Source organism: Taudactylus pleione, unplaced genomic scaffold (assembly GCF_031769625.1).
Source record: "Taudactylus pleione unplaced genomic scaffold, aTauple2 ptg000809l, whole genome shotgun sequence".
Classification (NCBI taxonomy): domain Eukaryota; kingdom Metazoa; phylum Chordata; class Amphibia; order Anura; family Myobatrachidae; genus Taudactylus; species Taudactylus pleione.
The window spans coordinates 657,328-801,506 of NW_028285211.1; the positions used below are offsets into that span (position 1 = coordinate 657,328).

The 144,179-nt window shown below is 44.7% G+C and overlaps 1 protein-coding gene across 1 annotated transcript; it reads left to right on the forward strand.

Annotated features, from left to right (window-relative positions):
* Window positions 1-4,713: 4,713 nt before the first annotated feature.
* On the forward strand, window positions 4,714-95,784 carry CCDC9 (coiled-coil domain containing 9). Its single transcript, XM_088458109.1, has 15 exons — window positions 4,714-4,989; window positions 7,455-7,502; window positions 8,400-8,504; window positions 13,466-13,609; window positions 14,272-14,679; window positions 14,755-14,838; window positions 16,138-16,308; window positions 16,538-16,719; window positions 16,861-16,919; window positions 18,384-18,504; window positions 18,724-18,823; window positions 24,641-25,136; window positions 80,332-80,508; window positions 80,643-80,788; window positions 91,516-95,784. Exons 1-15 carry the CDS (start codon window positions 4,714-4,716, stop codon window positions 91,543-91,545), a joined length of 2,547 nt encoding a protein of 848 aa, XP_088314235.1. The 3' UTR covers window positions 91,546-95,784.
* The last annotated feature ends 48,395 nt before the right edge of the window (window positions 95,785-144,179 follow it).

Consider the following 144,179-nt stretch of genomic DNA (forward strand, 5'->3'; position numbering starts at 1 on the left):
GAACAAACTCGCTACTCGCAATTCGCACCTAATTGGATTGACCCCTAGGTATGGAATATTATAATATTACTGAAATGTGTCACACCAACAGTTGTTGCGCTATGATGTTTTAATTAATTGCCTTGAAACTTCAACTCCGATTCGACCATGCTGCCCCCTTTTGTTATTAAGGCGGGTGTAAACAAGCTTTGAATACTGCTTATTTACCAACTGTGTCTCAAAAGAATGTTACTAGCACAAAACGTAAAATAAGAAATGTTTTCCGTACACTAAAATATGGAAATAGGCGCAGAAGCATCTCACTTTTTCTGAATCTGTCTCATAAGCTGTAATGCACTGCATAATATACTGACAATTTACAAATTAAGAATATATTCCCTGGATAGCGCAGCGTAATATGTATGCACTATATAAATACCTTAATAAATTAATAAATCATGACAGGAGCAGCTGAAGGGGCGTACTATTATTTTTTCAAATGACCTTGTTCAATAGTGTTTGCCTGAATAAATAAAGAATGTGAATTTAATTTTCTTACGCATTATCTATAATAGCAGGGAAGTCGGATTCTTATAATACAAAATGATAGATGGTCCGCACCAGAAAGGGTAGTCTGCCAAAGAATTGGGGTGTGCAGCTGGGAAATTGGGGACTGACCAATGTGATCCTGACAGGGGTGGAATGTGAGGAAGGAGAGAGTGGTTCGAGCGCTTCTCCAAACTCTCTATGGACCTCATTCAGACCCGCTCGCAAGCGGATCGATGTATAGGCCCTGCGTATGCGCAGCGGCCGCACTGCGCGTGCGCAAGCCCCGAAGCGTGAGAAATTCTCTCGCTCCGGAACTCACTACAAAAGGGGCGGCTGTCGATGTTGTTCGACAGCTTGCCCAGTTTTGTAGGCGTGGCGGGGGGGGGGGGGTGGTTTCACAAACTGCCATTTTGTGGGCGGCCGCACTGACATCAGCAGTGATGTCAGTGGGGAGCTTCCTGCTCGATCAGAGCAGGAAGCTCCCTGGGGCTTGCGGTTGCCTAGACCCAACCTTAGGGTCTTGTCGCAAGGCCCCGATGGTCGCGATGGTCTTGACCATGGGGGGAAGGGATTATATCACACCAAAGAAGCAATATGACACATCACTGCCACGCAACCACCGTCAGGTAATGGTGTGAAATGATCTAATGCCTGATTCTATATGAAAAATTGCTGATCATTACATTCACTATATTTCACTTTTTTTCTTTTCAGTACACCATCTGTGGACACAGTGAAGTCACATATATTACTTGTATCCCACAGAGATGTGAGCAAATATCAAGTAGGGTTTCTATTTAGTTATTTATAAAGGGCACATATATTACACAATTACAGAGAATATTTAGTCATTCACATCCCTGCCCCAGTAGAGCTTACAATCTATGGGCCTGATTCAGACCCGGACGCTCACCAGGGACTATTATCTCACATTTGAGCATGCGTCAATATACTCATACGTGAACCAGTCACTGTGGCCGGGAATTGTGCGCTCGTAGTACACAGACTGGACGCTAATTTGAGTGACAGATAGCGCCGTTTGTGGGTGGTAACAGGGGAAGGTGCTTGTACACGGGGGAGTGGATGTGCGGACGCATGCGTGTCTGGGCGTCTAAACAGCGTTTTAGGGGTGTGCATAATTAGCAAAGAAGCGTCATTGTACATGTGACTTGGTTGTTTATTAGCCTGCAGTGCTTGCAGTGGGGTAGGGGCTACCTCAAGCGCTACATGTAGCTCCGATGGGTCTCGATGTCACCGATTAATCACACACTTCCTGGAGATGACGTGTGCTAAGAGAGAAAGGTGGGCGACTTTATACTGGCGTACAATCGCTCTGCCATCGCTCTCTAAGGCATAGAGGGCGTCCTTCCACCAGACAGTGCGATTGCGGCATTTGCATACCCGGCCCCTTTTGGCTGCGTTCGTTTTGCGGCTTAGCGTCCGGGTCTGAATCAGGCCCAATGTTCCCTATCACATGGACACACATACGCACTAGGGTTAATTATTTTTTGTCAGAAGCCAATTAGCCTACCAGCATGTCATTGTTTTGTGGGAGGAACATGGAGCACCCAGAGGACACCCACACAAACACGGAGAGATCATACAAACTCCACAGCTTGGTGGGAATCTAATCCAGGACTTCAGTGCTAAACTGATCATTGTGCAACTGTGCTGCCCCATTGGAAAATGGAGTTTTGTCTTCTGGATTGTGTTACAGGATTCTAGAGTGGGAATACGTCCAGGCCTTGGAATTGTCAGGCTTCTGCTGAAATAGAACCCCCTCCTCACACTTCTACAGCATGAGGGGGGTTTCCCAGCTGCACCCGAGGCTGATAGACTATTATTGAAAAAAAAATAGGGGATTAAAAAAAGGGGATTACTGCTTCTCCAAATATTATTAAAAGGCAGCCTGTGGAGAAATCAAACAGTTCTGACTTTGGGGGCAGATGTACTAAAGCTACACTTATTGTGTCGTTATAGCTCTATCTGCTCTGCCTCTTATCCAGGCGAAGTAAGAAGAAATAACATCTAAATTATTATCTCAGGCGGCAGAGTGGGGGAGAGAACACTCCCACCTCCTGCTATCCCTGCAAGACCCACAGTGCACCAGCATAGTGCTGACCCAGTGTCTTACCTCCTGGCCCCACTTCACATGCACGGATCTTGCAAACAATGCAAGATCTTGTGCGCAGCCTGAGACCTCAACAGGAGCCCCCGACCACCACCGGTTAGCACACATACCGTCAGGTAAATCTGCCAATAAGTGGAAAGCCAATAATACCCCTTTCAGACTTATCGAGAATCCCGGGAATTTGGCCTGCCTCAGCCAAATTCCTGGGTTGACATGTATGTCTGAAAGGCACCTACCCGGGAACACGTTCCCGGGTAGCTGACCCTTCAATCGACAAGGGAATTTCCTGGGACTTAAGTCCCGGGAAATTACCCTACTTATGTCTGAATGGTGCTACCCGGGAATTTACTATTCCCGGGCTGCACCAAGCAGCTTTTACATTGAGTTGGCAGCGCAGAGCATCCTATAGGACGCTTAGTGCTGCTGCTTTGAGTTGGCAGCACGGACGTTCAGCGCTGCTGCTTTCAGCGCTGCCGCTCACCCCCTCCGCGCCGGTGGCTCTGTCGCTGTAGATCGCGACACAGAGGACTCCAGCCAGACATCGGGGACACCCGGCAGTGCTGGAGACTGCCGACAGGTCTCTGCCCGCACTTCCGCTGGACCACCAGGGCAGTACATTAATGGAAGGGGTTCTATCCCTTCCCCATTGGGTGGGGGGGGGGGGGGGGGGTGGGTGGCAAATAAGGGAAAAAACAAACAATTTATTCATAAAGTTAAATTTAAAAAAAAATGGCTGGATTGGGATTGGCCAGCTGCCTGCTGCATTTTGATGACCTCATCAGCAGCAGCCGGAGAGGGGATACGGCAGAGGCAGACGGCAGAGGAGAGGCAGGTAATCTAAAAAAACCGTGCTCTTGTCTGAAAGGGGTCTACCTGGGAATTTCCTGGGTAGACGCTGTAGTGTGAAGGGGGGTCTTTACTAAATACCCGGGATTTTGCACAGAATAAATTCCCGGGTCGTATGTCTGAAAGGGGTATAAGCCACAAATGTCTGCGTATCATTTTTTAATAACATGTGAACGGCTAAATCGTTAGATGTTTTCAGATAACGTAGACAAAAGTGAGTTTTCTCTACATTATCTGCTTTCATACATACTAAGGGGTCTATTTACTAAGCCTTGGATGGAGATAAAGTGAACGGAGATAAGGTACCAGCCAATCAGCTCCTAACTGCCATGTCACAGGCTGTGTTTGACAAATGACAGTTAGGAGCAGATTGGCTGGTACCTTATTTCCATTCACTTTTTATCTCCATCCATGGCTTAGTAAATAGACCCCTAAGATTCTATGTAAGCGTCAGATAGTGCAGTTTATAGCGCATTTGACACTTACCACCTCTTCTTACATCTCCCCCTTTGTTTCTCTTAGCAAACGTTGCGATCATAGCTATGTCGGCGAAATGTAATGGTCACTTACTAAGCTTGTCAAACACATATCAGCATTTTTTTTCTAATGCCGCACTTACGCAACTGGGCTTCCCAGAAGCCGTTAAGTAGCACTGTGCTGATATTATACAGGAGGGGATGAATTTTTTTTTCTTGCTACCCCGCTTCGGTGACTAGCACATTAGTACATTCAGGCGCTAAAGCTTCACAACAGTAAACGGCGAAGCAGCAGCTCTGATAGCGCAGAGATAATGGTATGTTTCATATATATTTGCCCCATATATCCCTTTGCATCATGGCTATAAAACACCACTGGATGGAAATGGAACAGTGCTGGAACGTACCTCCTGCCAGAAGCCATTATGTTAGTCAGGGTGAGTGCTTGCCTGCCCTGCAAGTGGCTGGAGAAGACGGAGGAATGAATGAATTGTGTTTTATGTTGAGGCCCCCATACATCAGAGATTGATTGCAGCAATCGTGCAATTTGCAATCGATTGTGTATAAAAATCTTTCCCTTTTTCAATCGATTGCAATATTGCCACAATCGATTGAAAAAGGGTAAAAGATTTTTATACACAATCGAATGCAAATTGCACGATTGCTGCAATCAATATCTGATGTATGGAGGCCTTTACATCACATACAGCCCTGCCATAGTTGTGTACACTCATGTATGTAACTCCTCCTGCTGCTGACTTGTACAAGCTGCCAGTAGAGGGCGCCACGCAGTGTTGTACCAGGGCCTCTGTACCTCCACCCGTCGCCTTCCCCAGAGCTGTTGTTTGTTGTGCCAGCCGGGGCCCCGCCCCCTCGCGGTGTGACCTACAGTCACGTGGTGGATACCGGAAGACGCGTGTTACTGGAGAGACGGAAGTTAGCGGCGAGCTCAGCTGCAGCTGCCGGGGAGGGCGGAAGTCGCGTCCACGGCGGACTCATACACGGCAGGTGATTGACGGCTGGGTATATCGGGGGTAAGCAGGGGCAGGTTGCGGGGCCATGATGTGTCTGTGGCGCTGTCCTGGTGTAGTGTAAATGTTATGGCAGATGGGGGGAGGGGGAGGGGGTGTGAGTGCAGCTGATCTATGGGTTATATGCGTACATACATGTATTAGAGGAGGGCAATGTGTTTTAGGTAACTGGGCAAAAAATGGGCAGGCTGCTACCAGGATAATTGGTGAGGTGCAATCATTCTGTGGTAGATGCTCTATGGGATGCCTGAGGCATCTGCCCAGCCCATGTGCTACACCTGGTGCTCTAACAAGTCAGTCTTAATGGTGTTTCACGGGGCTTCATGTAAACCCCTTTCGTTGCCAGGCAATCCGGACTAAAATGTCGGTAGAGCTGAATTCCCCTTCATGCTAAGGACCTGGAAGTGACGTGAGGGTAGAAACTTGTCCCCTCGGTGGCTCGCTTTGCTTGCCACACTTCCGGCTCGGTGGCTCGCTTCGCTTGCCACAAGATTATTTTCCCCCACTATGGTAGGGAATGACGTGGACAGTAGCCGGTGACGTCCGGGTCCTCTCCGTGAAGGGTATCTAGACACTACCCTAAAATGTTCTTCTGGGGAGGTGAGGGACCAACGGTGACATCTGAGATGCTGACCTGTCTGGATTGGGAAGCCTCAGGCAAGGGAAGGAGATTGGATATATTGTGATGTGTTAAATGTAGATTTACAGCCAAAGTGAAAAAAAAAATCTTCTTGCACCCAACCATTGGTTCATTGTATGGCTCCTTAGTGCTGATGGAGCCTAACCAATCTTCTGTAATTAAACACCAGCTCAAGCTCATTAGTGTATGTCAGACCCTTGCATCACTGAGACCTCAGGAGACGGAATCCCCACAAACATCAGCTTTTGTGTCAAGATTCCCTCTGGCTGCCCTGTCGTACAATAATATAAAGCAGTATTCTTACTTTGCAACATATCAGAATATTCACACATTATATTTCACTATAGCAGTCATTGTTATTTGTACATGTGGTAGTATTAGGGGGGGTAATGATACACAGTCTTATTCATAACACTATCTGCATGTTTTATACATTCCAAGGTTCTTCAGCTCAAAGCTCAGCAGAAATCAGTCTTTGTAATATTACACATTTAAAGCTATGAGTACTTAAAGGCACACACCATCTTGTGACAAAGATGGAGTCTTATGGATAGCTTAATAACAGATTTATCAGTGCCCATGTGACCAGGGTTTTAAGAATTTATCTGGATTATTGAACTATTCTCTCTTATCAGGAGATCCACTGGGTGGCATTATCCAATAAAAAACTGATGAGCCACACTTGTGAAATATGTAGCCCTTTCTCACATTATAGACCAAAGTTAGGCACCCTGTGGCACTCCAATTGCTGTAGAACTATCCATCCCAACATGCCCTGCAATAGTTTTCTGTTAAGGCATTTGTAGTTCCACACCAGCGGGAGTGTTCCAGGTTGCCAAACCTTGTTATAGACCATGCTTTTATCTGGAATGGTTTCTATGAATTTGTGGATGATATTTTTCACCATGCAGTGTTGCACAGAACCTCAAGGCCTTAACTTATTTCTACAAGTGATATCAGTGGCCCCGTACAGGAGAGTTGAGGAGTCCTGCTCATTCTTTCCTGTCAGCTCACAGTGGGAGAGATGTATTAAGCTCTGGAAAGTGATAAATTGGAAAGTAATAAACTACCAGCCACTCAGCTCCTAACTGTCATGTGACAGGCTGTGTTTGAAAATGACAGGAGCTGAGTGGTTGGTAGTTTATCACTTGGGAGTGATAAACTACCAACCACTCAGCTCCTGTCATTTTTCAAACACAGCCTGTTTGGCTGCCAGTACATCTGCCCCAGTATGTTTAGATAATGACTTTATAGTTTATACACAAGACACTCATTGAAAGGGCAGGGCTGCTGTTAGTATTCTAAGCAGTGTGGCTTTTAAAGACCTGCTGCAAGCATCTTTAGTTTTCTAGCACATTGCTTGTGATTTATTCTTGGAATGTACAGTATAGCAGATGAGTCTTGTGTACGACAGTGGGTGTCACAGTAATAGGGCCATTCCATGAAATGTCCCATATGTGACACTAAAAGTAATATGTAGCAGTATCTTTTGAGTTTTCAACCTAGGTTGCCAAGTTTAAATTATAGCTTTCTCATAGGTTTTCTTAAAAAAAATAACACAGGCTCTTAATACAAAGAGCTGAGCTGAATTATCAAGTAGTAGTTGCCTTTATGTCCCGTACGTGACATGTACAATGGCCCAATAGCCCATTTACCACATGTGGCTAGTGACAGTGTTTTAGACACTGCTGCCCTAGGATATCTGGTTGTATGTTGTTGTTCTGCAATAATTAGTATTTGTTCTCTATTGAGTATACAGAGATATAATCTGCACAACATGGAAAACATTCTCTGCTTTGCAGGAAGAAGACGCCTATGGGGCCCGGCTGACGCCTCTTCTCACGATTATGGTAAATGAAATGTATGCTTCTATGTTAGAATCTAACAGTTGGGCTTATAGAGTTTACATATTGTTATTGAAGTATCAAAAACAGTCTATGATTCTATCATAAGTTTTTATTAACCTTATGGTCAGTTTGTGGGTGAGTGTATTTTTATCTTTGTTTAGAGGACAGGTGCTGCTCTCTCATTCAGTGCAGCCTATTCCCAGAGCTCTGTAGACACTCTTGGGTTCGATGCAGTGACTTTGAAGTAAGGTCCCTTAGAGGCCATGAAGTCATTGCTAGACTGTTTGTGTAATATACAGATATAGGCTATGTGCTTATGAATGTTTTAGATTTTTATTTTGTTCAGTTTATCTTGGGCAGGTTAACAAAGGAGAGACTGGCTTAGGAATTAGAGATGTAGAATCGGGGTACAGGTGTGCTTTACCAATGGGTATTACAAAGCAGAGAAAGTAGGGCATATATGATTTATCCTTAAATATACTTTGGTAAAGCACTGTCCAAAACTATAATGTATAAAGAATCTGTTTATTTTAAAATGGTTGTTGATTTAAAATGGGAAGAACATTTACTAATGTTGTGCAGAATTGTGTTTTCATTTTTTTGTTAGATGTAAAATTACTGCCAAAATCTTCTTGACCATGTTCAGCTCACTAAAAAGAGCAATGGCATTTAATTTATACTATAAATAAAGCAGCCCAGTCATATCAGGCCTGCGGAGGAAGAGCTTGATCCGTTTGCAATATATGTACCCAGGCACGGACAGAATCAGCCTTATGCCAGAAAGAGGTCCTATTTAATTTGTCAGATCATGCCAGGGCGAATGGGCACTAATGGCAAGTTGGCAGTTTGGTGCCTGTCTCGTGGGGCTATGAAATAAATGGGGTTATTCTGATGTTACAGGATTCTGTGTTGGACCTGAAGTCTAAGGAAGAGAAGGATGCAGAGCTGGACAAGAAGATTGAGGCCTTGCGCAAGAAGAATGAAGCACTCGTCAGGAGACATCAGGTAGCTAAGTGCTCTGTTTAATGTGTGCAGGGTGTGCTCACTTCTTTCTCTGTTTAATAAGCTGAGAGTCCTTATTCTGGGTGAAGGAGGGTGTGTAAAATAATTACATGTTATTAAAGTCTTCCTGTGTCCTTCCAGAACTACCCTAGCGTTTTAAAATGTTAAATAAAAAATATACGCACTATATATGAAAATATACACCTGTGTGTGTATGTATGTATATATATATGTGTATGTAGTGTGTGTGTGTGTATGTATATACATATATATTATATATGCACACAATGGTGACACCCAGCGCAAATAACACTGACCTCACAGCATTTTCTAGCGTTTCAGAATATTTATTAGTGCTTTCTCTGAGGAAAAGACTAATAAATGTCTTGAAACGTTGGCACCTACTGTGGAGTCAGCTTTGTTCATTGCACTCTGAAAGCCTGTTTCTGCGTTTCACAGCTCAATGCTGTGTATGGAGGGCGCTGTATCAACAACTTTGTACAGCAGTGAGTGCTGGCTGCTGACTTTGAATTTTTGTGCATACCAACGATAATATCTATATCTAAAAGTCTTTTTATATAGTCAATCCCAAAGTGCAATAATGCACAAGCTTTCCAGACAAAAACATAAAGCAGGGGGGCGCACACTTGCGAAATATATGGAAATAAACAAATCTTTACTTGTAATAAAAACATGTACAAAAGCTGGATTTTATACTCCATTTCATGCAACTTTATATTTCTCATCCACACTATGTGCTTATTTGCTGTGAGTTAATGATGTGAATCAACACAGTTTCATCAATTTTATATATTTTTTTTTTTAAAACAAAATATTTTATTGGAAAACATTTTAAGTTTGCATAAAGAAAAACAGATAAACAAAACATTTTCTTGAATATGTGATAAATTAGAACACATTCAAACTATATACTTACACAGAAATAAGTAAATAATACCAATAAACACATCTCGGTATTTAATAAATTAGACAAAGTCAACACAAATAATACCGATCGTTTACTAAGCATTATTAACCATAACATCTCAATAATTTTGTATTTTATAACACTAAAGAGAAATAGAAAGGAAAAGGAAAAAAGAAAAGAGGAGAAGGAACAACAAAAAAAAAAAAAAAGGGGGGGGGTTTCAGAGGGGAAAGAAGGGAGGGAGTTTTAGGGTAAAGTATTCAACGGACTCCAGGAGCAGGACGAGTCTGAGAGTGAAACCATGGTAACCAAATCAGATGATATTTTGTTACCGAATTATTTTGTAAACTGGAAATATATTCCATTGATGCAATGTAGTTAATTTTAGCTATAAGAGCCTCTTTTGAGGGTGGGCAGTGGTCTTTCCAGTGTTTGGCTATAAGGGTTTTAGCTGCATTACAAATATGTGTAATCAGTTTATCCTGGTTTTTAGATACACCAACAAGTGGTGCATTCAATAAAGCTGATAATGGATCTAAAGTAAATCCCGTACCAAGAGTCTGATTAATCAATTGGCGAACATGGGACCAAAAAAGGCGGAGAGAGGGACAAGACCACCAAATGTGGAAAAATGACCCCTCTTGACCACAAAGTCTCCAACACATTTTGGATGTAGCAGGAAATATGGAATGGAGTTTAGTAGGTACTAGGTACCAACGGGTATATACTTTATAGCAAGTTTCGCGTATGGATACACTAATAGAAGCTTTGGCGGTACGTAATCTAATTTCTTCCCATTGATCCTCATCTATATTTGTAGCTAAGTCAGATTCCCACAGCAATTCGTGCGGTTCGCGTGGAGGATAATCGGGGGCCAAAATTGAATTGTAAATTATTGAGATATTCCCTCTTCTCCCAATTGAATATAAACACAAACGTTCAAATGAGGTAGGGTTGCGCAGCGAAGAAGATTTAGATTGGGAGCAGATAAAACTAATAATTTGAAAATATTGGAAGAAGCAAGAGGAAGGGAGGTTAAAGCGATCTTGGAAGTTCTGGAATGAGGAGGGAGCAAAATCGCCTTTGATATGAATAAATCTTTCTATACCTCGAGCCTGCCATGGAGCTGCCATTTTTCTATCACATCCTGAGGGGAATTGAGGATGATCCCATATTGGGGTGAGTGGGGACGGATAGGGAGAAAGATCATAGGTGGCGCGTACTTTGTCCCATAGTTGGAGAGAAAATTTGATAGTAGGGATTGAGTACACTGACGCCGGCCTACAATTTTTAGGAAGCCAAACCAACGTATTAAGCGTACCACATTGTGTTAAGGAGTTCTCAATATCAACCCACTTTTTAACTCCTGGGTCAGAATGCCATGACAGGATGTGATTAAGATGACATGCCTCATAGTAAGACTGTAGAATAGGGAGTCCCAAGCCCCCCGTGATTGTACTTTTGCTAAGAATTGATCTCTTGATACGTGGTCTACTACCCGCCCATACAAATCTGTTACAGTGTTTTTGTAAAGAAATGAGTGTTGCGCGGGGTACCGAAATTGGAAGAGTCTGGAAAAGGTATAATAAACGGGGGAGAAGGTTCATTTTGAGAGCGTTTATTCTACCAAACCACGAAATATACATCCGGTCCCAGATCTGAAGTTCCTGAATCAAATTATTAATCAGAGGGACAAAATTAGCCTGATACAGAGAAGAATAGTTTTTAGTGATGAATATCCCAAGATATTTTATAGCGGATGGCCTCCAAAGAAAAGGAAACGAAGAGGTTAACGTGGCCTGCATTTGCGGAGAGACATATAATGCCAAAGCTTCCGATTTAGAATGATTAATTTTGTATCCCGAAAAAGAACCGTAAATGGAGAGCTCCTTTTGAAGGTTAGGAAGGGATATTAATGGATTTGAAAGGGTCAGGAGAACATCGTCTGCGAAAAGGGATATTTTATAATGGTTTTGACCCACTGTGATGCCCTGTATATCAGTATTAGCTCGAATACGGGCTGCTAGTGGTTCGATGCATAGGGCAAATATAAGGGGTGATAATGGGCAGCCTTGTCGTGTGCCATTATTGAGGGTGAATCGGGGGGAACAGATCCCATTCGTCAAAACCATAGAAGAGGGACAGGAATAGAGGGCTTTAATAGCCGTGATAAAATGGCCTCTGAATCCAAATGAGGAGAGGGTAGAGAATAAGAAGGGCCATGAAATGCGATCAAACGCCTTCTCAGCGTCGAGTGCTAGGACTATAGAAGGTGTTTTGGAGGCATTAATATGGTGGATCAAATTGATAGTGCGTCTTGTATTATCTGAGGCCTGACGTCCCGGCATAAAGCCTACTTGATCAGTGTCGATTAAAGATGTTAACACAGAATTTAATCTACTAGCAAGTACCTTGGCAAATAATTTAAGATCAGTGTTTATTAAAGAGATGGGCCTATAATTGGTACAAAGGGAAGGGTCTTTACCGGGCTTGGGGATAACTATAATACGAGAAGCCAAAGAATCAGTGTGGAACGGGGTTCCATTCATGACACCATTAAATAATTTAACCATATATGGTAACAGCTGAGGGGCAAATGTTTTGTAGTAGGCCATTGAATATCCGTCTGGGCCTGGGGCCTTAGATGGTTTCTGGGTTTTTAATGCTGCTTCAAGTTCCTCAATTGAGATATCATTATTTAACAGCTGACGAGCAGATGTATCAATTTGGGGGAGGGCACAGGAATCTAGATACAAATGGGACTCAGTGGCATATGAGGATGGGTCAACCGGTGGTTTTAAATTATATAGAGCTCGATAGTAATCCAAGAAAACCTTGTTGATACATTTAGGGTCATAGGACAAACGGCCAGTGGGGTCTTTAATTGAGTAGATGGCGTGGGCAGCTTTTTTATTTCGGAGTTTATTTGCCAATAATGTATGAGCCTTGTTGCTTTTGTCATAGAAATTTTGATTAGCCCAGCACAGAGATCGTTCGACCTCTTCAGCTTGGAGAGATTGCAATTCAGCTGTTGCTTTAGAAAGTTGGGTAAGAGTGGTCTTGGAGTGAGTGCGTTTGTGTTCTCTGTCAAGATCTGCAATGGAGTTGGTCAGGTGATCTATCTGTTGTCTCTGTTCTCGTTTTCTACGAGATGCATATTGGATAATCGATCCCCGTATGACTGCTTTATGGGCCTCCCAAACCGTCGACATAGTACACTCTCCCTGCAATTTTATATTTTTTATCTATTAAGTATGTATTTTTATGGCTATATCAATTTATATCACAATTAATAAATCATCTTGTACTTCATGACACAAAGCAAATTATACTATATCTACATCCTTTATTTATATTTCACCAGCGCAGTGATGAATTGTTTTTTTTTTTTTTTTTTCTAGTTTCCTTATGTTATAGACCTATTTATCAAGCTTTTTTTTTTTTTTTTTTTAATTTTTTTTTTTTTTTTTTTTAGAAAATTATGTAGAAACTGCAGTTTTTGTCTAATTTTATGAACTACTGCTGTGTACTAATAACACAATGCAGGAGATTTCACAAAAATCTCTGGCAGAGCACCAATTAGCACTGCAGATCGCAGTACTCCATTATTATCAATAGGGATTAGGATCTCATCCCTATATATCAAACTTCAATAGCGAATGGCCTCCGGTCATTTCCGGAGACTGACACTATGCGCATGCGCAGTGTCCGCTTCCCCTTAGAAAAGTCTTTCACAAATGTAAAAGACTTCAACAAAATACAATGAATATAACTTCACATTAAAAATGAGAATATCCACCCCAAAACAGAACCTTAATAATCGCGCCAGTTCCTCAATTATTAATACTTAGACACCTTAGTCACAAGGCAGGCATTCCAATGTTTTGTGGGACACAACCGTTTTCATCCATTGGGGAATCACTGGAACACTATGCAATTTAGAGAGATAGGTATTTTGTTTTCTAAACATTGCTATTGCACGTTGCTGTCAGTCTTTCTTGAGCGTTTCTTTCATGTATCTGTCCCTCAATCCCAGATGATAGAGGAGGACCGGAAGATGGCTGAGCAGGAAGGAATTGCAGTGACCACTCCAAGGAAAGCCAAACACCTCGATGGCGAGCCGGACAAAGCTCGGAAAGAGAAGGAGAATTTCTCGATCACATTAGATGTTTCTGCTGGGGTGAGCACAATTCTATGGCCGTATTTGTGGGAAGGACATGTAGACTTGGGCTTAAGAATGCAGGATGTCATTTTTGTCTTGTCAAATTTATTTTTCAAGTGAGCCAGAAAGCAAAAAAAAAATAATGGTTTTGGTCAGTAGTAAAATATGTTTTAATTGATTTTATATAGCTCTACATCAGTAAGACTGGGTAGTGGCCGAAACGGCAAGAACGGTCTAAAAATTAGAGGAGATCATTTCTGTTTTAACTCAGTTCTTTTTGCCAAATTAGTTTGGATTTATTTTATTGGCTATCCAAAACATGAAAGAGCCTGATGGCCAATAAGATGGCATTTTTGAGAACCGAATAAAACCGAACTGTTCATCTCTAGTAAGAAATGTTGTCTCTGTGCCTAACAGCTACATGTCCACTAGCTCATGATTTGCAGTGGTGGAAAATCTGGAAATGTGTATCTGAGAATTGCACTGTATCTGATTTATTTATTGGATCCTTGCTGTGTAGACCCTAGTCTGTCGGTCTTTATTTTCTATTTGTTACTCACAGGATTTACCCAAAAAACCTACTTGGCAGGGTATTGCACATTTTTTAATTTAATTTGTACAGAACTGATGAACAGAAATATAAAATTACTTTTACATAGCACTTTGTGTAATTATTATAGGAGAAAAGAGTAGTAAATGATGGCAAGTCCCCCAAAGTCTTGCGCACCCCTCCTCGCGCCGAAACTTCTCCAAGAAGTCCCACTCGCAGGACTAGTGGCCGGATAGGAGCATTCTCCGGTGGGCGAATCTCCCACATGGACCAACAGGAAGAATCTTTTAAAGTGGATGTTGATGACACCCACCCACCAGAAAGGCCAGTAAGGGGGAGAAGAGGTCATGGTCCAGACATGTCAAAGAGAAGTCCACCGGTGTCCAAAGACGGATTCCCTGGAGAGCGATGGTCACCCTCTCCAAAAGGAGCAGAGAGGGGTGGAAGAGGTCCAGGCAGGGGCGGTAGCACTCCGGGCAGAGGTGGCAGCATCAGTGCTGCTGGAGAGGGTGGTCCAGGACCTGACAGAAAAGTTAAGGTATTCAACTGAAAGTGGTGTTTGTCTTTTCCTTGCTGTCATCTGGCTTCAAGTATGTTTTCTTTCTTTGGCCAGGAATGGGAAGAGAAAAGGAAGCAGAATATAGAGAAGATGAATGAAGAGATGGAACAGATTGCAGAGTATGAGAGGAGCCAAAGGGTAAGTCCTTTGCTTTGTCCCTTCCATCTGTTAAGTGACTACTGTTGTTGGTTACACTCTTGCTGTAATCGGTACAGGTAAGTGCATCTCGGTCTTGATCCAGCCCGATGATGTCGAATGAGCCGACATTCAGTAGATGTAAACTTAGAAATCACCATTATCAGTCTGCCAGGGCTTTAAACTTGAGTGTGGATTTACTTTCATTTTCTTGCATGTGATGGATGTGTTATAAGCTCCTGCTGTGATCCAGGTTTCTGATGAAAAATGTATCAAAGAAATCCAGTTGGCAGAATTATAGAAATGGCTATAGGCCCTAGTCATTCTTGTGTGCCTGCTGTTACCAGACCTGTTACTCGTAGCATGTGTCCCTTTCACTCCTCCTACATTCACTAACTGTAATGTGAAAGGCTTCATTGATCACCTAAAATCTTTAATGGTTGTCACCCCACTTATGTTTACTGATATTGCCGCTAAATGTTTTTGTTTTTTCCATTTAGATCCCTGCAGTATCAATTAACACCTTTTGTGTGTGTGTTATATATACGCTCAAACCCTTTGCTTGATACACTCTAGTAAAACTTTATTAAAGCGATAACTACACTGCAGACTCTGCAGTGTTCGGGGGGCTGAGCATAAGTTGCTCACCACTGCATCACACAGCAAACTTCAGAGCATGAACGGAGTAAAGGGTTTTTTGTTTTTTCTTGCGCCTCTAATTGAAAATGCAGATGTACACGATATGTTAGCTAGCACATGGAGACCACTGACTACTGCCTAAGTGCCAGATATGATCTTTCAGAGAGCTAGAAAATGTTTACTTAGAGCAGGGATGGGGAACCTCAGGCCCTGGGGCCGTATAAGGCCCCCTGAATCATTTGGTCTGAGCTTTTTACTGCCATCCTCATCTGGCTAGCAGGGTGCCTAGAATGCCACCCTGCAGTCAGGATCTATGCAGCAGTGCCACCAGGAGCGTCCTTAGGACACTTCAGACGGTCACACCACTGCCCTTACAGCTCCCCGGACCATCCTCAGGATGCTCAAGACATTGCTGTAATCACCGGAGATCGTGGCCTCGCACATGTGTGACATCACATTGAGGGGGTGTGGCCTGCACCAGGCCCGCAAATAGTGTTATATATATCAAAATGGCCCTTGGCAGAAAAAAGGTTACCCACCCCTGACTTAGTGGGATAACTACCAGTTAACAAAATTCCATATACAAGAACATTTTCTTCAGTATTTAAAGCTCCAGTTTCAATTGTGTGTGGTTTTTTTTTTTTTTTTTTTTATTAATGCAAGGATGGTGTAAGAGACAAAAATCCAAGCCGCAACTTTCTTGATGACCCCCGGCGGATGGGTCCCATCATGGAAGCTGATCGGAAGGAGGGGAGCCGCAGACATATTAGGAATTGGGGTGGACCTGATTTTGAGAGAGTTAAAACTGGCATGGACCGGGAAAAGGAGAGTCATGTAAGTGTATGGAAATGTGCATCTGGGTTTTCCAAATGTATGTGTAAATTGGGCTCTTCCCAAGTATGAATTTATAACTGAAATCCCATAATGCCAATGAAGAAACTGCTTTCTATTGATGAAAGATGTTTAAGTAATCAGCCCCTTCTAGAATATTGGGCTCATCTTACTTATATACTCGGTGAAAGGTCTGGTATCTCTTGTCTGACACTGACTTTTTGTGTACAAGGTGAGAAGACCCGTAATAAAAAATCAGATGGATATGACCATATCGATGACTGGCAAGGAACGTGCAGAATATATGCGATGGAAACAGGAGCGGGACAAGATAGATCAGGAGAGACTGGCACGCCATCGAAAGCCCACAGGACAGTGGAAGCGAGAGTGGGATGCAGAGAAAACGGACACTATGTATGTAGCAACTGTGGCCTATGTTTGCTTTACCTATCTATAACCCTGACTGCTGGTGTGCAGTGTGTGTTCTCTGTATCATTGACACTGATGATATAGTAAGCCTTTGTTCTAATTGATGGTCCTAATTTTTCTCTGTAGGTTTAAGGAAGGAGCTGCTCCTCCTCCTCACATAGAGGATGAACCCACTAGCAGAAGAGGTGTGTATGACTGCACGTTTGATAATCGGTCATTACACGTTTTCCAGAAATCACTGTTCCCTTTAACGACCATTCTGGGAGTATCACAACCTGACACCCTAAACCACTCTAAAGAGAGAATTTGTTTCATCATACATGAATCGGCGGCAATCTAGTTTTTGAAAAGCAGAACCAATACTCTAAACGTTCAATTGTTCAGCGCCATTATTCAGCACTTTCATCAGGAACACACAGACTAAAACAAGCTTACCTTAAGTAACCCCAGCCATCTTCCACGCTGCACACCTCACTCCTGGCTCAGTGCCCTGCTGGGCTATACTAGGGATGTGACGTCAGCCAGGTGCACCCTGTAACCAAGACAACATTCCCCTAGTAACCAAACCATGTGCTAAGTGAAAAGGTGCATCCAAGTAACGATAACTGTTCACGTAAGTGAGCTTAAGGAATACATATCCAGATATAAAGGCAATAAGAGTCAGAATATACTGGAAAACAATATAACAAAGTAGCCCACAATAAAGAAACTATGCTAAATACATAGCGGAACTACCCAAAAATGATGTAAAACAGAAAACAATACATTGGTAGTTGTATAACTGTAAACAAACGCAAATATATATTATGGCTGTATGACAAACTTTATGGGATGTAGTCAGATTACCGGTGGCCGGGATGCCGGCCGTCGGTATCCCAACAGTGGAAGCCCCACCCGGGACTAAAGATACCATCACACAGTAAACTGACAAAAAGAAAAGTACATGTATGATTGACTAATGGAAAGCAATGGAGACCTAGTGGTATATTTACTAAAGTGCTTTTAGAAGTGGAGATGTTGCCCATAGCAACCAATTAGATTCTAATTAACATTTATCTATGAGCAACATCCCCACTTCCAAAAACCCACACTTTAGTAAATATACACCGTAAGGTCTCATTGAGACTTTTGGTACAAGGGTCCCCAACCTTTCAATCCATTTTGTCTCTAACTGCAGGAGCGTCTTGCCCCTATTGCCTCCCCTCTCAGTAGGTGGAATCCGATCGATGATGCGGTGTAGTGTAGAGTGGATAAGTTGTGTTTAGCAGTTTAAAAATGCCTTGCTACTATTTTGTCGTGGGAGCCCTTATCGCAGGTCTATGGAGCACAATGCGCTCTCTAATTTGGCGCTCCGTTTTGCCAACGTATTGACCATAATTTGATCATAATTGAACCATTGGGGAAGGTTCAGCAGTACAGTTGTCTCATGGGGACTCTGATTGAGTAGAAGGCTGCACCTTGGACTTAGGTGGTGCGTATAGTATTGCCAATTGAGTGGTCTCATGTCGTTTTAATACAGTCCTGTTTCTCAAAACTTTCTGGTCACCATTATGTGAAAAATAAATTTTGCTAGACAGGCGCAGGTGTGACTTATGTCCTACTTCCCCCCACCCCCTCCCTTTCAATGATTTTTGTCTTTTCTTTCACAGACCGGGGTAAACAAGGAGCTCCTAAGCCACCCACAATGGCAGAGTTTCTCGCTGACGGCCTTAAAAGACCATCTCAAAGGAGTGATCACAAGAGAGGCCTGGGCCGGAACAAGCCATACAGGTGTGTGCAGGAGACGATATACAAATTCACAGTTACAGCAAAAGCAAACAGAGACCCTCTCTATTCCCTAAATTATTTCCAATATCTAGTGATGGACTTTGTCAAGGTCGTGCATATATAGGGCACACAGCAATCATTTCTCCAGTTTTGTATACTAGGACAGAACATACACCATTGCTTGAGCTGAGGTTGGTTTACATATCTCATGTTTTCTTTCAGCATGCATGACAGACGCTGGGAAGTGGAAGAGGAGCAGGCGGCAGATGAGAAGGAAAAGCCTTTGCCAGCAGAGGAGAAGGAGACCTGTGTAGAGAAAACAGTATGTTTTTTTTTTTTTTTTATTGTTTTTTTTATACCATTGGTGCATGGCAGGCAAAAATAAGCATCGCTCTCCAAATGACAAACTAAGGGTATTTTCTCCTCCATCCACTAGGGGACACGGGAGCTACATGACAGTGGGGTATAGACGGTGGGTTGAGTAGAGCCTGGCACTTTAAGAATCAGTGTGACTGGCTCCTCCCCCTCTATTCTCCATCAGCCCCATTTTATAGAATGTGCTTGAGAAGAGCTGGAGCACATGGGACTGTTCTTAATTTTTATATATTTTTATTGAGCATGAGGACAGGCAGACTGCTATGACAGTCTGCCTGCACAATGGGAGCCGCCAGGGAGGCTACCACCACAGCTACAACAGCCTGTGTCCGGTCACCCTTATGGAGGGGACCAAGCTAATATTGAGTCCACAGACTCAGCGGGACCCACCAAAGCTGAAACCGGCTCGTGCCTGGGTCCCCGGCGACCCCCCCCCCCCCCTCCTTGCCCAGCACTCTGGCTGCAGCAGCATCAGTGAGTATACAGCCCTCTCCTGATTACTGTACAGCTGGGCAAGTGACAGGCAGTCTTGCCGCACTGTCACTATTGGGTTATCCCTGGTCACTGCCATGCCAGGCGTGCACAGAAGCATCGCCGCAGGCCGTACAAGCGGTCTAAACCAACGCGACTACTTGTATTTCTACCGTGGCGGGGCACTATAGAAGCTCTGGCGAGGGCTTATACGGGGGCACTTGTACTGAGCCGCTTCAGCGCGGCTGTCTGTCATGCCGTGCCGGGGCTTTGTTGATGGAGGCGCCATTTTTTAGGGGAGGTATATACGCGGCCAGGCCTCGCAAGATGGCCACCAGGAATAAGTTATTCTGAAGGAAGGGGGCGGAGATTACTGACGCCATGGTACTATACCCAGAGACCCTGCGCCGCCACCTTCTTTACTGCCCAGCGGTATTGGCGCGCTCTGATCACTAGGAGCAGCGCCATCTTCAGCCCTAGAGGCTCAGTGGGTGTGCTTGTCTAATGCACGGTCAGAGAGACAAGGGGACTTCCAGCTCCAGTCTGCAAGGGGGTCTGAGAGTCCTGCAGTGGGGTAGCATTACTTTTTGATAAATTTTGCTCCTCCCCACCTGTTTTTACTAATGTATAACTTAGTGGGACTTTCCACCTTATACATTGGGTAGCATTATTATTGAAATTCTGCTTCTCCCCATCTGCTGCTCTGGATGCCTCCGTTTACTGTATCTGTGTCATTATCTGCTGAAGTGTGTGGATGAGGATGTCTTCCAAGGCTACAGACAAGACTGCTTCACAAAAACTGTATGCCTGCACTAGGTGCAGAATGAAATGCACCCATGCTCGATTTGACGGGTCTTACCTGTGCGATGCTTGTGAAGCGGATAGTGCGAACACAGCACAGGCTGTCACACCCGCCTTAATAAATAGTTTGGCAGGGGTCATGGCAGAGTTTTTACATCAGAATTAGCCGCTTCCTGCAAGGCATGGGAGGCTGCCAGGGATAGCCCTGGCACCTCTCACACTTCTTTTCTTGCTATAGAACCACACTGGGCTAGGATTTAGCCTGCTCTGTGAATAGCCTTGCCCAGGTTATGGGTTCTGCACCTAAGTCTGCTGAGGCAGTGGACGTCCAAAAAGAGAACACTTGCAGCAGTTCTCCAGTCAGATGAGGACTCTGCAGCAGATCACTCGTCTCAGGAGGAGGAAGGGCAGATGCTGGACGAATCCAATATAGAGGCTGCTTCAAAAGAACCTGAAGCAACGGAGAGTATTAAAGTGCTTATCCTGGCTGTGAGGGAAGTGCTTCACGTTTGACCTGGAGACTCCAGAATCGTTGGATGACTCCTTGTTTGCTAAGAAACCTGAAGTCTTCTGTTACCTTTCTGTTTTACGGCAAGTTAGATGAACAGATGGCAGCGACCTGGCAGAATTCGGACCGTAAGTTCCAGATCCCTAGGCGTTTTCTCTGTTTATCTTTTTCCTGCAGAGAATAGAAGGTGATGGGAGACTCTGCCGCCTGTATGTTCTTCGGTGTCTCGTCTGTCAAAAAAAACACGCTTCTAGTTCCAGGAGCTAATATGTTAAATTAAAGCTTGGAGTGGAAATTGGAAACTACGTTAAAATCCATTTCTACTGCTGCTGGCGCACTTCTCAGACCGTCCTTGGTCGGCTCTTGGGTCAACAAAGCAGTTGAAGAACAATTGGCAGAAGGTCTACAGTCAAACACTCCGCAGGCGGATCTTATTACCTATCTAAACAAGCTGTAGAAGCTCTTCCTTTCACAGGTGACCTTTTATTTGGTCCAGAGTTGGACAAGTGGATCTCTCTGGCCACTGGGTGTAAGAGCACCTTTCTACCTTTTGTCAGCTTCTCAGCCACGTCGCTTATTAAAGGACCTTCTTTTCGCTCCTTTTGAGCTCCAGCGAGATTTCAGGGTCGACCACGAGGTGCGTCTTCAGCAGGTCGAGGAGGCCGCGCAAGAGGACGTCAATCTGCCAGTGCCTGCAATCTGGATCACAAGCCAGCAGACAAGCCCGTGGCATGACGGGCTCCCACCCTACCTCGGGGATTCCAAGGTGGGTGCTAGTCTCCAGCACTTTTCGGAGGCTTGGCGGAAGACTTGTCCGGACACTTGATACGAGTTTGCCTTCACTCCAGTGCGATTTTTACAACAGTTTTTCCAGTCGATCCTTTGAGACTAGTTTTGCGTTAAGTGGTCGAGAAGCTTCGGCTGGCAGAGGTTCTAGTCCCGGTTCCGACTGTTAAAATTTTTTATTCCAATCTTTTTATGGTTCCGAAGCCGGATGGCTTCCGTCAGACCCACTCTAAATTTCAATTCCTTGAACCAGTATTTCTCCTTCCACAGGTTCAAGATGGAGTCCATTCATTCGGTGATTACGGGTCTAGCAGCAGGGGAGTTTTTTATGCCTTAGGTTTGCCATCAGGGATGCTCATTACCAATTCCAGGCCCTGCAGTTTGGTTTCTCGTCTGCTCCCAGAGTATTCACCAAGGTGATGGTGGCTCATCTGCGCTCTCGGGCTGACTATAGTACCTTACCTGGACGACCTGCTCATCAAGGCTATGTCGGCAGAAGTCATTCTGCGCCAAGTGTCCATTACACATCGCATACTAATACAACACGGCTGGATTGTCAACTTCCAGAAGTCTCAATTGATGCCGTCGCAGAGACTTCAGTTCCTGGATATGATTCTGGATTCGGATCTTCCTCCCGATAGACAATGCATCGTCTGGTGCATCTGTCTCCTCAGACCCACATATCCTTGATCTGGTGGCTCCGGACGGACCATCTGGTAGCGGGTCGACGCTTCAGAATTTGGAACTGGGCCCTGGTCACTATGGACGTCAGCCTTCACGGATGGGGAGCTGAGGTCTTGGACAGCCACTTCCAGGGATGTTGGTCACGGCAGGAGTCCCTTTTTTACCAATCGACGTTCTCGAACTGTGGGAAGCATACAGGGCTCTGATTCAGGCTGCTACTCGTCTACAAGGACTTCCGGGTCGGATACAATCCGACAACGCCACAGCAGTGGCATACATAAATCGACAAGGGGAAACCCGCAGTCTAGCAATGAGAGAGGCCAGCCACATTCTTCTCTGGGCAGAAAGGCATGTCGACGCCATCTCCGCAGTCTTCATTCTGGGAGTCGACAACTGGGAAGCTGATTACGTCAGTCGTCAGGATCTTCACCCCAGGGAATGGTCCCTTCATCCCGAGGTCTTCCTTCAACTAGTTCTCCATTGGTGGAGGCCACAGATTAATCTCATGGCTTCTGGGACAGATCTACAGCTACCTCTTTCCTGCTTGAGGTCCAGGGATCCAGAAGCACTGGGAGCGGATGCCTTACTGATTCCTTGGCCGTAAAGCATTGTGTACCTATTCCCACCTTTTCAGCTACTTCTTCGGGTTCTCAAGCAGATCAAGCAAGAGTCGTCCACAGTCATTCTAGTGGCTCCGGATTGGCCTCGTCGGGCTTGGTACTCCAATCTCCTCCTGCTGGCAGACGATCCTTGGCCCCTTCTACTACGGTCGGATCTACTACTGCAGGGTCCATTCCTGTATCCAGATTTACATCTGCTTCGTTTAACGGCGTGGCTCTTGAGACCGCCATCCTGAGACGAAATGGCATTCTAAGGGTGGTCATTCCTACTATGCTCCGAGCTAGGAAATCAGTGACCTCAGCATATTATCATTGCATGTGGAAGGCTTGTATATCCTGGTGTGAAGGACGTGGATCTCCCACTTCAACCTTTCATTTGCTGCATCGTCTTTTTCTTCAAAGGGGGCTTGACGTGGGTCTACGTCTAGACTCTCTAAAAGTGCAGATTTCTGCTTTCTATTTTTTTTTTCCCACAGTCTCCTAGCTCTGACTCCGGAGGTTTAGACATTTTTTTTCAAGGGGTTCTTAGAATTCAGCCCTCCTTTGTGCCACCCACGGCTCCTTGGGACCAGAACCTAGTCTTATATTTCCTTCAGTCGTCCACAAGTTTTTTGGAGGATGTGGATTTGGAATATTTAACTTGGAAGATGGTCCTATTATTGACCCTTGCTTCTGCTAGGCGAGTGTCGGAACTTGGAGCTTTGTCCTGCTATTCCCCTTAATTTTTTCACGATCGGGCGGAACTGCATACCCGACCTTTCTTTTGTTTGCCTAAGGTGGTCTCGGCCTTTCACCTGAATCAGCCGATTGTGGTGCCGGCCTTTTTGGATTCTTCAGGGGGGTTCTCAGTCCCTGGATGTTGTACGGGTGCTTCGAATTTATGTGGCCCGTACTGAAGGACTACGTAAATCAGAGGCTCTGTTCGTCCTTAATGACACTTATCTGTTTGGCTGGCCTGCGTCTAAACAGACTTTGGCCAGGTGGATTCGTCAGGCATATGTTGCTTCTGCTAGACCTCCTCCTGTATCCATCTCCGCGCATTCTACGTGCTCAGTGGCTACTTCTCGGGTGGCATGTAAAGGTGCCTCGACTTCACAGTTTTGTAGAGTAGCTACTTGTCTTCGGTACATACTTTTGTACGTTTCTGCAGGTTTCGACACTTTTGCGGCGTCAGCTTCGAGTTTTGTTTGCAGGCTATTCAGGACTCTTTTGGGACGTCCCCACGGTCATGATGCTCCAGTGTCCCCAAGTGGATGAAGGAGAAAACGGGCTTTTGGTACTTAGTTACTTATTTCTCTGATTCCACAAGGGACTCTGGACACCAGCCCAGTGCTTCTTACCAGGTAATTGTTCCGCTTCAGTTCTGTTGCAGTTTGGTCTGTTATAGTTGTGTGACTGTGCTCCTGCAGACTGTTTTTGTTCCTGCAGTGTGTTGGTCCGATTGGACTGAATGTTCTTTTAAATTTTTTCCTTCTCTGTCGTTCTGTCTGTTCTCCGTCTCCTCTCTGGGGCTCAGTTCTTAAAACTGGGGCTGATGGGGCATAGAGGGGGAGGAGCCAGTCACACTTTTTTAGATTCTTTGGTGCCTGGCTCTACTCAACCCACTGTCTATACCCCACTGTCATGAAGCTCCAGTGTCCCCTGCGGAATTGGAGAAATGGATTTAACGGTAAGTACCAATATCCTGTTTTCTGTAGTCGGGGTGCCTTACTTTGGAAGGGGAGGGGGTTTTGGAATGGTTCTAATTGCATGTGTTCCTATTTCATGTGTATAGCACTAATCTGGCCAGCTACAAGCTTCATATAAGATGTGCTCTTCAGTATGGTCTCTGAGGACTTCAGGTGACCGACCGAAGTCAAAGTCCACTTATCTTACCATGATTCCCCTATTACAGGAGAAACAAAAGGTCGAGGAAGTACAGAAAAAGACTTCAGAAGTGTCGGCAACAGTGGTGGACAGAAAGCGATATGAAGTCAAAAATGTTCCTGAAGATAATGGTGAAGATGAGGAGGAGGACGAAGACGATGGTGAATGGACAGATGCTAGTGGGGGTGAAGGCGATGATTCCTCAGAAGTTGAGGAAGACCTACCCAATAAAGAACTCGCCGCAGCTTCTCCAACCACCCCACATGAGGAAAGGCTTCCCCAACAAGCAGAAGCTTTAAAGCTGGTCATACCTTCACCCAATGCAAGCCCTGATGAGCAAGTTGTGCAATCTAAACCCACAAGTCCATTTTCCCCGGATGGACACTGTCCGGTGACTGATTGGGGGGAGGAGATGGAATTGCTGTCACCCCCAGGAAGTAGCAATGAGGACAGTCCTCCTCAAGCCATTAATATGAGGGTGTTCAGCATGGACACACGGTCTCAAGAGAATTATTCTCCTTCAGGTCAGTGAAAGTTAAAGAGCAATACACTGACAAGAACCTATGCACACACATTCCTCCTGGCCAGTGTTACTGTAGTATTGGGTCTCGGAGAACCGGTTGCCATTTCATGTAGTGATGATGTGATTGTAAAGGCATTCAGCAAAGGACAGACCCTTCTGAAATGTCATACTTAAGGGGATATTGTATTTTACATTGATAATGCATACAATTTATCATAGGGCATTGTGTGAAGGATAAGTGTCCTGCTATAGGAACTAGTGAAGAACATGGGTGACCAATGGTGGATTACACTGTTGAGCACAAGTGGCCGGCAGTAGGTGACTGCGTGGAAGATGGAGCGTTCTGTGACAGGGTATATTTTGTGAATAGAAGACTGGTGTTTTCATGTTTATGAAAAATGTAATCTTTCTGTTCTGAGTTTTGTTAGCTGTATTTGAGATTCTTGTATCTGCCAAATTCATAAAAATTAGGTTCAATTTGTCTTTGAATTTGGACTTTTTAGATTAGCATTTCACGTTCAGATAACATGCACTTTGAATATGCTCTAACAAACCAAATCTGTAAAAGTATGGATTTTTATCTATGACTTAAAAAACATCTTTTTATTCTGAGCTATAGTAGTAAGTTTGAATTTGAGTGCAAAACAGTTATAGAACATGACATACAAGCAAATCAAACAAGAAGTCCATGTTTTTATAGAAGAGCTACTAATGTTCACACATAAATGATTTATAAATATTGCATTTGTGTAACATTTTCAGGAGCTAACAACGAAAAGTAATTTTTATTAGTAGATGAAGCTGTGATTGTGGCAGCCATGTAGGAAGATTTAAACCTAAGTGGTTGCAAATCGCTGAGTATAGAGTCAAACTACTGCTGATCCACTCAAGTGGGAGTAAATGCAAATGCGGTCAGATAAAACAGGTCTGTAAAACCGTTCACTGTCAGCTGTGTGTGTAAGATATAGAATTTCATTGTTTTCATTTTTTTATTTATATAAATCACATTAATCTGCTAATTATAAAAACAAAACACAAAAAAACTGATACTGTTATAGATAAAAGAAAAAATAAAATAAAAATAACCCGACCAAACAAACCCTGTAATTTCTGCCTACTCCCACACTGGGGGATGCAGTTGAAGGTGATGGCCAAAAAGTGTTGCAAAGTTGGAGGACCATATTCCACCGCAATGTTTGCAACCGATTAATGCAGAGAGTTACATACAAAGAGATATTGTAATTTTATCTAGTGATGGGTGAAGTAAAAGGGAGAGGACTGTCCATCAGAACCAGTAACCCGTGCCACTGCTGGCAAATAATGGATCCTCGTGTCCCATGTCATAGGTGTGACTTTGTGACCATAAAGGCCCAGACCCCCTGGTGCCATGTGCCTGTCTTGTTTCCCTTGGTCGATGAGTGCAGTTGGATATGGGCCACGTGACCCCTGTGTGGGCACACTATTAACACTCCTGTATGTTATCTGTTGTGTAATGTGAATAACGGATGTATTTATGAAAAGTGGTACCATGTAAAAGGTGGTAGAACACATAGTAACAAATATAAGTTTTTTTTGTTTTTTAAGCAGAATAAAATTTTGTGTCCTTGTATTCAACTATAAGAATATAAAAATTTGGATAGTGCACTGAGAACCGTGTACTCGTTGCTGCAGTTCTTGTTCTATAGAAAACTGACTAGCGATTCATGGCCACTGATGTCTGCGAATGACTCCATGAACATGTGCATTGTCGGTTACCTCAGGTGCACATCGTGGTGGGAGCCATTTTCTGGGCTGTACCATTATTCAAGAGGCCGGAGTTAGTCACTAGGAGCTCAATGCCTCAGTGATATTAATGTGCCCACAAGATGCTTGGACTACATATTTTTTTAGTTTTGGTTCGGCCTGTAAAATGTCTGTCTCCGCTGTGTGCAGACATCGCAGTTCTTTAGAGTAATAAGTTTTACGTGTATTTTATTTATTTTTTTCTCTTGCTATTAACAAGACTGAAGCTTTTTGTTCTTCCCAAACCTGTAGGCTATAAGAGGAGGCAGCGCAAAGTCAGCTATTAACCCTTCCGCTTCGTGTCTGCTCTTGTGATTGGATAGTGAATGATAGGCGTTGTGCGTCTTCATCTGCATGGATTATTCCCAGAATGTAACATTGGTCTTTTGTATGTCACCGAGCAAAGAACCACGTGGCCGGTGTCAGGTCCTTCATTCCATCGTCATCGGCGAATGCTCTTATGAACTTTTTTGTGCTGATAATAAATGCGTTCTGGTTGATATAATGCCGCCCTCTGGTTGCTGCTACCAAGTTCTTTGTAAGAAGTTGGTTCAGTGCAGTAATTTCATTCATGGTAACAGCCAAACCGTTTTGAGGTCTGAAGTGTTGGTCAGATGGGGAAAATGGGTTACAGATTAATAGCTGCTTTTTGGATCTTACGTATACATACATACAATTGGTTGCATGCTTTGCCCCCCCTTAGTGAGCGGACATAAACATAAGACAGACGAGTCATAGTGACTGACACCACAGTCTGTCTTAGCTGAGCGGCAGTCCTATAATGACAAACCTCATGTGACTGGTGTATATATGGTGACAGCTGGGATCTTGTATACAATGCTCTAGTGTAGCAGTAAGACTTGTTGAAGCCTGAACCTTGGCAAGACTTGGTGCGGGTTCTTCGAATAGGCGTCCAACGTACTTGCCATGCTCTCAAGTAGATGAAGCTGGCACCTGCTTTGGTCTCTCCAGGTCAGGTGACAGCAGATAAAATGAGTCATCTCAAATTAATGAATCCATGACGTTAGGTTAACCTAGACCTGCCCGCTCCTTCACAAACAAGGTGAGCTATTAAAGACTTCAGGCAACCAGACGGCTGCCTTCTGCACCCTTGTGTTCAGTGATATAGTGCAGTAACATCCAAATATCGCCGCTGTACACGTGACCTAGAATACAGAAATGTTTTTAAAATTTTAGTTGGTTAATTTACAAATATCATGGAACATGTGTACTTTGACGTATTAAAGTCCTCTTTAGTATGTTGCTTGCAGTGGAGAGTGTTTAGTTGCTGACCAAATGTTTTTAATGTACAATAAAGGCAACGGGAACATTTACGTATGTATTATAGACAATATGATAGAAAATCAAGTATGAAAGGGGACAATCATGACAAACTAGTTTATTGAAGTAGGTTGTGTTTTTTTCTAATTGCTGAAGTGTGTGTATGTATGTATGTGTATATATATATATATATATATATATATAAAAAATGTGTTTGTTTTTTCAATTATATGTATTATCCCCATGATGAATTAATTTGTAGAAGTAGCTGTGATGTTATTAAAGGAGCACTCTACCCAGAAATACAATATTAGCATTACTACCCCCCTCCCAACCAAATATAAGAACTATGGGGACTAAGTACACCTACCATTTGAGTTCCCCGGCAGCACAACGCTGACTCCTATCTACAATGTAGATGTGCTAGTTGGGCCGTAGGGATTACAGTTACAATTTATTTCTGAGTTCTTCTTTAATCACATTCTTATCCATACATGTGACAACACCCCAGCTGCTATTAGTCACTGCACCAGCATCACAATGCGGTTTATGTATTTTTTACAGTAATTGTTACTTGTGATTATTTGTAACATTGTCTTTTTTTATGAAACAAATTAATTTTTAATTAAAACAAATTTTAATAATTTAGTATTTTTTATTTCTTTTTTTTTTTTTTTATGATGAAACTAACCTTTTTGCTGTACATCCTTGCAGTTGGAAAATGACCTTGTATTGTTAATGTAATTGGAATCTGATATGGGGGGAAATCACGATTATTATTTTTTTAACCATAGAGTGCTTTTATAGGTTACTAACACTTTAATAATTAACTCAGGCATTCTTTACTTGATATTTTGTAATTGTCTTATAGCAGAAATTGTCTTTGTAATTTAGTGTATCCCCTTGTGTATAATATTGGACAGTACTTATGGATATAAGACAGGGGTGGGGAACCTTTTTTTTTCTGCCGAGGGCCATTTTGATATATACAACATTATTTGCTGGCCCAGTACAGGCTACGCCCCCTCACTGTGACATCACACAGGGCGGGGCCACAATTGCCAGTGATTACAGCAATGCCTAAGCATCCTGCGGATGCTTCTGGGAGCTGTAAGGGCAGCAGTGTGACCATCTGAAGCACCCTAAGGGCGCTCCAGGCAGCACTGCTGCATATATTCTTGCTGCAGTGTGCCATTTTAGGGCCAGACCTAATGAATCCAAGGGCCTTATATGGCCCCCGGGCCTGAGGTTCCCCATCCCTGATATAAGAGAAGGAAGACCTAATGCAGTGTGCTGAGGTGGATTGCCTATGGTTACTTGATCATTTAAACAGCTAAAAGCCGTAATAACTTTCATGCTAAGGCCCGTATTCAATTAGAGGCAAAAAGCCACGATCGGCAAAAAGTTTTCGCCTGTTTACCAAAGTATCGCCCTATTCAATGCCAGGACGTTTTCGCCTAGGCAAAAACTTCATAGGCAAAAGCAGGCAAAGAAGTTTCTCCACCTGTTTTTTGGGGTACAAATGTGGGGACTTGGTTCGGAACCCCTTGGGCAAATTCCTCCCCTACCCCCCTGAAAATGACTAGGTTAAAAAAACAAAACCTCTTAATTCACCCCAAGAAAGCATGTCATTTTTGGGATGACAATGTAAAAAGTGATGGAAAATGGGTCTAAAGTACTGGGACAGGTATTTTTTTGATGCTGTATGGATGGGACAGGTTTTTTTAGGATTGCAGGTGGCTGCAGCAGTTGTATTTCAAATAAAACATGTAATCTGCACTTTATAGACACAAACATATACTAGCACCCATTTTAATGTACCCCAAATTTAACTACAGCAATTATTTTTCCCAAAAGAAATTGCTTTCCATCATGTTTCCACACTTATGCAAATATGCTTATAACAGCCCTTTGACTAAATTTAAGTACTCTAATTACTTTAACCACTTGCCTGGCACGGTTGTATCAGATACGACGACACCAGGCTGGGCTTTCCCTGACATGGTCGTATCTGATACGACCAGTCAGAAATGCCCACTAGGCGGCTGCGGGAAGCTAATCTTCCAGCAGCCGCCTACATCAGAGGGACCTGCTGGTCCCTCTGTACCCGTAGCTGCCCCTCCAGTGTGTCCCGATCACTGCTGGCCACAGTGATCGGGCATCTCGCAGCATCCCCCTCCCGGCGTGTCTGTAGGCTCCAGTAAATCCCGATCACTGTGGCCAGCAGTGATCGGGCAGCCTGCGTGTCCCTCCTCTGTAGGTAGTTGTAAGCAAGAGCAGCCAGCGCCACACCATCTGCCTGCTCCTGTTTACTATTACCGGCTGCCTGCTACTGTGTACCTTCTCCCGACGCGGTGGCTGCTCCATCTTCCCTGGGCTGGCCACCTCCTCCCAGTGCGGTGGTGGCTTCTGCGACATCCTTCTCCTTCCAGGGTGGTGGTGTCAGCGGCGGCGGCTTCAGCGTCCTGGCCACCTGCTTCTTCTCCCAGCGCAGCGGCTCCTGCATCCCAGGTCTGGCCTCCACCTTCCAGCGCGATGGCGTCGGCTTCAGTGTCCTGGCCACCTCCTTCTCCTCCCTATGCGACGGCTCCTGCATCCCGGGGCTGGCCTCCTCCAAGCGCAATGGCGTCAGTGGCGGCTTCAGGGTCCCGGCCTCCTTCCAGCGTGGTGGCCGCTTCTGTGTCCCTGCCGGCCGTCCACCTCCTCCAATCCCTGCAGCTGCTTTTGTCCCTGGGCCTGGCACCTGACACCACCTCCCTGCTCAAGCTCTGCCTCGATCACTGCTGGACACAGTGATCGGGCAGTAGATTGTTTGTAAAAAAAAAATGTGTATACATATATATATCTCATACAGAAGTAAGAAAAAGTCATAAGGATATACAAAGGTGCGCCACAATAAATATATATATATATATATGTGTGTATGTGTATAGAGATATAGATATAGATATAGATATAGATATATATATATATATATATATATATATATATATATATATATAGAGAGAGAGATTCAACTGTATCCGGCACTCCTGTCGATATAGGCAAATGCTCCGGTGCCCTCCTAGGGCTGAAAACCCATCCACATGATACCAATGTAGGCGGCACTCTGGAGACTGTGGTTATGATATATATAAAAGTCCTTTAATATGCTGGCGTTTCGGGAGTCACCCCGTCATCAGGGACAAGATACAAACATATTACAAACAACATACATATATACATACACCAATCAATAACATGGACACATAATCACACTCACCTAGAGGACGCCAGTGCCGACCGTCCTCCGGAGCGCGCTGAGATCATGCTGCGCATCCGTATGACGTCAACACACCGCGCCTGCAGTGTGAGTGGACCACTGACGGCTGTGCATGGTTGCCTAGCAACCAGCCGTCTCTTATGCCAATACTTTAAAATAAACATATAAAAATGACACTTATACTCATACAGAATACACATATGAGATTGCAATAGTATATATACGAAACCTGTTCAATGAGATGAGCATACACATACTTAATTATACAAAAACGTCTATGTGTAGTACATTTTCAGCTGTGGATATATATATTAACCCTACAATCATAAGTATAGACCAATATTATACAGAACATTATGACCAGTGGCTCACAAGGTAATAATGGGTTACAGGTTCCCATGGCTATTCATCTAACAACAAATATTATAATGTATATTGTTAAAGAATTCCTTAGAAGCAAAAACAGATAAACTACAAGGGAATAATATGTAGTAATATACCTTATATTTATAAAAAACATTGTAGGCCTAGCGTTTCATTGAGACCTTTGGGGAATATATATATACACACACACACACACACACACAGTATGTGTGTTTGTATATGTATATATATATATTTATATATATATGGGACGGCAACCAATCATCGATGGTCTGCAAACCATCGATTGTTTGCAAAAATATTGATGGTCTGACCGAAACAAGTGGTTTGTCATTGCTGGTGGCCATCAATGTTGCACCATCCATGGCAACCCTTAATCGATATTTGGGAAACATCGGCTGTTGTCTACACAGATTTCGACCAATCGCTAAACAATTGATGGCTTCTAACGATGGTTGAACCATCGATGGTACAGCTGTCAATGGCCATCACTACAGTATAACATAAAAATTGCTATTTTTATGGTATACTGTATTTTTAAAAAAAAATTTAAATAAAATAGTGATGGATAAGTTTAAAATGATGTTCTTGACCTAATTCAATCATAAAAGAAACCGACAATTTTGGAGCGGTTTTTGGAAAAAGAATTCGTCAGTTAAGTGGTTAATTAGGGTTATTAAAACACTTCTATATTGATGCTTTTTATGGGGTACAGACTGATTTCGCCAATAAAAGCTGTCCTTTTCGCTAGTTTTGCTGCATTCGCACATATACGTTTTTTAGCCTGTTTTGCAATTGAATAGGGGGCGAAAAGCGGGGATGTGCATAGTGAAAGTACGTGAAAACTTCGCTTCAAAACAGGCGAATTCGGCGAAAACATTGCGCTTTTTGCAGATCTCGGCTTTTCGCAGCTAATTGAATCTGGCCGTAAGCCTGGTCACGTCCAACTTCTCATCCTTTATTAATGCTGTATCATTAATTGCCGAATTGTTGTGCAGTAGTTCTGTCATGATTTGGATGAGTTGTTTGTACTTTGCTGTCCATCCTCTTGAGTATATTAGTTTTATATAATGCCAGAGCTGTACAATGGAGATTTCAAACAAAACGCATGTTAAGACAGTGATTATATCATGAAACAAATGGTTTTGGAGCACTGCTCACAAGAGCTTACGAACTAATAGAGGGGGCAAGTTACAAACTTGGTCTGTAGTACTGAGGCGCATTAACCATCTACATTGTGTGGATCGTGCCACGCCACTGTGGGGAGAGTTGCAGCTACCGGAATGAAAAGCTTTACAAGCTAAATCAGTTTGGAGTTGGTGGGGGACACTCTTTAGGACAGTTATAAGAGTCTGATGCCCGAAAACCCTTCACCCTTCTATGCTCTTTGTTCAATGTCCCTCAATCCTACTACTTTTATTTACAACTGCGTCACACATTGTAGGCACAATTCTCCGGTGCTGCACCTGCTCTGCAGGACTCCCCCTGTCAGTCATTTTCTGTTGTTCTTTGGGCTTCTTGGAAACTGGTTTCCTTTTTTTTTTAGAGTTACCACTGAGTGCCTACCATGATGATTCTCTACCCAAACTTAAGTGGAGATGGGAAATTGAAATGGACTCGGAAGATAGTCCTTCGACGACCACAAATTTGGCTCTTTCAACAAATTCAGCTTTTTATATTCCACAGAACGTACTGTCCCCGATAAGTCTGTGTAGATTTGGAGGGAAGATGGTTTCTCTAATGCTCGTCCTTGGAATCCACCACCTGGCATCTTATCTGGTATTGTCCTGTGGATCGGAAGTACTGGCAAGGAGTGTGACTGGCCATTTCTTCTTCTGGAATGCTCCTTACCTTTGGTACTGTTTAAGTATCCTGCCTAAGGATCTTTTGGACAAATACACCACACAATGTGTTTAATGCTCTCACCCTGGCGAAAGTTTTTATTGCTCGAACATGGTTAGCCCCTACCAGTACTGTCCTTGCTGAATGGCTCTCTGGTTAAAGCAACTATTAGCCATGAAACATTTGTCTACACTGCCAGGAGTGTGTTAGCTAAATTCTACTGCCTATGGCCCAAATGGTTAGTCTCCCTTGGCAAGGCCAGACAGTTCTGAGTCCTAGAAACGCATGCACACGGGACGATGTGCTGTATGAACGATATTGGTGAAAGAATTACCTTGAACTTTCTGTAGCGCAGGACAAATTATATTGGCTGTACACACTGAAAGATATCTTTCAGTGAGTCATCCTAACACATCTCTGAACAGGCAATTGTTGATGATATCGTCCAAATTGGCCTGCATGTACGGATGACCAAAGATATCGTTATCGTCCAGAGGGAGTGTGCATCGTTGGTTGTTCATTGCATACACACGGAACGATATATCGTTAAACGATATACTCTTGTGTGTATGCCCCTAAAGTCTCTGTTGGTACTGCTCCTAGGCTGTACCGACACATTGATGGCAATTGCAAATTGCTTGGTTTTGTCTACTTCCTTTGTATCCAAGTCTACTAGTTTACGCTATTTTTTTATTACTGTGCTTTTGATTACATGGCTGTACCCCTGCTTACCTTTTTTTTTATAAGTGTATTTCAGTCCTTCCTCATTATTCTGAGGAGATGTTACATTTTTCATATATACCATGCCTAGATGATTTTGTATTAGCTCATTTTGTTTTTGTTCCTTTAGTATGCCAAAAATCTTTAAACTCCATTTTAAAATAAAATAAAAATATGATGAGTCTGCAGTGTGCTTTCGTGGTCCCCAGCTGCCTCTGCTCTGTTAAAGTCATAGAGATGTTGACATGGAGGATGGAAAATAAATTGTGTACGTCAGGCCAGGAACCATGTCTGGGGCAGCTCCACCAAATATGAAGGCATGAAAAATGAAGGAATGACCTTGGTACATTTTGGTAAGTCTAGTAGCACCATTTGCCTATCTATATAGTATTCTCATCAAACCGGATCTAGAGGTTTCTCTCATTTCCATCCAGTCATTGGCATAAAGTCCCTCATCCAAGTCAGCCTCCCAAACGAGTTTATAGGGATCATGAGAAGACACGATTCCAATATACTGAGGTGCCTGTGGTTTATATGCAATATAACCTTACCACGGAAAAGTTTCATTTGGAGGAACTGAAAAAAAAGTTGTGTAGAAGATTCCAAATTTAGACTTAATTTCTGAAAACCAAGAGAATTAAGAGTCTCGAGTCAAGCCTTTCATGTAATTATATGCCTCCTGCCAACCAGGGACTGAATAAAGCTGGTTTAAAACAAGAAAAAAAAAGAAAACTGACCCTCATTACACTTAAGCAGTGTGTAACTATTTAGACAGCTAAATCAAGTCCATCTATTAATCCACAGACCATGAGGATTCTGGACCGTTCTACCTTTTATTAACACGGACTGGAATGATTGTCTATATAATACAGCTGTGGTTCTTCAGAGTAGATCACTGTACTTGTGGTAATAAATAAGAGAGAGAGAATGTGTGGTAAGTAGATACTGTATAAGCCTGTAGGGTAGTGGAGACTTAACAGCTCCTGTTAGCAACTCATACACCGAATAAGGTAGTGTCTAGATGCCCTTCACGGAAAGGACCCTGACGTCATCAGCTACTGTCCAACGTCATTCCCTACCATCCACGTGGGCATAGATGGGGAAAGATAATCTTGTGGGGAGCCCGAAGCGGTTGGTGAAATCGCACTTCCGCCATCACTCAACGTCACTTCCAGGTACTTAGCATGAAGGGGAAATAAGCTCTGCCCATAGAATAACTGCAGAAAAATAAAATGGGAGGGTTCAACTCTTTGGCCTGTCACATGGTAAATGAATGCTGATCTGCACAGAACAGAGTAGACTTAACCAGCAGAGTGCAAAGTATAAGCTTGTCACATAAAATCACTATCAAGACTATGATACAATAATAGAAGTGCTGTGGATACAGTACACTCCCTGTCTGATATCTGCATAGTTAAATAGTGATTCTACAAACCTAAGACAAAGAGACAAAATCAGTGTAATGCTTGAATAATAAATAACACAAGCTCTCCTAGACATAAGAAGCAGTCTTTGTAATTGGTCTGACAGTGTTTTAGCAGTTCCATCTTTAATTACTTTGACTTCTACTTTCCAAATCTTTCTATCTCCGCTGGGAGAGGTTGTAAGAATTAGTCCCATTGGCCACTCATTTCGATTGACCTGCTTGTCTTTTTAAGTAGCACAAGGTCTTTTTCTTGTAAGTTGGTACAATTAGATTGCCATTTGCAACTTTTGTAAAGTAGTCAAGTACTCACGATTCCAAAAGGTATTGGCAAGAACCACAATATGAATGAGTCATGCTATAGCTCTTATGAGTGTCATCCACTTTGAAAAACACAAGCTGTTTCCTTGTGACTGTAGTAACGAACAACGTAGTTACTTGTGGGCAAAGATTCAGGGTTTATCCGAAAGAGTCTATGGCAATAAGTGATTCATTATCTGGACGTAACAAGAATGTTGGATCTGTTAACCAGGTGGTACTCATCGGAAATGTTGTAAGAACTGACCTAGTGGCATGATCTGCAGGGTTTTTATCTGTAGGCACATTGTTCCGAAAAGAAACATCTTCTGATGTATATGTAACCTAGAACTACCTTTCTATCAGTGTAGAATTTAACCGCATCTGGTTTTATGTCTAATTCTGCTAATATAAGCTCTGCTATTTCTGCTGCAAGTACAACCCCACACCGTTTGCGTCTCGGAATAGTGTGTTGAGGTTGTGGTGCCAACTTAGCCTTGCCTAGAATTAATTTAACCTGGCAAGATCCCTTAGGGTCTGTCACCTTTAGGTAAGCTACTGCAGCTATGGCCTTTGTTGAACCATCTAAGAAAATACAAATCTCCTAGTGTTTTGTTGCAATAAGTGACACACAGGCATAGCAACGTGGAACTTGGATTTGCTGTAGGGAACGTAAGGAATCTTTCCACATCTCCCATTCTTGTTTCCTTCCTAAAGGGAGTGGGGCATTCCAGTCTTGTGAATCAGCTGAAAGCTCCCTTAGCAAAGACTTCCCTTGTATTGATACTGGAGCTACAAAGCCAAGTGGGTCATAGAGACTGTTTACAGGATTCCTCTTGTGGTGTATGGTCTTTCTTCCGTTGACACTTGAAATGTGAAGGTGTTTTTCTTTATATCTATGCTTATTCCTAGACTGCGCTGAATTGGAGAAGTATCAACGCCTAGATCGAAGTTCTTTAAATCCTTTGCATAGTCTTCTGAGTTGAACGCCTTCATAACTTGGGTACTGTTCAAAACTATCTTGTGAAGTCTCAAATTAGCAGCATTTAACATCGCCTGAGCTCTTTTGAGTAGGTGGGGATTTAAGTCCATCATCCACATAAGTCCCTTTTAATGAATTGCCTTGTATCCGTGCCATATTCCATTTCTTCTTCTTGAGCTGTTCTAAGTCCGTAGGTAGCCACCACAGGTGAAGGATTATTACCAAAAACATGCACTTTCTTCAGGGTCCATAGGGATCTACAGGGATACCATGGGGATATTATGGTTGGAAAACAGGCACCAAACTGTTAAAGCTTCAGCTCCGAGGATGCTTCGGGGTCCTCCTCCATATATATCCCGCCTCTAGCCATAAGGCTTCAGTTGTTTGGTGCGGCAGGTTCAAGACGCACCTTTGTAACGGGACTGCTCAGGCAGTCCGAAGCTCTTTTTTTATGTTTTATTAATTTTATGTATTTGGACTGGCAGTACTAAGCAACTGAATTAAGATGCATATACCGTGACTCCATCTACCTCTGCCGGGCCGCAACACCAGTAACTGGGCTGGTGATTTCTGCGGGTCGCGGCTAACCTTGTTAGCCGCAATGCTGCGACCTGGACTGCAACAGGACGCATGGAGATGTCGGGTAAGGAGATTCCTTGCTTACTGGGAATCGCGCACGGCAGTTCTTGCTTCTGATATCAGAGACGCACCAGAAGCCAATGCTGTCAGGGCCCGGGAATGTCCGCGTCCTCCCTACACCACCGGGGCCTTATCGTCTGACGCTGGGCTGAATACCGCAGTACCCGGCTGAATACCGCAGCTATGTGGTGGTAGGTGCTGCTCCCCCTGACCCAGACGCAGTCTCTACAAAGGGTTTTGCGCGTCTGGGTTGCTCCGCCTACCCTCCATGTGTATATGAGATGCTCACGGTCCACGCTCAGTGCTCCCTGTAGCTGTTGGTCTCAGGAGGGTTTGGGTCAGTCTCCCTGTATACCTCTCCCTTGGTTAAGGTATATAGTGATCCTACCATTCCTTTGTGTTTGTGTAGTTGATTTAGAGTCGATTGTAATTTTATTACATATGCATTGTATGTGACTTTGCTAGCTGCTGTATTTACACTGTCTTTATTTCTGTCTGTCAATTATAACTATACCTGTTTTTTCCCTCCATCCCCTTGGGGTGGAGGTTTCTTTCTGAGTACTTCAAATTCATTTAGATTTTGTGAAGGCTGTCACATAACATTGCATGTATTGCCTTTACTGAACATGTCTAAAGATGGGGGGAGCCCTCTATGCTGGTTTCATGTAAAGCATGTATGAATTATTTGTCCCCTCAGGACATTAATGGCCATATTCAATTTGGAGCGAAATGTCAGAATCGGCGATAATTTAACCCCGTATTCCATTTCAAAGACTTTTAGCAGGTTCGAAAAGTCCTTGAAAAAAAATGGGGATAACTTTTCACCACTGAAATAGGTGGCGAAAAAAAAGTGCAGAATTATGGTTTAGGGGTGCAGGCTTAAAAAAAATAGCCTGCATCCCTGGGAATGTCATTTAAAAATAAACGGTCAAAAAAAAAAAAAATCGGGACACCCCAAAAAAATTAACTAATTTTGGGGATAAAAATAAAAATTAGGGAACACACTTCTTAAATAGCCAAATTAAATTCAGAGGGGTCCCCAAGTGTGCGGCAAGTGTTTTCTTCATTGCGGGAGTAGTGGTAGGTGCATTTTTGCAGAATTTAACAAATAATTTTAGGGACTTAAAAATATGCTTACCCCCATTTTCATGTACCCCAAATTTGATAGGAAGTTTCTTTTACCCCCCAAAAAATCTAAGTGCTATTCTTCACCCCTTCATAGCTGCAAATATGCACCTGCCACGGCTATTAGAAACCCCAACTTCCTTCAGCAGGTAAAATTGGGGGCACCCATAGTGATCCCCCATGTCTAGACACCTTTAGGGGGTCCCTGGAATATTTCTCAAAAATTCCCGTTTTTTTTGGCGATACTTACCTTTCCGCCGGCTCCCGTTTTCGTTGACTGCTAATTGAATACGGGGATAAAGCGGGCACGCGCCCGATACTTTATCCCCGGAAAACCTCCGATGTGGAGCGAAAAGTCCAGCACGGACTTTTCACTCCAAATTGAATACCCCCCTAAGGATGGTTTGTGTGTTGTCTGTCATAAAGAGCCACCTAACCAGTCCAGTTTACATGTTCCTGGACAAGAGCCTTCTTCGGTAGCCTCTTTTTCCCAGGTAATGAAGCAGTTTGTGGATTGTATGGATGTACTATGTTTGCACCGGGGTCGGTATGAAATACCGCTGAACCAAATCCTGACGCCGAAAGACCAGCAGCAGTGTATATACCGACAGGGAATTAAGGTAAGTATTACTAACCCTTTCCCCCCCCCAACCCTGTCTTAGGGGTGCCTAACCCTCCCGGGGGGATGCCTAACCCTAAGTCACCCCCGCGGCTGTCCGCGCCTGCCGCCAGGCTTACCTTCATTCAGTATGTCGGGCTCCCGACGTAGGGATGATAGGCGTCGGGATTTCGAAATCCCATCATTAGTCCCCTATCGGGATTACACAGTCGGGAAGCCGCTTCCTGACTGCATCGGAAGGTGGTCAAAACGGAGTTCCCTGCATCTGAACAGCTCACTGAGCTTATGGATGAGGCATGGGGTAACCCTGGCAAACTTTTTTATGTGAATAAGAGAATAACATTGTTGTATCCTTACCCCGGCTTCTGTATGTACTAAGCTGGAGGTACCTCCTACTGTGGATGCTCATGTGACACATTTAATCAGAAATACTACATTGCCTATTCCGTTGGCATCTTCCCTGAAGGATTCCACGGATAAAAAGATTGAAGCATGCCTTAAGACGATAATTTCATCATCTGGAGCTGTTACTCATCCAGCTATGGCTGGAGCCTGGGTAGCCAAAGCTGTTGAAGAATGGATGGGAGCATTGGAAAATTCTGTAACAAATGCTACCAGAGAGCAAATGATGTATATCTCCCATATACGGGAAGCTGCTTCCTATCTGGGAGGAGCTGTTGTAGATGCTGGAATTTTAACTTCTAAAGCATCAGCAGCTTCAATAATGGCACGCAGGGCCCTTTGGTTAAGATCCTAGAAAGCTGATACAGGATCAAAGAAGGCACTGGAAGTTTTACCTTTCTATGGAAAAATACTTTTTGGAGCAGAGTTGGATAAAATAGCTACTGTGGCAGTTTCAAAGTCAGCAGGTCTGCCATCTACGGAGACTATAAAGTCTAGGCAGGTTTCTTTTCGGTCCCTCCGTTCTCAGGGACGAGCAAGGGAACAGCCTTCCTCTAAGACGTCTAGTTTTCGCTAAATATCAAGGCGACAAAGTAAAAGGTCTGGCCCGGCAAGACATCCAGCTTCTAAACCGGACCACAAAACTTCTGCCTGATGGGGCGGGCCTCCTCCTGAGGAGGCCGACTTCTTCGTGTTTGTGGATTTTTGATGTCAAACAACAACAGATCCCTGGGTCCGAGAAGTGGTCTTTCAGGGGTATGCCCTCACTTTCAGAAGGCATCCTCCCCAGACGTTTTTGTTGCACAGATCCTCCAGCAGATGTGGGAAAGGCTTTGGTCCTTCAGCTAGCCATTCACTCCCTGCTGCAGGTGGGGGTAATAGTCCCGGTTCCTGTGTCTCAATCTATTTCTGGTTCAGAAACCGAACGGGCCTATCGTCCTATACTAAATCTAAAATTCATCAACAGGTTTATCCATGTACCCAAGTTTCGTAGGGAAACTCCGATCAATTATTTTGCCAATAGAGCCGGGGGATTACATGGTTTCCCTGGACATTCAGGATGCATATCTGCATGTTCCTATTATACCATCCCACCAGCAATTTTTGCGGTTTGCTGTCCTTCAGCAACATTACCAATTTCAGGCTCTACCCTTTGGCCTATCTACGGCTCCCCGGGTATTTACCAAAATAATGAAAGTCCTGACGGCCTATCTCAGAATTCTGCCAAATCTGGGCGACCTTCTGATTATGGCACAGACTCTAGTTGTTTTACAAAACCATCTTCATCTAATTATAGCCTGCTTACAAAAGCACAGCTGGATCATCAATTGGAAGAAATAATCACTTTCTCCAACACAGCAGATGGCACATCTGGGAGCTCTTCTGGATTCTCGGCACAGATGGTGTTTCTGCCAGAGGACAAGATTGTGGCCCTATCATTGCGAATATGCAAGCAAAGGGTATCCATTCTGTAGCAATGCAGGTCCTGGGATCAATGGTATCCACTGGTGGGGTATGCTCCGTTCAATTCCAGGCCTCTGTAAAGATTGATACTGTCCATTTCATTTGGAGAGAATCATCAAATAACGTCCCAAAGGATCTTCTTACTCCAGAAGTTTGTCACTCCCTCCTGTGGTGGCAGAGAGAGTATCATCTGAACAAAGGACGTCCATTCTGGATTCCAAATTGGGTGCGTCTCACCACAGATGCCAGTCTTCGCAGATGGGGAGCAGTGACAGGTCCTCACACCTTTCAGGGAAGATGGACAAATCATGAAAGTCATCTGCTAATAAATATTCTGGAACTGCGAGCAGTGTACAAAGCGCTTGTCATTGCACAGGACCTGCTCCAGGGCAAGCCAGTCCAGATTCAGTCTGACAATGCAACAACAGTGGCCTACCTCAATTATCAGGAAGACACAAGAAGTTACGCAACCATGAAAGAAGTGACAAGGGTTCTGATTTGGGCAGAATGTTATCTTCCGTCCATCTCGGCAATATTCATACCAGGAGTACTCAGTTGGGAAGCCGACTTCCTAATTCGCCAGGACATACACGCCGGAGATTGGTCTTTCCATCCGGGAGTGTTTCAGCTCCTGGTAAACAAATGGGGTCTACGAGAGAGATCTCATGGCATCACCTCACAACCGCAAGGTCCCCAGGTACGGGTCCAGGTCCAGAGACCCATCAGCAGCCGTCGTGGACGCACTGACAGTATGGTGGGACTTCAAGCTGGCGTATCTCTTTTGTCCGATCTCCCTCCCAAGAGTTCTCAGAAAATTCATGCAGGAAGGCGGAACAGTAATACTGGTGGCTCTGGCTTGGCCCAGACGTCATTGGCTCACCAACATACAGAATCTGTCAATAGACAGTCCATATCCTCTTCCTCTATGGCAGGATCTGCTATCGCAGGGTGTCTGTCGGCATCCGGACTTACCTCGTCTGGCTTTGACGGCATGGTTCTTGAATCTTCCATCCTAAAAGCAAAATGTTTTTCCAATTCTGTAATTCATACGATGCTTAGGGCACGGAAGCCTGCCTCGGCCCTTATCTATTACAGAGTTTGGCATTCTTTTGGTCAATGGTATTCTTAGAGAAAGTATGACCCTAAGGTGTTTAGGATTTCCAGGATACTGGCTTTTCTCCAGGCAAGTTTAGACCGTGCTCTCCGCCTGGCTACTTTGAAAGTGCAAATTTCTGCAGTGTCAGTCTGGTTCCAGAAGAAGATTGCCTCATTACCAGATGTTAGAATTTTTTTCCAAGGAGTTCTGCGAGTTCAGCCTCCTTTTGTTCCACGATAGCACTGTCGGATGTGTCTTTGGGTCTTTAGGGGCTACAAGCTCCCCCATTTGAACCTCTAGACTCTGTAGATTTGAAGTGGTTGACAGCAAAGACACTTTTTTTTTTTTTTCTTCTCGCTATCTCTTCTGCTCGCAGAGTCTCTGATTTGGCAGCACTTTCTTGTCAGTCTCCATTTTTTATTTTTCACCAGGATAAAGCTGTTCTTCGTACACTCCTAAGGTAATGCCCCGTTTTCGTGTTAATTCATAAATTGTAGTTCCAGCTTTTCAGGCTACAGATCTTTCTGTATGTGAAGCCTCCCTTGATGTAATTCGTGCTCTCCGTATCTATGTGGAGTGTACAAACTCTTTTTGTATTATATGGTTTTCACAAACGAGGATGGCCAGCTAATAAGCAGACGCTGGTGACATGGCTACGCATGACTATCTCTCAGGTGTACACACAGGCTGATCTCCCTGTCCCAAGCGCAGCGACAGCACGTTCTAATCGGTCTGTAGGGCCATTGTGGTGCCTCGGCTGAACAATTGTGTAAGACAGCCACATGGTCTTCTGTCCATACTTTTCTTAGGTGTTATGCCTTTGATACTTTTGCCTCTTGGGATGCTTCCTTTGAGCTGTGAGCTCTCCTTTCTGCTCAAGAGCGTCCCCCACCCTAGGGGAACTGCTTTAGGACATCTCCATGGTATCCCTGTGGATCCCTATGGACCCTGAAGAACAAAATAAGAGTTATGGTAGACTTGCCTAGATAACTCCTTTTCTTCAAAGTCCACAGGGCACCCACTCTGACGCTCCTGGCTGCATTGGGTACTTTTTCTTTCTGTCACAGATACCCTCATTTTGTTTAAGAGCATTTCCGGTGTATGATTTCTCTCCCTTCTCCTGCCTTGAGGCTTGTTAACTAAACTGAAGTCCTATGGCTAGGGGTATATATGGAGGAGGACCCCGAGGCATCCGGGGAGCTGAAGCTTTAACTGTTTGGTGCCTGCTCTCCAACCATAATATCCCCATGGTATCCCTGTGGACCCTATGGACCTTGAAGAAAAGGAGTTATCTAGTTAAGTCTACCATAACTCTAATTTTCATTCTGTATACAATGATTTCATCATGCACATCATTGATGCGGTACCACACCTTAAATAGTTTCTATTGTCTTCTTTAACAAATCAGTAAAACATCTTAGATATCCGCTGTTATAGTGACACGTTCTTTTTTGAAGCGAATTAACATTCCCAGGTGGTTGTAAGATCTGGTCTAGTGAGGAGGACGTTGTGCAATGAAGTACCTTGAAATGTAGCACTTAAGTCAAATACCACCCTTATCTGACCTGGCTTTCGTGGATGGTACACTCCAAAGATTGTGAGATACCAACATTCTTCACTCCTTTCAAGTGGAGGAGCTTGTTCTGCATGGCCGTTGTCAAATATGTTTTTCCTAAAGGCTACAAAATGCTTTCATTTCTGAATTATTTTCCAATTTATGCCTCAGCGAGTTGAATCTCACAAGAACGTGTTCCTTATTGTTGGGAAGATGACATCTAGTTGAATGAAAAGGGAGTGGGGCAACCCAACTATTTGATAATTTGAAGAATTCTTTATCCATAATTTTTTTTAAATTCCTTGTCTTCCATTGAAGGTGCCGTTTTATTGTCATCCTTTGTTGTCTGAAATACAGCATCACCAAGACCTTCACCACCTTTCTCAGATGTAGTTAGCTCTGTCAGTATGATTTAACTTGAACTTGTTGAACTTTTCTGGTGAGACTCTTTTATAAAGAAGCTATTAGGCCAAGGGCATTGTACAAATAGGGATACACAACCATTTTCGAGCATGCTTGTTTTGAAGACATTGACGTCTGGTCTGCACATCTTGTTAATGCAAACGTCACCCAGTATTACCCATCCTAAGTCAAGTCTTTGGGCATAGGGTACATTGCGTTCACTACCTTTCTGTACCCTCAGTAGGTCTCTGCCAAGCAGAAGAATTTGCGCAGTATCATCCATTGGTGAGATGTGATCAGCAATAGCTCTCAAGTGAGGGTGATGACGTGCAACGTCAGGCGTATGGATCTCGCTCCTGTTGTTTGGCAATTGATCACACTCTATATAAGTGCAGGAAGAGGAAGTTTTAGGCTTCCATCCAGTCTCTATTATGTATCCACTTGCTCTTCTTCCGAATGTATCTTTCCTCTCTGCATGTGTGTACGGAGTGGGATTCTCCCCTATATTGAATAGATCAAAGAACTGACTTGGCTAAAGATCTATTACTTTGATCATTCTGACGGATGTTTCGTAATGTCCTTTGAAATACACCTTGAGCAGGCATATTCTTGAACAGGATCGACTGTTATCATGTTTGCTGACCTCAGTACATGTAGATGTGACTAAAGTTTCCATCTTTTCACCCTCCTCCCCGCTGTCCTTTGACACAGGGCCCAGGGTGTTGGCAGAATTTGGGTTAAAGTTGTCTGGGTGTAAAGCAGTTACATGTTTCTCATTGTCAAACTCCAAACATTTAATTGTAGATTTACTGTCTCTAGCGAGGTGATTTGTAGAAGAACAGCATCGGAAACGGATTCCAAATTTTTCAAGTAAATTATTTCTCTCTTCTAAAGGTTTCTCTCTGAAAGTACGACATTTCTAAAGAGGGTGTGGTTTCTTGTGCAGAAGGCATTGTCTATCTGGATCCTCTATTTTATACCCATTGTGAAAGGAGAAATTTCAAGTGTTTTCACCTCGGTCTTGTGTACTGAAATAGGTATTTTGGCGCTATCGTACCTTTTTCGTAGTTCTTTCAACTTTTGGATAACCTGGACTGGCTGTAGTTTGGGAGTTAAGGGCAAAACTTGGATCATTTCTTGTTTTTGCTAAGTTCCGAAAGAACTTTGAGAAGAAACAGAAGGGCGGAAATGCCACTTTTTTTCCCTCGTTGTACCTTGAACCTTGGAAGGTCCATTTTTCTTGTATGCTATATGGAAGTTTCTCAACCATGAGTTTCACCCCTTGAGAAGTATCTAAATAGCTGAGTCCTGGTAAAAATGAATCCGTTTTAGCTGACTCTAATTCTAGCAACAGATCTCCAGGTTCTGGTAATCTCTGATTATCTGTGTTTGAAATTTTGGGAAAGTTTTTAGCTTTGTCGAGAAGGGCTTCTACAATATTTTCTGGTTTACCGTAACACGCTTCAAGTCGTTCACATACTAGTTTGATCCCTATTGAGGGATTATTCACATTGACTGACCTGAGTGTTTTCACGAATTCTGAAGACCTGCTCCCTAACCATTTTGCTAAAAGACCACGTTCTTCACTTGCAGTGATGTTCAGGTCATTGATTGAGTTCTTAAAAGCTGGAACTCCACAATCTGTAGTTCTCTGGACGTTATTCAAACTTTGTAAGTCCTGTGTTAACTTGCTCACCGCGAACCATTAATTTAACAAAGTCTGTCATCTGTGATTTAACAGCCTGTGCATGATGAGGTGTATTTAGGATGTTGTGATTCAATGTATCACTCTGCTTATTTTGTCTGATGAGTGGGGGCAAGTTTCTGCTGATCAGGCATTTGTAGTCTGTAATGTTTTTGTTCTTGAAAGCAAAATAGCGTATCCTTCGGCTGATTTAAACTTGGCAGGTGAGCCTGATGAAGTGAATTTGCATGAAGGTTTGTAAATCACTGCAGAGACTGCGAATGTGCCTGTCGGATTGTATATTTAAAGGTTCAGTATTTACAACTGGTTCCTCCATTGTCCGAGCTTACTGGTATGACTTAGTACATATTCTCTGGTGCGTTTATCAGGGTCTTCTGAGATAATTTGGCTACTTAGATCCTCTCTGCTATCTCGGTTTATGGTTGCTTCAAGGCTATCAGCCTGTGCCAAAGCAGCAGCAGCTTCTTTCTCTTGATGCAGTGCATGTTAACTATGACCAGAAGCGCTTTCTAACTTTAATGCTCCATTTTTGCATAAGAGGCTCGTGCTTTTGCAGCATCAGCGTCTGCACGTGATTTGATGGCGACAGTGCTTATTGTGGACATATTGGAATGCAATGAACTTTATTTTTTTGAATAATGGCTGGATGAACTAGAGCATTAGGACTAAACTTCCCTCAAGCGGTCTAATCTAGTTTCAGCCTCTGTGACTGCATTAAATATAAGACTGTCACGTCCCTGATCCATGTCTCTCTATATGTCACGTTCCTTCAAGCTTTCTTCCACATTTGTTTTGGTTAAAAAGGTGGAATATTTCTCTGACCTCAATCTATAGGTCACATAACTGGACCTGAGTTGATTCAAAGTATTTTGAATTTGTTCCTGAACACTCCTTGCATTCGAACACTTTAAGCACATCGGTTTCAGTTCTATCCCATGCTTTTTCTAGTCTGTCTTTGTATTCATCTCTCTCACTGAAGTATTTATCCCTGGCCTTTTGAGATAGCTTAACTGTACATATAGGTCTAGTACCATCTTGGGCTGTGATTTCATAATTTGCTTTTTCAACAATTTCTGCATTATAGTTATAGTCTGCCATGATGTGGTGCTTGCAGGTTTATGACTGATGATTATCAGGATATGCTCTGCACTGTGCACACTTACTCGAATTCTGTGTGGCGAAACGGAGCGCGGCAATACGCCTTAGATCCGAGATCAAATGCACGTGACGATAAGCCTGGAGCGAACTTGTGGGAAGTTCTGACTGTAAGGATGTAGTCACCGGATCATGTATCTGTAATGGGTGAGATTACACCAGCCTGGCTGTAAGTCAGTACAGCTTGAGCTTGCAGAAAGGTTATCTTCTTACTATTCTGACCCTCATTACACATAAGCAGTGTGTAACTCTTCGGACAGCTAAACCAAGTTCATATCTTAAACCACAGACAATGAGATTTCTGGAACTTTCCACCTTTTTATTAATACAGACTGGAATGATTGTCTATATAATACAGCTGTGGTTCTGCAGAGTAGATCACTGTACATGTGGTATAAAATAAGATAGAGATAGAATGTGCAGTAAGAAGATATAAGCCTTTAGGGTAGTGGAGACTTAACACAGCTCCTGTCAGCAAGGTTGATGCTAGATCCTATGTGCAGACAGGACCTCTGTGACGTATTAACCACGTGACCGCTGCAGGAGGGCTGCACCGCTCCTGCGTTACCATTCACGAGGGCATAGAGGGGGAATAAATATTTACAGTACCCGAAGCGTGGCGAGCATAGCCTTTTGGTCCCCACCCCTCCCCCTTTCATGCCGGGTCACGTGGGTGTGACGTTACAGGTCCCCTGCAGCCCTTTATTCTAGTCATAACCCTGTCAGCAACTCCTACACAGAGTAACTGCAGTAAAATAAAATGGAGGATTCAAACCTTTGACCTATCACATGGTAAAAGAAAGCTAGGCACAGGCAAACAAATGCAGATCTGCACAGAAAAGAGTAGACTTAACCAGCAGAGTGCAAAACATAAGCTTGTCACATAAAATTAATGTCAAGGCCATATGATACAATAATAGAAATCCAGAGCTCTTTGTTTTATATATTTGCAGATATGTTTAAGCACCTGGCCGCGTCAAGGCGTCTCTGTACCGATGTCCCTAACGCTACATGATAAAGGCTCCCACTTTGCGTCATATAAATTGCATACTGTTGTGCCACATGATAATAGCACATACATTAATATATCTAAGTTGAGAGCCCTACAGGAACCAGCACACCCTCTAAATGCTGGGTCCCATCCATGCCTCTCAGAACAGTAATATAAAATGTTGGCTGCTCTGGTCAACCTAATGCCTACCCTCCAACATGACCCCTTCCACCCTGTACAATATGCTCTGCTCCTAGATTTCCCACCTAATTAATGATTGCAGACACCTGTGTTGAGCTTGTTAATAGATGATGCAGGTGTTTCACCACAGGTGGCTGAAATCATTAAGAGAAATCCATTAGCAGAGTTTTTTGTACTGGGTGTAAGGGGTCACGTTGGAAGGTCTGCTAATGGTCTTTCAAAGGTGCATGAAAGGGATGGGTTTAATCAAGACAAACACATAAGGAAATGTTCCCCCAGCACACTGCAAAAGACCAGCAGAGATGTTTAAGTATCGGGCTGCGTCAAGGCATCTCTGTATCAGTGTCCCTAACACTACATGATAATAGCACCCACTTTGGATCATATAATTGCATACTGTTGTGCCACATGATACTAGCACACATACATTAATATATGTAAGTTGATAGCCAACTCGCATGGAGGTACCCAAAGTTCTTTTTAAATGGCACAACAGGAACCAGCCCACCTTCCAAATGCTGGTCCCATCTATGCTGGTTTTAATTCTGGTGGAAATTTTTGATGAATGAAAGTGGCATAATTAGGGAGGGTTGAGGAGAGTGCATAAGGAGCTGGTTAGATCGCCTAGGAGTGCATGCTATTTTTCGGTGTTGCCTCTGTTTGCATCCATACTCTAGCGGGCGCATTACTGCTCCATAAAATACATTGAGTGAGCAGTGCCATCTGTTTGGAGCTCTTCCATTATCAACTGCAGATCTTCCTGGGAATCGGTACAATACACTACTTTTTTTTTTTTTTTTCAGGAAATCTGCTCTTTAGCAACTGGCGAAAATAATCAAGGCTCTCCCTCTCTCACTCCCCCTCACCTCAAACCCAGCGCTCCTTTTAACCTCATCCATCTCTCGCCTTCTCATATGCCATGCCCTCATTACAGCCATTTCCTATTGACACACCAACTTCCCAATACTATGGGGGCCTCATTCCAAACAGCAGACCCAACAGCTGTCATTATGGAGTTGTCAGAGCCCCACAACTGTATTTGATATTCCGCCTTTCCCATAACACACTTTCATTTTCCTTTTGAAGTCCACTCAATCCATCTCTTCCAGCCTATTCATTTTCACATTGACACAGTTTATTGCCTGTCATTAGACCTATGCTGTGAGCCGACACCCGGCATACCGATCGAAGGTAAGCCGGGCGCGGACAGCCACGGGGGGGGGGAGGCTTATGTTAGGGGCTCCCGGGGGGACTTAGGGTTAGGCACCCCCCGGAAGGGTTAGGCTAGGGGAATGGGGGGTTAGGGTTAGGCACCCCCTCCCGGGAGACTTAGGTTTAGGCTGCGGGGAAGGGGGGTTAGGTTTAGGCACTTGGGGGGGGGGGGGGGCTGAGGCACCCCTAAATGAAGGTTAGGGGGTAGAATAGGGTTAGTTGTACTTGCCTATTTTAGCTTCGGGATCTTCACCCCTGCCGGGCTTCCGCTGTCGGGATTTGAACTGGCAATGCGGCCGGCGGTATATCATACTGATTCCTTTCAAATGCAGCCAAACATAAATGGCTGGGACTCGCTGGCAGTTGAAATGGCGCTCTCTCTCTATATCATATATATATATATATATATATATATATATATACACACACACATAGAGAGCAGGCAGGCACTCAATTGAAATAAAATCACAGCGTGCCACAAGATACAATCAATCCAATAGTGGCATTCGCAGGGCTAGTCATCCAGAATACAGACGGTGTACTAACACCAAATCATTCACCTGTATACACGTGTCAGGTCAACATTTCAGTTTTATTCATTTTACGTCCTGAAGAAATTTTTGTAATAAAAATGAAACGTTGACCTGACACACGTGTATACAGGTTAATGATTTGGTGTTAGTACGCAGTCTGTATTCTGGATGACTAGCCCTGCGAATGCCACTATTGAATTTGGATTGAATATATATAATTACACACACCCACATCACATCATAAAACACTCTGCACCAATTGCTTATTTACATCTGACTTTTCCAAACAAAATTAGGCAGGCACATGAGAGTCGAAACAATAGTCATCCTTACACTTAGAACAGGGGAGTTTTTGTTGGGGTATCCTGTAAATAGTCCGGATTTTGTGGCCAATGGAATAATAATAATAATAATTTTATTTATATAGCGCTTTTCTCTGAAAGGACTCAAAGTGCTTTACATTTACAGTACAAAATAAGCTTAAACAAGGGACATTAGTGAAATGCTTGGGTGAATAGGTGAGTCTTCAGTCTATTTTTGAAGGATTCTAGAGTGGAGGCCTCTCGAACTGTGCGGGGAAGTGAGTTCCAAAAAGTTGGAGCCACAAAACTGAAAGCTCGACCCCCAGACGAATTCCGTGAGATTCTAGGTACTGTTAATAGTCCTTCGTCGACGGATCGCAGTAATCGAGTGGGACAGTAAGGAATCAGAAGTTGCTTCAGGTACCCTGGGCCGTGGTCATGAAGGGCTTTGTAAGTAATTAATCCAATCTTGAAAGCAATTCGCCATCTGACAGGCAGCCAGTGAAGGGAGTAGAGAATGGGTGTTATGTGGCTGGAATGGGGCTGGTTAGTTAATAGCCTGGAAGCTGCGTTTTGTATCATCTGCAAGCGGTGTAATTCTTTTGCTGGGAGACCGAGGTAGACTGCGTTGCAGTAGTCTAGGCGTGTGGATATAAATGCACGTATGACTTTAGGCAGATCTTCTGAGGGAATTAAGTGCTTGATTCTGGCTATGTTCCTCAGATGAAAGAATGAGGATTTGATTGTGGCTGATACCTGATGTTTAAGTGTCAAGCCACTATCCAGGACAACACCAATATTCCGCACTTGTTTAGTGTTTTGTAATTCTGAACCCCCAAGCGTAAGTCCTGTGACCTATCATAAGAATCTCTGTTTTATCAGAGTTCAGTCGCAGCCAACTGGCACTCATCTACTCCTGAAGCTCAGCTAGGCAGTCATTTAGGGTTGTTATTGGGTCCTTTGTACCTGGAGTAAAGGACAGGTACAGTTGTGTATCATCTGCATAGCAGTGGTAGACCAGGCCATGACGTCTGATTATTTCACCCAATGGTCGCATGTATACTGCAAAAAGCATGGAAGATAGTATAGAACCCTGTGGGACACCACATGGAAGTGGCACTGGTGATGAAGAGTTTACTCCCAGAAGAAACTCTCTGTGACCTGCCAGTGAGAAACGATTTGAACCATCTAAGGACTGTGCCATCCAGTCCACAGAAATTTTTCAGGCGCTCAATTAGAATCCCATGGTCCACAGTATCAAATGCTGCTGAGAGATCCAGAAGGATTAAGATTGAACATTCTCCTCTGTCTCTTGCCATCAGAAGATCATTAAGCACACATACCAGGGCTGTTTCAGTGCTATGTCTTCTCCTGAATCCTGACTGGAATGGATCATAAATATCATGGGTGACAGGTGGGTTTTCAGTTGCATTGCCACCACTTTCTCAATGACCTTTCCTAGAAAAGGAAGGTTTGATACTGGTCTATAGTTGGTCATGCAGTCGGGGTCTAAATTAGCTTCCTTTAGTGGTTCTGAAAAAATGGCTGTTTGCAAAGAGCATTGAACTATTTTTGCAATTACAGGGCCAATAATGTCTAAATACCCTATGAGAAGCTTGGTTGAGGCAGGGTCCAGATCACAGGTGGTGGGTCGCAACATTCTGATAATTTTAGCAATGTCTTTTACATCCATTATGTCAAAGCTGTTCCAGGGAGACAGGTGGCTTACCTTGTCAGGCTTGGTCATTTGGCACTCCTTTGATGGCACTGTGGGGATTCCAGCCTGGATGGAGGATACTTTATCTGCAAAGAATTTTGCAAACTCATTGCATCTTGACTGGGAGAGGGTTTCATCATGCTGCAGGCATGCTGGTTTGCAAAGCATCTCCACTGTACGGAAAAGCTGATCTGGCCTATTGTTTGCTGCCTTGATCTCATTTGAAAGGAACTCTGTTTACTTACGGATGATTGTTGATTGATATTCTCTTATATATTTGATTAGTGTTAACTTATCCTCTACCAGGTTCGTCTTCCATCGTCTTTCAAGTCTACGCCCCCTTTTCTTGAGTTCACTAACACTGTTGTCAAACCAAGGGGCTTGACGGTGTGGTATGAGGGGTCTATGCACAGGGGCAATAATATCCATTGCAGCTGTCACATCCCAGTTATAGTAATGGACAAGGGAGCAAGGATCTTCACAGGCCCCCATTACCGCAGAAAGATCCAGGTTTGCTGCAAGAGCCTAGGGTGTCATGCCCCTCCTTGGACGATACCTTGTCAACTCCATGGGTAAAGTTCTATTTTGAGGGGTTGCAACTGAGAAGTGAATTGAGTGGTGAGAGCCATCTAATCCAATCTGGAAGACAAGATCAAGAGTGTGACCACTTATATGAGTAGCCGAAGGAATGACTTGTGTGAGGCCCAGAGCATTCATTGTGCACAGGAGATCTTGGCCAAGGTGTGAGAGCTTATCATCAACCCATGCATTGAAATCCCCAAGGATCAGCCATCTTTGATGCTCCAGAACTAGTCCAGCAACAATATCTGCAAATTCTTGTAAAAATATCTTTCCATCTCCAGGGGGGCGGTAAATGAGAAGTACTCTGAATCCTAATTCTGTAGAACTCCGAGCAGCGATGCACTCAAATGAGTGAGTCATTTCCATTGGGTGGACCCTAAGTTTAAGTGCTTTTCTAAAGCAGATGGCCACTCCGCCTCCCCTGTAGTTAAGTCTTGGGTTGTGAATGACAGAATAATTTGTTGGAACTGCAGCTTCCAAGATAGGTGCTGCATTTCCATCTAGCCAAGTCTCTGTAATACAGGCAAGATCTGCAGATTCAGTAAGGTCAGCAATTGTGGCAGTCTTGTTTCTTATAGATCTGGCATTACATAGGACAGACCTGATTGGGCATACTGGAGTGCCTGTAGTTTTCTTTATATTGAGTGTGGGGGCTCTGGGGATGTCAGTCACAGAGCGGGAGTTTAATGATCTGTGAAACAGTGCCGTTTGATAGGTACCACTTCTATTTGTCTCCTATATGAAACTGGTGAACCTGAAGGCAAGGAACTTACGTGGTTACAGTGGATGAGAGCTTTTCATCCTCGCTTCCCGCGACTGCCCCGTTGAGTTTTTTTTTTAAATGCCAAGGGATTTAATAAGTAAAGCCTGTGCTGGATCAATAGGAACTGCTGCTCGTGGTGGGCGGAGTGAAAGCAGAAAGCTGGAGGTGCAAAAATACATTGGGTCATCGATGAGAGAGCATGACTTGCATTGGATGATGAGAGAAGATCAAGTAGTTTTTATTTTTCTGTTTTCTCAACTCTGTGTGTGATCCAGACGTTATAATGGGATTCATGAGCAGACTAATTTAATTTGGCCATTGCTATGTCCAGTTGCTTCTCTCTTGTACAAAAGGAATCACGGCTGGCAGGTAACAATTTTGTGTTACCGATCTATCATGAATGGAAAGTATGTAAAATAATATCCAGCAAAGCATAGCAGTCTGATGACAAGCAGCGAGTTTCCTTGCGTGTTTCTACAGGCAGACTGGTTTCCTCAAAAATGTATTAAAAAGGCTGCAGAAAGTGTCTGGCTCTGCTGAATTTTGTAGTATCTTACAAATACATGGATGTGCGCCAGAGCCAGATAACAATTTCTCACTGTGAACTATGAGGGTGGCATTCTCTTATGGAGCTGCTGATCTGTGGCAGCAATTGGCTATCATTGGATCAATGGTTGCATACTTTACAGGGAAATCCTGGGAAAAAGTTGTGGTGTGACTTCAAAGTTGCTGTGAGAAGTAACCTGGGCACAGATTACTTTGTCGTGTTCAATCTTCATAGCCGCCAAGGGTGGTTCAACTTACTGTTGAGACGGGATGAATTCGTTATAGTTTTGTGTATTATAATGTTATGATTTACATAAAAAAAATTTAAATGGGGAGTGTGAAGATAAACATGAATATCAAATATAAATTCTCATTCTAGAAAGCCATACATTTATTCCACGTAAGAAAGGAGATATCGAGGTCATAATGTTACATGGCACTTTATGGAATCCGTATGGCAGATGGTCATCCTGCTTTATTTTCAAAACTATGAAAGCAGTAAAATTGAAATATAACATTTAATACAATATGTCTCTTTGTAATTGAATAGTACTTATTGTAACCTGTAGGTGTCACTGTTGCCATAACTTAAAGTGAATCAGAAAATTGTAAATCATTTTTTTTCTATAGTACATGCATCCTCTTGCACACTGGTAACTCATTACAAAGCATCTATAAACTGGTCCTTTAATATAAATATACCCAATTTGTAAATGTATATCAAGCCACTTCTTACGCTTTTAATTGTTTGTTTTTTCATTAAAATACCATTTCTGATTAGTTTTGTTATTTCCATATAAGTAATGTTTATTGTACACTGAATTAACAAGCTGAGGAACCCTTTTTAGTTCCTCAGGCTGAAGGTAGGCTGTACAGGACAGCATGTATTTTCTATTGAATTGGAGAACAACTACAGTTAGTCTAATGTGATTTGTGAACTGCTGGAAAATGAGCAATTAGAAGGGTGCACTGGATCTAGTATGGTAGAATTATTCTTATGTGTGCATATACAGGATAGTACCTCATGCTTTCAGATAGATTATCACTCCTTTGGTCTACGTGATACTGCTTTCTAATGGCTACCCTCTTACCTCTCTGACCATTCCTTCTGTGTCTCCTCTCATGGCTCTACTTCCCCCGCACTTCCACTAACAGTAGGTGTCCCCCAAGGTTCTGTTCTTGGACCCCTCCTATTCTCCCTCCTATACGTTCTCTTTAGTTGAACTCATCAGTTCTTTTGACCTCCAATATCATTTCTATGCTGATGATCCTCCCCTGACCTCTCCCCCTCTCTTCTCAGTTATATCTTCAACTGTCTCTCTATTATCTCTTCCTGGATGTCCCAGCGCTTTCTTAAACTTAATATGTCTAAGACTGAGCTGATCATCTTCCCACCCTCCCAAATAACCTCACTACCCACAATTTCATTACCAATTGATGGCACAACTGTCTCCTATACAGTGGCCTATCTATAATTGGTGCAGAGGGGCCCTGCACCGCACACACTGCACCCATATTATTTTAGACTTACCTGTCCGTGGTCCCAAGTCGGGTGTCTGCGCTGCTCAGAACACAGGAAAATGGCCACTGCGGCCATTTTTCCGGTGTTCTGCGCATGCGCAGTAGACTCTGGGCACTAGAGTCTACTGCGCATGTGCAGAACACCGGTAAATGGCCGCCACGGCCATTTTCCGCCATTCTGCGCATGCGCAGTAGACGCTGGGCACACTCTAGTGCCCAGAGTCTACTAAGGCTCTGGTGGCTGGCTAGCCGCATCAGTCGGCTGCCGGCCACCGGGGAGAGAGGAGGGGGCCCTGCACAGGGAATGCACACGGGCCCCCTCCTCACTTAAGAATCCCCCTGCTCCTGTAACCCCCAAGTGCGTTGTCATGGAGTTATCCTTGACTCCTCCCTCTCCTTCAAACCACACATTCAGTCCCTATTGCAGTCCTGCAGTCTCCATTTAAAAAATAATTCCAGAATCAGACCCTTTCTCACCCTGGATGCTACTAAGAACCTCATCTACTCACTGGTCATCTCCAGATTGGACTACTGTAACCTCCTCCTATCTGGCCTCCCTGACTCCCTCCACTCCAATCTGTCCTCAATGCTGCTGCTCGGCTCATCATCCTCTCCAAACGAACAACATCTGTCTCCCCTCTCCTACAAGACCTACACTGGCTCCCCTTCAAGTTTATTTCACTTACAATGCCCTCACCCAATCCTCTCCCATTTACATCTCTGACCTCATTTCCCTTCACACACCTGCCCGCCCATTTCACTCCACAAATGCATGCCGCATCTCCTGTCACTAATTACTTCCTGCCACTCCCGTGTCCAAGATTTTGCCCTTGCTGCTCCCTACCTCTGGAATTCTCTCTCCCTCTCTATCAGACTCTACTAACCTTCAAATGGGCTCTAAAGACCCACTACTTCAGCTTCCAGCTCTCATCCTAACCCACTGCTCCATGCTCCTTCCTCACAGTCTACCCCATTTGTGTCACCCCTGACGGTCTGCCCCTCCCCTTTAGAATGTAAGCGCTCACAAGCAGGGTCCTTTTCCCTCACGTGCTTCCACTTCCCTTACTTACACTATCACTTACTCCTAACTCCCCACCTCAACACCTAACACCAGGGCCGGACTGGGACTAAAAATAGGCCCTGGCATTTAAAGAGCACACAGGCCCACCTCGCGTCAGCATCTGTCTCCTGGCATAGAATCCTCCCCTAACTATTCCTGACCCCTCCCACTTTAGTCTATGCTCTTACAAATGTAATTAATATTAGAACAACAGACAAGTACACATCATTAATTAAAAAAGAGGAAAAAGGAACTCTGTTTGAGCACTCTAAGTTTTGGTAAATCTTATATAAAATAAAACATAACTTGTAATGTAGATAATTAATATAATTGGACTCACTGTTGTATAGAACACTCAAAATTTATATCACAAAAAATATCAAAAAATTGTTATAAATCTAATACACTTGAAATCCTGTGTATTTTTATTAGACATATACAAAATATGTAAATATACACAATAATATTAGTAAATTTCAAACACCCTCCTATATATCAAAAAAGAGCGAAATATACAGACAATAAAAGACAATTAGAATCAAGCTTAAATAGCATATTTATGCAGACATCGGTTTATCCCCTAAAGCATATCGTGAATACATCCTTGCTTAAATAGCATAATCATACAGGCATCAGTTAATCCCCTAGTATATAGCATGAAAGTATCTTTAATTTAGGTTTAGAAAAGTCCGGGCATAGGAACTGCCAAACCTCATTCTACTTCTCCTCACTTGGACCACAGGTCTATCTATGAGGAGTGAGAGATTACTGGAAAGGCAGGTTGCCCTTAGAAACAACAGTATAACCGCAGTGTTACTCAAGTATTCATTTCTGCTGTTAGGGATCTTACTGTGTAGAATTGGACCCCTAATGAGAGAACTACTAACTTGAGGTAGCCGTCAGTTAATAGAGGGATAGAGAAGTGACAGCAAACGTCAATTATAATAAAATATGATAATAATAAAGATCAATAATACTCAACGCTATGTCTATCCTGAATGAAATTCTATCTCAGTGAAAATGCAGCTCTAACATTGTAAATGATGAAGACAGGCAATAAATTCCATTCACATAAGTTATGTCACTAATATTGCAATATAATATAATAACATCTAGGACACACCCAAATTGTCACTGTATGAATTGCAATAAATCAGCTCATTTCCATCCAGACAATTACATCAGGTGTGACATTTAGTAATAAGGCCAATTAATTACTACGTTGTAAATAATGAAAACAGACAATGTACTCCATTCACATAGATTGTGTCCATAATATTGTGGTATAGAATATTGATACTTAGGACATATCTAAGAAATCATCATATGAAACATAGTAGGTCAGATAATTTCCGTATAAATAACTACATCTGATATACCATTTAGTAATGGAGCCAACTAGTCAGAAGAAAAAGTGACTGCATGTATATAACTATATCTTTGTTGTCACAAAAGATAAATAGTTATAAAAGAAAATAGTATCAGAGTATAACCGCAAGTGACCTCTACATTTAAATCCTATTTGTATCTCAATATGAGCAGCAAATAACTGCTAACACGTGTACTACCTATTAATGCAATGATCCCCTATTTTAACAGGATACAATTTAATGGATCTAAACAAAAAGCTGGATTAACGTGAATAATATATATCCTAGTAATACCAGCAAAATATATAGATATTCTGACGTATATAAATTAGTCCCTATATAGTCAGATGAAATCCGCATAGATAGTTACATCTGGTATAATAGAGAACGCTGAAAATAAACCTGTCAAATAAGAGAAGTAACTACATATAATTAAACAGATCAATGGTACTATAGTATAAATGATAATTGAACAAACGTGTTTACATTAATACGAGATACATCAAGTGTGAAAATGTACTTATCAGTGAATGACCGCAGGTAACCTCTATCATGATAAGTATACCTAGTACCCAGAAGGGGAGGATCTGACTGGGTCATATACGTGTAAGAATAAGGATCACTTGAAGCAATAGTACAAAGGTGTCCGGGGATACAAAACCTGATGGAGGGGTGACACCCGATGCTGCCTTGCTGCTCCGACGCGCGTTTCGCCGTACCAGCTGGTTCACGGAGGAAATGGTCATCACAGGTGTCTGGTATTACTAGGATATATATTATTCACGTTAATCCAGCTTTTTGTATCCTGTTAAAATAGGGGATCATTGCATTAATAGGTAGTACACGTGTTAACAGTTATTTGCTGCTCATATTGAGATACAAATAGGATTTAAATGTAGAGGTCACTTGCGGTTATACTCTGATACTATTAACATTGAAATACGCTGTATCCTAATTAAATTTTCTTATATAACTATTTATCTTTTGTGACAACAAAGATATAGTTATATACATGCAGTCACTTTTTCTTCTGACTAGTTGGCTCCATTACTAAATGGTATATCAGATGTAGTTATTTATACGGAAATTATCTGACCTACTATGTTTCATATGATGATTTCTTAGATATGTCCTAAGTATCAATATTCTATACCACAATATTAAGGACACAATCTATGTGAATGGAGTTCATTGTCTGTTTTCATTATTTACAACGTAGTAATTAATTGGCCTTATTACTAAATGTCACACCTGATGTAATTGTCTGGATGGAAATGAGCTGATTTATTGCAATTCATACTGTGACAATTTGGGTGTGTCCTAGATGTTATTATATTATATTGCAATATTAGTGACATAACTTATGTGAATGGAATTTATTGCCTGTCTTCATCATTTACAATGTTAGAGCTGCATTTTCACTGAGATAGAATTTCATTCAGGATAGACATAGCGTTGAGTATTATTGATCTTTATTATTATCATATTTTATTATAATTGACGTTTGCTGTCACTTCTCTATCCCTCTATTAACTGACGGCTACCTCAAGTTAGTAGTTCTCTCATTAGGGGTCCAATTCTACACAGTAAGACCCCTAACAGCAGAAATGAATACTTGAGTAACACTGCGGTTATACTGTTGTTTCTAAGGGCAACCTGCCTTTCCAGTAATCTCTCACTCCTCATAGATAGACCTGTGGCCCAAGTGAGGAGAAGTAGAATGAGGTTTGGCAGTTCCTATGCCCGGACTTTTCTAAACCTAAATTAAAGATACTTTCATGCTATATACTAGGGGATTAACTGATGCCTGTATGATTATGCTACTTAAGCAAGGATGTATTCACGATATGCTTTAGGGGATATAAATATGCTATTTAAGCTTGATTCTAATTGTCTTTTATTGTCTGTATATTTCGCTCTTTTTTGATATATAGGAGGGTGTTTGAAATTTACTAATATTATTGTGTATATTTATATATTTTGTATATGTCTAATAAAAATACACAGGATTTCTAGGATTTCATGTGTATTAGATTTATAACAATTTTTTTATATTTTTTGTGATATAAATTTTGAGTGTTCTATACAACAGTGAGTCCAATTATATTAATTATCTACATTAAAAGTTATGTTTTATTTTATATATGATTTACCAAAACTTAGAGTGCTCACCAAACAGAGTTCCTTTTTCCTCTTTTTTAATTACTTATGTACCTAACTCTAGTGAGCACCACCACTACCTGATATTTCATATATATTTACATTGATATAAATTATTCTGGGAATAGTGGCATAAATATTTACATCTCCATTTAAACTGCCTGTGCGACATTTTTTCCAATTTTCCCTTTCCCTTTGTTTGACACAAGTACACATCATTGTCTATGAAAATACATACAACAGAGGACATCCTGCATGGGAGTCAAACATTTGGTATTGTGTTGGTTCTGTTAAGTTGTGCAGACACCTATAGATATATCTGTCCAATTTGTGTGGTGGGACAGAAAATCTGGGAATGTGTGGGAGCAAATAACAATAGAAATTTGCTACCAGATGCTGGAAAATGGACCAGATTTTCTTTCCCACCAGACAGATTGGACAGATATCTATAGGTAAAGCTGGCACTTCACTGGTGTAGGTCATACACAAAGAAAGGGGAAGGCATTTTCCCAAGCGATAGTTTAGCAGTTGTAGAAGATTAGATAGTGTTCACTGTAGAACTTTTTTAGGGCAGGGGTGCTGAATGCAGAGGACACCTCTGTGCACACCAAAGCAGAGCCACAACTACACATTTTAACAAAAGAGCGTTTGTGCCGCCAACTATAGGGGAAGCAGGGAGAGCTCGTGCCTCCGGCACGCGCAAAAAAATTTCAAGCGTAGTTTTGCTGGGAAGGGGCGTAGCCACCTTATATTTCATGTTACGTCACACAGTAGTGTCCCTTTTTCACTTTACGTCACATGGTAGTGCCCCATAGTCACGTTACGTCACACAGTAGTTTCCCTTTTTCACATACACATATATGAATATTTGCACATATAAAATAGAAATATAATAAACAATATATTGTATACAATATTAATACTACATGGATCTGCAGGTTTGAAATAGCAACATACTAAAAGGAATAGAGAGACAGGAAAAAGAGAGGAGGAAAGGGGGGAGCCAGGAGAAAAAGGGGGGAGCCAGGAGAAAAAGAGAGGAGTAATTTGGGCAGCTGGGGAGAGAGAAGGAAAGAGGGGACCCAACATAGGAGAATTAGGGAAAGCCAGGAGAGAGAGAGGAGGAATAGGAGGAACTGGGTAGAGAGAGAGAATATGGGGAGCCAGGAGAGACATAGGAGAAATATGGGGAGTAGGAAGAGCGAGAAGAAATAGGGAGAGCCGCGAGAGAGTGAAGGAACAGGCTGAGTCGAGAGAAAGGGAGGAGGAACTTGGGAAGCTAGAGAGACATAGGAGAAATAGGGTAAGCTGGGAGAGAGAAGGAATAGGGGAAGCTGGGAGAGAGAGAAAAGGAATTAGGGAGGCTGGGAAAGACATAGAAGAAGGGAGCTGGGTGAGAGTAGGAAGGAATAGGGAAAGACGAGAGAGAAGAGGAATAGGGAAAGACGAGAGAGCGAAGAGGAATAGGGGGAGATGAGAGAGACTTAGAAGAAAGGGGAAGCTGGGAGAGAGAAGAGGAATAGGGGGAGATGAGAGAGACAGAAGAAAGGGGAAGCTGGGGGAGAGAAGAGGAATAGGGGGGAGACATAGGAGAGGGGGAGACGGGAGAGATGGAGAGGGAGAGAGGGAAAGGGGGAGACAGATGGGAGAGGGGGAGAGAGGGAGGGGGAGACAGGAGACAGAGACGGGAGAGGGGGAGACAGAGACTGAAGGGGGGAGAGGCGGAGAGGGAAACGGGAGAGGGAGAAGGGATGGGGAGATGGAAGGGGGAGAGGGAAACAGAGATACTAGAGGGGGAGAGAGAGACAGGAGAGGGGTACAGAGATAGGAGAGGGAGAGAGGGAGTCAGAGATAGGAGAGAGGGAGACGGGAGGGGCATACATAGGAGAAAGAGGGGAACCTGGGAAAGAGAGAGAAGGAATAGGGGGAGACAGGAGAGACTTTGGGCTCGATTAAATTCAACGCAAATTCAATAGCACTGGAAATGAGCTCCCGGAGCTATTTAATCCATTGCGCCACTAAACCCAACTAAGGATTTCTTCTCGCATCCCTCCTGGGACGCAAGCAAAAATCCAACAAAAGTCCAGGCGCAATGCTGTTTTCTGCCCTTAGCGCGGCAGAAACAGCATCGCGCCGGGAAGTTTAGTCAGAGAATGCCCGTTCTCGCGACTAAATACCTTGTTTAAGGCGCGAGGCACAGGAGAAGGGCATTCTCCAACCTAACAACACGCAGAATTTAATTGAGCCCATGGGAGAAAGAGGGGGAGCTGGGTGAGAGGGGAGGAATAGGGAGAGATGGGAGATAGAGGGTAGGAATAGGGGGAGAATTGAGACAGGAGGAATAAGGGCAGGCAGCAGAGTTTAGGAATAGGGGGAGATGAGAAGGGAATAGGGGGAAACAAAAAAAAAGAGAGAGAAGAAATCAGGGAAGATAGAAGAGAGAATAAGAGGAGGAAGAAGGTGAGATGAGAGAGAGACAGAAGGAAATTAATGGCGGAGATGGCAGAGATACCTGATGTAGTTTTGGTGTGCAGAGGTTTTACCTACTCACCATATGCAGTCCCCTGTGAAGCAGCGTCCTGCTGTACTGTAGCTGATGCCCGGAAACCCGGAAGTGCGGCTCCTCTGAATGGCATGTACTCCTCGTGCGGCTCCACTTCCCGGGCAGCAGACTGTCTGCATAGCGCTGCCCCAGATTCCTTCCCACTGACCCCAATCCCTTGGTGCTTGGTCGCGGCAAGGGCAGTTTCTAGAGTCTGAGGCTCCCAGTGCGAGCAGTCAAAATACGCCCCCCCCTCCCTAGAAGCGGTAATATTGCCTCATCGTGAGGGAGTGTAGTATCACAGTAAGGGAGCATGGTCTCGAAAGAAGACAGAATGTCAGCCGCTGTACACCCCCCAACTGACATAGCACACGCTGCACACCCCCCAACTGACATAGCACACGCTGCACATCCCCCAACTGACATAGCACATGCTGCACACCTCCCAATGGACATAGCACACGCTGCACACCCCCCAACGGACATAGCACACGCTGCACACCCCCCAACGGACATAGCACACGCTGCACACCCCCCAACAGACATCGCACACGCTGCACACCCCCAACTGACATAGCACACTCTGCACACCCCCAACTGACATAGCACACGCTGCACACCCCCCAACGGACATAGCCCACGCTGCACACCCCAACTGACATAGCACACGCTGCACCCCCCCAAATGACATAGCACATGCTGCACCCCGACCCAAATGACATAGCACACGCTGCACCCCCCCCAACGGACATAGCACACGCTGCACCCCCCCCAACGGACATAGCACACGCTGCACCCCCCCCAACGGACATAGCACACGCTGCACACCCCCAACTGACATAGCACACGCTGCACACACCCCAACTGACATAGCACACGCTGCACCCCCCCAAATGACATAGCACATGCTGCACCCCGACCCAAATGACATAGCACACGCTGCACACCCCCAACAGACATAGCACACGCTGCACACCCCCCAACGGACATAGCACACGCACAACTGACATTATTTACACTCGTGGAGGTGTAGTTACCTGATGAAGCTGCAGCGCAGTGCATCTCCCTGCTGTGTGCTTGCCTCATGATCCTGCCCAGTCAGTGGCCAGTTCGGAGGGAGGGGCCCGGCAGATGGGAGTGGACAGCCTGGCCCCAACCACCGTCCAGAGAGAGGACAGACTGACAAGTGCAGCCAGCAGCAGGACGCGGAGGCCAGTCTCAGCCGGCGTCCGGACTCTTCAGTGCGGCTGCACTGGTCGCGGCAAGGCAAGGTACTCGCCTTGCTCACTAAGAAGATTTCAGGCATGCGTGGCCACATCATGACGCAGCGTGATGACGTCACTGCGTTATGACCCAGCCGCGCATTCGTGCAATCTGTTTTCTGAGCAAGGCGCCGCCCGGGAGGTTGTACTGCCGGGTGAGCCTGTGCTCAGCCAAAGTGGCCCATTTGGCCATCGGCCCTTCTGGCATTTGCCAGAAGTGCCCGATGGCCAGTCCGGCCCTGCCTAACACTTGGTAGCTGACGCCCTGCTGCTTATTTAAGTGTTATGATTGCTAATGCAGCAATGTTTATAAACCAATATCCTTGTCATGTGTTGTTTGATACTGTTAATAACTGTTTTATTGTGTGCTGATGTACTGTGTAAGGCGCTGCGGAACCCTTGTGGCACCATATAAATAAAGGATAATAATAATGTCGACTTCCAATTAGCACAAGCTAAATATGTATTTCTAGTTCATTTCACAGTCATGAATAAATGCATTATATTACCCTACTTTTTATATAGTGTCAGTAAATGTGACCCTAGACTACAGCATAGGAAATACAATAATCACAGCACACACAATATATTTAACTGCATGTCTTCCAATTGATAGAATAGAAAACAAAAATCAATAAACATTGCTTTTACACAATGATGTCTAAAATATATTTGGCACCATACAAGAATGTTGTGAATCCCCACCACCCTCAATAGCACAGAGGTGTAGGGTCTTTCCCTGGAGCCCCCACCATTACTGTAATATTGCAGCTAGTGGTGCTTACCAGTGGCGGGCCGCGGGCAGTCTGCGTCACTGTGACACAGACTGCACCGCGTGTGTAGCGCTGACCGGACGGAGTTCGGTCAGCGCTACACAAGTGACAAACACAAAGCCGCCGGCTCCGGCAGCTGTGTGTTTGTTGTAAGCAGCAGCCAATGAGAGTCTGTCAGACTCTCAGCTGCTGCTGCGCCCACTGCAGGAGCCGCTCCATCTTCCGGCTCCCGCAGTGGGCAATGGGAGAGACGTCATATGACGTCTCTCCCATAATGCAGAGCGGCCCAGCCCGGGAAGGACAGACGGAGGAGCGGATGGCGATGGCGGGAGCGGGGATTCAGTTAAGTGTTTTTTGTTTGCTTTTTTTACTATGTGTGTCTACTGGGGGGGGAGGCTGGCACTACAAGGGGGGAGACCACTTCTGGGGGCACCACAAGGGGGGAACCACTACTGGAGGCACTGCAAGGGGGGGGGACTACTACTAATGGGGGCAATACAAGGGGGGGACTACTACTACTGGGGCCACTACAAAGTGGGAACCACTACTGGGGCATTACAAGAGGGAGGGACTACTACTGGGGGCACTACAAAGGGGGAACCACTACTGGGGGCACTACAAGAGGGAGGGACTACTACTGGGGGCACTACAAGAGGGAGACCACTACTGGGGACACTACAGGGGGGGCACTACAAGGGGGGACCACTACTGGGGATTATAACTGGGGGCACTTCAAGGGGGGGAACTACAACTGGGGGGATTACTACTGGGGGCACTACAAGGGTGGGGACTACTACTACAAGGGGGGACTACTACTATGGGCACTACAAGGGGAGGGGACAACTACTAGGGGCACTGCATAGGGGGGAGGGGACTACCACTGTGGGCACTGCATCGAGGGACCACTGCTGGGGGCTCTATAAAAAGGGAAATACTGGGGGTACTGCATAGGGGGGAGATTACAACTGGGGCCACTATTTAAGGGGCACTGCATAAGGGTTACCACTATTGGGGGCACTGCATGGGGTGTGGACTGCTACTGGGGGCACTATATAAGGAGCACTGCATAGGGGGTACCACTACTGGGGGCACAAGGGTCACTGCACAGGGGTGACCACTTCTGGGGGCACTGTATAAGGGGCACTGCATAGGGGGATCACTACTGGGGGCACTACTGGAGGCCTGCTTAAAGGGGTCCTCCTGGGGCACAGGGGGGCACTGCATATGGGCACTACGACGGGGCTGTCCCTAATCTTTATTTTTACTTTACATTAATCCCATTTGGCCAGCCTTCTCCCTGGAACACTTGAGGGTGGGGGGGGCGCCGTAGTACGCACCTTCTTCGGGCATCCTGGCTACACGCTACTCCTCTGCCAGGGCCGCCTGCATGCATTTGCCCCCCAGGCTAAAAGTTGCCAGCCAGCCCCTGGTGCTTACTGTGTGTAGAACACTGGAGACCCAAGACATTAGTGGACCTATCCGATATTCAGACTGGTGGGGTGTAGGGAAGATGGCGCTTGCTTGTACTGGTGATGCTGCTCTACAATCATTTACACAATCTGACACCTAGGGGTAAATTTACTAAAGTGAGAGTTTTTAGAAGTGAGTTTTAACAGTGATGTTGCCCATAGCAACCAATCAGATTCTACTTAACATTTAACTAGCACCTTCTAGAAGATAATAGCTAGAATCTGATTGGTTGCTATGGGCAATATCACTTTTAAAACTCACTTCTAAAAACTCTCACTTTAGTAAATTTACCTCCTAGTAGTTTTAGTTGTCAGGTACTGCTGAGCGAACGTGCTCTATTGCCAGCATTATAGTATTACGGTAACATGACTTATACACTGCGGTACTGAGGGCACTATAGGGGGTGTGGGGTGTCTAAAAGTGCATACTTATGACCTGTGTAGTTTTCCATTAAATGATCGGTTCAATTGGGACACTTTTTTTTTTTTTTTTGGGTGGTGGGGGAGGGTCAGTGATTTTTATTATTATAGGAGTCAATTGTGCTAATTATACTTACAAGACCTGTTTAGCATATATGCAATCATTTGCTATAGACTCGTTAGGAGTATCAGGACCGGCCCTAGGCAAGATTTTGGCTGGTGCCCCTAGCAGATAATCCCACCGCCATTCTTAAAGTGGGTACACACCTGACAGATATATCTGCAGATTACCGTTGTTCATACACACTGAACATCATCTGCGGTCCCACTGGCTGGGGGTCACATAGCACCTCCCACCCCGCCGCCCTCTGCAGCAAGTGTAAGGGAGGTCGGCTGATCGCTCATACAGCCAGCACAATGAGCAGATATATAGTTACCAACGGCTGTGCTGTACAGCTGAAACGTTATGTCTGTGATCGACGTTGTTCACGGGAATATTGTGTGTACAGGATACATTCGCCATCTTGGCGGTCAGGATGCAGACGCTTACATTACTAGCACCGGCATCCCGACCCCCAGGATACCAAAGGTAAGTAGCGGGGTTGGGGGAAGGGTTTGGTTTAGAGGTTAGGCACAAAGGGAGGAGGTTAGGGGAGGGAGAGGGGGAGGATTAGCATACCGACCAATAAGTGTCTGTATGCTAACCCTGTCGGGATGCGGAGTCCGGATTCTGACCACCGGGTTCAAGACTGTTGGCATCCCACACCCAACCTGTGTGTACACACTGACCGACGGGCACACAATATATCAGCCGATATGTCGGCCAGTGTGTACCCAGCATTAGTCTTTATACGCAGATGCCAAAAGATAGATAGATATATCTATCTATTTGTGTTTGATACCAGTCACAAGGAAATAAATATATATACACACACACACACAAACACACCTACACACATATATATATTTGTATTTAATACCAGCCACAAGGAAATATGTATGTGTGTATATATATATATATATATATATATGTGTGTGTGTATATATATATATATATATATATATATATATATATACACACACACACACACACACACACACCTTGTAAAGAAATAAAAGAACACACTAATTAGCATAGTATAAAAAACAAGAGATATGGTAAGAACTTACCTTTGTTATCTCTGTTTCTACGAAGTCCATAGGGTCCACAGGGTTGACCTTGGGGATATAGCTGGATCAGGATCCATGGGCACCACACAGTTAAGCTTTTAGCTCCCAGGATGCACTTGGGTCCTCCTCTATACCCCGCCCCCGAGCCACAGGCACCTCAGTTGGTAAGCAGCCTAGGCCGGAGGAGAATATGGAACAGAGAGAAGGAAGATTGGAACACACAAGAAACCATACAGAAATGGGAGACGGAAAACCGGTGACCAGCCACACAGCCCATTTGAAGCCAGGTGTGTCAGGGCGGGCGCCCTGTGGACCCTATGGACTTCGTAGCAACAGAGATAACAAAGGTAAGTTCTTACCATATCTCTTGTTTTCTACTTCAGGATCCATAGGGGGTCCACAGGGTTGACCTTGGGGATGTCCCAAAGCAGTTCAACTAAGGGCGGGGACGCTCCTGTGCTGAAAGGAGCACCCGGCGCTCAAAGGATGCATCCTGAGAGGCGAAGGTGTCAAACGCATAGAACCTCAAGAACGTTTGAATTGAAGACCAAGCGGGCGCCTTACACAGCTGAACAGCAGAAGCGCCACATCTTGCAGCCCAAGAAGGACCCACAGAATGAGTGGAATGAGCCTTAACAGAGGCTGGCACAAACCCTCCTGTGCATAAGCCTCACAAATAACGGAACGAAGCCAACGGGCTAACGTTTGTTTGTTGGCAGGCCAACTCCTCTTGTGAAAACCAAAGAGGATAAACAAGGAATCAGACTTCCTAACCGAAGCCGTCCGGTCCACATAGATTCTAAACGCCCGGACCACATCTAAGGAAGTCTCACCAGCTGAAAGATCAGGGGACTGAAAAGCTGGCACAACAAGTTCCTGATTAATGTGGAACTTCGAGACCACTTTGGGCAAAAACTCAGGACGAGTGCGGAGCACCCCTCTGTCCTGGTGAAAAATCAGGAAAAGAGGGCGACAGGAAAGCGCCCCCAATTCAGACACCCTCCTGGCCGAAGCCAGTGCCAGGAGAAAAACAGTCTTAAATGTCAGCCACTTGAGCTCCAGCCACTCCAGGCTCAAACGGAGGGCCCTGCAGGACCCGTAGAACCACCGCCAAGTCCCAAGGAGCCATAGGAGGCACAAAGGGAGGCTGGATCCTGAGAACACCTTGGAAAAAGGTGTGAACATCCGGCAGTATTGCAATCCGCCGTTGAAACCACACGGACAAGGCGGACACAGAACCTTCAGAGATGCAAGGCGTAAGCCGAGGTCCAATCCTGATTGAAGAAATTCCAAGATCCTAGAGACTCTGAACACCTGAGGATCATAATGTCTGGACTCACACCACTCAAAGTAAGTGTGCCACACCCTGTGATAAATCCGTGCTGAAGCAGGCTTGCGTGCCCTGAGCATGGTCCCAATAACCGAACTGGAGAAGCCCCGAGACCTCAAGACGGCTGTCTCAAGAGCCACGCCGTCAAAGACAGCCGACCCAGATCCGGGTAAAGGCAGGGCCCTTGAGACAACAGGTCCCGATGCTGAGGAAGAAGGTACGGCGCGTCGATGGAGAGGCTCCTGAGATCAGAGTACCAAGGCCGTCTGGGCCACGCCGGAGCCACCAGCACGAGCGTGCCGCCGTCCTGCTTGAATTTCTGCAGAACCCAAGGAAGTAGGGATATCGGAGGAAACAGATACGCCAGGTGAAACGTCCATTTCACCGAACAGCGCGTCAACCAGATTTGCGCCTGCGTCTCTTGTCCTTGACCCATAAATGGGCAACTTGTGATTGTGACGGAAGGATATCAAGTCCAGCTCCGGCAGTCCCCCCCCTGTCCACGAGTAGCTGAAACACCTCTGGGTGAAGTTACCATTCCCCGGGATGCACGTCGTGACGGCTGAGGAAGTCCGCTTCCCAATTGAGGACTCCGGGGATGAAGACCGCCGAGATCGCTGGAATGTGACACTCCGCCCAAGTCAGGATGCGAGACACCTCCGACATCACTGCCCGACTGCGAGTTCCTCCTTGGTGGTTGATATACGCCACCGTGGTGGCGTTGTCGGACTGCACCTGTACTGCCCTTCCGTGAAGAGCGGGACCAGACGACTGCAGGGCCCTGTATACTGCCTGCAGTTCCAGGATGTTGATGGGGAGATGTGCTTCTTCCGCAGACCAATGATCCTGGAGAGACAATGAGCTGGTCACTGCCCCCCAACCCCGGAGACTGGCATCCGTCGTGAGCAGGACCCAGTCCGGGATCCAAAAGGGGTGCCCCTCGACCAGATGAGCAGTCTGAAGCCACCAAGCCAAAGATTGCTGAACCTCCGGAGACAACACCAGCACCTGAGAGCGGATCCGGTGAGGTAACCCGTTCCATTCCGATAGAATCAGCCCTGCAGGGGCCGGGAATGGAACTGGGCAAATTCCACCATGTCGAATGTCGACATCATGGACCCCAGAACTCTCATAGCCGAATGGACCGACAGGCGGCGACTGCTCAGGCAACTGCGTATCCGCAGCTGTAGGGAGGCGACCTTCTCCGGAGTCAGGAAAATCCTTTGCTGACGCGAATCCAGCAGGGCTCCCAAATAAACCATCCGCTGTGATGGAATCAGGGAGGACTTTTTCCAATTTATCAACCACCCGTGTGCTTGCAGGCAAGCAATCGTCAGGTGGAGATGTTGAAGCAGTACCTCCGGGGAGCTCGCCAGCAACAGGAGGTCGTCCAGATCCGGCAGCAGCCGTACATTCTGGTTCCGAAGATGTGCGGCCATGACCGCCATAATCTTCGTGAACACCCTCGGTGCAGTGGAGAGACCAAAGGGTAGCGCTCGGAACTGATAGTGGTGTTGAAGGATAGCGAACCTCAGATACCGCTGGTGCGAAGGTGCTATCGGAACATGGAGGTAGGCATCCTGGATATCCAGGGACACCATGTAATCCCCCGGTTCCATCGCCAGAATGATGGAACGTAACGTTTCCATCCTGAACTTGGGAACTCTGAGGAATTTGTTCAGAGACTTCAAGTTGAGGATAGGGCGATGAGAACCATTGGGTTTCTGCACCAGAAACAGAGACAAATAATACCCCGTCCCTCGTTGTGATTGAGGAATGGGAACAATGACCCCTGCTTTCAGCAAGGACTCTATAGCCTCCTGAATCTGTAACGCTTTGGTCTTGTCCTGAGAAGGACTGGTGCAGAAAAACTGGTGGGGTGGTCTGTGCCGAAAAGACAGGGCGTACCCCTGGGAGACCACTTCTCGAACCCAGGCATCCGTGGTGGTATTGTGCCAGCACTGGGCAAATAGAAGAAGTCGGCCTCCCACTCTGAGGTCCCCCAGAGGGAGGCCCGTCCCATCAGGCCGCAGGTTTATCTTCCTGATTGGAAGAAGGGCGCCGAGCACTCCAGGCTTGCACGCCATGAGTGGGCGTTTTGAAACCCTAGAAGGCATGTCAGTCTGCAACATTGACTGAAAAGCCGAGGATGCGGCCGCCAAATTTTGCACGGAGTTGGAGAGCACATCCACCCAGGGTGGAGGAGTCGCCATAGGGGCTTGAAAAGGTACCACAGGCTGCTGCGGCACAGGGGAAGCCTGTATATACATAGGCAACCCCGCATATGGACCCACAGACTGAGACCCAGGAGGACTCCGCAATAACTGCGGGACACCCGGGGAATGGGGGATGGTCGGCTGGGGTAACGCCCTAGTAGGGAGAGCAGTCGGGACCGACAGACGGTACGCAATAGACACCAGCACTTGAGAAAACATCGCCCACGGTGGTTCTTGCGTCAGAGAAGGTCTGGATGGGCCAGGAGCCACCTGGCACCGACTACACAGGCCATCCTGTGACAAATCCTCCCTATCCACTCCTGCAGAACAGCATCCGCAGGAGGCCAACACCGGAGCCACTGAGCGGTCAACCTTCTCGTCTGACATGACAGAATATATTATATATCTGGCAACAGGGCAGAAGTAAACGCACTCACCGGTGTGTTGAACAACAGCCCACAATATGGCACTGTGTCGCACACCACTGTATGTGACGAACCTCACAAATACGTGATTTATACAGGTGAGGTCTGTAGAAACGCCCCTCCCCCACACACCTGTAGGGCTTGTAGGAGAAGTAAAGGGACAGGTATAAGCTGACAGTAAGCGGAAAATAAGCACAGACAGGCAGCACTAGCAAAAGTCACATACCATGCAGAGAAGATATACTCACTGCACCTTTCCACTACAATCAACCTGCCCAGAATCAGTGTCTGGGAGGGCTATAGTGCTGTGTACACTGTCCTTGTCGGGGGAGAGGTACACAGAGGGACCGGTCCGCATGCTCCCTGAGATCTGCGTTGCCACAAAGAAAATGGCCCCCAGAGACCTCAGAGGAGGAGTGGCCGAAGAGTCTGCAGCTCAGCGACGCCAGACTGCGTGCTGAAAGGCGCGCTGAGCTGAGGGGAAGAGCCGCTGAACAGGGAAGGCTTCCTCCCCTGGCTGGCCATAACCCCAGGGATGCTGGCTTCCCGCTTGCCTGTTATCCATGGTGGTCTAGTGGTCCCACGGGTTATGGGGGGCCCGCCGCCACTGCCAGCAGCCTCCGGTCTGTCCCCAGGACCGGAGGCTAAAGGACTGCATCTTAAGGCATTCCGCGCGCAGCCGCTAGCCAGCGACGCGCGGCTTACCTGAATCCCCGGCGACTCCGGCAGCAGTCCTGGGAGGTAGACAGAGTCCGGCTAGTACGGACTCTGTCCTCCCGCCGCGATCCCCAGATCAGTACTGGCGTCGTGGCGCCAGTCGGGGATCAGAGCGGCAGCGTGGGCGTCTGTATAGACAGCCCTTCGCTGCCGTCTGTAGTAAAAAGATAAAATAAATAAAATCTATCCTAAAATAAAAAGCTTCTGGGGGCTGCTCCTGCAGCCACCCTGTGCGGTGACCGACTCCGGCCGGCACCAACTTATACTGAGGTGCCTGTGGCTCGGGGGCGGGGTATGGAGGAGGACCCAAGTGCATCCTGGGAGCTAAAAGCTTAACTGTGTGGTGCCCATGGATCCTGATCCAGCTATATCCCCAAGGTCAACCCTGTGGACCCCCTATGGATCCTGAAGTAGAAAACAAGGATAAAATATGAAATGTGGTGCAGATATTGGCGCTTAACACTGACCACATACACTCACATCCTAATCGACTTAAAAGTACTTACAGGAAATACTTCCCTTTAAAATGTAATTTGCGTGCTGATTATTTCACATGTTCTCCAGGACAATATAACCTCATAAAATTATAAAAGAATAGAGAAATCCCAACATATGGTTCAATGGTTTTGAAGTAACAGGTGTGCCTTGTCAGGAGTCAGTCTGTGGAATTACTTGCCTTCTTAATGTGTTTGAGACCATCAGTTGTGTTGTGCAGAGGTAGGGTTTAGTACACAGTGGACACCACTATTTGACTACTGTTGTAATCCATATTATGGCACCAACCACTCAACTCAGTAAAGAGAAACAACAGTCCATCATTACTTTAAGACATGAAGGTCAGTCGATAAGGAAAATTTCAAGAACTTTGAATGTATCCTAAAGTGCAGTTGCAAAAACCATCAAACACTATGATGGAACCGTCTCTCATGAGGACCACCCCAGGAAAGGAAGACCAACAGTTACCTCTGCTGCAGAGGATAAGATAATTAGAGTTACCAGTCTCAGAAACTGCTACTTAACAGCACCTCAGATTAGAGACCATATAAAGTCTTCATAGAGTTCAAGTAGCAGACAAATCTCAACATCAACTGTTCAGAGGAAACTGCGTGAATCAGGCCTTCATGTTAGTATTGCTGCGAAGAAGCCACTTCTGAGGATGAACAACAAGAAGAAGAGAATTGTTTGGGCCAAGAAACACAAGGTATGGACATTAGACCAGTGGAAATCTGTACTTTGGTCTGATTAGTCCAAATTTGAGATATTTGGTTCTAACCGCCGTGTCTTTGTGAGATGCTGAGAAGGTGAGCGGATGGTTTCTGCATGTGTTGTTCCTACTGTGAAGCATGGAGGAGGAGGTGTTATGGTGTGGGGTTGCTTTGCTGGTGACACTGGTGATTTATTCAAAATTCAAGGCACACTTAACCAGCATGGCTACCACAGCATTCTGCAGCGCCATGCCACCCCATCTGGTTTGCGCTTACTGGGACCATCATTTGTTTTTCAACAAGACAATGACCCCAAACACACCTCCAGGCTATGTAAGGGCTACTTGGCCAAGAAGGAAAGTGATAAGTGCTGTGTCAGTTGACCTGGCCTCCACAATCACCAGACCTAAACCCAATCGAGCTGGTTTGGGATGAGTTGAACCGCAGAGTGAAGGAAAAGCAGCCAACAAGTGCTCAGTACCTCTGGGAAATCCTTCAAGACTGTTGGAAAACCATTCCAGGAGACACCTCATAAAGCTGAGTGAGAGAATGCAGAGAGTGTGCAAAGCTGTCATCCAAGCAAAACGGGGCTATTTTGAGGAATCTAAAATATAAAACATATTTTGATTTGTCTAACACTTTTTTGTTTACAGCATAATTCCATGTGTTCTTTCATCTTTTGATGTCTTCAGTATTAATCTACTATGTTGAAAGCAATTTAAATAAACAAAAACAATTGAATGAGACGGTGTGTCCATACTTTTGACTGGTACTGTGTATGTGTATGTGTGTGTGTGTGTGTGTGTATATAATATATATATATATATATATATATATATATAATATAGCAGTGAGTATGGCTGAGATCAGTGGTGTATGGGATGCTACATGTTCCATGTGTTGTCTTTTAACATACTGTACAGACCTATCCACCTTGTGCCACAAGGGTGGGTTATGATCCCCTCCCCCCTCCAGCATGTGCCATTGCTTGTGCTAATACCGGTAATAACCTAAATGCTTCTAAACCAGCCATTACTACACTTTTGCTTGGCACAGCTCCGATTCACTATAACAATGCAGCCACATAATCAGAGCGCAACCACACTGCTTTGAACAAATAAGGAAAATCTTTATTGGCAATTCCAAAACACAAGGTTACTGTACTAATTTCACACCTCATAGACTGCATCCTCGAAGGCTGGAGGCACATCAGAGGGCGTCTCCTCCTGAAGTCAGAATTATTCATATCCAGTCAATGGTAGATAAGATTGTTTAAGCATACTTGCCTACTTTTGAAAAAGCATTTCAGGGAGATTGTGAAAGCAACACCTATGAGCGGGGCGGGAAAGTGGGCGTATACTACTACATCTGAGAGGCGTGTCATAAAATGTACTTACATCCAAATGTAAATAAGCCCCAAAGCAGTTTGTAAGATCTACTTGTTGATGAAAACACACTGATACTTTTGTAGAAAATGCATGTAGCCATAGGGATCATTGTGCCTTATACATAATGCAGGGAAATTATACTAATGATCCCATTTGAATGTATATATCTCTGTTTTGTTTTTTTAATATAACAGCTTCATAATGGGGTAAGGTGCAAACAGGGAGATTGCTAGACTCTTCAGGGAAACAAGCTGCTGCTATTTTAGGGAGTCTCCCTGACAATGAGGGAGACCTTGCAAGTATGTGTTTAATGCTGTGTACACACGGGACGATCTGTGAAATTCCTGGTGTGCTGGATGAACGATATTGTTCATCTACACACCAAAGATATCATCAACAATGAACAATCGCAAACCCCTATGGAAAAATGGCCTGCATGCATGCCCGATGGACGATATCGTTATCGTTATTGGTCGTTCATTGCATACACATGAAACGATATATCGTTGAACGATACCATTATCGTTCATATCGTAACAATATATCGTTCCGTGTGTATGCAGCTTTAGACATGTAACATGATACTGTTCCTTATTAGATTTAGCTAAGGAATAATAAAGATGTGTAATGCCTCACTCATGACACAAAGAATATAGGTACCAACAGCTTGGGTTCTTCGTAAATCTTGGGTGTGACATGAAGTATGCGGTCAGCCTGTTGCGTATAAAGCATGAAGTGAAGAAAAACACAGAGAGTAATGCTACCCACATGTGCATTGAACCATAGCAGCCAATGATGTCTATTTTATTCTGGCTGGAGCGGCTAAGACCATCTGGTCAGTTGTCACAACTTAGAGAACATGTAACAAGATGTAGCAGTTTGTTAGAAATCAGGAATGTTTGGGAGGGTTCAGTACACCATTCCCTAAAGGGGTGGGAAAAAAGTTTATACATTAGCATACCTCCCAACATGACCCTCTCCAGGAGGGACACAATGCTCTGGTCCTGGACTTCCCTAGTAATTTATGATTGGTGGCAGCTCCAGAGGTGAGGCTGCAGTACAGTCCAAAAATCAAATAGGGGAGTCTCACCAACTGCCAGTGAGTCCCAGCCAGTGATGTTTGGTAGCATTTGAAATAACAGTTGGTGTGACTCCCCTATTTGAATTTTGAACTGCGCTGCAGCCCCACCTCTCACTATGGAAGTCCAGGACCAGAGCATCATGTCCCTCCTGGAAAGGGTCATGTTGGGAGGTATGCATTAGTGGGTTCTTCACAGTAGTCCATGACTGGCGAGGATTGTTTATCCACTATCCCAATCAACCAGTGCTGGGCTTGGGAGGAATCCTTTCCAACAATAACCTGATTGAATGCTATTGACCATTAGATAAGAGGCGGCCAGTAATCGTACCAGTCGCAGTGCTGGCCTTTCTCTGGTCTCTGGGCCTGATTCAGACCCGCTTGCGAGCGCTATGCGCTCGCAAGTGGGTCGATGGTGGCCCAGTGCGCATGCGCACGACGGAGCCAACTCCATCGTGCGCATGCGCCAGACCCGGATAGTGACGGGCAAACCGTCACTCCGGGTCTCGTACCAAAGGGGGCGTGCTGTTGATGTTGAGTGATAGAACGCCCCCTTTGGTGGGCGGGCCGGGGGCGTGGCTGCCCAGACAAAGGCATTCCCATGGGAACACCTAGCGTCTGGGGCCGGCCCCACTGACATCACAAAAATAGTTTATACATTAGCATACCTCCCAACATGACCCTCTCCAGGAGGGACACAATGCTGTCAGTGGGAGAGCTTTCGGCTCTATTAGAGCCGAAAGCTTTCTGGGGCTTGCGGCAACGAGCTCTCTGGGGCTTGCGGCAACGAGACCCTACCACAAGGGTCTCATCGCAAGCCCGATGGTCGCGATGGTCTTGACCATCGCGACCATCATCATGGCCGCTTGCTATAGCTGTGGGTGGTCACCCACAGCTATGCGAGCAGCCAGGAGGCTGTTCTGAAAAAAAAAAATGCCCGGCCCTGAATCAGAGCGAGCGCTCTGTCAGAGCGTCCGGCTCTGAATCAGGCCCTCTGTTTACTGCAGCAATATGGAATAAGTGAAGTAATTTAAATTTTCCACGACCGTTTTAATAAAAGGGTCATTTGCCATGGGCTCACAGGCTAGAAGGCCCATTGTTACACTTCCTAGTAATAGTGTCTGGATAGAAAAGAAATTGAAACCTCTCCTATCTAAGGGCCTGATTCAGAGATGGACGTATTGCCCAGCCGCAACCTCCTTGCTGCATCTAAAATCCAAAAGTAGCGTCCATTGACCATATCTTACAGAAGACACTGCAAAAACTCCCATTCATGCACGCATTACTCCCGCATTGATTATTGCAATAGTCTCTTTACTGCTCTTCCCCAAAACAGACTCTTGCCACTACAATCCATTTTGAATGCAGCAGTGAGGCTGATCTGCCATGCTAATTGTTCATCATCTTGTGCTCCGCTCTGTCAGTCCCTCCATTGGTTACCTGTATTCTATCGAATTCAATATAAAATAATTTTACATATGCAGAAGGCTAATAAATATCTCCCAACTTGACCTTTCCGTTCTGTGCAAGATCTCACATATCACCTGATCCTATTCATGGTTACAGGACTTTTTCTGGGCTGCACTCACTCTGTGAAATGCCCCCTCCCTAATGCACAATAAGCTTATCAGAATTCCAGAACCACCCACATAACCTCCATAAGCTATACTAGCCAATTACATCCCCTATATACAGTCCACACCAGTGGTGGATTTTGCCTAGGGGCAGCCCCCCCCACAGAAAAATCCACCACCTCAGTGTAGTCAGTGCAGTCCGTGACTGCATCGGCTACACTGTGACTGGAAGTGGCTTCCAATTGGAAGTGCCACCTGCCAGTCACATATACAACAGGCAACCCCAAGGGAAGGTGTCTCCTCCCCCTGGGACTGCCAGTCCGGGCTGCTATTAGCAGAGAGCGGCTTCCAGGAGGAAGCCACTACTCTGCCTTTCCGCCAGCCCTAACCGGCTCCTTGGGGCTGCAGACAATGCAGCCCTTTGGAAGCCAGTGGTAACATGAGCATGCGCGGCTCCCCGCTGGTCCCGGCGCCTGACAGATCGATTGCGCAGGTGCCGGGACCCAGCCAGGAGGAGGCTGGAGCCGGTGAGTGTCCCTGTTGTTTTCAGCAGCGGCAACCCCCCCTCATCAAAGAGAGTAGGAGCCGCCGCTGGTCCACACGTAACTTTACATATTTTTTCTTTCTTCACTTTCAAATCATGCCGACCCTAGGCCAACATTCATGTCACTGGGCCAGTATGCAATATGTTGTGTATCAATGCCTATTTTCCTATACATTGAAAGCTTGCGAGCAGGACCCTCTTACCTCTATGTTTGTCTGTTATTACCCAGTCTTGTTCTTTTACTGTTTGTTCCCAATGGTAAAGAGCAACGCAATATGCTGGTGCTACTGTATATAAATAACTAATAATAATAATACATTTATCATACATAAGCAAAAGGTTGATGCTTAACAAGAATTAGATTTATCTGATTGTTGTAGCAGATTCTATATTCACTAGTACAGTGGTTCTCAAACTCGGTCCTCAGGACCCCACACAGGTCACGTTTTCCAGGTCACCCAGCAGGTGCACAGGTGTATTCATTACTCACTTCCACATTTTAAAAGATTCACAGGTGGAACTAATTATTTCACTTGCGATTCTGTGAGGAGACCTGGAAAACATGTTCTGTTTGGGGTCCTGAGGACCGAGTTTGAGAACCTGTGCACTAGGGGAACTGTTGCATTATCCTTTATTTAAGATAGGCTGATATATTCTGCCTGTAACCCATTTCAGCAGTTATACTATCACTACTAAGGCCCGTATTCAGTTTGAGGCGAAAAGTCCAGACTTTTCGCCTGCTGGACTTTTTGCCTCCTTCGCCTGTTTTCCAGGCGGAAAAGTATCGCGCGCGTGCCCGCTATTCCCCGTATTGAATTCCAAAGTAGGCAAAACAGGGAACAAGCGAAACTTTGATCGGCGAAAAAATATGGGATTTTATGGGAAATAATTGTAGGATCCCCCCTAAAGATGTCCAGACCTCGGGGATTACTATGGGTGACCCGTTTTTGCCTGCAGAAGAAAGTTGGCTTTTTAAAAAGATGCGGCAGGTGGATATTTTTCCCGACATTGAAGAAGTGATGCAGAAGAGCACTTAGGTTTGTTTTTTCGTTTGTAAAAGTGGTCCCTTCAAATTTGGGGTACATGAAAATGGGGGGTAAGCATATTTTTAAGTCCCTAAAGGTAATTTTTTAAATTCTTAAAAAATATACCTGCCGCTACTCTGTGCAATGAAAAAAACACCTGCCACATACTTGGGGACCCCACCACAATTAATTTAGTTAGTTTAGCATTATGTTTTGACTAAAGATGTCCATACATGGGGGATCACTATGGGTACACCCGTTTTTGCCTGCTGAAGGAAGTCGGAGTTTGTAATAGCAGCGCAAGGTACAATTTTGCGGCTATGAAAAAGTGGTAAAGAATAGCACTTAGATTATTTTTGGTGGGAAAATAACTATTCCTATCAAATTTGGGGTACATGAAAATGGGGGTAAGCATTTTTTTAAGTCCCTAAAGTTATTTTCAAAAATCTGCAAAATTGCACCTGCCGCTTGTCCCAGCAATGAAGAAAACACCTGCCACCTACATGGGGACCCGACCTGAATTAATTTAGATAGTTTGGCACTTTATTCCCCTTTTTTTTTTTTTTTTTACCCCCAAAATTAAACATAATTTTTTTGGGGTGTCCCGATTATTTTTAAACTTTTTTTGACGGTTTACCTTTAGGGGACTGTCTTAAGGCTGCACGAGGGTTCCTGCAATGTTGTACCCCAAAACCGCAATTCTGCACTTTTTTCCGCCTGCTATTCATAGGCGATACTTTTTCGCCTATTACATTGCATTGTCTTTCCACCTAGATGAAAAGTCTTACAAATTGAATATGGGGTAAAAGCCAAACAGGCGAAAATAACGTCATCGGCGAAAATTTTTCGCCGAAAACCGGTGAAAACTGACTTTTTCGCCTCACATTGAATACGGTCCTAAATCTTAATTCCTTTTACAGGTAACACTATGCTAAGTAATAATTCCTGTGTCTGTAACTCCCCAGGTTCTCCCCAGAACCCCACTTTGGATCCAGTGCAGGATTTAACACCCAGTATGGAAGCTGAGCCTCTGCAATCCCCTGAAACCAAGACAGACCAGGCACAGAAGTCACCAGAAGGGGCGTCAGTGGATGTCCCACCACTTCCAGGAGGGGGACACCAGGAGAGCGCTGCTAATTCTGGTAACTAAGATATAGGAGAGATGTACACGTTACTTATATACTGGAAACAACAGTTTAGACCGGAGATATTCTCACACCTACGAATATGTTGTAGTGTACATCGATGCAACAATAATATCATTTGTTTCCTAAAGCAGAGGGACTCTCAGAAGAGCCAGTAGAAGAAATGATCTCCCCAGCACCTGCAGAGACCCCACAAGCCCCTGCAGAGGAGTCCTCACCAGTCACAGCAGAGCTGGAAGGAGCTGAGAAATCTGTGCACATTGCTGACTATGAGACGGTTTGTTTCAGAAAGCTCTCTCTGTGAACAAGGACTGGCTTGTCTGTCACTTCCTCTCTTGCATCTGTCTCCTCTCTGGCATGGTCTCATCCCCTGCACGTGCTGCCAGTGTCACTCCCTGATGGTGGACTGCTGGCTGTATGACATAACACACTTCTTCTGCTATCGCTCTGCATGCTGCTGTGTACTGTTGATGTGGATGGGGGGAGGGGGGGAGGGGATCTACATAGGCAGATTACGCTTTTGCTTTATCCAATTAGGTAACCAATGTCACTGATGCTAAAATAATGCCAACAGCTTACAACTATAGAGTATTAATCAGACATGTTCAATAGTTTTTACATTTCTAAGGCTAGAGAGGTGTTATGACAGTGATATGTTTAGTATATCAGTTATATATAGCTCTACATTGTACTAATGTCAGTTTAATGGATCAGTCCTTCCTAGGACCAGAGTATAGTAATGCCAGTGTAATATTTAATGGGTTGTCCCTCTAGGACCATAGTGTAATGATGAGTTAATTCTTCCCATCAGAGTGTACGACAGATAGCAGCATGATTAATGGGTTAGTCCTCTAGGGCCAGTGTGTGGTAATGACAGTGTATTATTTAATGGGTTAGTCGTCTAGGGCCAGTGTATAGTAATGACAGTGTAATATTTAATGGGTTGTCCCTCTAAGACCCTAGTGTGATAATGAGTTACACATGCACATACACATGCGCGAACCAGTTATTGTGGTCGGAAATTTTGTGCTTGCAAAATAGCTAATGCCTGCTAATTTGCGTGACAGAATGAGGCGTTTGTGGGTGGTAACAGGGGAAGGTGCTTGAAAACGGGGAGTGGAGATCCGAACACAGGCGTGCCAAAAGGTCAAAACGGGCGTTTTAAGGGTGTGCATAATTAACAAAGCAGCGTCATCGACCACGTCACTTGGTTGTTTCTTAGCCTGAACTGTTCGCATGATTGCGGTAGGAAAATCCAACCACAAGCGCTGCGAGCAGTTTATACGCCTTTCGATGTACTCGATTAATCAAATAAATAGCGGAGATGACGTAGGATGCGAGCGGCCAGGGGGCGTCTTTACAAAATAGCGAGCGCATATTTCGTTCGCTCGCTCAGACATAGAGGCGTCCACCGACCGCAAAGAGCGAGCGCTCAATTTAAATAGCCGGCCCCTTTTTCGAAACGAGCGAGCGCAAATAGCGTCCGGCTCTGAATCAGGCCCAGTGTGTGGTAATGACAGCAACATGTTTAATAGGATCAGAGTTTACTAATGATAGCGACATGTTTAAAAAGGAAAAAACATGTTAGTGCAGGGCCGTATATCCGGGATATAGTCATAAGATTAACAATGACAATGTCGACACCAAAATGTCAGCAGTTACGATGTCAACAGGAGAAATGTCGGTATTATCCTGTGGGCTGGATGGGATGCGTTCATAATACCAACCACGGGGATTCCAGCGCTCAGAATGCCGGCGCTGGAATCCCGACACCTGCCAGAATCCCGGCGCTGGCATCCAGAAGCTAAGTAGCAGGGTTAGGGGGAGGGTTTTGGGTTAAGGTTAGGTGCTAACACTAAGAGGGAAGGGTTAGTTTTAGGGTGCGGGAGGGGGAGGTTAGGTTTAGGCACTAGGGGGTAAAGTTAGGTTTAGGCAGTGGGGGGGATGGTTAGGGGGGGAGGGTTAGGATAACGAACCGACAAGTGTCGGTATCCTAACCCTGTCGTGATGCTGGCGTCAGGATCCCAAGTGCTGGCATCCCGTACCCAACCCGGCTGGAGGGTTAGAGTTGGGGGGGGGGGATTAGGATTAGGCACTAGAGGGAGGGTAGGGATATGGGTTAGTAAGTCACCGCTGGGCAACCAGGGAAGATATGTCATCATTCTAACATGTCGCCCCTATTGTATATACCTAGCTGACGTTCCAGGACATGCATCATGCAGTCTTTTTTTCCTGCGGCTCTGCCAGCTGCTGGTGAATGGTCCCCCCCATCGCCCCACCACACCTTTTTGTGATTTTCAGCCAGGGATCTAAGAGAAGGGAGAAGCGGAGATACACCAGGGTCTCTGGCTGTGGTGGACAGGGGAATGGGGGGGTTACTTTTTACTAGGGGATTGTGTAGCTTTAATGGGTCCATCCTTCTTTGCACCAGAGCATACAAATAATAATCTTTGTATTGATTTGATTTGAATTTTATAATTATTATCCTCCTTTTATAAAGTGCTGATATATTATGTAACTCTGTACAGTGAGGGGGATCATGATAAAATTACATTTCATACAGTTACATGAAACAAAATATGATGATGAGATTACAATTTGAAATATGTGAGAGACACTTGAGGGATAAACAGTGAGGTGAGGATGAGCAGCTTAACTTTAATCATAGAAGTCTACCCTCCCGCATGACTGTTTACTCTCCTGCTGCCAAGGATTGTAAATGATAAATTCTGCATTCTTCACTGCAGGTCAACTCAACCTGCCGGGGGACCACCAAGGAGTTGCTGAGCAAAGACTGATTTTTTGCAGTCACTGTGACTGCTGTCGTTGCATAGGAGCCTCTACTGTCCTTGCTCATGGGCCTCTTGGTGATGCCTTAGCAGTCTGCTCACAGTGGGGGAGATGTATGAAGCGGCAGGCTCCGGGCGTTATTTGTGCGGTCCCGCTTCACCTCCGGATGTCCAATGTTCACAATGAAATAAAGTATAATACACCAAAAAATATACTTAGCAATATCTTCACAGTCGACCCGGCAAAAAATCTATGCTTAGGCTTGAATTCACACAGGATGCATGACTCCTCGCATTCGGATGCATGTCGCCTCGCATGCATGCTGGCTTTAGTTACGCCAATATGCATAAACAAAACCACACAGGACAGCTATCTTGGTAAGAAGTCCCTCTGGTGTCATTCTGCGCATTCGCAAAATGACACACGCTCCGCAAGGGGTGCTGGGAGGGATCTGATTGGATGCCTCTCACAGCACTCTCCGGATAGAAGCCCATAGGCTTCTATAGGGTAACGCCATCAGGAGATGATGTACCCACCGCATCCAAGCAGCAGGACAAATTGCATTTGGAATGTATTGCATAGGCATCACATTTATCATGTATATTGTGCTGAGTGGGAAGAAAAGAAATATCACAGCGAATAGTTGCAAACAAGAAATCCAGTATTGCAGGCAGCAATCTTAGTATCAATACCTGCTAAATTTCCCAAAATACGTTACTAATGTTATATAGAAATATCTTGCAACAAGCATTTAAGCATAGATACGCTCATAAGTGGAGCTAAGCTGGGTACACACTGATAGATATATCGCCCGTTCGTTTGAATGGGCGATATATCTATAGTGCATCGGCGGGAGTGTACAGCAGATATGTCTGTGAACGATATGTCTGCAGCATTGTAGATGGCCGATATCTGTAAGATATATTTATCATCTGCTGGTGTGTACGGGCAACCTGCCGATTACCCATACACCTGCTGCGGGACCCGGCGGTGATTGACAGCTCAACTGGGTAGGCGATTTAAATGCCCGCCCATTTGAGCTGTCAAGCTCGGCACATCGGGCAGACAAATTGGTAAGTGTGTATACACAAATTGTCAGATAGGTGTGCATCCAGCTTTAGACACGATCTTTGGGCAGAGATAGACACGCTCCCTCAATGGCTTCTTCTACCTACTTTAATCTCCCTGAAATTAGTTTACAAAAGTAGCCAAGTGTGACCTTATTTCTGGAAGCAGTGAGGAGCTAGTGAAAGGATTTAGACGATGAGCTGTAGGACAGGAATATTAGTCTAGACGCAGAATTTAGGATGGATTGCAGAGGCAGGGTTGGGCGAGGCCAATGGTGAGGAGATTACAGTAGCTAAGGTGGGATTTAGTTGCCTCCTGAGAGAGTAAGAGGCGTTTCATGGCTATGTTGCATTTGCACACATGGAATAGGAAAGCGAGTGATAGGCCAGGGGAGGAAAGGTACATTTGGGTGACATCTGCATAGAGATGGTAGTAGAGGCTAAGGAAGCATATGAGATCACAGAGAGAGGAGGTGTAAATAGAGAAGAGTAGGGATAGGGGAACAATGTGTGGTAGAGGTGGCTGGGGGATCAGGATTAATTGAAAGTGCTGGGGTGGCCTGGAGGGAATCTCCCAGCGCTTACACTGCCCTCTGAGTGCCGGCAATAGCTACTGGTTCATAAATATAATGCAGCAATATCAGAACCAAGCGTGGGGATAACTGCTGCTTCCCTCTGGTTCCCAGGACCTGGAGGAGTCTGATATCTCTGCCAGATTCTATCTAATATCACTGGATAACTGAACAACTGATTTTTTTTTAACCTATTTAACTTTCAATACATTTAATGTTAGATTTAAATTCATACTTCTGGTACTACGAATAAACTACCTCCCTCAGCTGTGGGGGCAGAAGGCGAAGTGGAACAATGTAGTACCTGCCTGTCTGCACGGGAGGCAATCGGGAAGCCGACTGCCTAAATACCGGCAGCCGGCTTCCCGACTGTCATTTCCCGGCAAGGGTGAAATGCCGGGCGTCTGGATGTAGACGCCCGCATTTCTCCGATGCCTGGAGACCGGCGCCCGGCATCCCGATCGTAGGGATGCCAGGCGCCGCGAGCGGACAGCCGCGGGGGGGAGGGTTAGGTTTATGGCTCCCGGGGGGGACTTAGGGTTAGGCACCCCACCGGGAGGGTTAGGCTAGGGGGAGGGAGGGTTAGGGTTAGGCACCCCCGGGGGGGACTTAGGGTTAGGCAGTGGGGAAGGGGGTGGTTAGGGTTAGGCACTTAGAGGGGGGATTAGGGTTAGGCACTTGGGGGGAAGTTAGGGTTAGGGGGGTTAGGTTAGTAAATACTCACCTATCCACGATCAGGATTTCCAGCGCTGTCGGGCTTCCGCTGCTTCGAACTCTGCTCCTGTCGGGCTGCCGCTGACGGGAATCGAACCATGCGGCCGGCGGTATTTCATACCAATTCCGTCTACACATATGACACTTGGGAATGATAGGTGTACCCAATATACTCGTCTATCTGTATACAAGGTATGTCTATAAAATAACGAGACTGTGATTCCACCTAGTAAACAAAGCAGTCAGAACCGGTTCTAATTGCATACGTAGTAACCTTGAACTTGTCTGAACCTGCATGACAAGCAGCAACACTCTATGACGTTCTGTAGAGTGCTGAAAAAATGCTAAGTTCAAAAGTTGAACAACATGTCAATTTGAAATTTCTTCGATATCAAGGGTGTCATTTTGCAAGAATGGGTTCCAGAAGGCACAACAGGTAACCAGCATTATTATATGGAAGTTTTGAAAAAGCTGAGAGAAAGCGTCAGAAAGAAACAGCCGCAACTGTGGAAGATTGGTTTCATCCGTCACCAGGACAATGCGCCTGATCACAAAGCACTTTCTGTGAAGCAGTTTTTGACCGACAATCACATTACTACACTAACATCCTCCATATTTGCCTGTTTTGGCACCTTGCGACTTTTATCTTTTCCCGAAAGTTAAATCAGTGCTTAAAGGGACACATTTTGAATCAGTTGATGCTGTAAAGAAGAAAACGGCAGATATGATGAAACAAGTAACAGAAACTGATTTGCTCCATGCCTTCCACCAGTGGAAAACAAGACTACAGCGATGTATTAGCGCAAATTCGGAGTATATTGAAGGGGACAAACATTAAATTTGTAATATCAGTAAATAAAGATGAGTTATTTAATCAGTCTCGTTATTTAATAGACATACCTCGTATGTGTATAGATCTCTGGCATGTTTAACAACAGGAGTTAATGAATGAGCTCCCACTCTCACAGAATGTGGTGTGCAAACTGGTTTACAGCAGTGGATCCAGCACAAATCATGTAGAAAGCAAATATGTCATTTTAAACGCTGTAAATAAATATTTCACCAAATATTGAAATGACTGGTGAGTTATGGGCTCACACTCGTCTCTGTGTTACACTAGCCTGTAGGACGGATGCCTTGTACATAAGCTACTAAGCTCCTTCCTATCTTCTGCATTAACGTATTCTAGCATGTTAGCTCACTACAGTACCTCAACCCATACATCATAGTGTCCGTTCCTTGTCCCCGGACCTCCGTTTATGTCCATCGAGGGACAATCCATAGGTCACACATGACACTGGCTTGCAATTGGTAGGTATGAAAGCTTTAAATTAATGTTACATGAAGACCATTTCCCTTTAGATTAACATAGTGGACATCTTACTTAGGGATCTATTTACTAAGCTGTGTTAGGAGATAATGTGAACGGTGATAAGGTACCAGCCAATCCGCTCCTAACTGCCATGTCACAGGCTGTGTTTGAAAATGGAAGTTAGGAGCTGATTGGCTGGTACCTTATCACTGTTCACAGTATCTTCGAACACAGCTTAGTAGATAGACCCCTTAGACTTTATCAAAGAAAGTTACTGGGAAAATGTTTTCTCCATATCCATCACAAAGTTACCATGTTGAGTAGGACTATGAAGGAAATAGTATTGCTCACACATAGGCACTAGGTAGTTTGCTGATGAATAAATTCCTTAATCTGGGACATTTTCAGTGTTCCAGATGAAGTGTAGTGTAGTGCAGATACCTGTGTGGGGAAGAATGGTTAAACATGGCTATTGTCAATTGCATAAAGGACACCCACTAGCTGAGGGGGGCAAATTCCTTTATAATTATTGCATATGGCCCTATGACAATGGAGCAGCCGTTTTGTCTATGACAGTGGTTCTCAAACTCAGATCCACAGGTGGATATAATTATTGCACTTGTGATTCTGTGAGGAGACCTGCAAAACATGCACTGTTTGGGGTCCTGAGGACCGAGTTTGAGAACCTGTGGTCTATGACAACGGGGCAGCCATTTTGTCTATGACAATGGGGCAGCCATTTTGTCGGCTGAATAATTTTTCAGCCTATCAATTTAGTGCCTCATTCCTAACGATTGGCAGACCTATACATGTCATTTTTTTTTTGTTTTCTCCCTGTTTCTGTCTGCAACTAAATCCTCTCTGTATACGGATTAAGTGCCTGATTCAGAGATGGACGCAGTTTCAATCCTCTTGCAACTGCCCAATGTTGTCTATTGCGCATGCGCACGTGCCGCAATGTTCTTGCAAATGCAGTTTGCGGTCTGGATTAGGACGCATGGTTATTGACAGGCAGCGACCATTTGAGGGAGCTAACTGGAGAGTGGTGAGAAAATCGCAGGAGGGTTGCGACTATTTTGGGGACATGTCGCAGCCATCGACTGTGGCTTTGAATGCAGTGTGACTGGCCCCAGCATCTTACCTGTGACAGGCATTTTGAGCAATCACAGGGTTACAGAGAGGTCCGATGGTGCGACCAATGTTTCCAATGTTCGTCCGGTGCTGCGTCTTTGGAGGCAAGCGGCAGATCTGAGAAGCCGGCGGTGGGCGTCACTTTGCAAAAGACGGCGGTTTGCGGCATTTGCATAACTTCTCAGATCCGTTACGTAAGAAGATGCCAAACTAACAGCCTTTGTTTCTATCTCTGAATCAGGCCCAACGCTTTCACCCTAATAACCATTGCATCGCTGCACGCACTAGTAGCAGGTTGTGAGGTACATTCCTCCTGACAGTCCCCGCAGCCAGGACAGTGTCCAGATGTCTGGATTGTCCCACTAATGCATAAAGTTGGGAGATGTATAATTGGACTAGTATGTAAAGGGTTACTGATTGGACATCTGGTGACATTTCCACATTACACATAATTTATGACTTTTCCCTGTTTCTTAAAAGCTGCAAAGAGTGAGAGATCTGTTAATAATGTATGACCAGAACGGCAGCATTCAGCGTTTTATTGTCCATTAAGTCAGTCTTCTTGTATCAGTATGATCTACTTATGCTATTGTGGTCTACTGTGTCGCTGGGGGAGGGTAGGTATGGCCTGTTCCTATACACAAAGTATTCTGGATGTTTTTCAGTTTAAAGTTTCCTAAAGCCGATAAGTCAGCCCTACAGGCCGATATATCGGATACTGGGTACACAACAGAACGATGCAATGAACAACGGAATGATCACTAGTTTTATCCATCATTACACTGCATGACGTCGCATACGATATCATCAAGCTTGATGTGCAGCGCATTAACCCTGACATTGTCTCATGCGACCCCCAGAGCGCGCATATTGTGCATACACCCTGCACGATGTGCACAAATTTGTCATTCCAATTTGTCCAAGTCGGCCAAATGGTAATGACATCGCTCCAGTGTGTACCCAGCTTTAGTTCGTGAAATAGCAGTACAAAGGGTAGACTTCTGCCATTGTCTCATACTAACAGACAAGGAGGGTTCATGGCTTCACCTTTAAGGTGTACAGGAGAGTGTTTTCCCCAGCGATTGTCACCTGTGCTCAAACAGGGATGGTCTTATAATGTGACACACAAGGACCACATGACAATGTTATGCTACTGTAGTATTGCTGTTTCTTATCAATGGTCCTAATTACACTGACAGTGACATTATGACTCATAGGGGCCTATTCATCAACACTAAAATAACGTTTTTAAGGACATTTTCCTTCATTAACGTTATTTTAGGATTCATGAACACACTTAGCACAGGAGATATCACTAATATCTCCTTGCTAAGTCCCCCTGTGTTAATTTCCACACTCCCTATACATTAGTATGGGGATATGGAAATTATGCTATTCATCAAATTCCGAAAATTATGTATTTTCGGAATTTGATGGAGTTACTATTCGCCACAGTGAGGTGGCGAATAGCAGGTGACACTTACCTGCTTCCAGCTGGTGAGGCCCCCCGGCGTCTTCCTCCGGCGCTCTGGTCCGTCCTCTGGCTCCTAGGGCTGTGCTGTCACGTGTTCTCCCAGCAGAACACAATAAAGTTTAGAAAAAAAAATATATATTTTTTTTTTCTAAACTGTACTGTGGGCTGTTGGGAGAACACGTGACAGCACAGCCACCGGAGCCGGAGGCGCTGCAGCGGGCAGGTAAGTGCGGGGACGGGGGGAGGTGAGCGGAGGGGGAGAAGGTTGTAGGGGACACAAACTTACCGCAGCTGTAGGCAGTGCTGCACATGCGCTGGCTATACGAATGTAACAGCACATGCGCAGAACGGATTCCAGCTGCGGTAAGGCAGAGTAGAGAGGGAAAAGTATCTATTTCCCGAAAAGCTGTCATCGCAGAAATGACAGCTTTTCGAAATAGATAGTTATGGGGAAGAGGAATGATGCATTCACTCGGTAATTAGGTAGAACTCCATGCGAGTTCTAAACCTAATTACCTCCAGAGAGTTTTAAGGTATGATGAAGAGGCCCCATAGACTTACAGCAGAATATGAGGACGTGCAGCAGCCTATTTAATTCTTGCGCAAATGCAGTGTTTTGGCGCTCTCTCTCTTTTTCCACTGATTGGTTAAGAATTTTTCCAAATGAGTATCCCGGAATATGTGGGGAAAAAAGGTGTAACAATAGTGAGTACCGTAATGATATTCTGATACCCTGTACATGTAAATATATCAATTCACCAAAAAATAAAAGCAATATAGAGAAGGGATTAGTAGATAACACCAGTATGCACACTGGTGTTATCTACTACTCCTTTCTCTGTATTACTTTCATTTTTAGTCACTTCACCATTCAGACGCATGGTTGTGGGTGTGTCGCGGTCATGTCGCTAACTGGTTGCTGATTCAGAGTTGTAAGCTATGCCGATATTTTCGCAGTTGATTATCGGACTCCTGCGCATGCGTTAGAGCCCATTACCGCAATATTTCATTTGCCGTTTGGAGGGGTGGGACCGGGGTGTGCCGCCAAAAACACAGGCGTGCTGCAACAGTTTTCGGAACGTGTCGCTGCGTGCGCCTGCAATCTCGTACGCACAAACATGACCCTGGTGTCTTATTTCAGGCGGCTGATTGAAGGATCTGCGTATTAGTTTGTAGTTGCTTAGATTTGTGATTGCGCCTGTGGGTGTCTCAATATAAATCCCGGTGTCAGCGACATTAGCATACTTTCGTATATACCCTGCATACTCAGCGGCAACTTTAGCGTGCAACTCTAAATCAGGCTCTTAATCGCATATTGTGGAGGCCATACAGAGATTCTGCACCTAACAGGGAGCTGGCGTAAGTTTTGATGGTGCGTCCGATGGTTGCGTCTAAAGATGCTTAAACTGGGCGTCCCAGTTCTTGCACAGTCAGGCGCACACTTGTACACCAGGGGAAGGGCTGATAATAGCATTCACATATAGTCACAGGTGTTACTATGGCAAACAATTGGCAAAGCCTAATGTCCTATGAAATGTAGGTACAGATATTTTACAAAAGAAAGAATTTCATTCTCCAACCAAAAAGAAATCCAACCTAAAATGATTTAAAATTAGATGCGGTATTTAGAGAAATGATCTCCCCTTTCCTTGGCTGACAGAGAAGACTGGCTCACTCCTCTCACATTTTCCCCTCTCCATCCTCGATGTTTCATATTAGAGATAGCACACAAGATCCATTCTCCGGTAAAGGCATGTGTCCAGGATAAGGCATTGGTTACCAGTCAGCAGCTCCTGTGCACGGAACTAATTCACACCGTATCCATCTGATTAAGTAAAGACTTCTGTAGATGTGGAAACAGTTGTAGTGAAAACAGTGGAGAACCAGAGCCAGGTTGGCTGTTGTCGCTTATTGTAACCGTGATTCTTTTCTTGTCTTCTATAGCGGAGTACGGAGGTCCCACCATCATCCTGACCAGACTACTCATCAACATCATCAGTTGGCGTTCCTCAAGAATCTGTCCTGTCAGGGTGTCATGGTCTATTGCACTCACATATAGCTTTCCCTGGGTCTGCAAAGGATCATTTGCTTTCCAGTGTTATCTGCGTCCGATCAAGCCCGGTGGGAATGGCTGGTGGGAATGTTTGGAGAAGGGTTCTTTGTCACGTAGCATGAATGGTGGAGGACAGTTGTGTGATGGTTCAGTGTCTGCATCCATGGGACGGCTGCTTCCCAGCGATCGCAGTCCCTATATAGCTAGCGCTGGGCACTACAGAAGAGACATTGACCCAAACGTCACATTATCTTGGAAGGCAGTAATTATGGGAAATTGGCACAATGCAGTCTGTGATAACAAACCAGATTTTGTAGAAGGAGTATTATATGCTGTATAGGGGAATCATGGTGTAATCGGCATTTGGTCAGTCAGTATTAGTTATTCCTGCATCCTGCCACTTAGCATTTATCTTACCCACTCAATGAGCTGCAGATGGAAATTTCCCCTGTCTACGAGAGTGCCGTGAAAAGCTTTTAAGAAAAGTGCACTGAAAACTTTTTGTTAATATTGTGTGAAATGAATTAATTGATCATTGCACTTTATAACAGGACAAGGTATTGCTTTATTGGTATTACTTGTTCTATAACAAGATCCCTCTTTTTCATTGTTATGTATTTAGGGTCTGGTTTGGAGATGGCAGGTAGCACCGCTGCTGCAGCTGCGATAATACATGCAAAAGCCACAGGATACGTCTTAAGTAAAAAGACACCGACTGACGGCTTCTCTGATCCGCTGCTGCTTCTGAAGACGCGGCATCGGATCAACCGCGTGACCATCGGACATCTGAGCAACCCTCCAGTCACTCAGGATGTCCGCCAAAATCACGTTGCCGGGGCCAGTGGCTTTGGCACGCCCAGAAAACGGGGCCAACACGGCCCAGCTTTCTGTAACGATCACCTTTGCTACCCCCAAATGCAATCGGCGTGCATGCTGTCTTCGGGGCACTTAGTTCGACGTCGCAGGACCAGATCTGCACATGCGCAGTGCGGCTGCCGCGCAGGTCCAGATCTGCACATGCGCAGTGCCTCTACCGCGCAGGACCAAATCTGCACATGCACAGTGCGGCTGCCGCGCAGAACCAGATCTGCACATGCGCAGTGCGGCTGCCGCGCAGGACCAGATCTGCACATGCGCAGTGCGGCTGCTGCGCAGGACCAGATCTGCACATGCGCAGTGCCACTACCGCATAGGTCCAGATCTGCACATGCGCAGTGCCGCTACCGCGCAGGACCAGATCTGCACATGCGCAGTGCCGCTACCGCGCAGGACCAGATCTGCACATGCGTAGTGCGGCTACCGCACAGGACCAGATCTGCACATGCACAGTGCCGCTACCGCGCAGGACCAGATCTGCACATGCGCAGTGCCGCTACCGCGCAGGACCAGATCTGTACATGCGTAGTGCGGCTACCGCGCAGGACCAGATCTGCACATGCGCAGTGCGGCTACCGCGCAGGACCAGATCTGCACATGCGTAGTGCGGCTACCGCGCAGGACCAGATCTGCACATGCGCAGTGTGGCTACCGCGCAGGACCAGATCTGCACATGCGCAGTGCGGCTACCGCGCAGGACCAGATCTGCACATGCGTAGTGCAGCTACCACGCAGGACCAGATCTGCACATGCGCAGTGCGGCTACCGCGCAGGACCAGATCTGCACATGCGCAGTGCCACTACCGCATAGGTCCAGATCTGCACATGCGCTTTGCGGCTACCGCGCAGGACCAGATCTGCACATGCGCAGTGAATACTTTTGATAGTCACTGTAATTACAATGACACACTATGAACCATGAAGACGAAGGCAAATGCTACTGGGACTTGGATAATCTTTCAGTGAATATTACAACAGGGGGTATATTACCTATGCAAGTGTGTCTATATTTCAGGATAGCAATGGAGGCACTGGTGTATCTATAATGGGTGTAGGGTGAGCCCACACCGCACACCCTGCACCCATGCAGTAGACTTTGGTACAGCGCCAGAGTCTACTAGTGCTCAGAGTCTACTGTGCTGCCAGGAAGAGAGGATGGGCCCCCGGACGGAGACTGTACGCGGTCCCCCTCCTCTCTTAATACACCGCTGAATGGAGAGAATATCATACGTAATGTATTACTGCTGGGGCCATGTCCCAGAAGCCCTGTTTTTTATTTAATCATGTAATAATCTAATCTAATTCAGCATTATTGGAGCGAACCATTGTTAAGAAGAGGATGATCTAGGGACAATCATGTTTTATGGTAAAAGTTGTGTTCATTATTGGTGCATAGACACTAGAGGGCCAAATGTATGTGGATGTACTCTCTAATTCAGGGGTGGGCAATAAGCGACCATCCAGCTGTTGATGAACTACAAATCCCAGCATGCCTTGCATACAGTTTTAGCATGGCCAAATAGCAAAACTGTGGCAGTGCATGGTGGGATATGTAGTTTTACAACAGCTGGGGATCCGCTAATTGCCCACCCCTACTCTAATTGGCGTGCTTGGCCATTTCATCCACTCCTACTGCTAACAGGTGCATGCAACCCAGCATATAACCTGGCAATCTCCTTAGTAAATCATTAGCAATACAATGAGTCGTACTGAAGAACTCAGTGACTTCATGGCACCAGGGCCGGCTCTAGGGGTGTTCGACCAGCGCGGTCGCACAAGGGCAGCACCCCTCCCCAGCATCCCGCTGTTCCACCCACGGGTCAAAGTGGCCCGCGGGTGGTCAAATCGGGAGGCTGGGGACCCCCACCGCCGCAGCTGTGCGGCGGTGCCGGATCCCCGGAGAGTGAATGGACATCGGGCACAAGCGCGGCAACCATTCACTGACGGCAGAGAGCTGGGGAAGCCCAGCCAGTGACGGAGTGCTGGGCTTTACCCCCAGCCTGATGTTATTTGGAGGCGTGCCATGCGGGCACGCCTCCAAATAACGTCACACAGGAGGCGTGGCCTATGGTAATTAAGCCACACCCCAAAATTCTGAGTTAAAACGATGAACAATTATCGTTCATGCGCGTTCACGTTTGTAGTTGTCAGACTGACCAACTCAACGATTTTCAGTAATGGAATATGCAAAAATTTTTGTAGTTACAAAAAAAATCGCTCATTACATTTAGTAAATGAAGGTTTTTAGTACATTTTAGTTTTTCCCTTGAAAAAATTAATGAAAATCATTTACTAAAATCGTTCATTTACTAAATCGTTGTGTGTGTATGCAGCTTCAGTGCTATTTTTGTGAATTGGAAATATCTAGGAGTAACAACAGCTCAGCCACTAAGTGGTAGGCCACATAGGCTCACGGAATGGGACTGGCAAGTGCTGAATAGATTCTGTCTTAGGTTGCAACCAGTGGAGGCTTCAGAGGTGTTGCTGCAGCACAGTCCAAAATTCAAATAGGGATCCACAGCAACTGCCCTTCCAAACGCTGCCAAACATCGCCGGCCGGGACTCACTGGCAGTTGGTGTGGCTTACCTATTTGAATTTTGACTGGCAGAATAGGAAGCAGCTGAAAAGTGTTCTCTGGAGTGAAGAATCACTCTGGCAGTTTGACTGGCCTGCAGAGACCTCTGACCTCCACCCCATCAAAGAGTTTTGAGATGAAGTGAAATGTTGACTGGGAGTCATCGACCTCACTAATCCTCTTTCAGCTGAGTGGATGCCAATCCCCACAGTCATGTTTCAAAGAACAGTAGAAATTTATCCCGGGAGTTGGGGGTGAACTCCATAATAATGCCCATCATAGTTTTGGAACGATATGTTCAATAAGCACACAATGGGTGTAATTTTCAGGGGTCCACATACTTTTGGCCACGCAGTGTATTTAGGAACCTATTATTATGAAATCATGGAAGGTGGCACCTAGATATAAAAAGAAGCATGTATCCCTTAAAAAGAGCCATACATGTTCATGGATAATGTTGACATTAGACTAAGTAGCATTCTTGGACAAAAACTAATGAACCCCAATTCCATAGTGAATTCAGACACTCGGCGCCACCGCACAGCTCCTTGCAGTTATTCCACACGGTGTGATCCATGTCAGCATTAACTAGCGGTCAGTGGAAGCATGTTATATGGAAAGGTACAAAAGTTGGGATATATATGTTTGTGCTCTTAGCTTTCACACTGTTATAATCAGTCTGTTGACATTAAATATGCACTGAATTTATACAGAGCTATACTGCTGTGTCTGTATACTCCCATTCTGTATTATGTTGTGTTTGCACTTTCTATTTGCCTTCTGTCTGAATTCCTCAGCAGCATACAGTTTTTATTGAACTGCAATATAAGCCAGTTGTCCTACACCAAACCATTGTGATGTTTCATCTGTCTGTGACTCTGAAGGGCACATTGTGTGCCCTGATTAATGGTGGCATGATAATGAGCGCTGCAATCATCAGAATGGCAAATCACACTTGTAAGTACCATAACAATGAAAACTCACAATACACAGTAACGGCATCCTACCTCAGCACTGTAGGAAACCTCACGTAGCCCTACGGTAGGCGTCTCACTCTGCTCTTGAAATTCAGTAAATTCACTGCCCAATTATTTTTACATTCAGTCTGTCAGAGGAGAAGTTTTGTCTTAAATTGGGTGTATTTTTTTAGCCTTACCCCATATTTTCAAAATCTGTTTAAAAAAATGTAATTAATAATTATGATTCATCATTCACGATGATCGTGAACCACCGCCTACTCTTTGGTCTTCCTTTTTCCCCCAACTCTCCCCTCCAATTCTGCTGCTTGTCTTGTCTCATCTTCCTATTGGATTCGACTTCTCTCCTTCAATTCCTTTACTGGCTGCCCATCCAGAATCCAGTTTAAGCTCCTCACCTTCACTTTCAAAGCACTCATTCGTTCCTCCCTTCCTACATCTATCACCTCCTATCAGTCCATACACCCTCTCACCATCTGCTGTTCCTGATTGTCACTTTCCTACACATGGATTTCCTCTTCCCACTCCCACATCCATGAATTCTCTAGTGCTGCTCCTTACCTCCAAAACTCAAGCCCCCATCCTATCAGATGTCTACCAGCATGTCTTTTTTTTTAATATTCCCTGAAAACGCAACTCTTCTTTGAAGTCCACCACCTCCTCACACTCATGCCGTCTGTCCTCCTCCTCATCTCTTTCCAGTTCATCTGTTATACACCCAATTCCCCTAGACCAGTGGTTCCCAAACTGTGCCAAGGCACGCTGGGGTGCCTTGGGACACTTGCAGGGGTGCCTCAGGTTGGTGATCCAGCACCAAATCAAATTATTTATGGTCAATGTAATGTAAATATGTGGATAAACAGAAGCGCAAACCTGTCACCCACCACATAACTGAACCTAAGGATCACAGGTCTGCACAATTTACTTCACTTTACTACTTTACTACATTTTTTCTGAATTTCTCAATATCAAACTTTTGGCTTAGGGGTGTCGTGAAAACAATTCTGATACACTAGGGCACTGTGGTTCAAAAAAGTTTGGGAACCACTGCCCTAGACTGTTTTGGGTGTGAAAATAAAAATGAGAATATAAAAGTAAAACAACCTATATATTACATATAAATGCATATGATAAATATTAGGTACATACATACGTAAACAAAAAAATATGAGAAACTCAGTGTGATAAAGAATCAGTTCTGCCTGGCTGTTTATTGTACAAGCCTGATTATTTGAAATTGTGTCCTTTCAATAAAATAACTTTGTTGCATAACAATGTTTATGTGGCAATATCAGCAGCTGCAAATTTGTATCTTGCTGGTATGGTAGCAAATAATTGAACTATTGGAATGAGCTCACCCAATTGGCATGGAGTGGCCTTGTCTCTGTGTTGTCCTCTCGTTAGGCCAGGGCTCGACAAATCCCGGGGGCCAGGTAGCCATGGCTACCAGGTTTCACTGCCTGGGTACTAGATTTTGCAGTGAGGGAGGAAGCAGATCCTCATCAGCTCCGGCGGAGATTCGTGCCTATAGTATAGCGGTGTTCAGGGCCGGACTGGCAATTCTGGCAAATGCCAGAAGGGCCGATGCCAAGATGGGCCGGTCCGACTGCAGTGCGGAGATGCCCGTCCTCCCTAATAAGGAACACCACTTGTGAAAAAATCACACCCAAAATGGCTGCCGTCACATAGTGAAAAATGTAATGTAATGGCCAGAAGGAGAGTTGGGCTCTAGTGTTTGTAAAGTAGCACATGCTCTGCGGAGCTATTGGTTCCCTGGGAGCTGCACATCACAGGTGCACACACTCCTCCCCTCCCCACGAGTGCCCCGCCCCCCCGCGGGTGCCTCGACCCACCCGATCGCAACAGCCCCCTGCGGGTGCCTTCCCCCATCCCCCCGCGCAATCACAGGATCATCCCCTGCCCGATGATCACAGCAGCAGACCTGCAGGTAGGTGCTCCTGGAACCCCTTTGCACATGAATGGATGTGTGTGGGCACCCTGTTTTTTTAGTTATTTGAAATACACAATTATTAATATATTTATACATAAGCTTTTATTTAAAATCATGTAATGCTAAAAATAAATGTTTAGATGGCACTATACTATTTAATATAGACATTCTGATGATAGTATAATATTTAAATGCTTTGGTGTTTAATGTTCATATGGCAATATATTCATCATGTGTATAATAAAATAAATACCTCCAATTATGCCTGGCGAAGGGGGTACATGGGGTACACCCGTGCCAGGCCCCAAAGTCCTGAGGGGCCCTGAAGTAAAGAGGGCTCAGGGGCACAAACGCCATCTGCCGTGGATCCGCGGCTAATAGTTAACAATAAATTGACCGCCCCCCACCCCCCCCGGCGGCCGCTTGTGTGTTCTATGAAAGAAGGTGGCCTCATCACCGGGTCCAAAGTCTATAGATGTGCAGGCTCGGTTCTACTCGGTCCTGTTCGGTTTTTTACCGAATCTTATTGGCTATCCAAAACTCGTGACAGCTGATACCCAATAAGATTCGGTAAAAACCCGAACGGAACCGAGTAGAACCGAGCCTGCACATCTATCGCGTCGTGATGTAGTAACGTCACTCCGCATGACGCTGCATGGCTGTGCCGCTCCTTCCCTGTCCCTGGTCTTCCGCTGTCCACCCACCGAGGAGCAGCAGCGATGGAGGAAATCAAGCTGACTACCACTGGGCACACACGCAGAGGGCACACTAGCTCAAGTTGTGATGTGCCTGCAGCGCTGTACCTCCGCTGTCCCAGAGGCTGTTTGTGGGGATAAGTGTTACATCCATCACAGGGTATTTCTTTATTTTAAAATTGGTATTGGTTAGTGACATGAAAGTGAGTGCCCTTTTCCTCATTTTACATATAGCTCCAGGCTTCAGCTCAATATGTGCATAAGGCTGGCGGGTTGTCTTTAAACAATATTATATATACAGTATATATATTATATAAACCCTCCACTTAAATATATATATATATATGCAGGAGGGATGAGTGTGTTGTGGGGGGGCCCGAGATATCATTGTAACGGACCCCAAGATTTCTGTTTCCGGCCCTGCTTCCAATGTTTGGAATGCTTCGTCCATCTATAAAAAAATAAGAGTGCAAGCACTGTTGTGTAGAAATAGAGGCAAAAAGACATAGGGGCCTATTTCTTACATTTATTTATACTAAAATAAAGTGAAAAAGGGTGTTTTGTGTTTTCACACCCTTTTCACATTATTGTAGCATTACATGAACGTACTAAAGGTCAATTGGAGTAGAATTCACAAAATTCTACCCAACCCCTAATTATCACATATATTTAGTAAGCAGAACACATTTCCCATAATTGTAATGGGAAATGTGTTCTGGCCAAAAAGTTATTAAAAATAAAATGTGAAAAAAATACCTGGGGGATAGTGAGTTTCATGCATTTCTGCAGTGTATTTATATTGTCCACTATTGTAGATTTCTGTATAACACACACTAGGTTGGATCTCCGTGTATGTATCAAATAATATTTGCGGGATTTTTCCCGAAAACATATGTTTTCAGGGGAAACCCGTAAATATCAAGTATCCCCCGAATGTACCATGGAGGGACTGCAGCAGATATATCTACATTTCAGATCACAGCCACAACCCCTATAGGTTGCGTCATACACTGTGGGGCAGATGTACTAAGCTCTGGAAAGGGATAAAGTGAAGAGTAATAAACCACCAACCAATCAGCTACTAAGTGTCATTTTTCAAACACAGCCCATAACATGACAGTTAGGAGTGCTTGGCTGTTTATCACTTTCCAGAGCTTAGTACATCTCCACAGCGACTGTGAGATATCTGTGTTCTGCCCCTGGGGAAGAGACATTTCCCTGTTCCTTCCCGGTGAAGGGAAAAGGAAATGTCTGTCAGTCGTCCGCGACTAGGCATACACTGCCCATTTGGCCAACATTTAACATCCAGAATATCGCATCGGATGGCCATGTTGGATAATGCACCATGCCCGACCAATCGATATTTTACCCTCGCCCGCACACTCAGTACAATTATCAGGACGATCTACTGATATCGGGCAGATCATCCCGATAATTGTATAGTGCATGCCCAGCATAACACATCGCAGGGACTAGAGTTGAAGCTAGAAAACGTTATCTATGCAATGGTCATGAGACAGGGTGGCAAACTGTCAAGGTAACAAAAGTTCTGGTGTTGGGTTGGAACTGGGACCCAGAAGGATGGGTACAAAGTACCTAAGTCTCTTTAGGGTCATGGTAATACAGGAGAGGTGTAACCAATATCTCCAATATTCAGCAACTACACACAACTCAACTCACACCTCTGCTTCACAGCAGCTCACACTATAATCATGCTGTAAATTAGTGGGAGTTGCCATGCCCGCCCATGTAGTCATGTACTCAGGGCCGGTTCTATGGTCACGCATGGTACGCGGCCGCGTAAGGCGCCACATAGTGAAGGGCGCCGCGGCCGCGACCATGCAGATTTCAGAGGCTTACAACGGTGCAGACTGTGTCTCTGTGACACAGCTGCACCGCGCGTGTAGCGCTGACCGGACGGAGTTCGGTCAGCGCTACACAGTGCCAAACACACAGCCGCCGGTGTCGGCAGCTGTGTGTTTGTTTCAGCAGCTGATGAGAGTCTGTCAGACTCTCATCGGCTGCTGCTGCTCCCACTGCGGGAGCCATCTTCCCGCTCCCGCAGTGGGTAATGGGAGAGACTTCATGACGTCATGAAGTCTCTCCCATAATGCAAAGCGGCCCTGGAGAATGGTCGGGAGGAGCTGATAGCGGCGGCGGGAGCAGGAGCGATGGGGGTTCAGGTAAGTGGTTTTTTTTATTACGTGTGTCTCTACTGGGGGGGCTGCACGGGGTGATTACTACTGGGGGCACTTGAAGGGGGGATTACTAATGGGGGTATTTGAAGGGGGGATTACTACTGGGGGTACTTGAAGGGAGGATTACTACTGGGGGCAGTTAAAGGGGGATTACTACTGGGGGTACTTGAAGGGAGGATTACTACTGGGGGCACTTGAAGGGGGGATTACTACTGGGGGTACTTGAAGGGAGTATTACTACTTGGGGCACTTAAAGGGGGGATTACTACTGGGGGTACTTGAAGGGAGGATTACTACTGGGGGCACTAGGAGGGAGGATTACTACTGGGGGCACTTGAAGGGGGGATTACTAATGGGGGCACTTGAAGGGATTACTACTGGGGGCACTTGAAGGGAGGATTACTACTGGGGCACTTGAAGGGAGGATTACTAATGGGGGCACTAGAAGGGAGGATTACTACTGGGGGCACTTGAAGGGAGGATTACTACTGGTGGCACTAGAAGGGAGGATTACTACTGGGGGCACTTGAAGGGAGGATTACTACTGGGGGTACTTGAAGGGAGGATTACTACTGGGGGCACTTGAAGGGGGGATTACTAATGGGGGCACTTGAAGGGATTACTACAGGTGGCACTAGAAGGGATGATTACTACTGGGGGCACTTGAAGGGAGGATTACTACTGGGGCACTTGAAGGGAGGATTATTACTGGTGGCACTAGAAGGGAGGATTACTACTGGGGGCACTTGAAGGGAGGATTACTACTGGTGGCACTAGAATAGGGGATTACTACTGGGGGTACTTGAAAGGAGGATTACTACTGGGGGGAACCTCCACTGGGGGCACAACAATGGGGGGACTACTACAAGGGGGGACTACTAGGGGCACTACAAGAGGGGGGATTACTACTAGGGGCACTACAAGGGGGGACCACTACTGGGGCACTGCATGGGGGGACTACTACTGGGGGCACTATATAAGCTTACTAATGGGGGCACAAGGGGCACTGCACAGGAGGGACCACTACCGCGGGCACTGCATAGGGGGCGCCAAAAAACCTACTCGCTTACCAAAGAATTTGGGCTAGGGCCGGCCCTGCATGCACTCTCACCATACCTGGGCCTGCCCAGTGTCTTGACAGCCCTGCTGGTACCACCCATTACCAAATGTCTAGTTTCACCTATGTATGTAAGGGCCATTAAGGTGTGGGACACTACTGTGCAGTGTAATGTGACTAAGGGTCATTATTCTGTGGCATAATTTGAATTGTGGGTACTATTGTGTGGTCACGCCCTTTCCCAGCGAGACTACAACCTTTTTTTTTTCTAAGCACGCCTATGGCATGCTCTTCCCCTCCTTAAGTTGTGGAGGGGGGCACCAATGCTCTTTATGTACACAGAGGGCCTGATTCAGACCCGCTCAAGAGCGCTAAGCGCTCGCAAGCGGGTCGATGTTGCCCAAGTGCGTATGCGCACAACAGAGGCGGCTCCGTCGTGCGCATGTGCGAGACCCGAATAACAACGGCCAAGCCGTCATTATGGGTCTCACACCAAAGGGGGCGTGCTGTTGATGGTTGATAGCACGCCCCCTTTGGTAGGCATGCCAGGGGCGTGGCTGCCCAGACAGAGGCGTTCCCATGGGAACGCCTACCGTCTGGGACGGGCTCCACTGACATCACTGATAGAGCCAAAAGCACTCCATGGCTTGCGGCAGACGAGACCCTACCACAAGGGTCTCGTCGCAAGCCCGATGGTCGCGATGGTCTTGACCATCGCTACCATCATTTTGGCCACTCGCTTAGCCACTTCTTAGCCGCCGGCCTGCACTGACGACTCCTCTCCATCCTGGCCTGCTCTGATCCCTGTTGTCTGTCCCACTTTACACTGATCCTCCTGTATGTCCCTGCTGTCTACAGTCTCCTATCTCCGGCTGCATAGATCTCTCCGGTAGTAGGGTCTATGCGTGGCCAAAGATTGAGGAGCGGCTTCAGAGGGATAGTGGTGTGACCACGAGGGGAGAGGGGTTTTTGTTGTACTTTCTGGCACCATTTTTTTATGTGAAATGTGGTCCTTTATTACTGCAGGGTGGGGGGTGGAGCAGGGGAGCTGTGCAGAGCAGTGAGGGGGCCTCCATTTTACTGTATCCATTCAACTGTGACCATTTTGTGGGCTAGTATAGTGTGTATAACAGTTGAATAACACACAGAGCTGTGCTCCTCTCTCACTCCTGTAACTTTTTTGGGGGGAAGGTGGTCTGGCTCCTACACTTTCATCCTGGCTCCTAGATTTTAGAAAAATTTGTCAAGCCCTGTGTTAGGCTATATTCTGTGACAGCCTGCAGGACCGTAGGAGGTGGGGGTATGATGTGCTGTGATGTCCCTTCGTCTGCACCACACTTCTGGCTGTGTAGTGGGTTAGCGTGCCATAGTACTGGAGCTCGATTTGAACTCACAGTATAATCTCCGGTTTGAAGTCACGTAGCTCTGTAGTTGTTAGAAAGCACCTGCCAGCTCCACTGAGGTCCCGCAACTACAAGTGGAGGTGGTTTAGGGTTATGGCTTTTTCAGCTGAACGGCCCGTGATAAGTGCTGCCGCTTGTTGGAATGGATATGCCACAAGTCATAGGAGCACTTCTTAGCCGCTGATATTGCTGCATAAACATTGTTATGCAACAAAGTTATTTTATTGAAAGGACACAATTTCATATAATCGGGCTTGTACTATAAACAGCCAGGAAGAACTGATTCTTTATCACACTGAGCTTCTCATATTTTTTTGTTTACTTCTGCTTTACAATTTATATGTATGTACAGTACCTAATATTTATCATCATATGCATTTATATGTAATATATAGGTTGTTTTCATTTTATTTTTATATTCCCATTTTTATTTTCACACCCAAATAACATGCAATTGCCTCATGATAATAATTGCAGTTTTTTTAAGGATTTAATAAACAATTAAGTTATAATCCTACTCCAATCCTACTCCATGTTGTTGAATAGCGCAGCCTTTATATTTATTTTTAACATCACCACTTTTCTGTTTTAGAAGCTTTAGTAAATCTACCCCAAAGTATCAGAGTTGCTGGCTGTGAGTAAGAGGGCACTGGAGATAAGGATGGAGCAGAATGAGAATATATTATTGCACAACCTTCTTTCTTTGGCAACAGCACTTCTCACACCCATAGATCATATAGGGAGCGCTACTATTCTTCAGTTTTTTTCTTGCAAGTGGTGATGTTGCCCGTGATGGGTACGAGATGTCGGCACTCGGGATCCTGGCGATCAGAATCCCGACGCCGGCATCCGACCAGGTTAGAATGCCGACGCTCACAGTTAAGTATACCTAACCTAAACCCTACTCCTCCCTCCCTGCAGACTAAACTTAACCCCCCCCAGTGCCTAAACCTAACTCCCCCCCCCCGCAGCCATACCCTAACCCTAGTGCCTAATCCAATGCCCTGACCACAGTACTTACCTTCGGGATTCTGTCCAGAATCCCCGCGGTTGGCATTCTGACCGCATCCCATGTTGCATATAGCAACCAATTAGATTCTGTCTATCATTTTCTAGAATGTAATAGAGAAATTGTAGCTACAAACTGATTGGTTGCTATGAGCAACATCACCACTTTTCATTTTTAGAAGCTTTAGTAATAGGTCTTTGAGTGCTACTGTTAATAACTGTCACTCAGTTGTCTAAAGGGAATCGGTATGTTATAACGCTGGACCTTAAGCCTGGCGGATGAAATACTGATGCCGGAAGGCCAGCAGATGGAGATCCCGACAGGGTTAAGTATTTTGCCGTGGGGCTATTGATAGGCGTCAGTATTTAGACGCCTATCATTAGTCCCATGGCGGGCTTACACTGTCAGGAAGCGACCGCCGTCTTCCTGACTACATCCCGTCTAAAGATCTCACATGTAATAATAATAGTGATGGATATATCCAGGTTAGAGACTGCACACAATGTGTTCTACCTCAATCAAAACATTTCAAAGTGCGAGTTGAAGGCAAAATTACAATTCCATAGTTTTGGTAAATGATTTCTAAGGCACCACAGTGCGCGGCAGCTCTGATTAGTGGGGAAACCTGGAAATATATAAAGCAGAAACATACAAGGTAAATACAATAAATGCAGGCATGTAAACAAAGGGCAGGGAGAGCTTTTACATTCTAATTGGGAGAGCGTCCAGCAGAGACAAGAGAAGCGAGTGTGGCACATAGTGCAGAATGGGACAGTTATAGTGAGTGATTTAGGTAGGAGCAGTCAGCTGTAATAAAGAGATACAATGACCATGGAAGAGCCTAGTGGGCATTCTAGGGAATTCCATAAGTGAATTTGTAGGCGAGAGCATGAATAGCGTAGGATAAAGCCATAATGAGAGGCTCCACAAAAGGTTACTGACAACAAGCAAAGGGGACCTAGGGCCTGATTCATTACGGATCGCAACTTCAACAGCGTACGCAGATTGGTCGATGGTGCGTGCTGTGCATGCTTCGCAGTGCTTGAGCCAGCATTGTAATCAGTCACGCAGAAAGAAAGTCATCGCAGAGTGAGTGACGGGAGGTCAGCCTTTGGGGGTGGTGATGTAGGAGTGGACGGAGAAACGCAGGCGTGCCTGTCCATTTGAACGCCATTGCATGGGCGTGCATAAATTAGCTGCTGCAACGGCATACGCAGCTTGTGTACTCACTGCATGTGACGAGGTTAGCGATATCTGAGTAAGGTCAGACCTGCTGTAATTGTGTGTGAGGGGCCGATGTTACTCGATGGTACCGATGTATACGTAGGACTGTAAAGTATTACGGATGTGAGATAGCGGAAGTGGGCGTCTCTATGCTGGCTCTGTGACGGCTTTGCGATTGCAGTCATTAGCATATTTTTGCAGCAGTCCTCTGTGCGTAATCGCAGCTGCGATCGCAATAGCGATCCGTAGTGAATCAGGCCCCTAGTCTACAAAGCATCCTGTGATAGTTTCTAACCCAGATTAGACAGAGCCACAACACAGAGCAGCTAATGTACAAAGTGCAGAAATGGTGACATACAGCACAAATCTCCTTTGGTGGTGCTGTGCATTTCGATTTTCCCAGGTGAAACTGGATTTCCATTAAACTGCATAGATATTTTGGAACAAAGTGTCAGTGTTTGGGGAGGAGCAGCAGTCACGCCAAAAAGGGAGGCCTGAGCCTGGATAGGTGCACTGGGTTGTGCAGAGCAACACAAAATTGACATTATTTTCTGGGGGACAATGCCAGAGTGGGCTGGTTACATTTTAACAGGAAAACCCATAGCATGGGGTCTCCTGCCATAATATGCCAGCCAGTGGCGTCCCTCCCCGAGGTGTCACACGGTGCAAGGAGCGTGGCTCCGCAGCCCGAACCACCATGTAGGAAGTCCCTGTGCATGAGCCGAGTGCTGCACTTAATGCTACAGTGCAGCACCCGGCTCCTGTCAGTGAGGGGGAGTCTGAACCTTGGTGTCACCCCTCGGCGGGTGACACCCGGGTGCGGATCGCACCGCCCTTGTGACGCCACTGATGCCAGCTCCAGCCTGGTCACCACAGTTCTTACAGGGAATCGGGCCTGCAAAAGCGTTTTCAGCCCTAAAGAATTGAATCTGCAGATCAATGATACTTAGGGGCATATCCAATTGGGCGCGAGATTTAGCGAGTCAAAAATCTCGCGCCCAATTTAGAAATACCGTCGGTATGCGCACTCCCGATACCCGCGGTATTCAATTTCCAAAATGCTGGTCGCGGGGTTTTCAGTTCTGAAAACCCCGAAGCGCGTATTTTTTGATGAAAAAAAAAAACACTTACCTTACCGGGGGTCTCCAGCGACTCCCGGCGGCCTCCCCTCTTTCTTCATACTGGAGAGGGGGCTGCTGGGAGTCCCAGGGGCTGGTGGGAGGAGCAAGGGCTGCTGGGAGATGTAGTTCTCCCAGCGCCCATTACGGGGAGGCCAAATTGACACCATACATGCCGACATTCAGTTCCCTCGTTCCGGGAGGGAGCTGAATGTCTGTGCACAGCGGGGGGCGTGGCCGGGTGATGACGCGGTTTTATGGGCGGAGCCATGCGATCCGTCCCCTCTTCACAATGCCGAAAATATTGCGCAAATCACATCATCGGACCCCCCGCTGCGGGGGTCTCTTGTAGTGGTTGGGGGGGGGTCAGGCGGCAGCCGAGAGGCTTGCCTGCCTTTCACTCACATACCCCTGCTGCAGAAGAGCCGGCTCCCAACGCAGGATGAAGAAGACAGCGCTGCCGAAGGTAAGTAATTAAGGACTAAATAAGGTAATTGGAAACTTCCAATTGCTTAATTAGTCCTCACAGGGGGGTGCCGCGGGGGTGTCAAAGCAAGTCCCGGTGATTTCTCCTGAAACCATCGATTTTAGAAAAAATCACGCTTGCTCAAGAGGTGCGCAAAAAAACCCCTACTGGCGCGTGTTTTAAAACAAAACACGCACCTAATAGAATAGCAAAAAAACGCGACACCTGTAGGAAAAACCACGCAGGTGCGGGTTTTTTGCTTTTCTCACAGCCTATTGAATATGCCCCTTAGTCTGTTGGATAATTATCCTAGAAGATAGTCTTCTTCAGCACAATACTTAAAGGACAGCCAAGCTGTTCATACTGTACATCACGTACTGACGCATGAACTATCTCCTCCGCCTCCAGTATCATAAGATCTTTCGCTCACCCTTACAATAGTAAATACCAGTTGGCACAGTAGTAGTAGTACAAATATGTAACCAGCTGTCACATCAGGAGGGATCACAATTATTACACTGCCTGACAGAGGAGAAAGGTACAAGCTGTATACTGTAGATCTGCAAGGCGCTGTACATGACAAGGATCAGCACAGACATCGAGCAGGTTATTATTGTAGTAACTATTAAAACTGTGCTTACATAAAGTTGGTGATACACACAGACAATCTGTTTACAATAACGGTTCATTCTTATATTGTTTTAACACACAAATGTATTTTATGATTTTTCTTGTGCTTCATCAATTAATGTTTCACGTTTCCATTAATGACACAAATTTGCTGTCATTTATTTTCTGCTTTTCCCCTGTAAAAGATAAAAAGTAGGTACAGTACTTCTGAGTCTATCTGCCATTATCTGCACCCTGTGCTGGAGGGGAATAGTCTGACACAGTCCCGCTACTCTCTTGTCATCCTCTATATGTAAATGTACAGTGTCTAGTAAACAGCTTTATATACTGTATATTTCCTTGAAATTTACAGCGTCTTCCAGAGCTATATTGCTATTGCCTTGTGCTGACTGTCATCCATTCACTGCTATAATCAGATTATCTCTGACATCTAATAGATGGAGCTGGATCCTTTAGATCTGTATACTAATTACCTATGCTACACCATTAATGTTCCCGGCATCTGCCACAGTTTAACTTCAGTAATGATAGTTTACAGAGCAAAGCCCTACGGTGAGCTACACAGTGCAGAATTGCACCATTGTTAACCTTTGACCAAAAAAGAAATAATCTATGAGATAATATTTGTTGCCCTGTAACTGATCAGAAGCTGTTCGCATGCTGGAAGTGATCTAAGGGCCTGATTCACTACGGATCGCAATACTGCGCACGCAACCCCCCCCGTTACCACCCACAAATGGCACTTCCTGTCACTCTGCGATGGGTCTGTGTAGCCGCTGCGATCGCAGACCCCATCGCAGGGACCGGTTCGCGCACGCGCACTGTGTACGCATGCGCAGTGCGAAACAATCGGCAGATGGCGTGCGTATTTACGGCTGCATACGGTAGTGAGTCAGGCCCTAAGATTGCTTCATAAGCTTACAATCTAAGGCCCCCATTTATCAACGAAGCATAACCCCTTTAGCACTCGCTAAATTGGTTGGGGCTTTATCTCCATTCACTTTTCCTCCATCCAAGGTTTAGTAAATAGCCCCTTAAGAGCGGGAAGGTGTTGCATGCGAGGTTACAGAAGATACCTGACTGTGTTGGGCCACGGCTTCTGCAATAGGCATTCTAGTGAATGAAACAGCAGCAGCAAGACCACCACTCGCAAAGGAAGGCCATGGTCTAAACCTTTCCTTGTCACTGCGTGTGGTATATGGCATGTTGGCAATTTTACGTTTTTCGGCAGTAAATTTTCTCTTTAAAGTTAGAGGTATATTTACTAAAGTGCGGGTTTTTAGAAGTGGAGATGTTGCCCATAGCAACCAATAAAATTCTAGCTATTATCTTCTAGAAGGTGCTAGATAAATGATAAGTATAATTTGATTGGTTGCTACGGGCAACATTTCCACTTCTAAAACCCGCAATTTAGTAAATAAAAACCTGAGAGACCTGTGCGCTTCGGTTTTCCTGAAAAAAAGTAACAAATCCGAACTCTGGGGTTCCGAGTCGAATTGAGGCCCCAGTTCGGAATCACTTTGGGGTTCCTAGTAGAACCGAGTCCCGGAACTCTGATTTACTAAAAAAAAAACCACTTTGTTTTGGATTGCATTTAAACAGGTCCAAATGACATGATTTTAGCTGTTTTTATAAATTTGAAAGCAATCCAAAACCAAATCCGGACCAAAACACGAGGCTCCGCGCACATCTCAAGTCAGAGGCAAGGTTTTCTTTACGATTGTGAAATATTGTTTAGATTTGAGGTGCCCATTACAACTTATTTCCCCTTGACCTCCTTTAGTAGATGTTGAAGTACTATGACTGCCAGCAGCCGCAGCTCTTGTCCTGCTCTACTATCGACTGATCGATGATTGGTTTTATTTTAAACACCAGGACAGGAGTAAAGCTACTAATGTTGCACTTAGCTACCATCACACCTAGTGAATGTACAATGAGATAAGAAAAGGAGGGACTGTTACCGTCTCCATGCCGTTTTATTAATAGACTAGGATGGGTATTCAATATGAAACGTTAACTTCACTGTCGAAGTTAACGTTTCATATCGGAGTTTTTACCTGCGTTAAAGTATCGGGCGCGCTCCCGCTTATCTCCGTATTCAATATAAAATTAACGAAAACGGGAAACTCAGAAGTTGGATTTGCGTAAAGTTACGAATGTTTCCTTAAAAAAATTGTAAGACCCCCCTAAAGTAGTAAAAACATGGGGGAACACTATGGGTACCCCCGTTTAAGCCTTTAATTGAAAGTCGGGGATTTAAATAGCCGCAGCAGGTGTTTTTTTCCGACATTGAAGAAGTGATGCAGAAGGTTATTTTTTCCGTTTTTTTAAGTGGTCCCGTCAAATTTGGGGTACATGAGAATGGGTACTAACATATTTTGATGTCCCTAAAGTAAGTTTTAAAAAATTCTGCATTTGTGCACCTGCCGCTATAATTCTATTCTAGAAAACATCTGCCGCATACTTGCAGAATAGCCCTGAACCTATTTGCCTATTGTTAAACAATTTTTTCCCATTTTTTTTTTCACCCCAATTTTTTAATTAATTTTTTGGGGTGTCCCTATTTTTTTTTAAACTTTTTTTGACACAGTTCTTTTTTAAATGTCATTCCCAGGGGTGCAGGCTATTTTTTTTAAGCCTGCACCCCTAAACCCCAATTCTGCACTTTTTTTCGACACCTATTCAATGGTGAAAACTTATCCCCGTTTTTTATCAAAGACTTTTCAAAACTGCGATAAGTCTTTGAAATTGAATACGGTATAAAACTAAAACCTGCGATAATTACGTCATACCTCCGATATTAACGCAAAAACGATGTTATCACACCCATATTGAATACCCCTGTAGAGATTTTTCTTTTCACACCAGAAAAAAAAAATTCCCCACTTTTGATTTTTGGTGTGCAGATAATGGGGATACCACCGTACACAGTAGCTAAAACAGATAAAACACACTGGGCAGGATGCAGCAAAGGGAGACGTGGTAAAACCCCCAAAATGCGGATTTGACAACATTTCTCATGTAACCCCCCTTTACCTTCTAAAGGGACACCAGGTTACTTACTCCCATTTCACTAGTCTAATGTACCCACCTATTTCCTCCCTATAAGTGGTACATATAATATTATCAGTGCCTCCACCCAAGTTATAGTATACGGCCTACTTGGGAAAACCCTATTATGCAAATATTAGAACAATGTAATAATAAATTGAGTAATCCAGTTGAGTAGACTTGTAGTTTAATATAGATGTCTATCATACTCAGTGGGGGTCGGGCAGGGTGCGTGCCCTAGGGGCCGTGGGACCGACGGAGCGGGGGGGCGCCGCCTGCCATGGTCCGGCCCGCCCTAGTTAGCCACCAGTGTAGCGCCGACCACAATGAGTGCGGTCAGCGCTACACATTTACACAGGACCGGCGCTAGGCTTCCAGCGCCGGTCCTGTGCTGCACACCTGAGCCCGTTTCCTCCCCCTGAGCGCTTGCCCAATAGCGCCAGGAGGCGGGCTCAGGCTGTGCACAACACACACATTGCCGCCAGCGCTGACGGCGATGCGTGTGTTAAACAGCAGCCAATGAGAGTCAGATAGACTCTCATTGACTGCTGCAGCACCCACTGCAAGAGCCGGACTTTCGTCTGGCTCCTGCAGCGGGTAATGGGACAGACGTCATGACGTCTGTCCCATTATGCTGAGTGCGCCAGCCCGGGAGGACTGGCGGGCGGCGGGAGCGGCGGCGCGGACTGGAGGAGCAGCAGCAGCAGCGTGGATTCAGGTAAGTATGTTTTTATATATATATTTTAAAAAACCTGTCAGCACTACTGGGGGCACAACGGGGGTGGCTACCACTGGGGGGACCTCTACTGGGGTGGGGGAACAATGGGGGGGTGGCTACTACTGGGGGCACCATTATTAGGAGGACCTCTATTGGGGGGGCTATTACTGGGGGCACCATCATTAGGAGGACCTCTACTGGGGGGGCTATTACTGGGGACACCATTATTGGGAGGACCTCTACTGGGGGGGGCTATTACTGGGGGCACCATTATTAGGAGGACTTCTACTGGGGGGGGCTATTACTGGGGGCACCATTATTAGGAGGACCTCTACTGGGGGGGGCTATTACAGGGGGCACTTAATCGGGAGGGGGAACCTCAACTGGGGACCACTACTTGGGGGGGCACTACTAATGGGGGCATTATAAAAGGGGCCTACTACTAGGGGCACTGCACTGGGGGGACCGCAACTGGGGGCAATAACAGGAAGGACCACTACAGGGACGACTGGATAGGGGGGGTCACTACTGGGATCCTGCATCAGGGGGACCACTACTGGGTGCACTGCATGGGAGGGGGAGGGACTACTGCTGGGGGCACTATATAAGGGGCTTACAGCTAGGGGCACTGCGGGGACCACTACAGGGGGAACTAGATAGGGGGGATCACTACTGGGTGCCTGCATAAGGGGACCACTACTGGGAAACCTGCATGGGGTGGGACTACTGCTGGGGGCACTATATAAAGGGCACTGCATAAGGGGATACCACTACTGGGTGCACTGCATTGTGGGGACTGCATAAGGGGGAACACTACATAGGGCACTGCATTTGGGGGGACCACTACTGGGGGCACTGAATAAGGGGAACTAATTGGGGGCTGTATAAGGGGGAACACTACTGGGGCTACTGTATAAGGGGCACTATTATGGGCCTGCATAAGAGGGACCACAACTGCATACTGGGGGTACTGTATAAGGGTACAACTGGGGTTAAGGTGCATATGGATAGGAATGTTCAGCGTGAAAATAAAGGGGTGTGTCATGTTGACACGCCCCATTTTTAAGTGACCACGCCCATTCCCCCCCCCCCCCCCCGCACATATCGGGATGTTGGGGGGGGGGGGCTCCCTTTTCAAATTTGCCCTGGGCTCCAAATACCCTAGTTACGCCACTAATCATACTTAAAGCATATACAAGCTATAACCATTAATAATTGCCTGCATCACCATATACCCGGGTATTAGGATTCTTTCGATAAACACATTTATAGTAGGAAGCTTAAACACACAGAGTTACATTTTGCCTTGCTACATTCTTAGATACATAGCATATAATAGAAATTACATAACATGTACACAGAGTTGAGGATGATGTGATACCCTAATCCTCCTTCTAAAAAGGTAATACTCTAAAATTAAGGAGTTAATCTCACTCATCCCAAAGTGTACTGAAGCTGTGCAATTTGAGTATCTTTGTTTCCTCAATAATACATGTAGTATCCGAGTCAATATACTACTCCAGGGTACCTACTATTTAAGCCCTGTCAGTGTATCCATATTTCCACTCTCTCCCGAATTCCTCCTATAGTACAGACGTTCTAGAAGTGGTTACCTTAGTTCTTTTTAATGAGCCACGTGTCTTCTATATTCCCCTCTATTATTATGTAACGTCACTTAACTGCGCAACTGTAGTAGTCTAAAAAAGAATCCACTATTTAGTAGTTTTGACTTATTTCCAATTATGGGAAAGGGTGGACATCCCCATACCCCTCAATCCATCCTGACTGGTGCTGATATAGTTGAGACAGGTAGAGTATGCTATACTGAGCTGTATTAGTATGGAAACCCAGGGTGCATCTGTGGGAGTGGATTGTTTCAAGGTAACTCACTGCAGCGGGACACACTTTTGCCAGATGGCACTACTATTGCATGTATCCCCTCCTTGTACAGACTAGTCCACCTCACATGTAATCCACCTCCGTCCCCTCCTGCTTGGCTCTGCCTCCTGTCTGCTTGTGTCTGGGTAGACTTAGATAAAGGCTGGGGCTTCCTATTGAGTGTAAGAGTGGCTGCTACTCACTCCACTACAGTGCTGCTGCTGCCCTGTCTGATTGGGATCCAGCCACTGCTCCACCTCCTGACATGACTGGCCCCTCTCTGCTGCTCACGGCTACTGAAGGCTCCGCCTCCGGTCAGGCTGTAGCTGCCTGCTCCATGACGCCAGCAGTCTCCCTTCCACCATTGGCCCCCAGTCTGAGCCAGCCACCTCCTCCCACAAGGAATGCCCCGAACAGTGCGGGTCCCTCCATTCCTCTCTGCCGCTGGGATCACCTCCCGGAACACCGCGAGAATGGCAGGGTGAGTACCGCTGCCCCAGCACAGCTCCCTCTCCGGCTCTGCCCCCTTGCGCCCGGCAGCTCATCGCTGCTCACTGGCTGCCAGGGTCACAGGAAAGCAGGCACTGGAGGGAGGGAACACCAGACTGGCCGGCAAAGCTGCCTGCCATTGTATTTATAACCCTGGCTACATAGGCATGCGACCCTTACTTTGGCCGCGAGCCTATCTCCTTCCCGCCTGCAGCGCGAGCCACTGATGCTCGCGCTGCTTCTAGAACACTCTCCCCCAGCACTTAGCTGCCCCATGTCCACTATGAGGTTTTGGTTCTCCCCTTCCTGCTATAGCTCACGCCTCATTTACCTCAGACAATCACAGGGAGCCACATGCTGTACAATGACATGCTCTGCATATTACACATGTTATTAAATAATTCATACATGAATTGTAATAACATAATATATATTATTTATCAACTTTATATAATATCCTATGGTTGTAAATATGTGAATTACTGCAACACCTGAAATATATATATTATTTATATATAATCAGTGGTGTAACTAAGGGGGGTTGAGCAGGGCTCATGCCCTGGGTGCCGTGGCAAGCCCTGCAGAGGGGGACGCCGCCGACAGGGCATTGTACTCGCACGCCCGCTCTCCCACCCCCTTCCCCACCACCATTGTATCCTGTCTCTCCTTTAATAAGCAGACAAGTGTGCCTGCTAGTGCTAGCCTGGTGCTGCCTGTAGGGGGAGCTGCAGTGGAAGTGCGCAACCCCTCCTAGGCAGTCTTCTTCCTGGACTAGAGCTGCCTGCCGTCTGCACCAGGAGAGGACTTGGAGTGAATGTGCCTACCCCTGCGCTCTCCCTCTCCCACAGGTAAGTAAGCGGGTGGTTCGGGTGGATGGCTAAGCTGCTGTGGGGGGGTGTCGGTGGCTGGATGACTAAACTGCCATGGGAGGGAGGAGGGGGGATGTGTCAGTGGGTGGATGGCTAAGCTGCTTGGCCCGGGTGGATGGCTTTGGGTGAAAAAAGTGCATGTGTCTGTATAGTGTGTGTGTCAGCGTGTGTACATGTGTGTCTGTGTCAGTTTGTGTATGTGTGTCAGTGTGTGTGTGCTGAGAGACAATGTGGGGGAGAGCTAATTGCGTGACTGAGAGACGACGCAGGAGGTGGAGGTGACGGTGTGCTGAGAGATGTTGTGGGGGGAGGTGATGGTGTATTGAGAGATGACACAGGGAGGTGATGGTGTGTTGAGAGATGATGCAGTAGGAAAATGATGGTGTGCTAAGAGTTGATGCAGGGGGGGTGGTGATGGTGTGGCTGAGAGTTGACACGAGGGGGAGGTGATGGTGTCCCGAGAGATGACATAATAGAGAGATGAGTGTGCTGAGAGTTGACGCAGGGGGGGATGTGACGGTGTGCTGAGAGACGATGCAAGGGGGAGATGGTGTGCTGAGAGACGATGCAAAAGGGGAGATGGTGTGCTGAGAGATGGCGCAGGGGGGGAGTGATGGTGTGCTGAGAGATGGCGAAGAGGGGAGATGGTGTGCTGAGAGATGATGCAGGGGGGAGATGGTGTGTTGAGAGACGATGCAGGGGGGAGATGATGGTGTGGCTGAGAGATGACATAAGAGAAAGATGAGTGTGCTGAGAGATGACACATGGGGAGATGGTGTGCTGAGAGATGACGCAGGGGGGGTGATGGTGTGGCTAAGGGACGATGCAGTGAGATGATGGTGTGGCTGAAAGACGGAAGGGAAAGGAAGTTACACAGGAGACATGAGTCTGGTAGAATCGATGTTGTATGATGATGACCTTGTTAATATTCCTACACAAACGGGCATCTTCCGGATGATGTGACCTACATGAATAGTGAATACCGACTGAAGACGTCATCTTCCCAGGGAGGATGTATTTCTTCACAGGTTCCACATTGTAAGAAACCACCATATAGGTAAGGTGCATATGGAATAGAAAGGAATGTACCCAGAGTGACAAGGAATGGGTGGCGTGTCATGTTGGTACTCCCCATTTTCAGTAGCCACGCCCCTTCCGGTATGTGACAGGCCCATTTTTTTTGCGCAAACAATAATTTTATATATATATATATATATTTATATATATATGTGGGGGGCGCTAATCTTAAACTTGCCCTGGGCTCCGAAGACCCTAGTTACACCACTGTATATAATATATCTCCATAACCCTAACCAAGGGTTACACTCATATGCACCAAGCCCCGGAATGCGATGCATTCTGGGACATGGTTGAGGTGGCTAACTCCATCTCCTGAGAGGGATCCAATCAAATACCTCCCAGCACCATCTGCGGCGTGTGTGTCCTTATGTGCATGCGCAGAAGGAAGCCAGAGAGGCTTCCGAGTCATAGACCCGGAAGTCCATCATTCGTAAAGGACAGCTCTTACCGAGAGAGCTGTCCTTTGTGAATTTCTTCATGCATACCGGCGTTACTAACGCGAATTGTGGCGGGATGCATTGCATCCCGAATGCGATGTGTCATGCATCCCGCTCACTATGTGAACTTTTAAATTCCTTTAGAAAATAGTGGAACAGAGAAGGTCTCCTTTGCAAGAGTTATTTTGGAGTTCTGTGTAAAATGGCGCCTTATCACGTGGGAGGGACTCTCTTATGTAATCCAAAACACGCAAGATCCGACATTTCAGGGAAAATTATGTTTTGCCTTGTCCTGGAATCCAAACTTGGCGTAGACAGGTGCCAGGACTTGGGTCCACTCTGAAGCCCTATGTTTTTAAAAAAACAGAACCGCTCATCTCTAGTTTAAGTATACACCAGATACTTATGCAACTGTTTAATCCTCCTTGTTTGTGGTGGTTATACAATGTATATCTATAGTTGTCGACTTTCTTGCTGCCGCCTTGCGGAGAGGACTGCCAGGTCGGCACAGCAGGGTGTGTGCGGTGGTCATGACACAGCAACGTGATAGGTACAGAAGTGTGATCCCGCTAGATTACTGGAATTGTACAAATACACACAGACACTACTCTCTCTCTCTCTCTCTCTCTCTCTCTCTCTCTCTGTCTCTCTCTCTGTCTCTCTCTCTCTCTCTCTCTCTCTCTATATATATACATAACACAAACACATACTGTATACATACATACCAGTGACATGCGGTGAGGTAAATGGCTGGGGAGGCACAGACTAGTGTCAGAGCCAGATATACACATACATATATGAACCCAAGGATGCATGTGGGCATTATACAAAGGTGCAGTATATAGTGCTGGAAATTTGGTGTTTTTGATCAGGGATGTGCGGAAAATGTAGACAGGGGAGGCAGTGCCTCACCTGCCTTACACTTTTGGCTATAAAAATGATTAGAACAATACAAATAAGATATTTATAAGATTTTCTTATAATTGTTATAGTCAAAACTCTGTAGTATCCCTAAGTATAACAGGAAAGGCTCTGACCCACCTGCCTGCACATCACTAATACATACATGATATTGCTCCTGAAGACTGCTTATTGTAAAGCTTCTCTGTGTCAGCTGGTGTAGACCATTCCCAGCTATGCCTACCCCCCCTATCCCTTTGCTTGCGCACGGTGTAGAATTGGAAGCAGCTTCCTGACGTAAATATATTTCTCACTTCTGTTCAAGGGTAAATCTAGAATAGACCATGTGCAGCAGGAGCAGGGGGGAGTCCGTGGCAAGCATATAACAGCACTCATGTTGTGTGCGTGTGAGGATGCTACTGATGAGAAACAAGCCTCTCCCCAGGAATACACAGCAGTATGTGCATTTTGAACCAGACTGCTGCACTCACTGACATCCTGTCATCTTATGCTGCGTGGATGGAGATGCTAATGTCCACTGGATGGAAATAACTATCTAGAATGTGGATTAGATAAACCTTTTTAACAGCACATCTCCCAGCAGCTCACAATGACACACAGGGATGTGGATGGTATTGCAGTGCCAAATCAGGAGTCAAATTATACAGGGGACAAAAAGGCAAAGGCATCAGGATTAAATAACAAGCAATGGGTCAGACTTGCAACAGTCCTGGCATATTTCCTGTGTGTCTCCCTCGGGGCCATCATTCTGGCTATTATCTATGGTCTCATATGGACTCCGACTATTAAACAAAGCAACACGTCTGTGCAACCTGCAGCTACGAACCAGGGAAAAAACAATCCAGCCCATTTTGTTCTCCCTATGAACAGCAAAGATGCAGATTTGAGTGGCAGGTCCAAGAGAGGATTCAAAACACTCCTGGCTCAGAGTCCTGGAGCAGATCTTCAGGATCCTCTGTTTCAACTAATACGAAAGAAGGTCCTAACATCCCACCATGTCCCGCAGCTCCCGTTGGATCTAAAGCATGGTCTGGACATCGAGGCAGAAACTAAGACCATGGCGCCCAATTGTGGCTCTACAGCGATGAAGGAGGCAAAGACCTTTGAGGAAGCGAGTGGAGTGAGACCTGACTGTGACTATTGATGGCCCACTAGTGGATGCCACTGTTGCATGCCTTCAGGTGGCAAGCTGGGATCTGAGTTTAAGGGTTCATGGGTCACTGTCGTCCTTTAGTGGGCTTGGGCTACCTCACTGGGATTTGGGGAACCTGTCATACTTATCTGATAGGCCAGGGGAGATGGACAGGCAGAAAATGTCTGTGTTCTTCCACAGACTTACATGCTTCCTCAATGGTTACATGTAATATCCCAGTTCACATATGTATATTAAGTAAACTGTATACATTTATAAATATCAAGGGGTCTATTTACTAAGCAGTGTTATGAGACAGAGTGAAAAGTGATAAGCCAATCAGCTCCCAACTGTCAGTTTTCAAACACAGCCTGTGAGATGACAGTTGGGAGCAGATTGGCTGGCACCTTATCACAGACTTAAAGGGGGGTATCCACTAGACGATAAAGTTGAATGATTGAACGATAATGATAAAATCGTTCGATAATCGTTCAAACATCGTTTGAACATCGTTTGCAAATCGTGCAGTAATTGTTTCTAACGATGTACGATGCGCGCTCCCGCTGGTCGTTTGATCGTCTCCTCCATCGACTGAACATGCAGGTCAATTTCACTTGATTGCTAACAAATCGTTTACACATCGTTCACGCTGAACGATCAAACGATGAACCACTGTCTGCCCACTATAGCTGAAAGCTCTCAATCACAGATTAAAACAACATAGTTTATTGTTAGATCTTTTACAAATCGTTTGCAAATCTTTTGCAAATTGTTCAGAGTGGAAGATCATATTTCAAGGGAAACTTCAAGGGAAAATCGTTAAGAGGTTGGACAGGGATAAAATCATCTAGTGGATGCCCCCCCCATAACACTTTTCACTCTGTCTAATAACACTACTTAGTAAATAGACCCCCAAATTTTATGTGTGCAAATATATTGGTAGATAAGTATAGTTTATGTTTATGCTTAAAATGTTATCAATTATATATACACATGCATATACAACATACAAATCCAGTAGCTGGATATTTTACTGTTATATAGGAGACCAATGATAACAAAAATGCACATATGTGAAGATTATTATGATTATATGACACAAATCAGATACTTTACACTTAGCAATGCTAGACTATGTGTGTGCGTGTGCTTGCATAATTTCTATTTGTACATTAAAGGCACACTGACTGCTCAACTGATTATATGACTCAAGTGGTATAAAGGTTGCATTGGTGATATTTCGTACTTATTCACTGTTCTTTTCTGGCACAATGCTTACTGATTGGGTAATATGGAAAGACTGTGATTAGTGCAATTAGTTACAGCAGGATTGACAGTCAGTGTAACGGCAGTCTGTCTCCTTCTGTCCTCATGTATGTGACTTTATGGAAAAAGCATTTGTTGTGTGTGACTCTGAGCTGTGTGATTGATTCCCCAGAAACGTATGACCATTGCCTTATGATGAGCAGAGTTACCTATTATCCCGGAATGTCTGAGAGTACCAGGGTTGGGGGGGAGATCTCCCAGACTCCCAAGACAGCAGGCATATCACCCACAGGGAACCTTGCCAGTCTACATGGTGGCTGTGGACATGCCATGATAACTCAATTGCGTCTTCAGGACATGATTGATGCCACAGTGTACACAGAGAGACATAACAACGGAAGGATGCCCCACACACTTCATGAAATGAATGAGACACCAGGTCACGCCCATCTCTTATATTCATACCTGTCCCACTCATCACCTGGAAGACAGGTATGACAAGTATACAAGCAAATCTTATGAGATTTGTTGCTGTATCTAGAACAAAGATATATGGTGCATGAATTAACCTAACCACTAACAAAATACACCCCAACGAGAAAGATGAAATAAGAACATTGTTGCTGAGTAAAGAGGAGATCCACATACTGTAAAAGCAAGTAACATCAGATTAGAGTTTAAAAAGGCACATTTGTTGCAGGATGGGTGTAATACCTTCCAATCACAGACGGTGGCGCTATTTCTGTAACTGTAAAGATTAAGGGCTTGATTCATGGCTGGAGGCAATGGCGATGTTTGCGGAGTTGAGCAGTGCCAGATTAAGGTCCTCATGGGCCTGGAGCTGAAATTCATGAAGGGCTTATTGTGTGTTGTCACAGGGGGTGTGACTACTGATATGGGGATGTGACCAGTGATGTGGGGGTATGGTCTATGCCATGGGGTGTGGCTAGCACCATAGAGCATAGCTACCCACCTACATTTAACCATCTCAATCGCCCTCCCCTCTGATTATCTGAAGCATACACCACCTGTTCTATAAAAAATAAAATAAAAAAACACAAACTATGGTTTGGTTTAACAAAATGCAACCATTTTTATTAATAAATTGCTTTAACAGAAACATACCTGAAGATTGTTCAAAGTTAAATATTGGAAAACTAGCAAAGTAAAAGGCACAGAACATGAAAACATAATAAAAAACTAAATAAATATTACAAAACTAAAATATACTGTATGTGATCTGCATATTACTTAATATGCATATTATAAAATTTAATAAATATGAAATACAAATAAAATATGTGCGGGTGCATACAGACATAATACTTAATACCCTCACCGGACCTACCATGGCCGCTTCGTCGCATGTGATGACGTCACAGGTCTCACAAGATTTAACGACACGGAGCATCCACACTACAAGTAAGCTGTAAACAAAGAATGTGATTGGGATCCTGCTGTACCATTGTTGGCCCAGTGAGTACCATTGTTGGCCCAGTGAGAGTACCATTGTTGGCCCAGTGAGTACCATTGTTGGCCCAGTGAGAGTACCATTGTTGGCCTAGTGAGTACCATTGTTGGCCCAGTGAGAGCACCATTGTTGGCCCAGTGAGTACCATTGTTGGCCCAGTGAGAGTACCATTGTTGGCCCAGTGAGTATCATTGTTGGCCCAGTGAGTACCATTGTTGGCCCAGTGAGAGTACCATTGTTGGCCTAGTGAGAGTACCATTGTTGGCCTAGTGAGAGTACCATTGTTGGCCTAGTGAGTACCATTGTTGGCCCAGTGAGGGTATTTAGCTTGGTAGTTTTGTTTGTATACACCCTGACAAAAATTGTAATCTTGCACCTGCCCCTTCCTATCTCATTCAAATATTGCACATTTGCCATTTTTTCAGACATTCAAAAATCAAACATGCTCTCTATATAGATTTATAATATATACAAATATATTTACAATCACAAATGAGCACTCTCCTTTAATAGTGAAAAATCTTCTTTTAGTCTTCAATCGTTACCACCCAAACATGAAGTATTCACAGTGCATATTAATAGCCAGAATGCCTCATTCTATTCAACTGCATAGTTTACCAGTCGACGTTTCGGTAATTTGTATGACCATTCTCAAGACAGTCAGCACAGCATAGACAAGATGAAGTGTACTTGTTTGGCATTAATGCTGTTAATATGCATTGTGGATTCTTCATGTTTGGGTGGTAACGATTGAAGATTAAGGGGCTTATGTATCAAACTGTTTGACATATAAAAATATTTTATGTATTGTTCCTATTTCACAGAAATCTCAGGCAAAGTGCTAATTAGCGCTGCAGATCACAGTCCCCATTATTATCAATGGGGACTACGATCTGACCCCTATGTATTAAACTCCAAAAAGTGAAGCTTTACTGAGTTTGGCCACAGTAGTTTACACCATCTTCAGATAATGTGAAAACGACGGTAAGCCTATGGGGGCTCCAGGTGCAGGACAGAGATCTCCCCCGCAGCCCCCGGCCAGTTCCGGAAGCTGATGCTGTGCGCCTGCGCAGCGGCAGCTTCCCCCGGGGAAGTCTTTCACCTCTGTGAAAGACTTCTCCTAAATGCCAGGGATATAACTCACGGGGACAGAGGCAACCGCTGTCCTTGCGAGTCCCCCTTAGTACATAGCCAGGGTATTTGTATTCAAAATGAAAATATCGCCTGCGAGTTAGGTACATAATAATCACGTCTGGTCCACGATTATTAGTACATTGACCCCTAAAAAAAGATTTGTCATTATTAAAGGAGTGTGTTCCTTTGTGATTGTATAAAGATTGGGACACATGGTGGATTTGTGACTCCCAAACTCTTGAAGCATCCGAGTTTTGCAGTATAATTATATGTGAGCTCTAGTTGCTTCAAGTCAGGGCTGAAACTAGGGTTTTTGTCACCCGGGGCAAGACAGTAATTTGGCGCTCCCCCTCGTAATTCCCCCATAGTAATGTCCCCTTCAGCAGTGCACCTATAGTAATGCCCCCTGAGGTAATGCCCCTGTAGTAATGCCCCCATAGAAAATGCCCCTGTAGTGCCCATGATGTAATGCCCCTGTAGTGCCCATATGGTAATGCCCATATAGTAATGTCCCTGTAGTGCCCACATAATAATGCCCCTGTAGTGCCCCCTAGTAATGCCCCTGAAGTGCCCATATAGTAATGCCCCCTAGTAATGTTGTAATGCCCAAATAGTAATGCCCCTGTAGTGCCCATATAGTAATGCCCCTGTAGTGTCCATATAGTAATGTCCCCTAGTAAGGCCACTTTCAAAAAACAAAAACAAACATTACTTACCTTAAACCCCGCTTCTCCATCCGCCGCCGTCCGGTCCGCCATGCTGCTCCTCGGAACTATGGGAAAGACATCATGACGTCTCTCCCATAGTGCCCGGACCGTGGGGAGAGCCAGAAGCTGGAGTTCAGGATATATATATATATATACATACACACAATGTAGTATATATTTATATATACATGTGTGTGTATATATATATATATATATATATATATATGTATTTACATATTACAAATATGTATAAGTATACTCAAAATATATATTTATATATAATTATTAAACTTTCATAAGCCTGCCTTGCATTATGCATACCTCCCAATTGTCCCCCATTCATTTTTCTGGGACTGTCCCGCTGTTCCACCCGCAGTGTCCCACGGTGGGGGGGGAAGTTGGGGAGAGCACATACCGCTGTGTAGGGAGATCCTGGGGGCTGCCCAGAATCTTGGAGAGTGCTGGGCACGCCCCCTATAGTGACACAAAAGGGGTTGCCGTGAGGCTCCACCCCATCTCCATTAGCCAAACCCCTTTCCACGAAGCCCTGCCCCCTTTTTTCAGGGGTGCGCACCTTTGGTGCGCAAAGTGTCCCTCTTCTTCGTGCTGAAAAGTTGGGAGGTATGCATTATGTACAATTTATACTAGTATAAAGCAGCAGCCTGGCCAGCAGTACTTACAAGCACCTTACCTCAGGACTGCTGCTGCGGGGCTGCCTTCACGGAGCTGCAGTGCAGAGCCTGCCTGTACTGGAGGACAAAGTCGGGGCTGGCCGCCGGATTACTTCAGGGTGCGGTGGTGGCGGGTGGAATTTATGTGACATCACACGAAGTGACATCACGAGATGCGAAGACGACCATGGCGCCGGGTCACTGTGCATTAGCAGCACTGGGAGGGCTAGCAAAGCCCTCCATTCACCGTCATCATATTTATGCATTCAGCTTTTGAACCACCGGCGCCTCAGGCAAGGGGGATGGGCAGGTGCACGGCCGGGGGGCTGAGCCTCGGACGGCCACTGGCAAGCTGCTATAGAAGGAAATAAATTCCAGTCTACAGCAGCACACACAGCTGCTTCTGTGGGCCTATGCTGATGGTGGGCCTGGAACTGTAGCTCCATCAGCCCCATTATTAATCCGACCCTGGAGCTGAGCATTTGGTTTATATACTGCACATGCGTAGGAGACGCACTGCACATGCACTGGGATATTCTGAATGACTATAGGGTCACTCAGAGGATCAATGGTGCGACTGATAGTGCGTCTTTGTATGTAAGTGACGGATCAGAGACATCGCCGATGGGTATCTCTGTGCAAATCTTAGCAGCTCTGGCATTTGCAGATTTTCCTGGAACTGCTGCGTATGGAATCACGGTTGTGAGGGGATTGGCGTCCACCTCTGAATCAGGTAGTACTCTGCTAGTACTAAAACTGCTAAAAATGATGTATGAGTGTGAAGCATTCTTTATTGGTGTAAAATGATTTATGAGTGTGAAGCATTCTTTATTGGTGTAAAATGATGTATGAGTGTGAATCATTCTTTACTGGTGCAAAATGATGTATGAGTGTGAAACATTCTTTATTGGTGCAAAATGATGTATTAGTGTGAAGCATTCTTTATTGGTGTAAAATGATGTATGAGTGTGAAGCATTCTTTATTGGTGTAAAATGATGTATGAGTGTGAAGCATTCTTTATTGGTGTAAAATGATGTATGAGTGTGAAGCATTCTGTATTGGTGTAAAATGATATGCGTGTGAAGCATTCTTTATTGGTGTAAAATGATTTATGAGTGTGAAGCATTCTTTATTGGTGTAAAATGATGTATGAGTGTGAAGCATTCTTTATTGGTGTAAAATGATGTATGAGTGTGAAGCATTCTTTATTGGTGTAAAATGATGTATGAGTGTGAAGCATTCTTTATTGGTGTAAAATGATGTGAGTGTGAAACATTCTTTATTGGTGTAAAATGATGTGAGTGTGAAGCATTCTTTATTGGTGTAAAATGATGTATTAGTGTGAAGCATTCTTAATTAGTGTAAAATGATGTATGAGTGTGAAGCATTCTTTATTGGAGTAAAATGATGTATGAGTGTGAAGCATTCTTTATTGGTGCAAAATGATGTATGAGTGTGAAACATTCTTTATTGGTATAAAATGATGTATGAGTGTGAAGCATTCTTTATTGGTGTAAAATGATGTATGAGTGTGAAGCATTCTTTATTGGTGTAAAATGATGTATGAGTGTGAAGCATTCTTTATTGGTGTAAAATGATGTATGAGTGTGAAGCATTCTTTATTGGTGTAAAATGATGTGAGTGTGAAACATTCTTTATTGGTGTAAAATAATGTGAGTGTGAAGCATTCTTTATTGGTGTAAAATGATGTATTAGTGTGAAGCATTCTTTATTAGTGTAAAATGATGTATGAGTGTGAAGCATTCTTTATTGGAGTAAAATGATGTATGAGTGTGAAGCATTCTTTATTGGTGCAAAATGATGTATGAGTGTGAAACATTCTTTATTGGTATAAAATGATGTATGAGTGTGAAGCATTTTTTATTGGTGTAAAATGATGTATGAGTGTGAAGCATTCTTTATTGGTGTAAAATGATGTATGAGTGTGAAGCATTATTGGTGTAAAATGATGTGAATGTGAAGCATTCTTTATTGGTGTAAAATAATGTATGAGTGTGCAGCATTCTTTATTGGTGTAAAATGATGTATGAGTGTGAAGCATTCTTTATTGGTATAAAATGATGTATGAGTGTGAAGCATTCTTTATTGGTGTAAAATGATGTATGAGTGTGAAGCATTCTTTATTGGTGTAAAATGATGTGAGTGTGAAGCATTCTTTATTGGTGTAAAATGATGTATGAGTGTGAAGCATTCTTTATTGGTGTAAAATGATGTGAGTGTGAAGCATTCTTTATTGGTGTAAAATAATGTATGAGTGTGAAGCATTCTTTATTGGTGTAAAATGATGTATGAGTGTGAAGCATTCTTTATTGGTGTAAAATGATGTATGAGTGTGAAGCATTCTTTATTGGTGTAAAATGATGTGAGTGTGAAGCATTCTCTATTGGTGTAAAATGATGTATGAGTGTGAAGCATTCTTTATTGGAGTAAAATGATGTATGAGTGTGAAGCATTCTTTATTGGTGTAAAATGATGTGAGTGTGAAGCATTCTTTATTGGTGTAAAATGATGTGAGTGTGAAGCATTCTTTATTGGTGTAAAATGATGTATGAGTGTGAAGCATTCTTTATTAGTGTAAAATGATGTATGAGTGTGAAGCATTCTTTATTGGTGTAAAATGATGTATGAGTGTGAAGCATTCTTTATTGGTGCAAAATGATGTATGAGTGTGAAGCATTCTTTATTGGTATAAAATGATGTATGAGTGTGAAGCATTCTTTATTGGTGTAAAATGATGTATAAGTGTGAAGCATTCTTTATTGGTGCAAAATGATGTATGAGTGTGAAGCATTCTTTATTGGTGTAAAATGATGTATGAGTGTGAAGCATTATTGGTGTAAAATGATGTGAGTGTGAAGCATTCTTTATTGGTGTAAAATGATGTATGAGTGTGAAGCATTCTTTATTGGTGTAAAATGATGTATGAGTGTGAAGCATTCTTTATTGGTGTAAAATGATGTATGAGTGTGAAGCATTCTTTATTGGTGTAAAATGATGTATGAGTGTGAAGCATTCTTTATTGGTGTAAAATGATGTATAAGTGTGAAGCATTCTTTATTGGTGCAAAATGATGTATGAGTGTGAAGCATTCTTTATTGGTGTAAAATGATGTATGAGTGTGAAGCATTATTGGTGTAAAATGATGTGAGTGTGAAGCATTCTTTATTGGTGTAAAATGATGTATGAGTGTGAAGCATTCTTTATTGGTGTAAAATGATGTATGAGTGTGAAGCATTCTTTATTGGTGTAAAATGATGTATGAGTGTGAAGCATTCTTTATTGGTGTAAAATGATGTATGAGTGTGAAGCATTCTTTATTGGTGCAAAATTATGTATTAGTGTGAAGCATTCTTTATTGGTGTAAAATTAGTCTTCAGTGCAGTTTAAAGTGTGTTTTAAAACACAGTTTTATAAATACCGTTGTGACCAATCAGATGCAGTCACCACCATCATTGGGCAACTTACACCTGGGCTATAGTCAGGCCCCTCCAGCCAGCTGCATTTGCAACTTTTCAGCTGCCATTTGAGTTGTAATTGGTGACTACATGCCCACACCATGCCCTCAATGTTCTTTGGCAGCATCTGCACATCTATTCCAGCCCCGGCCCTGAGCCCCTAGTCGTACGCAGTTGCAAGCCTGGCATGCGCTAGAGAAATGAAGCGCATTGCGAAATGACGCATGTGTGCATACAAGTTACACGTTCTGGCCAAAATAAAGCCACAAATCTTTAAGTCTGTCTCTGAATAAGGCCCCTTATTTCTTTTCTGGTGTCCAACTTTGTTTTTATGTCTAATTAGTGTCTGATAATGACAAGTTCTGCTTCTTCTGGTATAACTATATATATATATTTTTTAAACCTGCTGCCGTTTAAAATGCTACTAAAATACAGTTTATTCATCCAAATTAATGGGACAGATCATATAACCCATTACAGATGTTCCTGTCATTAGATGATTCTGCCCCTACACTAATTAAACATATCCCTGTCCTAAAGTAACTTTCCAGATAAGAACGGTAGTGCTTAATTTGTGACTCCAGCCTCCAGTCGTAGGGTTTAGAGCTGGGGAATGAACATCCAGAAGCCAGATTATTCTGCTTCTCCACAGTTGTAGAAATTAATTTGGGATTAAATCCTCAAGCCTGTCCCTTCTGACATATTTATAGGAAGCTCTTATCCGGCCTAGTACCCTTTGTTGAGGCTTGTAAACTAGGTCAGATCTACAGTGTAAAATACCCAGCATGAAATTATAATCATTATTAGAATCATCATCATCTACTTCCATCATCAGATACCAACTTTGCAATCATATTTAGCAAGAAAACATGTGGATTTTATGCTACATATTAAAGCATACTTGTCTTCTCCCCAAAAACAGCCGGGAGACTCCCGAAAATCTGGTGGCACTCTTGGCCGCCCAGAAGAGTAGGCAAGTCTTCTGTAGCCAGCCGGCAATTACTGGGCAGCTGATGACGTGATTAGCAGTGAATCGCGTCATCTTGGCTCCACCCCCTACTCCTCAATGCCGGTAATTACGGCATTGTGTAACGAGGGGCATAGCTATGATGCACAGGAAGAGTGGGGGGATCTCATCCTGCTCACTACCTAGTGAAGTGGGCAGGATGGAACGGTAATACCGGGAATTACGGGACCATATAGAGGGAGTGGGGCTAAAATTATGTTTTATCCCTGCCCCCTCCCCAACAGACCTGCAATTCATGCCATTTAGCATACTTACCTATTCTCCCGAATGTGTCCGGAGGCTCCTGAATTTTCGGGCGCCCCCAGAAGAGTATCTGCATCTCCCGCATCCCGCTCAATTCCTAGTGAAGTGGGCAGAATGTGGAGATAATTGCCAGGAATCACGGCTCTGTGTGGAGGGGACGGGGTTACTCGACGCGGAGATGTGTCATTTAGCCCCGCCTCCTCCTCCCGCTCCCGCGATTCGTGGCAGTTTGCCGTGATATGGCTGAGGCCTAATGATGTAGGAATCCGTCCCCACCCCCAAAGTGGTCCCTTGTGTCTGCCCTCCGGGCATCTGCCAGGGAGCAAATACTAAAAGTAGGTAAGTATGCTATTTAGACCAGGGCCAGATTAACAATGGGGCGGATGGAACTACAGCTCCAGGCCTCCACATAAAAATAGACCCATCATCATGGCAGCATGATGAGGACCAGCTGTCTAGTTGGCAACAGTTTGCCATAAATCTTAAGTATTAAAATTGAATTGATATTTTTCACAAAATAATGCATTTTGGTGCTCATAGAGTAGGGTATGTACACACATGGCTCTGGCCACATCCACACAGCTCCTCCCATTCTCAAAGTAGGCCCTTGAACATTTTCAGCCCCAGGCCCAAGTGGCCCTTAATCACACTAGTGGTGAGGCCTAATGCATACTTGCCAATTCTCCCTGAAATAGTAGCAATCTCCCTGACTCCTCGAAGAGTCTAGCAATCATTGTGATAGCATGTGGCCGCCCATTCTTGCCTAATCAATGCTTGGCGTTTGTCAGAATTTGTGGGGTTTTGTTTGTCCACCCGCCTCTTGAGGATTGACCACAAGTTCTCAATGGGATTAAGGCAGTGGTTCCCAAACTTTTTTGAACCACAGTGCCCTAGTGTATCAAAATTGTTTTCACGGCACCCCTAAGCCAAAAGTTTGATATTGAAAAATTCAGAAAAAATGTAGTAAAGTAGTAAAAGGAAGTAAATTGTGCTTACCTGTCATCCTTAGGCTCAGTTATGTGGTGGTGGACAGGTTTGTGCTTCTGTTTGTCCACATATTTATATTAAGTAACCATAAATGAATTGATTTGGTGTTGGACCACCAATCTGAGGCACCCCTGCAAGTGTCCTGAGGCACCCCAGGGTGCCACAACACACAGTTTGGGAACCACTGGATTAAGGTATGGGGCGTTTCCTGGCCATGGACCCAAAATTTTTATGTTTTGTTCCCCGAGCCACTTAGTTATCACTTTTGCCTTTGTGGCAAGGTGCTCCATCATGCTGGAAAAGGCATTGTTCGTCAGTCACCAAACTGTTCTTGGATGGTTGGGAGAAGTTGCTCTTGGAGGATGTTTTGGTACCATTCTTTATTCATGGCTGTGTTCTTAGGCAAAATTGTGAGTGAGCCCACTCCCTTGGCTGAGAAGCAACCCCACACATGAATGGTCTCAGGATGCTTTACTGTTGGCTACACGCTGAAAAAGTATTTTTATGTTTTTTGTTAGCAAATCCTAAGGAGGCATAGTCACGCCTCCCGCAGATAGGCCACATCCCTCCTTAGCTCAATTAGCCCTTAATTATTCCCCTTATGCTATGCAGCTGTCCTCCTCCTCTTCCCCTGCGTCACAGACAGCTTCCATGGACCTGGCACAGGACAGATACTGCTCTGCTAAACCTGCACCCCCTCCCCACCCATAGAAGCAAATACAGTTACCACGAGACACCAGTACCAGGGATAAATAAAGTGCACTAAGTCCAAAATGTGGTAGAGCAATTAGAATAAGGCAAAAAGGCAATCGTCCATACCAAGTGATCGTAGTGAGTGTCAGTCCGGGTAAGGGAACAGGGGTTTTGAACAAGGCCTTGACAAAGAGCTATCCAGCTCGAAATGCGTCGGCGTTGGTGTGCAGTATCTACTACTACCTGCTACCTATATTGAAGCCTGTAAATGTCTGGAACAGGGTGGTGTCCGGTACCCCTGTTCCCTTACCTGGATTGAAACTCACTACAATCACATGGTATGGACGATTGCCTTTTTGCCTTATTCTAATTGCTTTACCACATTTTGGACTTTATTTATCCCTGGTACTGGTGTCTCGTGGTAACTGTATTTGCTGCTATGGGTGGGGAGGGGGTGCAGGGTTAGCAGAGTAGTATCTGTCCTGTGCCAGGTCCATGGAAATTGTCTGCGACGCAGGGGAAGAGACGGAGGAGGAGGACAGCTGCATAACGGGCAATAAATAAGGGCTAATTGAGCTAATTAGAAACTTCAAATTCCAGATGGATTTTAGGAAAAACTGGACCTGCTCTGGAGGCGCTCAAATTAAAAAATGAGCGCTCATAAAAAAATCAAAACCCCTCACCCAATTGAATATGAAAAATCTTGCACCTGAGGCAGAAACCCTGCAGGTGTTAGATTTTCGGTAAACTCGCACCTGATTGTATATGCCCCTAGATATTAGTTATGTAATTTAAAGAAAATTGGTCCAGAGCATTAAAATGCATATATATATATAAATATATATATATATATATATATATATATATATATATATATATACGTATACAATCGGGAAGCCAGCTGCCTTAATACCGGCAGTTGGCTTTCCGAAGAGGGTGAAATGCCGGGCGTCTATATCTAGACACCTGTCATTTCCCCGACGCCGGGAGACAGGCGCCCGGTATCCCAATCGAAGGGATGCCGGGCGCCGCAAGCAGACAGCTGCGGGGGGGAGGGTTAGGTTTAGGGCACCCGGGGGGGACTTAGGGTTAGGCACCCCCCGGGGAGGGTTAGGCTAGGGGACGGGGGACATAGGTTTAGGCAGCGGGGGAGGGGAGGTTAGGGTTAGGCACTTAGAGGGAGGATTAGGGTTAGACACATGGGGGAGGTTAGGGATAGGCACCCCCGTGATCAAGCCCCCGAGGCGAAATGCGCGTTGGCACGGATCTAGGGTGTTCCCGTTACTGCGCAGAGCGAGACGCCCCAACACCAGGTTATGCACTCTACTACAGCATACTCCCAACACTTTGCCTATTTTTGTACTGCAGGATAGAGCACATGGTTATGATCAGGATTCACCCTTTCACTGCCTATATGGCCAATTGCTCTCCTAGGTACAATAGGGTTTTGTTATGAAATAGAAACTGCTATCTATTTTTCAACTTGAATTGCAGTATTAATGGGTTTTATAAGTCCCATTAATAATCAGGACTTATGATATTTTCTCACTGCCATAGATTTGTTCTGAAGATCCGGATTTATCTTGATACTATATGACTGCCATTTTCAGTGAACAGCGCTGTATAATTCATTATGTGCTTATTTATTATCATCTGATTTACACATCCTTATTGAGCCATCAGTATTTATCTCTTCTTTCACTGTTAAATATATTCACCTTTTTCTCACTTACATAGGGCCTAATTCAGACCCGCTCGCGAGCGCTGAGCGCTCGCAAGTGGGTCGATGTTGGCCCACTCCGCATGCACATGATGGACCCGGCTCCGTTGTGCGCATGCGCGAGACCCGGATAGCGACGGGCAAGCCGTCGCTATGGGTCTCGCTACAAAGGGGGTGTGCTGTCGATGGTGAGTGACAGCACGCCCCTTTTGGTGGGCGTGCTGGGGGCGTGGCTGCCCAGATGGAGGCATTGCCATGGGAACGCCTACCGTCTGGAGTCGGTCCCACTGACATCACAAGTGATGTCAGTGGGAGTGCTCTCGGCTGTCAGTGGAAGTGCTCTCGGCTCTCTCTTGGGCTTGCGGCAACGAGACCCTACCACAAGAGTCTTGTCGCAAGCCCGATGGTCGTGATGGTCTTGACCATCGCGACCATCTTCCTGGCTGCTCGCTATAGCTGTGGGTGGTCACCCACAGCTATGCGAGCGGCCAGGAGGCCACTCTAAAAAACAAGAAGGCCGGCCCTGATTCAGAGCGAGCGCTCTGTCAGAGCGTCCGGCTCTGAATCAGGGCCATAGTTCTACACTATGTGAGCAAAAGGTTGCTAAGAAAATTTTTTTTTTATTATTGACAACAGTAATCTTCATCTGGATCATGTTGAAATTATTCAATTAACTAACCAGTCGACTACAATATATTTTTCCCAATTGAGGGTTGATAGTGACCTAACACCTGATGGTTTATAAATTACTGCTGACATTAACATTATTTGTGAACTACAGCATATACTCCTGCTTGTTATATGGCAAAAGATCACCTCTTGAACTGTGCTGAGATTCCTGTTGTTTGTTATCATTTATTACCAAAGAGCAGTTTGGAACATCTTGGAAATAATTTTATATGGGTATAATTTCAGGAGGTTTTGCATATTATGCACAGATTTTGAGATATACTCTCTGGATATGTCTCTGTGATCTATATTATTTATTATGATTGCAATGATTCATGTGCACTGGTGACATTTGTGATATAGTTGGTAACAGAGTGCGTTATTTCTATTCATTTCTTTCCGTTTTTTCAAGAGGCTCTCATACCGACCTGATAATTCTCTCATTTGTTGTCCTATGCCTTTTTGGTATGACCACCAACAGCAGAAATTAGGGTTGATGACGGGAACCTGTTCTTATTTGCCTTCTCGGGACTACTACACCAGTAGATCTCTCACTCCTCCTCCTCTACAATTTTGTATGAGACCGAGCAGCAGAGCCTGGTTGTGGAATCTTTAGCCCCTACTTTTTCTATATCTCTGTTTACCGACATTTCCTATATATTGATCTGATATTATACCATGTCACTAGAGCCTCTCACTTCTATGACGGTGATATATCTAATTATACGATCACTTATGTTTGAGATTCATTGTCTCTAGTTGATTACAACTCTATCTTTACAACATTCTGTATTTTTCCAGAGGTCCTTATTTCAACCGATAAATTTACTCATTGCGGTCCAATACCATGGGCATGACAGCAAATAGCAGTAATTTGGTGTGAAGACTAGGACCACTGTTGACTATTGTTCTCAGGGGTTACAATGCCAGGAGATCTCTCACTCCTCTTCCTCTTTAGTGTGAAAGGAGCAGCAGAGCCTGGTATTGAATCTGATATCCCCTACTTTCTATTTTCCATTTCTGTTATTAATAACCCTCCTTGGGAATCATTAGAGTATATTGTAATGTTATTATTCAATTGAATACTATTTTTTCATTATCATTGACCTGGTGTTTTTTGTTTTTATTTTATCAATACATGTTTCATGTTGTATTGTCTAATATTTGTTGCTCTATATTCCGCCTACTTTTATCTGGGTTATTGCTAACCTGAGATTAATGTATTCACTCTTTTCACTACTCTTGTCAGATATTCTTGTTATCTGTGTAAGTCCTTTTTATGGAATTGTCATAGATATAATAAAAGTTATGTTTTATTACTACCAATTTAATTAATAGAGTGCACCCATATAGAGTCTTTTGGTTGAAGTTCTTTATGAATCTATACCTTTTGTTTTTCGGAATCTTATATTAACTCTAGGTAGCAGCACCACCCTGAAACACTTATGGTACTGAGATACCCAGATTGAGATCAGAGGTGGCTTTAGCATCTTTACACTACATTATTACTTAAGTAGATCTATCCAGGATCAGTGCGGTGAAATTGTCCTCTTTCCCCTTCCCTCATTTATGACCCCTAAAGAGGGTTAGGGTTAGGGGGGTTAGGTTAGGTTAGTAGATACTTACCTCAGGACAATCGGGATTTCCAGCGCTGTCGGGCTTCCGCTGCCGGGCTCTGCTGGTTTGTCGGGCTGCCGCTGCTGGGTTTCGAACTCCCGGCCATGCGGCAGCCGGGATATCATACCGACTCTATATATTTATATATATATATATATATATATATATATATATAGTTTTTTTTGTTTAATTAAATTTGCATAAATCTCCAAAAAAACTTTTTACACATTGTTATTATGGGGTATTGTGTGTAGAATTTGGAGGACAATAATTAATTTATTCCATTTTGGAATAAGTCTGTAACATAACAAAATGTGGAATAAGTGAAGCGTTGTGAATACTTTCCAGATGCACTGTATATTAAAAAATTTTCCTTTTAAAGTTCTTCGAAGAGATCTTCATTGTATCCCAGTGAAGATTGATGTCAGGTCCTTTCAGGTATGTGGTAATGCTGACTTTTTTTTATTTTTCTGTCAGATATTTCTATTTCTGAGTGAAGCAGTGATGTGCTGCTTTTCTTTTAGTGTGAGTGATGGTATTGTTTACACTTGTGGAGTGATACTGCTGTGGCTTTGTGATTACATCATGGTCACAGTGGGAAATAGTTCAGGCATAAGGTCACACTGAGAGATGTGCTGTGTGGTCTTTGTGAATTAATGCACGTTCATGTGATCAGTGTTAGTGGGATCAGCATCGGCACCAGCTCAATTTTGTTGGTAAGCAAATAAATATTTTGGCGCCTCTTGTTGGAATAAACCATCATATATATAAGTTATTATCACATTTCATTTAAATGTGGGCCTGGAACTGGACTTTTGGCATGCATATCAAATAGAAATAGTTGTAGTTGTGTAGTTTGTAATAATCTAGTTCTAGGTGTAATAGTAATATAAATTTGAGTTCCCTTTTCAAAAGTGTTCCAATATACATCATACCATACAGAAACCTTAGCCATAAAACACAATGGCCAATGACAGGAAAACAAAAAAAGCACATTGGTTAACACAGGAAAAAAATAAAACACATTAGCCCAGATAGGAAAAAAAAACAAATACATTGGCCCTGATAGGAAAAAATAAAACACATACTGTAAGCTTTGCATGAAAATAAAACTAAATACATTGACCCCACAGGAAAATAATAAAACACATAGGCTTCACATGAAAAAAAAACCCAGACACATAGACCACTAATAAGAAAAAAACAAACACATAGGCCCCCACAGGAAAAAAAAACACATAAGCTTCACATAAAAAAAAATAAATACATTGACACCGATAGGAAAAAAAACAAACACATTGGCCCTCACAGGACTTAAAAAAATAAAACACACAGGCTTCACATGAAAAAAACAAACAAACACACATATATGTAGGGTTACATAGAGAGACATATACACACATACAGATAAGATTACATATAGAGACATACACGCACATACAGACAGAATTACATATAGAGAAACACAGAAGGATTACACACACACACATGCAAGGTCACACAGAGACAGACAATCTCTCTCCCTCTCACCTTAATGTGGATCTTCCAGCAGTTCCCTCATACTCCATGCTGCCTGAACTAGCAATGTCCATGTACCGTTGATGGTTAATTACCGATGGTTTTGCCAATGATGGCAGAGATCCAATGTATCTCTGCCATTGATGGCATACTAAGACCCGATGTTTTTTTCCCATCGGCACTGAGCTTAGCCACGTCCCCGGCAGGCCACTAAGTGCCGCGCTTTATTCTGATTGGCCCGTGTGCCTCCCAAGCAGTGGTGGTCGTTGAGGGGTGCAAACCATTGATGGTTCACCATAGATGGTTTAGTGCTATCGTGAAATATTTAGAAAGGTTTGAGATATGGCGCTCCAAGGGGTAAAAAATATATCTGTATCTAGCAGCCTAAATCCACTCCGGTCCTTTCACCTAAAGGACCAATCATAAACTTCAGAAAAAGAAATAGAGTGAGTGGTTTTATGGCGTTACCCCTTATCTATTCCAGAAGATGGTGAATAGAATATATGTAAAAGACAAGAGGCATGTAAATAATTCAGCAATTTAATGATATAAAACAAGCCCCTATATGGGGAAATAGCAATCCTTCCAACAAAGATATAACACATATATAAATTAGCAGTTAATAAAAAGACATAATTACCCTAATAAAAAGGAATAAAAGTTAGTAAATCACTCAATAAAACTTAAATTAACCAGTGCAAAGTTCAGTGCCAAAAGAATTTGATTGGTTCATACCATAAATATAAACATGGGGCCCCTTGACCATCTGGATCTAAGAGCTCCAAACGGCTTTTCAAGGGGATAGATCTTATAGATCTTGTGATGGTCCAATTCCTGAATGTCCACAGTCACAGCACCCAACGCGTTTTGACCACCGTCAGGGTCTTTAAGAAGGCTAGTGTGTTCTGTGACTGAATGGGGTTTAAATAAAATAACATAAACATAAAAGTCCTTGAAAATAAACAGGGATGTGCCTTAAGTATAAGGCTCTTTAGGTTTTAATAAGTGTGATTTTATTTTTTATCTTCTGTTTTTATTATAGCCCCACCTATAGAGTTTTTTAATGGAATTTTAAATGTTTTATCTGTACCTTAGATCATGTTAATCGTATCATAATTATGTTTCATCTTTACCCATTTCAATTATATCACTAATTCTGCCACTCCTATTGAGGTTTTTAGGAATTGTAAGGAAGTCTTAAGTTTCATTAGAAATTATATCATCTATCTAAGGACAACTCCTGTTTAATCATTTTCTAATTTTATATTCCCTTTTTTTGTTTTACCATGATGATTTTTTTTTTTATAAATATTTTTATTGAAGCAGTACATACATTAACAATTCAATTGTCAATCAATAAGAATTTTTTTTTCCTTTGTTCAAGAAAACAATACACTGTCATATACAGTCAGGTCCATAAATATTGGGACATTGACAGAATTTTCAGATTTTGGCCTCTATTCACCACCACAATGGCTTTGAAATGAAACAAACAAGATGTGATTTAACTGCAGACTTTCATATTTAATTTGAGGGTAATTACATCCAAATCAGGTGAACGGTGTAGGAATTACAATGGTTTCTATATGTGCCTCCCACTTTTTAAGGGGCCAAAAGTAATGGGACAAACTAAACAATCCTAAATCTAACTTTCACTTTTTAATACTTTGTTGCAAATCCTTTGCAGGCAATTACAGCCTGAAGTCTGGAACGCATAGACATCACCAGATGCTGGGTTTCATCCCTGGTGATGCTCTGCCAGGCCTCTACTGCAAATGTCTTCAGTTCCTGCTTGTTCTTGGAGCATTTTCCCTTCAGTTTTGTCTTCATCAAGTGAAATGCATGCTCAATCGGATTCAGGTCAGGGGATTGACTTGGCCATTGCATAACATTCCACTTTTTAGCCTTAAAAAACTCTTTGGTTGCTTTTGCAGTATGCTTCGGGTCATTGTCCATCTGCACTGTGAAGCGCTGTCCAATGAGTTCTGAAGCATTTGACTGAATATGACCATGTAATATTGCCCAAAACACTTCAGAATTCATTCTGCTGCTTTTGTCAGCAGTCACATCATCAATAAATACAAGGGAACCAGTTCCATTGGCAGCCATACATGCCCATACCATGACACTACCACCACCATGCTTCACTGATGAGGTGGTATGTTTTGAATCATGAGCAGTTCCTTTCCTTCTCTTCTCTTCGCATCACTCTGGTACAAGTTGATCTTTGTCTCATCTGTCAATAGGATGTTGTTCCAGAACTGTAATAGCTTTTTTAGATGTTGTTTGGCAAACTCTAATCTGGTCTTCCTGTTTTTGTGGCTCACCAATGGTTTGCATCTTATGGTGAACCCTCTATATTCACTCTTGTGAAGTCTTCTCTTGATTGTTGACTTTGACACATATACATCTACCTCCTGGAGAGTGTTCTTGATTTGGCCAACTGTTGTGAAGGGGTTTTTCTTTACCAGGGAAATAATTCTTTTGTCATCCAACACAGTTGTTTTCCGTGGTCTTCCGGATCTTTTGGTGTTGCTGAGCTCTCCGGTGCGTTCTTTCTTTTTAAGAATGTTCCAAACAGTTGATTTGGCCACACCTAATGTTTTTGCTATCTCTCTGATGGGTTTGTTTTGATTTTTCAGCCTAATGATGGCTTGCTTCACTGATAGTGACAGCTCTTTGGATCTCATATTGAGAGTTGACAGCAACTGATTCCAAATGCAAATGTCAAACCTAGAATCAACTCCAGACCTTTTACCTGCTTAATTGATAATGAAATAACGAGGGAATAGCCCACACCTGTCCATGAAATAGCTTTTGAGTTGATAGTCCCATTACTTTTGGCCCCTTCAAAAGTGGGAGGCACATATTGAGACTGTTGTAATTCCTACACCGTTCACCCGATTTGGATGTAATTACCCTCAAATTAAATCTGAAAGTCTGCAGTTAAAGCACATCTTGTTTGTTTCATTTCAAAACCATTGTGGTGGTGAATAGAGGCCAAAATCTGAAAATTCTGTCAATGTCCCAATATTTATGGACCTGACTGTATTTCCTATCTTTCAACATTGAAATATACATACAGTATATTGAAATAATTACAATTCTTAGACAATATATTAATTGCCATTCAGAATAACATATAAAATATAATTAAACTGTAGATATCTATTGTGCTCTTCTCTCCCCCCTAAATACCAATCGAAATAGTAGAATTACCCTTCATCATACGCATAAAATACCACAATATATTACACAATGAATTATGGATCTACAATTGTATAGTTGGTGATAATGTTAATATAAAACTCTCCCACATTTCAAAGAACCTTTCGGTCTTTATTTCCTTTTCCAAAGTAACTGCCATCCACTCCCTATGGAAAAGATACAACAATTTTATTTTAAAAAGAGACAGAGTAGGGGGTTCTTGGTGTATCCATACTTGTAGAATCGATTTGAGAGCCGCCGCACTAATTGCCAGCAACAAACGTCTTCTTCCCTTAGAGAATCTTAAGGTACTCGGAAGGATACCAAACATTGCCCATTCCGGAGTCAGATGTAAGTACTTTACCAAGTGCTCCTTTGCATAATTACTAACCTGAAGCCAAAATCTACGAAGCAGTGGGCATGACCATAACAATGGAATACATCTGTGTTTGGTAAACCACACTTAAAACAATTACTATTATCTGAAAGGCCTATAAGATTCCGTCTATGTGGAGACAAATATGCTCTGTGTAATATATTGAGAGACATCTCAGTGTACATAGAGGATGGTAACATTTTGTTGGTTCTATTATGCACCTTTAAAATGTCTTCTACTTGCAGTTCTGGAAATTGTGATATCCAAGCATTCATTCCTCCCTTACTCTGAGTGGTCTAGGAGGAACCGGAAATGTCTATAAGCTACGGAAATTGCTCCTTTGCCTAACGGTGGAGATTGGAGCAATGTATCAACTGTGTTTTGCCAATCCGCTGAAGAAAAATGTCTGATAATCAAACTCACATAATGTTGGGCCAAAACAAATGCTACCGGGAATGATGAAATCGCAGGAAACTTTCCAGTAGCCTCTCTAAAAGTAAGAGGTCTTTTTGTCTAAGACATCTACCAAACAGCCAACCCGTTACTCCTCCCGCTTTCCATATATTGAAGGGATGTACAGCCTGCCCCTCCTGAAAATCTGGGTTTAGCATAAACGGAAGATACAATGATTTATGCGAATTTAGATTATATTTATGCCATAGTTTCCTAACAGGCCATAGTAATGGGTTTTCCTTAATATGATTTGGGATCTCTTGGTCATACAAATGTATAAAAGAAATAAGGTCTTTTGGTAATAAAAATGATCTCTCTAAGCTTGTGTTTGTGTAGTTTTCTTGGTTGTGGAGCCAGTCTGTAAGATAGCTTAACGTGGCTGCGTCTGATTACCATTGGACATTAGGAAAATTTATGCCACCATCTTTCTTAGATTGTTGTACTTTAATTAAGCCAATACGCGGCCTTTTACCCTGCCAAATAAAACGTCTAAATAAATAATGAATATGTTGTATGTCCTTAGAGGTAAGAGTAATAGGTAACACTTGCAGAAGGTACATAAGGCGAGGGAATGTATCCATTTTAGTAAGATTGGATCAACCTGTTTACGACACAGGAAGACTTCTCCAGCTGTCCAAATCCAGCTGTTATTTCACGTATTATACGCATAAAATTTAAAGAGTAAAGGAGATTTGGATTTTGAGGGATTCTAACACCCAAGTATGTAAAACTGTCGGATCTCCAAGTTAAGGGGATCGTGTTAAGTCTACCAGAATGACTAGTATTAGTTGCTCGTACTTTGGGACTAGTATTAGTCCCAAAGTACGAGCAACAGATTTCTCCCAATTTATCTTGAAATATATGTGCTAAAGCTTCCGGGGAAGCCGTAACATATAGTAAAAGTCAATTTAATTTCCCTAGATCCTATTTTAATACCTTTAAACAGAATGTAATTTAGCAATAAACGTAACAAAGGATCTATGGCTAGATTAAAGAAAAGCAGAGAAAGAGGACAACCCTGACATGTACCACTATGCATAGTAACAGATTCCCCACAATGGCCCTCATTCAGAGCCGTACGCTCTGAGCAGAGCGCACGCTCTGAATGAGGGCCGGCCTCCATTTTCATGGAGCGTCCTCCTGGACGCTCGTATAGCTGTGGGTCACCACCCACAGGCTATACGAGCGTGCATTGTGATGGTCGCGATGGTCTCGACCATCGCGACCATCGAATTTGCGAGCCGGAGCCTGCGGTTGAGGTTTTCAACCGCAAGCTCCGGAGTGATTTTGGCTCTATCAGAGCCAAAATCACTCCCACTGACATCACTAGTGATGTCAGTGGGCCGGCTTCTGATGGGAGGCGTTCCCGTGGGAACGCCCCCGTCAGGGAGGCACGCCCCCAGCACGCCCACCAAAGGGGGCGTGCTGTCAATCAACATTGACAGCACGCCCCCTTTGATCGGACACAACGAGCGAAGGACTTTCCTTCGCTCGTCGCGTCTGGCGCATGCGCACGACGGAGCTCCCTCCGTCGTGCGCATGCTCAGTCCATAACATCGACCCACTTGCGAGCGGACAGCCGCTCGCGAGTGGGTCTGAATCAGGCCCAATATCCATTAAGTAATATCGAAGTTGTAGGGGATGTGTAAATCTATTTAACAAAATCTATAAACACAGGGTGGAAATTTCTGAAACCTAGTGTGGAATACAGGTGCGGCCAAGAACTGTATCAAATGCTTTAACCGTTTCAAGACTTATAAGCATGTTATGAGAATGAGAATTCTGATGTGATTCCAAAACCGCTGCTACAGCCGCTAAAACTCCTTTAACAGAGTGTCGGCTATGAACAAAACCTAATTGGTGATTCGTGAGCAGTTGGCGGAAGAATGAATTGAAGTCTATCTGTTATGATTTTGGCCAGTGATTTAATATCAGAGTTTAGTAGCGGGATGGGACGATATGATTCCAGTGACTGAGGGTCACGCTGAGGTTTGGGAGCAATATGGTATGAGCCGAATTAAAGTAGGGGAATGGAGGCTTTTGACATATCATTTCATTGAAAAGCTCAACCAAAGTGGGAGCTATATGTGTCTGTAGAATTTTATAATATTCATTGGAAAATCCGTCTGGGCCAGGAGATTTACACAAATGTCATTTTGATATAGCTGCTACAACTTCTTCAAGGGCGATATTTGTCACAAGGGAATCAGATTGTTCACTAGAAAGCAGGGACACATTAGCATTGTGCATTAGTTTTTCATGTTAATCCTGATCAAAAGGAGAATCCGGATATAAATGAGTGTAATAAGATTCAACATGTATTAAAATCTCAGATGATTCAACTATAATATTAGCAGTTTGCGGGTTCTTAATAGCAGTTCTAAATCGCCAGGATGTCCTCTTTTTCACCATTGTTGATAACAATCTGCCGGTTTTATTCCCCCATTTAAAATATTTATGTTTAGAACATACTAAATCAACGTTTGGCTTGAGATAACAAGAAATCGTTTAAAACCTGTCTAGCCTGTATATATAAATTCATGGAGTCTTCCGTTTGAAGGGTCAAGTGATCCTGTAATGTTTTATTTAAAGCTTCAGACAAAGGCCCGTATTCAGTTTGAGGCGAAAAAGTCCAGACTTTTCGCCTGCTGGACTTTTCGCCTCCTTTGCCTGTTTTTCAGACTGAAAAGTATCGCGCATGTGCCCGCTATTCCCCGTATTCAATTTCAAAGTAGGCGAAATCGGGAACCGGCGAAACTTTGATTGGCGAAAAAAAACTGGAATTTTCGAGAAATAACCCTAGGACCCCCTAAAGATGACCAGACATGGGGGATCACTGTGGGTATCCCTGTTTTTGCCTGCAGAAGAAAGTCGGGTTTTTAAATAAATGCGGCTTTGAAGAAGGTGATGCAGAAGAGCATTTAGAAGTTTTTTTTGGGAAAAATAACTATGCCCATCAAATATGGGGTACTTGGAAATGGGTGCAAGCATATTTTTAAGTCCCTGAAATGAGTTTTTAAAATTCTGCAAAAATGCACCTGCCGCTACTCCCGCAATGAAGAAAACACCTTTTTTTAAACCCCAAAATTTTAATTAGTTCCTTGGGGTTTCCCGAATTTTTTTTTTTTTACTTTTTTTTAACACAGAACATTTTTAGGGACCATTCCCAAGGGTGCAGGCTATTTTTTGTAAGCCTGCACCCCTAAATCCCAATTCTGAACTTTTTTTCGCCTGCTAAAGGCAAGCGAAAAATTATTCCCGTTTTTTCACATTGACTTTTCGCACCGGCAAAAAGTAAATGAAATTGAATACGGGGATAATGGAAATAGACGAAGATGAGGAAAAGGACGTATAGAAAGGAGAGGAAGCTGCCACCGAGGTGGAGGGGTAACGGGGTGCAAGGCCAGAGCTCCAGGATGCTTGACCCCAGGAAGGGCCGGACATGGAAAAAGACTGCGGGTTATAAAGGGAAGAAGGGGCGTTGACTGCTTGAAACCAGTAGGCCTGCTGAGTGATAGGTTGCAGGGAACTACTGTGGCCAGGTACATTGCGCACTGGAAGCCAAGTTGAGGGGGACATTTACCCTATCAAGGGGCTGGCCGGGTGCCCGCCAAGGCTGTAGTGTGCAGGGGAAACGTTCCCCAAAATGGCCACCGTGGTTAAGATGGCTGCCGGGCCCGATCCTAAGCCCGCTTCACCTAGGGAGCCAGCGGTGCTAACTACCGCCGGAGGTAGTACCGATAGTTGGGCAGAGTGGCCAGCGAGGGGCGCGTGGGCGGCTGCACTCGTTGGCGCAGCGGAGCCACCACCACCAAGGGTGGTCCCTGGAAAGTGGACGGGAGACCAGCGGGGGAAGCAGCATCAGGCGCTCCCGCTGGTGCCGTTGAGGGGACGGTAGTCGAAGGGTGGTCCGGTGGTGAGGTCAGGCGTCCGGCAGTGTCCCCGGAGGGAGGAGCTCCCGCCGGAGATGGCGCCGGGGCTGGGGAGAGTAGAAACAGGCAGGGTGAGGGGCTATGAATGGGAGAGGCCATAGGAGAAAGAGGGGGAGGGACGGGGAGGCCGCAGGCCGCGCGTGAGCAGCGCTGAGAGGGTGGGCAAAGTCTCCCAACCAGCAGGGGGGGGGGCAGAGCGACGAGGACGTGGCGTTGTGTAGGGAGCAGAAGGATGAGAAAGAAGGGATAGAAGAAAACAAAGAGACCAAAGTGGGAAATTGACACAGAAAAGACAGGAACAATAAAATACTCAGCCTGTTTCACGTCTGAATCCTGCAAAAGAGGCTGATTAATGGACAAAAGGCCAATATATACTGCCTGTCTAGCCACTCCCACCTGCTCATCCCAGGAGCTTTGGAGAGTAACTGTCTGGTCCTCGGTATCACTAAGTCAGCCTAGAAGAATTATTCTCCATTTTAGCCAAAATCGTGTCAAACATAGCTTGGATATTCTCAATTGTTTTGTACATTTTTGGCTTGATTATTTTAGAGATCTTATGGGCCATAGTAATAGCTGAGGAAGGGTAAGAATGTGTTTCGTCGCCCTGTGAATCAACCTCTGAAGTAGCCGTT

Bases quoted from the DNA above. Each gene is read 5' to 3' on its own strand.
- CCDC9 (XM_088458109.1), top strand. From the start codon at position 4,714: ATGTATGTAACTCCTCCTGCTGCTGACTTGTACAAGCTGCCAGTAGAG. The intron at 14,680-14,754 runs GTATTCAACTGA...TTCTTTGGCCAG, and splicing joins GACCTGACAGAAAAGTTAAG to GAATGGGAAGAGAAAAGGAA. The intron at 18,505-18,723 runs GTGTGTGCAGGA...GTTTTCTTTCAG, and splicing joins GGCCGGAACAAGCCATACAG to CATGCATGACAGACGCTGGG.